This window comes from Diabrotica virgifera, chromosome 6, assembly GCF_917563875.1.
Source record: "Diabrotica virgifera virgifera chromosome 6, PGI_DIABVI_V3a".
Classification (NCBI taxonomy): Eukaryota; Metazoa; Arthropoda; class Insecta; order Coleoptera; family Chrysomelidae; genus Diabrotica; species Diabrotica virgifera.
The window spans coordinates 232,921,899-233,065,655 of record NC_065448.1 but is presented as its reverse complement, the minus strand read 5'-3'; the positions used below and the strand labels follow the sequence as shown (position 1 = coordinate 233,065,655).

Sequence of the window (143,757 nt, the reverse complement as noted above, 5' to 3'; positions counted from 1 at the left end):
TCAAACACATTGGATATCCATTATGGTGTCCCTCGGGGTAGTGTATTGGGTCCTCTACTTTTTATAGTATTTATTAATGATATAGCTTTGGTAACTAATTCACTGAGTAGATTTAACATCATCAGTTATGCGGATGATACCAACATTCTAGTCACAGCAACATCCGATCAAAATTTGCAAAATAAAACTTCACAGATACTATCCACCATCAACAGTTATTTCTTATCCAACAAACTAGTTTTGAATGAAGAGAAATCAAAGTATATGATTTTTACGTCAAATAATTCATTAAACCATCAAGCCACTATACAAGCAGCAATAGATAAAACATACTGCACCAAGTTGCTGGGGGTCCTGTTAGACAGTAATTGTAAATGGTCAAGCCACATTTCTAATTTGAAATCCAGATTAAGTGGCGCATGTTATGCATTGAGAATTCTTTCACGTCTCTTTAAATACGTCAATATTAAAAACAGTATACTTTGCCCATTTTTACTCAATAGCCAAATATGGCATTGAAGTCTGGGGTTGTACCTCTGAATTAGAGCAGATATATTTTCGTACTTCAGAAAAGAGCTATTAGGATAATGTATAAAATGAAATTTAGAGATTCTTGTAGGGGCACCTTTAGACAAAACAATATTCTTATAATTCCTGGTCTTTATGTATTTTCGTTTATAATGTATTTACATTGCAAAATTTATGAATTCAATAAATTTCAATTTAACCATGTTTATTCAACAAGATTCAGATCAGAGACAATCACTTTATGCTTCCAGAACATCATTATGTTTTGCTGGAAGGTAGCACACATTATGCAGCCATAAGTTTCTTTAACAAATTGCCAATAGATATACGAATGAATTTACATCAGCCAAACTTTCGGAGGTGTGTACATCAATACATTTGTGAGCAAGAGCCATATTCTAAAAAGAACTTTTAAGTATGTTTTATCGTATTTATTAATTTATATACTTTTAAGATGTATGTCTGTAACTTTGACTTATCTCATGCATGTACTTTGTATAATGTCGCATGTGATCAATAAATTTGACTTGACTTGACTTGAGGCCAAAAAAGGTTTTATTGTTTGTTGTTGAAAACAAAACGATAAGATATCAGTTAAAATAGGGTTGGAAGCTAACATGTTTAGATATATTCAATGTAATCAACTCCTTAAGGGCCTCTTTCACTCAGTTGTCAGGTTGTATTTTACGCCTGTAGGATACCAGATGTACTGGTTGATTTTTTATGTGATTCTTTCTGTGATATAGCTGTTTTTCTCTGGTTCTTCCTAATTCCATTTATGGAGTTTATTGGTATTTTTTCAAAAGCGTTGAAGTTTTATAAAATATTTAAAACTATGGACATTACAAACACTGAGTTTTACTAACACACTTTTTTAAAAAAATATTAGCCGGCAAATTTTTAATCATTTGAACAAACTTACTGTTTTTTTTTCACCCATTACATTAAACGTCGCACCCATCCAAACGATCCACTTCGCAGCGTAGTCGTCGCCGCTAGAAAATCGCCTGTTTCAGCCACTTTGTGCTTCCACAGAGTAGCGCTGCAGAGTGGCCCATCTGGTTTGGCCCTAAGGAAGACCTGGAAAAAGTCGGGATACCAAATTGGTTTCACCCCTATTCAGCGGTCCCCATAAGCGCGGTCCCCGATTGAGCGGTCTCAATACAGCGGTCCCCGTTTAAGCGGTACCGCGATTCAGCGGTGCCCGATTCAGGGGTCCCCATAAACGCGGTCCCCAATAGAGCGGTCTCAATAAGAAAATAATAATATGACAATGATAAGTAATTAGTTTTATTGTAGGATATTATTTTAACCTTTTCTTGTTTGAAAATATACAGGTAATTATCTAAGTATCTGGTATATACCCCAGTTAATAGGGAAAAAAATCCTCGATTTCACGTAAAAATGTTCTACAGTTCACAGTTCTACAATATTTTTGGCCCGGACTAATTTTTTTTAGGTTTTTTGGACCATTCTGGGCAAAAAAGGTCTGTTATAATTTTTCTCTAAAGTTGATCTTTTTCGAGTTATAAGCAAGTTAAAATTTGAAAAACGCGAAAATGGCCATTTTTAAGACTTAATAACTCGGTCAAAAATTATTATTTTGAAAGTCAGAAAGTGACTAAATCAAAGTTTAAAGTCGCCGTTACATGATCCTGAAGAAATCTGTGTCATTAATTTACTACTAAGCTGTTATTTTTAATTAATAACAATGAGTGGTTATATCGTATTGACGCTGCTGTAAATGTGAGTTCCATTGGACTGCTGGAATGGCTTCTCTCTCGCACTCAGCATTTACAGCCCCGCACACGTGCATGGCACGTATTATTATTACTTAAAAATAACAGCTTAGTAATAAAATAATGACAAAAATTTCTTCAGGATCTTGTAGGGGGCTTTAAACTTTAATTTAGTCATATATTGACTTTCATAATAATAGCTTTTAACCGAGTTATTAAGCCTTAAAAATCGCCATTTTTCGTTTTTTTCAATTTTAAATTGCTTATAAGTCGAAAACGATTAACTATAGAGAAAAATTATAAGAGACCTTTTTTGTCCAGAATGGTCCAAAAAATTAAAGAAAAAATTGTTCGGGCCAAAAATATTGATTCTTGCAATTTGATTAAAAAAAAATTGTTGAAAAAAAATTGGCCCACTTTTCACGTGGGCGCCTTCTTGAACCTTATTCTGGGATGTCTCACGATTGTGATTATGCAAAAAAATTTCATGGGAATATTTTTCCCTTCGAACCCGCCGTTTTCGCGTTGTCTACTACGATGTCAACAACCCCAAAAATCACACCTCAAAGTAAATAAACAAGGGGTTATTAGGTTAAATTTTCAGTCACAGCATGTAATTATTTTTTTGGAAACGGTTAACTTTAGAAAAAAATGTTATAGAACTTTTTTGTTCTAAATTGTGTATTATATCCATACCTTAAAGGAATGCACTATTTTCGGGGACACCCTGTATATTTAGAGTTATAATTATTTATTTATTAATTTAAGTTCATTTCTGTTGGATTGATTAACCCAAGCAGCGCCATCTGATATGTAGGCGTAAATAATTCCAAATGTAGAATTCTGTCACAAACTTCGGTTATCTTTCCAAACTAATCGATGATTTAGTTGCCGTAGATGGCGCACATGCGGTTTCATTCATAGTCCCAGTTCATTCATTATTTCGTCCCCGGCAAAGTCAGGGTTAACTTGTAGTAAAATCGAAAATTTGAATTTATCAGAAAGATCACAGAAACATTCGCCGTTCCTTTGCCAAACCAGTTGCTGATATGGTCAGAGTATTTTTTGGGGTTTTTAAGTTTGGGTAGCAGAGTATTTGGTCCTGCTGCCCACCTGTAAAACTCAGAAAAGTACCTGAGGTCATCGATACTATGTACTTCCGAAATAAACAATGAGTTGTCGGTACTGTTTTTCGGCAGGTAACGTAATTTTTTGCTAAATGAAAATTTTGTGTAAGTTGTTTGTTGTTGTTGTACGAATTATCGAATCAATACAGCTAAGATATATATAAATTTACGTGGGAGTTGAACAAGGGAAACTATTCTTTGTCTGCCAAATAAATTTCCAAGAAATACGTTTGTTTGAAAAATCAATATTTGCATCTTTGGGAAACATTTAAATAATGTTTGTTGACGTTGTTGGGAATATGTAACAGTTAAGCATTGGAAAAAAGAATGGAATTTGTTTTTGTTCTCTTGAGTGGTACACGTACATTTTGTGCTAATCAACACCAAGTTATAGTGAACCCAGATTAGGAAGACCAAATAATAAACTTGAAAAAAACGGGACATATCCAAATAGGGTTTGGGGACGATACTCTTCAGAGGCCTCCATCGAGATGTAATCATTCAAACATGCTCTTTTTAGCTAATTTGAGACATAAACATTTTTCAATTTACCTATTAATATGTAATTTAATTTAAAATGTGAGGCGTATAATAAATAAAAACATCGATTTTGCAGCTTAAAAAAGGGAACAATCCCATTTTTATGGGACGTTTGGTCACCCTAATTTAGTGTTGCCCGAAATCGGTCTTGGTCTTGCAGTCTTGGTCTTGTTCTTGCTTTTTCGCAAGACCAAGACCAAGACCGCCTAATTTTCGCAAGACCAAGACCAAGACTTAGCATGCAAGACTTAAGCAAGAACAAGACTAAGCCTGCGAGACTCTTGCGTCTTGCGGTTAGAACTGAAGGTCGTTTTAGGGAGTATATAGGAGAATACAATATTTTGCACATCTTTAACAGCAGACGATTTCTTTGCTCTGAACTTAATTGTCCAGGTTTTTGGTACGAGTGTACCAATTAAACTGTGTTTTTAAATACATATTTTCTTAACATTCTGTTTTTTAATTCATTCGTTTATGTTGGATAATAAAAAACTTAGGTACTTTTTTAACTAACCATGTTTTTCATCAATGCAGGGTGTTTTAAATAAGTATGGTAACCTTACAGGCTAACTCAGCACGAAAAATAATGACTGTTTGATTTTGATTTATAAACATAGGTATGCCCTATTTACATACATATAAACATAACATACACTTTGTACTTAATGAGTTTTTCCATGAACACAATTATTGGATATTGAAGTTAATGAATTTATCTCCATAAAGTATCATGACGTTGGGATTCAAAATGAAACAGGTAATGAATACAATGTTAATAAATAATTATTAAGTACATAAATAAGTTTATACAAAACAGTTGCCTCTATAGAAAATCACATGTGATAGAAACAGAAGTAATGTTACTGTTAAAATATCAACATCCATTTTATACATACAAAGGTACCTATACAAAATTTTGCTGACTTACAAACTACTAACGATCTATCAAAAATAACAGTATATTCTTTAAAAAATGAACAATAAGTTTCGTTGTTTGAAAATAAATGCCATTTTCGGCGACAGCCACAAAAGTCGCGTGCTTAACCATAAACTAGATAATGTTACCCATTATGTAAGCATAGGCTATCTGTTACAAAGAAATTTAAACCCATATTTTTTAATCAATCGCCGAACAGATAATGCACACGAATAATATACAGTTTCAACAATACAATATAACACACAAGTCGCCTGCTTGATCGCAAAATAGATTATGTAAAATATTTGCTACAAAGAAATAATATAAGCTCATTTCTTTAATCAATCGCCGAATAGATAATGAACACAAAAATAATAAACAGTTATGTTTAATAATGTATTGTTTGAAAGATCACTAAATAATATGTATTACCGATTCGGCACTCCAGATTGTAAGGAAAAATTCACTAAGGGCAATAATAAGTTTTAATGAGTTTTACCTTGAAACCGAAATTCACAATCATGCACAAATTATCTCAGCAATTAGAATAGAGCCCCAGTTGATTTCTTTAGAGCTGGACAGTACCGTATTGAGTTCAAATTGATGAAAATATCAAAATCTCAAAAAAGTGCACTTTGTGAGTTTCATCTCTAATAGGAGGGTATGTCCGCAAATGCTTCGTTTCCGAAATAGGGGTATTAAAATTTTTCTTACAAACTGAGGATTTATTTATTGCTCTAAAACCGGTTGAGATATGCAAATAAAATTTGGTGAGTTTTATGGGGTAGTTATTGCGCATTTTTCACATACAATTAAGAATTGAATATTCACCATTGGCATGCATACGTAACATGACTCGTTTGTTTAGAATTACCCCTTAAAGTTTGCCATACTTATTTAAAAACACCCTGTATTAATGAAAAACATGGCTAGTTGATAAAATACCTAACTTTTTTGTTATACAACATAAGCGAATGAATCAAAAACAGAATGTTAAGAAAATATTAGACTATAGTTGGGTTTTAATTTCAGTATTTTATATGCTAGAACAGCGATTCTCAATCTGTGGTACATGTACCACTGGTGGTACAGTTCATTACTTGCGGTGGTACACAAAACACAAAAAAAAATTAAAATAGTAGTAATAGTAGTAAGTCTTCATAATACACTCTAAAAATACAGGGTGTAACAAAAATACAGGTCATAAATTAAATCACATATTCTGGAACCAAAAATAGTTCGATTGAACCTTATTTACCCTAGTACAAATATGCACACAAAAAAGTTACAGCCCTTTGAAATTACAAAATAAAAATCGATTTTTTCCAATATATCGAAAACTATTTGAGTTTTCTTATTGAAAACGGACATGTGGCATTATTATGACAGCAAAATATTAAAAAAAATTCTGCACCTCATAAAAATTTTATGGGGGTTTTGTTCCTTTAAACCCCCCAAACTTTTGTGTACGTTCCAATTAAATTATCACTGTGGCACCATTAGTTAAACACAATGTTTTTAAAACTTTTTTGCCTCTTAGTAATTTTTCTAACTAGTTTTTATCGAAATATTTTGAATATTTGTCAAATCCACCACATATTTGTATACTGTTAAGTACGATTATAGAGACCCTATAATAATATGAAAATTTATTTATAAATTACAGATTTTATAAGTATATTTTGAACCATATTAAAAAAGAAGCCACATCTCGATAAAAGGTGCCTTATCGGAAAAATACTAAGAGGCAAAAAAGTTTTAAAGACACTGTTTTCAACTAATGGTACCGCAATAATAGTTTAATTGGAACATACTCAAACATTTGGGGGGTGTAAAGACACAAAATCTCCATAAAATTGTTATGTTAACATTTTAAAAAAGAAGCTGCATCTCGATTAAAACTGGTATATCTAAAAAATACTAAGAGGCAAAAAAGTTTCAAAAACATTGTGTTTAACTAACGGTACCACAATAATAATTTAATTGGAACGTACATAAAAGTTTGGGGGGGTTTAAGGGAACAAAATCCCCATAAAATTTTTATGGGGTGCACAAATTTCACTATAATTTCTTTTTCAGATGTTCCTGCCATAGTCATGCCACATGTCCATTTTCAGTAAAAATCTCCAATAGTTCGATATATCGGAAAAAATCGAGTTTCATTTTGTAACTTCAGAGGGCTGTAACTTTTTTTTGTGTGCATATTTTTACTAGGGTAAGTTAGGTTCAATCGAACTATTTTTGGTTCCAGAATATGTGATTTAATTTATGAGCTGTATTTTTGTTACAACCTGTATATGTGGTACCAAAAATAATAAAAAGAACTGTAGGTGGTACATGACTCAAAAAGTTTGAGAACCGCTGTGCTAGAATATTCCACAAAATGATGCGAACTTTGAGAAAAAACACAGTTTGATTGATATACCCGGTGTCCGGTATATAATGACACTTTACCTGTATAGCAACAATATTTTTCCAGCGATATTGTTAAAGAATACGGCTATATAGCCTTATATATAAGGCTAACAAGTGAGATATTGAAGAGTAAGTTTCAATTTGCTTGTGAAGCAGCTGACGTGCCATAAAATCTGAAACCCATACTGGTCTGTCCAACCCAACGTAGTGGATAAAAATTAGAACTGGCATTAACAACTGTGCAGATCTGTCACCGAATTGAATGCTTTTCAAATCACAGATAGTGAGTAGCAAATACACTAAAAAATGCATGTTTCTAATAAACTTTAGTTGGTTAGAATATGGGCACGGATCACTTACACCGTGAGTTCAAACCCCACCCGGTGTCAGATATTTATTAATTTGGTTGGTTTTTCCTATGGCTATGATATTCAATCTTAAAATGTACCTACTCTGTTACGTTGTTCTAAGATATGCAATATGCTAATGGGCAACTGCGAGACTTGCAAGACTCTTGCTGCAAGACCAAGACCAAGACCAAGACCGGGAGCGCAATACCAAGACCAAGACCAGGTGTACTGGCGCAAGACCAAGACCAATACTATCTAAGTCTCGTCTTGGTCTTGCATTTAGGCAACACTACCCTAATTATACAGTGAATAGTGACATATATCTGGGGCTCTTACAGCCTCTGCCGCAACCCACATTTCGATCTCCACCTTTTTTGGTCGGTCAATTCCTCCTCACTTATAGCTCTATCTCTTATTATTTCATTGATTCATTCTCTTCATTCTATTGATGGTCTTCGTCTCCGCTTCTTCTATTCCAAGGAATATAGTTTAAAGTTTGGTTTGGCCATCCCCTCGTCTTTCATTCTCATTACATGTCGGTACCATAAAATTTGTGTGAATTCTATTGTATCTACGGTATTGTAAACTATTCCTGTTTTCTTATGTCTTCATTTAGATATAATCAAGTCTGGATACCTGACGACACGCTCTTCTTAGCTAATTTATTTCTACTACTTCCAGTTTTTTCTTCTCTTTCATGGTCATTTGCCAACATTCACATCTGTAAGTTAAAATTGGTTCTATAACCGACTTGTAGATTGTCATTTTTGTTCGTAAACTAATTTTAGAAGACCAAAGTAATGCGTTTAGTGTTTTGATGTTCCTTCCTTCGCTATCACTTTACCTAGGTATTTAAATTATTCGCATTTTTTATATCTCGAATAGAAAGTTGTGGGTCTCTTTCTCCGTTCTTTATTCTAAGATATTCCGTTCTGCTAATGTTGATGGTGAGACCCCGATTTTCATATTCTTCGGTTAACTTTCGAATCATATATTCCATGTCGGTCTCATATTACTCAATTATCATTTGTTCCCACGTTCTATTCCCATCCCTGTGCATATTCTAATTCAGTTGTTTAATGATTTCTGAATATAGATTTTGAACGGAGTTGGAGAACATCTTTACCTCAAGCCTTTTGTGACAGGAGTGCGTCTGAAATTTTATTCTCCATTTTAACGGCACTTGTAAGCATTACGTACTTATGCCTGCCCTCATCAATGTTTCAATCTTTTTAAGGGTATTGTATCATGGGCCTTGTCTAATTCAGCGACCAGTATATTAGTAAATTTTTGGCTGTTCTTCTCTATAATTTGTTAAAAAACAAATATATCACAAATATATCATAAGATCAGCCAGCACCGAATCCACTCTGATCTTCCATTTCCGCATGTATTGACTTTCTATTCGTTTTTTTTATCAATCAACCGTACAACATCTAGTACATTCTTTCACGGTTTTTGCTGTAAATTTTAAAGAACCACTTGGATTGACATTAAATTTGGCATACGCATAGCTAACATGTCAAAGAATAAAAGTGATATGGTGCCGATGTGTGCTTTTGCCCTGGGGTGAGTTTCACCCCATCTCGGGGTGAAAAAATAAATCAACACTTTTCGAGTTATTTGCAAGTGAATATGTTCGTTTTTCAACAAAATAACCACGTTTTTAGACAGTTTTTCGCAAATAACTCAAAACATAAGCATTTTGTCGAAAAAACTATTTTTAGCAAAATTATAGCCTATAGAAAAGTGAAAAAAAAAACGGTGTATAAATTAGGTCTCTATACCTAATAAAAGCAGAGGTATACCTAATGAAATATAGGTTTATATTCGAAAAATTCCAAATAGAATAATTCAATGTGAAATATCCAAATAATGAAGCATTCTTGGGAAAAACACATTACAACTTTTTTAAGTGTAAAAAAGCTTTATTTCTGTTTTTATAAAAAAAATTTCTAGCATCAAATGTTGGCAAGTTACGCTCAAAATAAAGTTGGTCTCTTTTTTTTGGCAAAAAAAAAATCAGGAAGATCGCCCCCCAATTAGCAATAATGAAATTAATCGTTACCGCTTCACAAGTTACTTTACTTATGTTGTGTTTATATGATCTGTAAGTCTCATCGATTCAAAGTGCTTATTTTTGAAAAAAAATTTTTTTAAAGTAACATTTTTAAAAATTTTAATTTTGGAAAAAATGCTTTTTTTCAAAATATCTTAAAAATTGTTAGAGAAACCAAAAATCTTAAACAATAAAAAAAGTCGGCTTTACTTTTCTGAATATTTTATATTTTTTTGTTTTTCTGTAAGACAAAAATTTATTTAAGATTCGGTGTTTCTAAATTTGCTTACACTCGTGATAAGTGACTCGTTCAAGCCCTTTTAACTACAGCTCTTTCAAAAATAAGGACTTTGACGCGATGAAACTTACAGATCATATGATCAATACATACGCGAGTAAAAAACTTGTGAAGTGGTAACAATTAAGTTCATTTGAAATGCTAATTAGGGGGTGATTTTCCCAATTTCTTACCAAAAAAAGGGAGCAACTTTATTTTGAGCGTAACTTGTTTAGTTTTGATGCTAAAAAAGTTTTTTCAAAAACAGAAATAAGCATTTTTTTAACACTTTCAAAAAGTTAAAATGAGTTTTCCCCAAAAAAGTGCTTCGTTTTTTCGTTATGGCACGTTAAAATATTCGATTAGGAATTTGACGAATATGAACCTATTTTTCATTAGCTATAACTCTGCTTCTAGTAGGTATAGTGACCTAATATATACATCACGTTTTTCACTTTTTTACGTGCCATATTTTTGGTAAGAATTTTTTTTCGACCAATACTTACTTTTTGAGATATTTGCGAAAAACCGTCTGAAAACGTGGTTATTTTGTAGAAAAATTAACATATTCACTCGCAAATAACTCTAAAAGTATTAACTTGGTGAAGAAACTCTATAGAACAAAAGTTGCTTAGAACTAGTCATTTTATCCATTTCCGGACTTATTTCGAACATATATTTTTCACCCCCTTTTGGCGGTGAAAACTAGGTGAAACTCACCCATAGGGCAAAAGCACACATCGGCACAATATCACTTTTTTTCTTTGACTTGTTAGCTATGTGTATGGCAAATTTCATGTCAATCCAAGCGGTTCTTTAAAATTTGTAGGTTTTGCAATATTTTACCCTTAAAGAACGTACTACTTCCCAATGTTCTAATAACGCTTATACTTACGTGTACTGTATCACTGTTATTTTTACATTTCTTTTGTCTCCTGGTTTGTGGATTGTGCTTATACCCGTCAAGCTACTCTTTTCTGCATTATAGATCTCCACCAACGATTCTATTAGTATTGTCGGTTTGAGTTTTATTAATTTAATGAAGATGTTTCCAGGTCCAGTGAGAACTGTGGCTTTCACGGTTTTCATTTACTAAAAAACCTAAAAAACCTACCATTCACATTTTTTTACATTTGAGGTCCGTCTTATCTCGTCCACACTGATTGGTTGTAGGTACTTCGTTTTCGTCTATTTTATCTGTTCTGAAGTATCTGTAATTTATTTCGGAATGAGGACTGCTTCCGACAATAAGGATTTATAATATTCTTCCCACTCCCGAGCACCTGGTGCCCAAAGTTACTGCTAAGCCACTTGATCTGGAGGTTCCAGAGGCACCAAATTGATGCAAACAGATTACTTGGAGGTTTTTTAGTCGTTGAACACGAATACGCCATCAGAATGGACTCCCAGAGCACCTGGTGCCCAGTGTCACTGCTAAGGCACGTCATCTTCTGGAGTTTCGACGGTTTTCGGCATTAAATTGATGCAAATAGATTACTCGGGCAGTTTTTGGGGAATCTAAAAACGAATACGTCATCAGAACCGACACCCGGAGCACCTGGTGCCGAAGGTCATGTTATCTTCTGGAGTTTCGAGGAATTTCAGCACTAGATTGATGCAAACAGATTACACGAGGGGTTTTTAGGGTTACTGAACATGAATACGCTATCAGAACTGACCTTCGGAGCACCTGCTGCACACGGTCATTGCTAAGACACGTTATCTTCTGGAGTTTTGGGGTCGCTGAATACGAATTCACCATCAGTACCGACAACCGGACCACCTGCTGCCCAAGGTTACTGCTAAGGCATGTTATCTAGAGTTTAGAATGTTTTTGGGCACCAGGTGCACCGGAGTTCGGTTCTAATGGCGTATTCTTGTTCAGCGACCCCAAAAAACCCCTAGTAATGTGTTTGTATCAATTTAGTGCCGAAAACCCTCGAAACTTCAGACGCCGTGCCTTAGAAGTGAACCTTGGCACCAGGTGCACTGGTGGTCAGTTCTGATGGATGGCCTTTTCGTCTTTAGCGACCCAAAAACCCCTGAGTAACAAAATCTGGGGTAAAACTACGGTAAAACTATTCATATACTTTTTTGGGAATTTCTAAAATAAAAAGTACTATATAATACGTCCGCTATAACTTTTCCCATGCGTCACGATTCATTTTCAAACAAATTAAGTCAAAACATAAAGTGAAACGAACGTCGATGTGTATATTAGTATGGTATAGTTAGACCCAAACCCAGACATCCAAAGTGAAAGTTATCCTCCAACACCAAATTGTTCTATATGGTCCACATAATGTTCAGAAAAAAGTCATACCATTTTGAGCGTCGGGTTTGGGGGGGGGGGAGAGGGGGGAAAATCTGCAAATTCGTAGTTTTTTACGTTTTTCATCAATATTTCTAAAACTAAGCGGTTTAGCATGAACAACCCTCTACACAAAATTGTTCTACATTAAATTTGAAATAAAAAAGGCCCTATGCATAACCCTTCTAAAATGAACGGTTCCAAAGTTACGGAGGTAGTATAGTATAATTGGTCCAAAAAAAGGCCTAACCCAGACATCCAAAGTAAAAGTTTCCTTCAACACCAAATTGTTCTATATGGTCCACATATTGTTCAGTAAAAAGTTACACCATTTTGAGCGTCCGGTTTGGGGGGGAGATGGGGGAGTAGTCGGTAAATTAGTGGTTTTTTTAAGTTTTTCGTCAATATTTCTAAAACTATGCTTTAGCGTAAGGAATGTTCTATAGAAAAATATTCTACATAAAATTTAAAACAAAAAAGGTTCTATACATAATTGTTATAAAATCAACGGTTCCAGAGTTACGGAGGGTGAAAAGTGGAGGCTTTCGATAATTTTTATATTTACCGATTTCTCTCCCCTCTCCCCCCAAACCCGACGCTCAAAATGGTGTGACTTTTTTCTGAACATTATGTGAACCATATAGAACAATTTGGTGTTGGAGGATAACTTTCACTTTGGATGTCTGGATTTTTGGTATAGTTATATATCATAAATATTGCCCAAAAAATATAAAAAGTATCGAAAACTTCGACTTTTCACCCTCTGTAACACTGGAACCGTTGATTTTATAACAATTATGTATAGAACATATTTTGTTTTGAATTTCATGTAGATTATTTTTGTATATAATATTGTTTACGATAAAGCATAGTTTTAGAAATATTGACGAAAAACTTAAAAAAACTACTAATTTGCCGGCTTCTCTCCCATCTCCCTCCCAAACCGGACGCTCAAAATGGTGTAACTTTTTACTGAACAATATGTGGACCATATAGAACATTTTGGTGTTGGAGGAAACTTTTACTTTGGATGTTTTGGTTAGGCCTTTTTTGGACCAGTTATACTATACTACCTCCGTAACTTTGGAACCATTCATTTTGGAAAGATTATGCATAGGACCTTTTTTATTTCAAATTTAATGTAGAACAATTTTCTATAAAGGGTTGTTCATGCTAAACCGCATAGTTTTAGAAATATTGGCGAAAAACTTAAAAAAACTACGAATTTACCGATTTCTCCCCCCTCTCCCCCCCCCCCCCCCAAACCCGACGCTCAAAATGGTGTGACTCTTTTCTGGACATTGTGTGGACCATATAGAACAATTTGGTGTTGAAGAATAACTTTCACTTTGGATGTCTGGGTTATGCCATCTTTTGGATCAACTATACTATACTATATACATTTTGTATACTGTATACTACACTCTGGGCCAAAATTAACCGGCCACCTTAAAAATGGGTCTTTTTTGATGTCTCATATCTCCTAAACCTGTTGTCCGATTGAAGTGATTTTTTAAACATATTATAGCCTTACTCTTTGACAATATCGTTATAATAATATTGTTGCTAAGCAGGTAAATTTTCATTGTATATCGGGTGTACGAATCAAACTGTGTATTTTTCTTAAAGTTTGCATCTCACTGTGGAATATTTTAGCATTTGTAGAATACTGAAATTAAAACCTAACTATAGCCTCATGCTTTCTCAACATTTTGTTGTTTGATTGATTCGCTTATGTTAGATAATAAAAAAGTTAGGTGCTTTAACAACTAGACATGTTTTTTATCAATACAGGGTGTTTTTACAAATTTTTGGCAAAGTTTAAGGGGTAATTCTACATGAAAAAATAATGACAGTTTGCTTTATAAGCTTACGTCCGCAAACGCTTCGTTTCCGAGATAGGGGGTGTTGAAATTTTTCTGACAAACTGACGATTCATGTATTGCTTTAAAACCGGTTGAGATATGCAAATGCAATTTGGTGGGTTTTATGACGTAGTTATTGCATGTTTTTTGACATACAATTAAGAATTTAATATTCACCATTGGCGCGCATATGGGTAATATGAGCCATCATATTACCCGTATGCGCGCCAATGGTAAATATTAAATGCTTAATTGTATGCCAAAAAATGTGCAATAACTACGTATTAAAACCCACCAAATTTGATGTGCATGTCTCAACCGATTTTAAAGTAATAAATAAATCGTCAGTTTGTCAGAAAAATTTCAACACCCCCTATCTCGGAAACTAAGCATTTGCGGACGTAAGTTTATAAAGCAAACGGTCATTATTTTTTTATGCAGAATTGCCCCTTCACTTTGCCAAAAATTTTTAAAAACACCCTGTATTGAAAAAAAACATGTCTAGTAGTTAAAGCACCTAAGATTTTTATTATCCAACATAAGCGAATCAATTAAACAAAAAAATGTTGAGAAAGCATGAGGCTATAGTTGGGTTTTAATTTCAGTATTCTACAAATGCTAGAATATTCCACAGGGGGATGCAAACTTTAAGAAAAAACACAGTTTGATTCGTACACCAGGTATACAATGAAAATTTACCTGTTTAGCAACAATATTATTATAACGATATTGTCAAGGAATATGGCTATAACATATTAAAAAAATCACTTAAATCGGACAACAGGTTTAGGAGACATAAGATATCAAAAATTCCCCATTTTTAAGACGGCCGGTTAATTTTGGCCCAGAGTGTATATACTACACACATCAGCGTACGTTTCACTTTATGTTTTGACTTAATTTGTTTGAAAATGAATCGCGACGCATGGGAAAAGTTATAGCGGACGAGCAATACCAATTATTTTGAAAATTTGCATGAGCATTTACATTATTATCAAAATTATCACAAAAAACTATTGAAAATTAAACAATTTATGTGCCACCTGCTGGCACCGGAAAAAAACATAGCTCCACTGCTGCAGTGATTGGGACTAATAGAGATCCTGAAACATAAAATTTCAAAGTGATTATGGAAATATAAGTTATTTCCTATACCATCAACTAGGATTTTTAAAAAATATTAAAATTTGGAAAAATGACCAAATCTTGAAAGTGTTTTTAAAATTACCTAAAACATTCTCAATTTCAAAAAGCGCTAAATTGACATTTTTTATCCAATCAAAAAACCCCTAGTTGATGGTATAGAAAATAACTTATATTTCAATAATATCTTTCAAAATGTATATTTCATGATCTCTATTAGTCCCAATAACTATAACTGCAGCAGTTAAGCTATGATTTTTTTGCGGTGCCAGAAAATGGCGCATATACCGTTTAATTTTCAATATTTTTTATGAAAATTTCTTTGCATGTACTTCTTTTTATTGTAAAGGCTTATGCAAATTTTCAAAACAATTGATATGGTACTCTTTATTTTAGAAATTCCCAAAAAAGTATATGAATTTCGTACTTTTACACTAGCGTGGCCCCTTAATACACTTATTTTGACATTTTTATACACTTTTTGACGCATTCTAAGCACTTTAAAAAACAACTATGGATTTACAAACATTTTTCTATACTTAATTGTTTTTTTTTGCTGTCATCATCCTGAACAAAATGCAAAAAGTTGCAAGTTTCTAGCTGCTGTATTTAAAAATCGATTTATTTTGTGCCAAATGCCATGACCTATATTACATAGGTTTCGAAATAGTAAATTACAATCTGAAAGGAAGAAGAAGTGTAGAATGCCCCTTGAAAATAAAAAGCAATATTTGTTGCTTAAACCCTTGAGCGGAGAAAAAAATAAATAAGTTTTTCTTCGTGCGCTTCCTCGTCCGCGTAAAAAGCAGTTAATTTTATAATTAATACATTTTAAACATAAAAAATTTCCACGAAAATTTCTATAAATTTCAATTTATCATCTCAATATATCAAGTAATAGAGAACCCTTTCACTTTTTAAAAATAGTGTACAATTTATATGACTGATGTAATCAGTATCCAAAACATAATATAAACAATCATAAATATTCATTGTTTGTCACTTTCTTCTTATATAAAATATAAAATAAATCGTCTTTTGCTATATACTTTATTTCCAAATTAAAAATATACTAATAAAAAATATTCTAATTGATTGGCCACCTACAAGTTATTAAAATTTTGATTGTGCAGTGGTGACCTCTGGGATTTGGCCGCAATGTGGGTCAAGAATAGAAGTCAAATGTCTACTTAGGTGTCATCGATATATTTTTGATATATAGCTTTATTGGATTAAAGGTGAATCTGTTTGAATCTGATTTATTTGACTGTGCGAAAAAAATCTGACCAAGACATCTAATCCGTCAAGATATATTTACGTGAATAATTTCTTATTTTAAATTATAGAGCTCGTTCTCTTCAAAAAGGAAGACCAATTGGATCTATATTATTATTTATTTTGTTCAACAGCCCATGTAGTCTCTGGGCGTGAAATACACAATTACATTTTTTTACTATACATGCAATATACAATATTAATTTGTCTATTAAAAATACGTTATAATATATAAATATATACATATAAAACTCTCATTTTACAGTTCATGGCACATTCTGGTGTTACAATTTCTCTTGCGCTCTTCTTACCACTCCTCTCAATTATCTTCTACCCAATACCTTGTTTCTCCAGTTATCTATTTTTAATTCACGTAAATCTGCTTGGACGCTATCAAACCATCTTTTACGGGGTCTTCCTTTCCCTTTTCCCGACTGGTATCCTGTTCCATATCATTCTGGTCATTCTATGATTTTCCAATTTGGTTCCGTAGATACACAGCTCTTTCAACTCTTTATTTGTCCTTCTTCTCCATCCCATTTATGTATTTATGCCTCCGTAAATTGATCGGATAATTTTCCTCTCCCATCTTTCTAATGTTTCTTCATCTGCCTTTCTTGAAACGAATAATTCAGCTCCATATACAACCGTAGCTCTAATCACTGTCTTGTAAATTCTTTCTTTTGTTTTTCTTGAAACAAACTTAGACTTAATTAGGGATCTCAGCATTCCGTATTTCTGGTTGCCTTTTGTAATTCTGGATTCTATTTCTTTATCTTCATGTCAATTTCCTTTACTTTCACACTAAGGTAGGTAAACTCTTCCACTCTGTCTAAGCTGTATATGTAATCTTTCTCCCCTTGTATATTTATAAACTCTTCATTGTCTTTCTGTGTATCCCCCATTATCATGTATTTCGTTTTCTTTTCATTTATCTTTACGCCAAACCTATTTGCTTCTTCTTCTCTCTTTTTCACAATTCTTTTCAATCCTTTATTTGATTTTGCTAATATTGTTAGATCATCCGTAAAAGCAATACATTGATGTTCATTTTTAAATATGGTTTCTTCCATTTTTATGCTGCAATTCCTCATTATTACTTCAAGAACAAGACTGAACAACGTAGAGTTGACATCGGGTCACCTTGCCTGAGTCCTTGTTTGATTTCGAAGTCCACTGAGACGTCTTTCCACACTACTTCATTTTGTGTTTTTGCTAACGTCATTTTAATCAAGCTACTAATCAATTTTTTGGGAATTTTTAATTCTTTCAGGGCACGGTACATTTTTTTTTTCTATTTATACATTTCTTTCAATTTTGATTGTGCAGTGGTGACCTCTGGGATTTGGCCGCAATGTGGGTCAAGAATAGAAGTCAAATGTCTACTCAAGTGTCATCGATATATTTTTGATATACCTATCGCTTTATTGGATTAGAGGTGAATCTGTTTAAATCTGATTTATTTGACTGTGGTAAAGAAATCTGATAAGACATCAAATCCGTTAAGACATACGTGAAGAATTTCTTATATCTCTTATATCTCTTTTATGAATGCGTTTTTTTACTTACTCCGAGATAGATATGTAGATATCTAACAATAAAACACCAAAAAATTTGTTTCATTTTTGTTGATAAATATGTAGTTTATTGGTAATAATGAACTAAAATATAAACATAAATATAAATGAAGAAGTCAGTTGTCAAATATGCCTACACAAGAATAAAAATCCGCTAAACGCGGTAAAAATGAGTGCCGCACGTAGTATTGGCACAAAATTGTATTTTAATTTTGATAAAAAATAAAATTACAGTTTTTTTTAAGATTTTTCAATGATATTTGCTAAGTTTGAAGCAAAACGGGTCACAAAAGAGCCTCAAACTGCAAACTTTAAAGAGCCTCAAACTGCAAAAAGGTACTTTTTTTGTGGCGCATTTTGATTCAAATTTAATAAATATTGAAAAATCTTTCAAGACAAACTATAATTGTATTTTACATCAAAATGAAAATACATTTTAGCAGCACGTAATTCATATCAGCTCTTTTGTAGTTAGACCAGGGTGCATATGTAAAAATATTAGTACATTTGGATGTTTAGAGGTGACTCATATTTTTTTGCAGAAATTGCTTGAAAATAACTCATATAATAATATTTGAGTTATCCTCCCAATCAAAAAGGTCCGGAACATTGTTTAAATAATCAAAATGTCAAAAAATGAAGGAAAAATTCGATATTTTTCTTGGTTTTTTTTTGAAAATTTGAAACATAGTCACCCTTGTTGCAAAATAGCAATAATTTCGAAAAAAAAAACATAAAAAACAACTATTCGCATTTTACGTGTTCCAACCATTTATGCCACACTCAAGACCTTCATTTTTTACCCAGAAAAACGTTATGATATGATAAACCAATATTGTAAATTTCATTAAGATCGGTTTAACAGATTTTGCAAAATAAATTTTGCAATCCAGCTTTCGCAAAAAAAATTCATTTTTTCAAAATGTTGCAGCATAAAAAATAAAGCAGATATCAAATTGAATTTTTTAACTTATAAAAGAATACTGTACCTTTCATTTGCAATTTGCAAAATTAAAATCGGTTAACTACCACGGCGTCAGGAATTTTTTTAAAATAAACATTAATTATTGGTGCTACGCGCAGGACAGCGGATAGTTTGCTCTGATTAGGCATTCCAATGACCTTTGATAATGATTGATACATTTTAATTTTTATTACATTTCGATATAAATAAATAAATTTGTTTATTGCAAAATAAAAACACATACTCTATCCTTTGAAATAACACTTTTTTAGCAAAAATTTTCTTTGTTCATATATTTTAATTTAGAAAATAAAAGTGTATTATTTTTAAACATTTGCAATTATTGTTTAAACAATTTTTCACAACAATAATCAAATTAGTTTGATTTTTGTGGAATTAAAATATGAACATACAACAAAATATAGAGCAAGAAATTAATATATTAGATAAAGATTGGAAGAAATTTTGGTGGAAATCAACTTGTGTGAATCGAACACCGCTGTCTTGCGCGTAGCACCAAAAATTATTGTTTATTTAAAAAAAATCCTGACGCCGTGGTGGTTAACCGATTTTAATTTTGCAAATTGCAAATGAAAGGTACAGTATTCTTCTATACGCAAAAAAATTTCAACTTGCTATCTGCTTTATTTTAAGTCCTGAACCATTTTGGAAAAATGAATTTTTTTCTCCAGCTTTTCGAAAGTTGGATTGCAAAATTTATTTTGCAAAATCTATTAAACCGATCTTAACTAAAGTGACAGTATTATTTTATCATATCATCAAGTTTTTCTGGGTGAAATATGAAGGTCCCAAGTACAGCAGAAATGGTTGAAAAACGTAAAATGCTAATACTTGTTTTTTATGTTTTTTTGTTTCGCAATTATTGCTATTTTGCAACAAGAGTAAAGATTTTAAAATTTTTTAACCAATCTTATATTGTTGGAAATTTAATTACGCAACTTTTATTTTAGTGCAACTTTTCTCGGAAGTGAATACTTTTAAAGTTATAATAAAAAAACGAAGAAAAAAATCAAATTTTTCCTTCATTTTTTGATATTTTGATTATTTAAAAAATGTTCCGGATCCTTTTGAGTGGGAGGATAACTCAATTATAATTATATGGGTTAATTCCAAGCAATTTCTGCAAAAAAATTAGAGTCACCTCTCAACGTCCATCTCTAAACAGATCCGCCCTGGACTAAGTTGGAATATTGTGTGCGCTACTCATTTTTACCCTGTATAGGGTACATGAATAAAAAACCGCTAAACGCCGTAAAAATGAGTGGCGCATACAATATTCCAGCTACAAAAGATATGATATGAATATTACGTGGCGCGAAAATATATTTTTATTTTGATGCAAAACAAAATTCTAGTTGTATTTTAAAAGATTTTTTCATAATATTTGCCCAATTTCAAGTAAAACGCGCCACAAAAGAGTAACTTTGATACAGTTTGAATTTTGAAACTCTTTTGTGGCGCATTTACTTCAAATTTAGCAAATTATATGAAAAAAATCTTTTAAAATAAAACTAGAATTTTGTTTTGCATCAAAATGAAAATACATTTTCGCGCCACGTAATATTCATATCATATCTTTTGTAGCTGGAATATTGTATGCGCCACTCATTTTTACGGCGTTTAGCGGTTTTCTATTCTTGTATCAGGAGTTTTTCAAAGTTGTTTATAAATTAAATGTATAAAGTTGAATGCAATGTTTCTCGATTACACGTTAAGCTTTATAAATGGTCGCCTTTGTCGCATTATCTCCCAAATGATCTAGTGTCCATCGAGTATGTACACTAGATTTTTTTATATTAAAAATAGATTGAAAAAAATATTGGGATGGCCGGTAAATGAACTCGGATTGACCGTTGCCAGATCAAATTAGCGTCGTAACCACTACAACTACATAAACCATTTAGGGAATAATCATTAATTGGATTATACTTTTGTAGCTTAATAACTTCTAAACGGCTTAACCGATTTTGTTCACTAAACATGAGTTTGAAACGTATTGACAAGTAGTATCTTATGCATCTAAGGTCAAGTATGATAACTGAAGCTATACCCTATTCCACGAACATACGCCTGTTTTGGGTTACTTCGACAACGAATATTTTACTGTGTAATAAGAAGAACGAAAGTAAATTGCAAATTACATTGTTGTTTATTGGAATAATTATTAGCGCCATTTACTTTCGTACTTCTTATGTTGCACAGTAAAATATTCGTTGTCGAAGTAATCCAAAACAGGCGTATGTTCGTGGAATGGCCCATATTACAGGAATTATTGAGCTTGAAAAACCGTTTTTCCAACAAGAAATAGATTTGATGTTACTTATGAAGCCTATAACTTAAAAATTCTAATTTTCCCGGATATAAGGTGTACACCGTTAGATTTGTCTAGTCCTTCTACAAACGCTCAGTTATTGGCGTAATTCGTAGGTTGAAATTTTGAGTAATTGTCGAAAAACCAAAATTTTCAAAGTTTAGTTTTTCAGTTTTTCACAGCTTAGACACCATTTGAAAGCTTAACCCAACGCTATTGATTTGGTGTATTTACTGTTCTCCTATCTCTTATTCTTGAACCGAAGATATATACCGCCAAAAAATATGCCCTTTTGTACCTACCAAGTCCTATAGCTGGCTTATGGGTAGTCAAAACTCACAAACTACACCGGTTCTGAATCGGCCCTCACCCCCTTTTCAAACACAGAAAAAAAATTCAGATCAGTTTAACTTTTCCACACACTTACATACATACATATTTACAAACATTTTCTTTTTTTAAATAAAAATTGACTCATATTTCTGAGCTCGGTAACTTTTGAACGGTAATAACCGATTTTAAAAATTAGACATGCGTTGGAAAGGTAATGATCAGTACTAAAACTATTAGAAGCCGCAAAGGTCGGAGTTAAATTTTCGAAGTTTTTGGGAGTTTTGGGGACGAGAACGAAAAACAGACCCCTAAATAGGAAGGGCCGTAAAATACACACCCTTGGACCAAAATGGATGGTTGACATATGAATGGGTGAGTATTTTCCTGAACTTTAAGATGGGAGTTGGCTTAACTTTCAATTCAGTCAGATTTGGAAAATCGAAAATTTCGTGTATACAGAGAGGTCCTAAATTATGGAATAAATTCATAATCTCTAAAATGGACGACTATAGAGAAAAATCCTGAAACAGGTCGATTTTTGTTTTTAAATTGCAACTTTTTGGCATATATTTCATACTAGTGACGTCATCCATTTGAGCGTGATGACGTAATCGATGATTTTTTTAAATGGGAATAGGGGTCGTGTGGCACCTCATTTGAAAGGGCGTTCAGTTCTCTATTCAGTAATACAAACATTAATATCATTATTTATACAAGGTGACCAAAAAAATAATTTTTGAAATAAATTAATTGACGAAAAAAGAAGAATGTATGCAATTTATTTAACTCAAAATACATTCTATCGCTGTCAGAAAATAGAAAAAATGTTTATTTGGCAAATAAACCTTGCTTTTCGCTTAAATTAAATGTTCAAAACAGCCAAGTGGTAGGTGGGAGGCTGTTTGTGTTTTAATTTAAGCGAAAAGAAATGTTTATTTGTCAAATAAACATTTTTTTGTGTTTGCTGACAGCACTACAATGTATTTTGAGTTAAATAAATTGCATACATTCTTCTTTTTGCGTCAATTAATTTAATTCAAAAAATATTTTTTGGTCACCCTGTATAAATAATAATATTATTGTTTATATTATTGAATAGAGAATTGAAAACCCTTTCAAATGAGGTGCCACACAACCCCTATTCCCATTTAAAAAAATCATCGATTACGTCATCACGCTCAGATGGATGACATCACTAGTATGAAATATATGTCAAAAAGTTGTAATTTAAAAACAAAAATCGATCTGTTTCCGGATTTTTCTCTATAGTCGTCTATTTTAGAGAAAATGAATTTATTCCATAATTTAGGACCTCTCTGTATATAGTGTCGCGTGTAGGTGTGCGCCACTGGCGAGAACTGCCGTTCTCTGGTAATAGTTATGTTTCTCGATTACACGTTAAGCGTTATAAAGCGTTGCCTTTGTCGCATTATCGCCCAAATGGTCAAATAGTTACCTACGACACTAAACTTGCGACACATACCTATGCTAATCCCAGTAGTTCATTTAATCCCAGGGAGTGCTTCCTATTAGTAGCATTTAGCGCCGGACTCCACTTGCGATTTTCTAGTCGCGCGATTGTTTTGTCGCGAAGATTGAATACATTGTTTCAAATACAAGTCAATCCACGACTATTTAGTCGCAATAAATGGATTTACTTGTATTTGTGCTCAATCTTCGCATCAAAACAATCGCGCGACTACAAATCGCAAGTGGAGTCCGGCGCTTAACGTGTCTTGGTTTATTTATTTCTACTGCATGTTAATTGTAAATTTAGTAAATAGTCCAGGGCGCATCAGTTTTCAGATGGACGTTGAGAGGTGACTCAAATTTTTTTGCAGAAATTGCTTGAAAATAACTCAAATAATAATATTTGAATTATCCTCCCTCTCAAAAAGGTCCAGAACATTGTTTAAATAATCAAAATGTCAAAATATGAAGAAAAAATTCGATTTTTTCTAAATTCCAAAACTATTCATTTCTGAGAAAAGTTGTACTGACATAAAAGTTGTGTAATTAAATTTCCTACCATGCAAAATTGGTTAAAGATTTCAAAAATAGTTACACTTCTTACAAAATAGCAATAATTGCGAAAAAAAAACATACAAAAACAAGTATTCAAATTTTACGTTCTTCAACCATTTACACTACACTTAGGACCTTCATATTTTACACAGAAAAACTTAATGGTATAGTAAATCAACACTGTAAATTTCATTAAGATCGGTTTAATAGATTTTGCAAAATAAATTTTGCAATCCAGCATTCGCAAAAAAAAAATTCATTTTTTTAAAATGTTGCAGGACTGAAAATAAAGCGGATAGCAAGTTGAATTTTTTTTTTGCTTATAGAAGTGTACTGTGCCTTTCATTTTCAATTTGCAAAATTAAAATCGATTAATTACCACGGTGCCAGGAAATTTTTTAAATAAACATTAATTTTTGGTGCTACGCGCAGGACAGCGGTGTTCAATTCACACAAGTTGATTTCCACCAAAATTTCTTCCAATCTTTATCTAATATATTATTTTCTTACTCTATATTTTGTTGTATTTTAATATTTTAATTCCACAAAAAGCAAACTAATTTTATTATTGTTTATGAAATATTGTTTAAACAATTGCATTTGTTTAAAAATAATAAACTTTTATTCTCTAAGTTAAAATATATGAACAAAGAAAGTTTTTGCTAAAAAAGTGTTATTTGAAAAGATAGAGTATGTGTTTTTATTATGCAATAAACAAATTTATTTATTTATATCGAAATGTAATAAAAATTAAAATGTATCAATCATTATCAAAGGTCATTGGAATGCCCAATCAGAGCAAACTATCCGCTGTCCTGCGCGTGGCACCAATAATTAATGTTTATTTAAAAAAATTCCTGACGTCGTGTTTATGAATCGATTTTAATTTTGCAAATTGCAAATAAAAGTTACGTTACACTTCTATAGGTAAAAAAAAATTCAACTTGCTATCTCCTTTATTTTCAGTCCTGTAACATTTTGAAAAAATGAATTTTTTTGCGAAAGCTGGATTGCAAAATTTATTTTGTAAAATCTATGGAACTAATCTTAATGAAATTTACAGTATTGTTTTACTGTATCATAAAGTTTCTCTAGGTGGAATATGAAGGTCCTAAGTGTAGCATAAATGGTTGAAAAACGTAAAATGCGAATACTTGTTTTTGTATAGTTTTTTCGCAATTATTGCTATTTTGCAACAAGGGTGACTATTTTTTAAAATATTTACCCATTTCTATATTGTAGGAAATTTAATTATGCAACTTTTATGTTAGTACAACTTTTCTCGGAAATTAATACTTTTAAAGTTATAATCAAAAAACCAAGAAAAAAATCGAATTTTTCCTTAATTTTTTGACATTTTAATTATTTAAACAATGTTCCGGACCTTTTTGAGAGGGAGGATAACTCAAATAGTATTATTTGAGTTATTTTCAAGCAATTTTTGCAAAAAAATTTGAGTCACCTCTCAACGTCCAAATGTACCTACTAATATTTTTACAGATGCGGCCTGGTCTAAAAGTACCTTAACAAGAATCCATTTAATATCAGTACGATTGTGTATAATGTATTGCCGACCTATCAAAAGAATCTTAATTTTTTTAGTATTATATTATATTAATAAAAATAAACCAAAAATGTTGATATGTCACTTTTATATAAGTATTTGGAAATATTTCAGGTAGCAAAGATTTCTTTCAACTTATTTTTTCATATTATGTATCACCATAAAGTTTAAATTTACCGCAAATTAATAGCCGTCATCTGATCCCGCCCAATCAGATACAAGGACGATCGATAAAATTTTCGATTGGACGGTTTCAAAGCTGTCAAAACTGACAAAAAAGGTAACCGAAAATCGTCATTTTTATCAAAACCATTCTCGTTAGGGGTGTTTCTTTGTTCAACAGGTTTTATATTTTATTTCTATTCCTATATTGTCCACCACATTTAAACAAGGTAGGCAAAATATCTGACATTAATAATTACTATTTTTCGTATAGGATACAATTATTATTGCGTAGTTTTTTTATCATACATGGTGAACAAAATTCCGGTGTTTTTTGTGCCCTTTGAAAGTAGCCATTGAAAACGTGGGTTATCCTAATTAGTTTTTCGATATTGCAGGGAAAATGGCAGACGAAAACAGAATTAGATCTTTCAAGAACAAAGGCAAGGATACAGAGGTTAGTTTATAATTTTTTGTATTAAAGCTTTAGTTTTTAATGTATTGTTATCAATAATTATATTACCAATATATAAGAAGGGTGACAGTGATGGCCCATCCAATTATAGACCAATATCACTCCTTTCTATAATATCAGAAAACTGCTTCTCAGGAAATTGGAGAGATGTGTTTGGAGGTCCTAGCATTGCAATGATCTCCTGCTATCTCTCCAATAGAAAGCAGAGTGTGCAGGTGGTGGAACGAGATCGCCAGAGAGAGCTAAAATATCGGATTACCTCGAGGGTCAATATTGGGACCACTTTTATTTCTAATCTTTATTAATGATCTTCCACAAACAGACCTTACCAGCTCATTTACTCTTTCTGCTGATGACACTACCATTACCTGCAAAGATCATGATCGTAATGCAGTATTAGAGACATCAAAACGAGCACAAGATAATGCAAAACGATGGTTTGCAGCAAATATGTTGCTTTTAAACCCTTCAATAAAACCCAATCTTTGATTTTTTCAACAAGACGGCTTCCTTCTGGAGATGCAGACATACGAATAACATTTTTGGGGGTTTACTTGGATGCAGGACTGTGTTTAAAAGCTCATACAAGGTCCCTTGTTGCTAAGTTAGCATCTGGAACTTTTCTAATTAAAAGATTTTCTGGATGTGTATCTCAATTTATTTTGCAATATGCCTATTTTGCATTGTGTCATTCACAAGTCAGCTATGCAAGTTTCACATGGGGTCACAGTGCTGGAGCCAAAGATGACTTTCGCATTTAGAGAAGAGTAGTAAGGACAATTTATTGCTTGCCTGTCCTATCAGATAGACTGTCGGCTAGCATTTGTTGCACTGCACATACTAACTCTACCTTCGCTATTTATTCTAGCGAGTATTGTTCATGTAAAACAAAATATAGATCGTCATCAAAGACATGATGATGTACACCAATATGAAACCAGGAATAATCATGACTTAATGCTGCCCTACACCAGGCTCTAAAGAGCCGTAACAATTTTTATTTTTGTAAATTATAATTTTAATCTCCAGTAGTTGATAATCATATTTTTTTACTAATTAAAATAAAAAAGGTTATAGGAAAAAGGGTGTTTTGCTGAGAATGAAAAAAGAAAAAGAGCTGTTAATCAAAATAAAAACAGCCAAAATCGAATACCTCGGTCACATCATGAGGAACAGTGAGAGATATGGACTGCTGCAACTGGTCTTGCAGGGAAAAGTAGAGGGAAAGCGAGGACCAGGAAGGCGAAGGATTTCCTGGCTGAGAAATCTACGAACGTGGTTCAACACAACCACTACAAATCTTTTCAGAGCAGCAGTGTGCAAAGTGCAGATTGCCATGATGGTCGCCAACATCCGAAACGGATAGGCACTACAAGAAGAAGAAGAATAGGAAAAAGGACATCATTAAGTTTCAGGGTCCGAGAAGTTAGCCACATTAGATTTTCACAGAACGTTGAATTGAAGTTTGACGGTGTTGCCATGTGATTATAATGTATAATATGTTGCACGCTTCAAATATACAGAGAAAGCTGTGAAAACTACCTTTTTTACATTATTTTATGGATTTTGCTATTTTTTAATTTATGTAAAACACGAACAAATAAATATTTGTTGTATGTTTTGATATTAATTGCAGTTAATTATTAGAAATTTTTTTGTGGCAATTGCCCTGATAGATTACTGAATAGATTTGGCAATAGAATCAGAATGTTTAAATTTGCGTTTGCCAGATTGCACAGATGTTCCGCAGATATAAATTTTATGACTTTCTTTTTATTATTTTATTATTTATTATTATTTGGAATGAATGTACCTGAATACTGATATGCTGTTAGTTACTTAAAAGTGTTCAGTTCGTCAGTACGTTAGTTTTGTGTTTATTGTGTGTCTTTTTAAAATATTAAAATGCCTACAACTATTGTACCACGTGAAAGTTTTTCACTGTTTAACTTTATTATTTATACAAATCGTATTTTCATATAGATAATAATAAACTAAAAGTATATAGTAAAATCTTAAAGCAGCAGAATTTTACTTATTTTACACTTTTTAACTTTATTATTGATAAAATCTTGGTATTTCGACATAATTAGAGAAATTTAGAATTTTTTCTCGATATTTTATCTACATAGTTAATGTTTTCCATGTTAATAAATAAATTAATAAAAATATATCACATGCTCGTTTCCGATTTATTCTGAGAACGCATGGTAACACTGTCATGCCTTCATTTCCTTAGATCTCTAGCTAACTTCTCGTGACCCTACAATTTAATGATGCCTTCTTGCCAAGCAAAAGTATTCCTATAAGCGGGATATTCTAATAAACGATCATTAGTGGCTAGCAGAAACTTTTCGGTACCTCAAATTTCTATCCCTTAAAGTGGGATATTCTTTTAACAGATATTCTAATAAGCGGATTCGACTGTATTCTCCTTGCATATACCTAATGGCTATTACTTGATTACGCCATTCTTACATGCTTGTTGAATAATATAGGTACTATTACTCATATTTTGTGAACTAAAATTGTATACAGTAGACTCCCGTAAGTTCAGCCTCGGTTAGTTCGGTCTCCGCTTAGTCCGGCCAGCTCTCTGAGCATTAGTCACACACTTTGCACATCAAAAATCATTAGAAAAGAAAATTCAGAAAAAAATTACTGACTTTTTTTAAGTGTTTAAGAAACCAAATCACCAATGTGCAATATTTTTAAATTTTATTAGGCCTAGATTTCTGTAAGTATTGTTTTATAGTATTTTTGTAACGGTCTATCTTTTCATATACATATGTTAAATATATGTCATGGTATTCCTCTTTGTTGTCTTCTACTTAATGTACAAGTGTTTTGTTTTTGCTAGATCCATACAAACAATAAATGGGCATTTTTTAGATAAGCATCGGTTAGTTCGGCCACTTTTAAGTTTGGCCTAGGGTCCGGTCCTGAGGTGGCCGAACTTACGGGAGTCTACTGTACTATTGTTTGACATATGTAAGTACTCTATTGTATAATAACATTAATAAATGACTTGACTTGACTTGCATTAGGAAATGAGAAGAAGGCGTATAGGGCAAACTGTTGAACTCAGGAAAGCCAGGAAAGATGATCAACTGCTTAAGAGAAGGAATATATCCACCAGTGAAGAACCTACATCTCCACTCCAAGAGAACAATTCAGTGTCTTCCCCTACTATGTCTGCAGAAGAAATTATGTATGGTAAGTTACTAATAGTGATACTGATTGCAAGGGCGCCCCCAGGGAGGGGCCAGGTGGGGCCATCGCCCCCCTGAGAATTTGGAGAAAGCGTGTAAAAAATATTTAGCTCTCTCTTACTTTATATTATAAAATAAATTCCATATTAATCATAATCGCTCACGAGATATGCCAGTTTAAATGTATTTTTTCTCAATCCCTTATTCCTTCTGACTGAGACGCATATGTTTGGATGGAACCGCATCGTTTTCGGTGCGCATGCCGCATGCACTGATGATGTCCGGTCTAGGCTTATCCAGTTGAGAAATGAAATAGGTTGGCTGAACGGCCGATCTGATACGTCTAGTAGTACGGTAGTGCTCACAATTCATATACTGTTATTCATAGAACTTATATTAACGTGTTAAAAGTGTTTTTTGTGCAACGTGTAAGTATTATATAATATACTTTATTTCTCACTTGACCTTAAATAAAATAGGCTTATTTTTACGAGGTAGTTATCTATTGTGTGTAAAGGTAAAAAATACTTTTTTATGAATTAAAATAACATCATTTGCGTCTATGAAGTACAATTACAATATTTATTTCAAAAATTGTGCTTGAAGTAATAACATTTTTTATAAGTACCCTTCCTACTTTAAGAAAATAAGTTATTCCTGTATCGCAGTTGAGATATTCAACTGTGCAAGGTAGGTATTTTAATCTACAAATTTTAATTAACTTAGATGAATTTTTTACTTCTCTAAAAGGTTTTAAAAATATTTTTCAATGCAACTAAATTATCCATTTGGTCTTATTCTGTCCATTTATCGGCCTACTCCCCGGTTAAATGCGTTAATTTATTTGACACCTAACACTTAGCTGATTGAATGCATCAATTTAATTAGCCTACTGTATTTGTAGAAAAATGGACATAAGGAAGTTCTTTAACAAGCCAAACAAGCGGCTGACAATTGATGATGGATCTGACATACCGAACAGTACCGAAAACAGTAGTATAGTATGCAGTCAAAATGATTTAGCTATAGCAGGGCCATCTAGCTTGGAGTCAGCTGTATCCGCCTCTCAAAGAGAAACTAACGTTGTAACGGCCACCGCATCGGATAATTTTGCGATTGTTGAAGACAGTTTAAATTTGGATGTTGGGAACTACCTTGATACTAATAAAATTTGTAGCTTGAACGATCGCTTGAAATTTACTTTGTTAACAAACCCATGGAAGCCAGATAAATGTTACAATTTCAAGTATGATATTGACGATGGCAAACGACCATTTATCCATGAATGGTTAAATACGTACCCCTGGTTAGCTTATTCAAAAGAAGTTAAAGGTGGGCTATGCAAGTTGTGTGTACTGTTTAGGCCCCGCGTAACCCATGGTAGTTATCAAAGTGGCTTTATAAATCGCCCATTCACCAATTTCAGAAAGTTTCATGAAAATGCGAAATCGCATATGAACTCTGAATGGCACAGACAAGCATCTGAAAACTCAAGTAACTTTATATCTGTCATGAAAAATGAAAAGAAAAATGTTGAATGTCTTGCAAATTATGGTTTGGCCAAGCAAATTAAATCGAACAGAGCGAAACTAAAATCCATTGTTTCTTCAATTTTGTTTAGTGCACTACATGACTTACCATTAAGAGGTCATACCAATGAGGATGCTGTGTTCGATAACCTTTTACATTTTAGGAAAGAAGCTGGTGATTCTGTTTTAGAAGACCATCTGAAAAATGCGCCGAAAAATGCAATGTACATTTCCCATAGGACACAAAATGAGATTGATTTATGTGCAACGGTTTTAAGAGAAGAGTTAGTTACAAAAATCAATGATAATGAAATATTTTCCATTTTAGCAGACGAAACAATGGACATTACTGGTACAGAGCAACTCTCTCTGGGCGTGAGATATTTTGATAAAAGTGAAAATTGCATCAGAGAAGACTTCCTTGGTTTCACCCCATTAAAAAGTTTAGATGCTGAACATATAGCAAATGCTATTACTTTAACATTAACAAATTGGGGCTTGAACTTGGAAAATGCAGTTGGCCAAGGATATGATGGTTGTAGTACAATGGCTGGGGAAATAACTGGAGTACATAAAAGAATAACTGAGAAATACCCAAAAGCTCTATATTTTCATTGCGCCAGTCATCGGCTAAATTTAGTAGTCAATGATTTAAATGACATACCACAAATCAGGAATACAACTGGCACAGTTAAAGAAGTTATAACATTTTGGCAGAATGGCCAAAGAAGGGCAATAGTGGGAACTCTTCAAAAACTATGTGAAACCAGATGGACCGAAAAATATAAAGCAATTCGAAAGTTTAGTGAGCAGTTTGTTAGCATCGCTGAAGCACTTCAGACTCTATCGACTGAAGGTAACCGTGACACAAGGCAGAAAGCTTTCCAGCTTCATTGCGCAGTTACAAATACAGCATTTGTGATATGTCTACATGTGATTGCCAAATACTCTGCCAAGTTAGAAATCGTTACGCAAATGTTACAAGGTGTCAGTGTAGATATTTTGAAGATATCAAAACACATTCAGAAGGTTACTGAGCTATTCAGTTCAGACCGACAAAATGGAGAAAAAGAGTTTGATAACATTATGGCAAATGTTGAAACAACAGCAAACAAGCTTGGAATCGAGCTCACATGTCCTCGTGTTGCTGCGAGACAGGTTCACAGACCAAATCACTCTACTCAGACTATCAACGAATACTATAGAAAGTCCATTTTCTTGCCTTATTTGGATTCTTTGGTTCAATCGTTGAAAGATAGGTTTTCAGATAGAAACAAACCATCATTTGAAATTTTCAATCTGCACCCTAAAATCATGAAAGATCTTTCTAAGGAAGATTTTGAAAAGTCTATTAACAATATAAACAGCACGTATTGTGAATTGTTAGACAACTTTAAGGAGCAATCAATTCTGTGGTTCGACCTTTGGAAAAACACGGAGATAGATGCCAAAGCCTTGGAAAAACTGAACTTAATAGAGGTTCTTGAGCATGAGCATGCCTGCTTTTTGCCGTCAGTAGCAAAAGCCATCCAAATAGCTCTTTGTCTGCCACCAACAACTTGCACCATCGAGCGATCATTCAGGTAACTAACTATAATTTTATTACGTTATATTCTTATCCATGTGTTTCAGTTCTTCTAAAACTTACATTACAATATAACAACCTCGATACTTTTTTACAGCACTCTCAAACGTGTGAAGACCTGGATAAGGAATACGATGTCGAAAAATCATCTAAGTGGGCTATGCCTGTTATCTGTACACAGAAGAAAAATAAAAGAAAATAAAGAAAACTTCATGCAGAAAGTAATTGATTTATTTGCGATGGACACCAGAAGAATTCAATTATTATTTAAGTAACATTTTACTGACACCAACCGTGTTGCGTTTTAAACAGCAAAACAATTTTTCTTGTATTTTTTGTTTCAATACCCTTTGCCCCCCCTGAGGAAATATCCTGTGGGCGCCCTTGATTGATTGGTAGATTTATTGTGGAATTGATACAAAGCTGTTTTAATTCATTTGAAAAATGATATCAATCTCAAAATAATCCAGTATGTATTTTCAGTTTTATTTTTTGTTATTTATTCAATATTTTCTTGTTATCTTGTGTTTTTGTTTTGAATTCAATGAGATCATAGTAAAATTCCATCTTACTCATGATCTTTTGTAATAGGAACTCTATTTAAAGATAGCATTCCTCACAAGCAACCAAGACAAGCAATAGATAGGTGAGACAAGCACTAACTAAACTGTTGAATCTTAAAATGAGTATGTGACAGACAAACGACATATATGTGAAACATGCATCGATACTTCACTATCACTTTATCAGATTTAGAAAAAGGGTGTATAGTGGTTTTTAAACTACCGTTTAAATGTTTACTGGAATAACGCTCGGTTTCATAATCAGTTAAAGTGGACTTTAAATTTTAAGTTGGTACTTTATCAGATTTAGAAAAAGGGTGTATAGTGGTTTTTAAACTACTGTTTAAATGATTACTGGAATAACGCTCGGTTTCATAATCAGTTAAAGTGGACTTTAAATTTTAAGTTGGTACCTTTATCAATGCAATTCATATGGGCAAATGTCAATGTTAAAGTGAACTTTAGTTTTTTATTTGATTTTTTATTTATTAAATAGGCGGGATCACCAAATTACAGCATTATAATAACATTTATTTTTAATCTAATTTATCTTATATCTACACTTTAAAATACAATACTTAGAAATAATTCTAGAGTTTACTATAAATCATGGTTTTAAATTCATTTAAACTTAAATTAAAAGGATCTATATCACAGTGACTATTTAAAAACCTTAAGGCATTATCAAATGGATTATTGCAGGCATAATTGGTAGCATGAAAGTTTATATGAAAATGCTCAAAAGATCTTAGTCTATGATGTGGAATATTGAAGCTAATTTTACTTAAAAGTTCTGGAGATTGAATTAAATTATTTAATAATTTATAAATAAATATAGAATCAAACTGAATTCATCTGTTTTAAAGTGTTGTTAGATTTAATCTATCTAAAATTACTTTTTTTTGTCTATATTTGCAACTGGAATTCCCATTTTGTAACCACAATACCTAAGAAACTTATTCTGAACTTTCTCAATGGAATTGATATACTGGTCATACATAGGAAACCAGACTAGCGTGCCATATTCTAATTGAGAGCGTACAAGAGAACAATACACAACTTTCGTTACATCAATTGGGAACTCACTACAGCTTCTTAATGCCAATCCAAGAAGTTTAAGACCTTTCAATGTAATCTGTGAAATATGGTCATTGAAATTAATGCTTTCATTAAAAGTGATGCCCAGGTCTCTAACTTGATTTTTATATCTTTTAACATTATTCATAAGATAGTTTGAGTCATATTGTTTATTCCCCCTAAAAAACTGATATTATAGCATTTATCGATATTTAATGTAAGATTATTCTGTATACTCCAGTCCCATAACCTGTCAATATCCTTTTGCAATATATGTATGTCAGCTACTGATTTTATACATCTATATAACTTTAAGTCATCTTCAAAAAGTAAAACTGATGATTCAAGATTATCAGAAATATCATTTATAAAGGGATTAAATAGTAATGGTGAACAGTGGCCTCCTTGGGGGACACATGATAAAACCTCAAATAATTCAGATAGGAAATTAAATAGTTTCACCCTTTGTTTTCGATCCTTTAAAAAACATGATATCCATTCTATGGCCTCCTTAGTAAATCCTAAATTTAGGAGTTTTCCAAGCAAAATGTAGAAATTTACTCTGTCAAAGGTCTTGGAGAAGTCAGTGTAAACTGAGTCTACTTGTTCCTTCCTCTCCAATGCCTTCAACATATCCATTTCATACACTGCCAAGTTAGTAATATTGTATTTCCCAGCTGCAAATCCATGCTGAACTACAGATAATAATTCTTTACATTGTCAATATAGTTGATTGTATACTATTTTATCGAATAACTTTGGTATTGCTGATTGCTTAGAGATACTACGATAATTTTTTACATTATTTTTGTCACCAGCTTTAAAAATAGGTGATACATAGCTTTCTTTCCACCTAGCAGGGAAAGAACATGTGAGCAAAGATAAACTAAACAGTGGATACATATATTGGTTTGGATATTGTAAATGAACAATGTTTCAAGAAATAATTTGGAATGTTATCTGGTCCCATTGAAAAAGAGTTTCTGAGTTGACATATACCATCATAAATATCAGAGATTTTAATAGTATACAAAGAAATATCTGCACTTGAACATGAGTTCCCTTTGGACAATCGGCATGTGGATGAATCATATACACTAGCAAAATGTTCGGCAAACAAGTTAGCTATGTTTTGGGCATTATCTGCCATTTGGTTATCAAGGTGCATGTGATTTGGAACATTGTTTGATTTTTTTGTCATTAATATATCTCCAGAAATGTGCTGGATTATCTTTCAGGTTGTTACCAACAGTTTCCAATAGTCAATGTTCACTTTAAGTTGATTATGAAACCTTGCGTAAGAAAAAGAAGATGGCGATATATATATATCTCTATTACATGTTTAGAATAGAAATCAGAGGTGTATAAATTCAATATTTAACACATTCAAGTCTGCCACCACCTGTAAGGCGTTGACCCAATTTCCGTAAAAAGGCTGGGACCGCCCGAGAGGCGTTTGTGTATGTATCTGATACAATGGTCTAATAATTTGTGCTGCCATTAGATCTTTGTCTCTAATTAGGCCCCGAGTTAAATGTGTTAAACAAGCAATGAGGAGAGGTTTTATATTTTCCAGAACTGTAATATCTTTGTAGAATTCTACTTGATATCAAATAGTGGTGCGTTCTTAGCCACTAACTCTGTTAGCAATTCGTCTTCCTCACTAGTAAATTTTGCTAAGAAGAAACCATGTACAAATGAGTGCTAAAACAGAAATGTCACGCAGAGACCTACTTTACTACTGCTATTGAAAGAGATTGACAAGACACAAGTAAGTGACAGTTTGTTGTTTGTCGCCTGTCTGCCTCAGACTGTAGAATGACCTTGTTATAATTGCATTGAGAGCAGACATAGGGAGAACATAATGGGTCTCGCCTATTATGTTGTATGTCTAGGTCTCCCGTCTCACTATCAAGATCGCTTAGTGTGTTATGCTACCTTAACTTGGATTCAATGCAATATTGTAATTTCTTTTCATATAAATAATACAATTTTATTTATGTATTTAACATAAACTAATTTTTCAGGTATGATGAACTCAGATGAAGCTATTCAATATAGGGCTACATTGGCATGCAGAAAGATTTTGAGCAGAGAAAAAACACCACCAATTGATCACATGATCCGCCTAGGAGTAGTACCTAGATGTGTGGAATTTCTGACAAAAGCGCACAAGTAAGTAATATACATATTATATATTGGTTTGGGTTTAATTTACCTACTTCTTATCACATGTCTTCCATTCTTTCCGGTTTTGTTTATTTTTTTGCTACTTTATATTCTTTATTTAATTTTTATTAAATATTATGAATTTTTATTAAAAAAAAAAGATTGTTACAATTAATAAATAAACTTTGTCAATCGATGATTGTAAAAAAAATAATAAATAATAAAATTTCTTTATTCAGTTTTAAAAATATTATTTAAAAATACAGACAACATAGGATGAATCTTTGCACTGATCTACAGTAGCGTTTACTTTTTTCTCAGATAATGTTTAATGAGAGATTGAAAATCGTTTTTGTCCATATGTGTCATTTTTCCATTACATCAACTTGTGCAGCTGTCAAAAATAAATATATTAATGTTAGCATAGTACTAAAATTTGACTTGCATGCTTTGAAAAGGTTAGACTTTCAAGAACCAATGTTCATTGTGAGATCGCAGTGCCCTAATCAGCAAAGTAGGTTACTTATCAGATCATAAGACACATTTTTTGTTTTCATATAATAAATCTCCGAAATTCTAAAGAATCTTCATGAATATTTTTTAGTCCATCCCTACAATTTGAAGCTTGCTGGGCCCTAACCAACATAGCCTCTGGAACATCAGAACAGACCGCAGCTGTGGTTCAGGAAGGAGCCATTCCCCGTCTGCAAGGACTCTTGTCTTCCCCTCGAATAGACGTAGCAGAGCAAGCTGTTTGGGCACTTGGTAACATTGCAGGAGATGGTTCAGCAACCAGAGATATGGTTTTGTCCTGTAACGTCCTTAATGATCTTCTTGGCTTGATAAAACCTAGTACCTCTTTGTCATTATTGAGGAATACCGTGTGGACTATTTCTAACTTGTGCAGAAATAAGGTAAGTTTGTGTATTGATTTATTTCACAACGTAATGTAGGTAACCCATTATAGGCTGGTATCCTATTTTTAGATCACTAAAAATTAGATTTTTTTTTAACATTTGTTTAAAAGGGCCTAGCCGGGTAAGATGATGAAAAATGCCCCCAACTCCCCCAATTTTTAGCTCCCTAGGTGGTTACGTGACCCACCTAGAGCCTAATTAGGCTGTTTATGTTTTTATTTTTTATCTCAGCCGCATCGAGAGCTAGCGAAAACTTTAAATAAAAAAGTTGTAAGTTTCAAAAAGTTGTCTGAAAATTTTTTTTTATTATTTTTTGGCGAAAAATTTAAATTTTAGGACGATTTTAAAATTTTAAATAAATATAGAAAAAAACAACTAGACATTCGTTCTCACGAAAAAAAATTATAACGTGTATTTTTTCATGTTTCACCCTGAATTTTTTCAGATTTTTAAAATTGGTGAAACGTACTTTTAAAAATAAAAAACTCCATTTTTTTGCTTTTTTTTTCGTTTTTTGATACAATTTTACACAGGGTGTTTAAAAATGGTCACACAGTCACTAGCACAGGTAAAAAACTAAAAAATAATATTGGGGTTTGCTTAATAAAAAATTTTTGTAATGTCATCCATTTTCAAGATACAGGGCGTTGAAAAAAACAATATTTTACACATTTTTTACGATTTTGCCGAAACTACTGGCAACATTGTCATAAAATTTGGCAGGTTTTAGGAGATAGTTATTGTTCATTTTTTAACATACAATTAAGAATTTTATATTCATCATTGGCGCTCATACAGGTAATGGTCTGAATTTTTAAAGAAAAATTATGCCACTGACATATTTCAAATTAACAATCGTTTTTGAATTCCTCGTTCAATTTGTGACAAAAAATCTATCTTCCCATTTTTTCATACGAAGCGCCATTTTTATGCAAGAAATAAAATATTTTAATCCTTACAAAGTATTCGAATTTCTATGTAAGTTTCTATTGGGACCTTGCAAGTTCGGAAAAGCGACACCTGGTTTCTTTGCTCAGCAACTTTATTCGCACTTTTAATTGTATTGGCCAATTACGTTAGTCCTTGTTGCTGGATAATTGTCAAGGCCACAGCCCAAAAAAGTTATAAGAAAAAAACTAAGACTGAGGCTATGTTATTAAAAAGTAAACAATTGTATATAGTAAATAAAATTAATTATTAATGCAGTACTGCAAGCAAAATACAATTAATTAAATTTAATTTTATATAATATTTGCATATCATATCAATATTGCGGAGCAACATATAATTTTTCTTCTTCAATGACATTAGGTATGAAATATACGTCAATTTTACAATTCCAATTGACAATATGAATTATTTCAGAAAGTTTCAAGATTTCTCCGATATTTACGCACGATCGTTTCTGATATCCCCTCCAAGTACTTGCACACCGCCAATACATCTACATTATACTCATATGTACATGTACATCCATAGAAAAACTTAATTCCAAGACTTTGGAAGCAGTAAGCTATTTTATTGTTTGCATGAAAACGGCGCGTCATATGAAAAAAAGGGTGGAAAGATGTTTGTCCGAAATTGGACGAGGAATTCAAAAATTATTATTAATTTGAAATACGTCAGTGGCGTACTATCTTTTTTTTAAGTTTAGACCATTAGCCGTATGCGCGCCAATGATGAATATAAAATTCTTAATTGTACGTCAAAAAATGAACAATAACTACCTCTTAAAACCTGCCAAATTTTATTACAATGTTGCCAGTAGTTTCGGCAAAATCGTAAAATTTTGTCTTCTTTAACGACTTGTACCTTGAAAATGGATGACAGACATTACAAAAATTTTTTATTAGGCAAACCCCAATTATTTTTCATTTTTTTACCTATCCTAGTGACGGTGTAACCTTTTTTAAACACCCTGTATAAAATTGTATCAAAAAGCAAAAAATGCGGTTTTTTATTTTTAAAAGTATGTTTCACCAATTTTAAAAATCTGAAAACATTCAGGGTGAAACATTATGCAAAAATACACGTTATAAATTTTTTTTTCGTAAGAACCGATGTCTTTTTAAGTTTTTCGCTAGCTTTCGATGCAGCTGAGATAAAAAATAAAAACATAAAAAGCCTGCTCTAGGTGGGTCACGTGACCACCTAGGGGGCTAAAAATTTCAGAAAGTGTCTATATGTGCTAAAAACTGTGACCTATATGGAATTCGCATTGAGTTATGGCCATTTTTCATCATCTTACCCGGCTAGGCCATTTAAAGAAAATTTTTTCATATGTATTTTAGGCTATCTTAAAATATTTTAATTATAAAAATAATATTTTGTTAAGCCAGTATTGTGCTTGGGAAAAACCAATTTTGTATTCATATTTACTAAAACAGCATCAAACGAGTGAACTAATGAATTTTTTCTGTATTTTTTAGAATCCCTCTCCAGATTTTAACCTTCTTCGGCCAGCCCTTCCATTTATAGCACGTCTTTTGAATCACAGCGACCCAGAAGTTCAAGCAGATACCTGTTGGGCTCTAAGCTACCTAACAGATGGCCCAAATGAAAAGATCCAAGCTGTTCTAGACACTGGACTCATCGAGAGGTTGGTTCAGTTACTGTACAGTGAACACGGTACAGTCCTGACACCTGCCTTGAGAGCAGTAGGTAATATAGTGACAGGAAACGATCAGCAAACAGACTGTGTGATCAACGCTGGAGCCTTAAATGTATTGGCAGACCTTCTGCAACACAGCAAACTGAATATTGTCAAAGAAGCTGCTTGGACAGTGTCCAATATCACTGCAGGTAACAGTGAACAGATCCAGAAAGTTATCGATGCTGGTATACTCCCACCATTACTCCATGTCCTTCAAACTGGCGACTTTAAGAGTCAGAAAGAAGCTTCTTGGGCTGTGACCAATTTCACTAGTGGAGGTACAATCTCGCAACTTGCCAAATTAGTAGAGGCTGGTGCCTTGAAACCAATGTGTAACCTTATCAATTCCAAAGATCAGAAGACTGTCCTTGTTGTTTTAGATGGACTTAACAACATACTCAATGTAAGTTCTTGTTGATTCTATTTCTTTTAACATTTATTTCTTTTTTGATAGTTTTATAAAGATGAGCATCTACAACTGTTGGTGACAGAAGAGGTGATATGCCAATGGTGCGAAAACGCACCATTTTTTTGTAGATTTTTTTTGACAATTCGTTAATTTTTTTTAAATCTTTGTATTTTTTAAGCAACCAGAAGATATAAGTGTAACTAAATTTATTTGTGTTTAATTTCCATACTCATGTTTTCATCACAAAAATATTTTCTAAATGTCCGAAATTTTCAATCCTTCGACACAACTTTATTTTTACTGTAGTAATTTTACTGGCATAACACTTTTGTGGTCAAATAAATTAAAACATTATCTTTTTAACCTATTTGTACATCAATTGTTATAAAAATACAAAAAAAATTTTTCATCAAGTCATCAAATCTCGTGTTTGAAAATAATGGTTCGATAAAGTAAATGGGTTAAGGAGGAAAGGGTGAGAGAAGGGTTGATAGATGGGTGGAGGAGATAGTTCGAGGGGAGAATGCTGTGTTGGGAGGGGGAAGAGAGTGAATGAGGGGATAGAACACTGGTAGAAGCGGGCTATAGATAAAGAGGACAGAGAGGAGATACAGTTGAAATAATATTGCCTATTTTTGTTTATTTCTAGGCAGCTAATAAGATGGGTCAAGTGGAGAAAGTTGCTATTATGATTGAGGAATGTGGTGGCCTAGATGGAATTGAAGCCTTACAATCTCATGACAATGAAAAGATATATGAGAAAGCTCTTAGCATCATCGAGAACTACTTCTCAGAGGTAAGTACCTTATTCTTTACTTTATTTTCAGTATTGAACAATGTGAATGGAATGCTTTGTTTTTAAACCAGGAGGAGTAAACTAAAAAAACAGATTCACACTCAAGAAAGTCACTAGAAAAATCACCAAATACATCTTTTTTGGTTGATCATGTCGGCCTTTGACGATAACCCATAAATATTATACCAGGTGGTGAATCGTAAAACGGACCATATTAAACTCAATGTAAAATTCTAAACTGTTGAATTCCTGCTTCCCTAATTATTTTATATCAAAAGCCATGAGAGAATATTTGTAGAGAATTGAAATCTATATTAAACTCAAAGGTTAAAATTGTTCTACGATTTAAACGCATTCCAAAATTTTGAAAAATATAAGATACATTTGCCATAGTAGGTATATGTGTAGATATAGCAGACTACCCTGCTACACTCCCAAAGGCACGTGATATAAAACGGGAGACATTATATTAAGTATGTGCGTAAAAGTTAGGCCACACGTTACTATTTAACTGATAGTGCTCACACCATTGACTGAATAAAAAATCTTTATTATTCTTAATGATTTCTCCGCAACTAAGGGTATCTTTGTTTATTTGGGTTTATATGACTGCGGACACTAAATCCATTCGCCAATTTTACTATTTTTTATTTTATTAGTCATTTTTTCGTATCTTATCCTAAAACTAATACTAATATTAATCTCTAAGAAACAATTCTACTAATAAATAATTATTTTTGTATTTATTTTTTTTTTAATAATTTTTTATATTAATTTTTTTTTTCTAAATGATGTTCTCAGAGTTCCATATCAAAAACTGTAACATTCTTCTTTAGCCCTCTACTTAATTCGAAAGCTTTTTACTATGGACTGTCCAAGTTCGTCATTCATTTTTATTTACATATTTTTTTTATATTTTTTTTATTTTATATTTTTTTATATATTTTTGAAGTTATACTTCTTTACCGGCGATAGAGGGTGATTTGTTTATATGTTAAAACCTATCAGCCCGGCGCATGCGCATTATAACTTTGTTCTGATTGGATGTTCAAATGACATGTCAAAAATTATCCGATATGGCAGCTGTGGTTTGGAGGTAAAGGTAAAGGTAAACAAATGTATAATATATTAGTTTAATTGTTGTGAGGACAGAAACAAAAAAGTTTATAATATTGTAGTGACTTTTAAATAGTTTTTAAAAGCAACAGGTACGTAATAATTGTTAATGTATCATGGGTATAAACCTACCTATTTGATCTGCCAAAATACATAGTATGTAATACTTTTATTTATATAATTTGATTACCATCAAAATTTCTATCAATATTCACCTAATATATTGTTTTTTGACTCTATGTTTTGTTGTATTTTTTCAATTCTAAATCATTTCAATTCAAAATTAAAATAATTTGATCAATTTTCAAAATATCAAAATATCACAAGTTTAATCCGTTTAGTTAGTCGATCTTCGTAAATAATGACACATAGTGTCCGTGGCTAAGCGGAGAAGGCGAATGAATTCCAATACCAACCGCTCTTATCAGCGCTGGTTCGAGTCCCAATAGAAACTTTCTTTTTTGTTTTTTTAATACATTTTATGATTGTAAGTATATTTATTATGATTAATTATTTATATGGGAAATAAGCCACAATTAAAATGAAAAAAATAATTTTATTAACGTTTCGACGCCCAAATCGGGTGCCGTTGTCAAAATACAAAATATTACTAAATAAACAAAAATGTTGTTGCTAAGCAAAAAAATTCTTCTAATAATTTATTTAATCTGACTCATTTATATTGGCAATTTGGACATATATTATACATTTTAAAGTAGAAGACTTTAAAATGATATTGCCAATATTTATGAGTTGCGTTCCTGGGACGACTTACTGAAAGATAGTTCATTCGATTACATGAAATCAACCCCAACTCAAGAATATCCGTCACAAAAAAATTATAGCATATGATCTGTCTTTAAAAAGACAACCAAATGCAACGACAGTAAAATTCGCCCGTTAGAGACTTCATAGTAAATCATAAGGGAAAACCAGGAAAAAACCTTGTGATACTATCCCGACATCGTAAGTATTTGGTCTTACATTTAATTTACTCTCAAAAAATAATACCAAATTCTGACTTGTAACATGTTTACATTATAAATAATATTAATAATACTAGATATATAAGTAATACTAAAATATAAAATATGTACCAGCTCGATGTTATTGACTTACTAATCTTGGTATTTTCTTTCTGTTATTATATTATATATTTATTATATAATTGTATTTTCAGAAAATACGTATTTAGTTAAAATTTTTTTCGACAATTAATGTTCAGACATCATTTGTGGCTTGTGTAATGTGTTTGTGTGTGTTTTATTCTTTTATTATTTTAATTTTTGGCACTGTTCTAATAAAAATGTTTGAGAAGTAGTAAGTATAAATTAGTTTAATATTTAAACAAAATATAAATAAAAAGTATATTAATTTCGTTTAAATCATATAATAGAAGTATAACTTCTTACGTGCGTACAAAGTACACACACATTCTTTTTTTTTCTTTTTTTTTATTTTTTTATTTAAATTTTTTTCTTTTCTTTTTTCTTTATATATATAACAATTTACAAGAAATACTTCCTCTATATTTTACAATTATAATTTAAGTTTAATATCTAAAATATGTTTATACAATAGTCGGTATACCAACTCATTATTTTCTAATGTTAATAAATAATTTAAATTAATGGGATGGTGGACATCATTCAAAGAATACAGTGTATTTAAAAACATATTAACTTTATTAGAAATAAGAGAACAGGTCAAAATTTTGTGTTGTAGGTTACCAAACTGACCACAAATACATTGAGGGCTATCAGCTATATTAAGTTTAAATATATACAGAGTGGGCCAAATAAAAGGAGCCACCCCCTATATTTGGCAGTATTTATTAGATTTTAAGAAAATAAACAAACAGGTCAATTGTTGATCTAAGGGGGAAACATTTTTACGATACAAACATCTGTCATTTGTCAACTCCCTCCCTTCCACTTCCCCCACCCCTTATTTTTAAATAGGTAATAGGGGTCGTGCGCTAGCTTATTTGAAAGGTTAGTCAATTCTCTATTCAGTAATATCAACATCGACTTAAAAATGTATACAGGGTGTCCAAGAAAAATTATTTTGAATTAAATTAATTGACACAAAAAGAAGAATGTATGTAATTTATTTAACTCAAAACACATTCTACTGCTGACAGAAAACAGAAAAAAAAAGGTTTTTTGATAAATAGACACTGCTTTTTGCTTAATTTTAATGTTCAAGCTTCCACCCATCTGCCTCTTGGTAGGTTGAATATTGAATTTAAGCAACAGTGTTTATTTATCAAATAAACATTTTTTTCTGTTTTTTATCAGCAGTAGAATGTATTCTGAGTTAAATAAATTACATACATTCTTCTTTTTGTTTCAATTAATTTAATTTAAAATAATTTTTCTTGGACACCCTGTATAAATTTTTATGTCAATGTTGATATTACTGAATAGATAATTGAATAACCTTTCAAATGAGCTAGCACACGACCCCTATTCCCTATTTAAAAATAAGGGGTGGGGGAAGTGGAAGGGAGGGAGTTGACAAATGACAGATGTTTGTACCGTAAAAATGTGTCCCCCTTAGATCAAAAATTGACCTGTTTTTTTATTTTCTTAAAATCCAATAAATACTGCCAAATATCGGGGTGGCTCCTTTTATTTGGCCCACTCTGTATATATATGATGGTGTAAGACAGTGGTTAAATCTAATTCTGCATATGGTTCTTGTCCTTTGTCGACTCCATTTTATAAAACCAAGGTTTATCTGTTATATAGTTTCTGATTGATCTGTAGTGGTTTCCTGTATTTATGTTCTCATCAATATACCTTTCTTTCCATTCTTTCTTAAGCTCTTTGAATAAATTTGATTCAATATCTCTAGACGTACAAAGATAATGTGTTAATACTCCTTTTGTCGCCGCGTTTTTAGCCAATTCATCTACCATTTCATTTCCAGTTATTCCACAGTGGCTTTTAACCCATGCTAACTTAACAGACTTTCCTTGTTGCTGAAGTTCTTTAATTTTATTTATTATAAATAATTCAATGTAGTTCACTTTTGATTTAGGATTTATAGCACTAATTTTACTTAGAGAACTTTTACTGTCACTATAAATTATAAACTTTGAATGATTTATATGAGATAAATATTTTAGTGCTTCCATTATCGCTATTAATTCAGCTGTGTATATACTCATAATATAATTTAGTTTGAACATTTTACTAATTTTATTACTGCTATCCCAATAGGCACACCCCACACCTTCAATATTTTTTGATGCATCGACTTTGTTGTTTTTAAACAATAAATGATAAAATAAAAATATTGACAGTTCAAAAATGTGAAAATAATAGCTACATTGTGACACATTATTGTACTGTATGTGGCCTAATTTTGGGCTGAAAAACTCAAAAATGTATTACATTTTTACAAAATTTTGGAATACAGTAGAACCCCGCAAATCCGAACCCCGCAAATCCAAACTTTCGGCAAATCCGAACCAACGGAAAGTGAAAAAAAAATTTAAAAATTCAAAATAAAAATTTAAAAACATGTTTATTATGTGAGAAAATAATTACATAAGATGCTAGCTACAGTATTATACACTGGAACACTAATGGGTGAATAAAAGCGTCGAGTTAGACTAAACACAATAAAGGAATGTGCATAATACACATTTTCCATGATATACTAGGAACTAAAACATTGAAAAAGATAAGAAACATGAGAAACATAGTGTAATCAATATCCAGATTACAAATTAAATGAATCATTTACATGGCCGAATTCCCATGTTCCGTGACGAAACAAAACTACTGGCGTTAGCGATTTAATATTTCAGTGATCTAAATATTTTTCAGCTTTAGAATATTGGAGGCATAAACGTGCGGATAGAGTTTCATAAAGGGATCGGTGGCAGTCCAAATCTTTTAAAAATCATCTTCGTTAGCTTCTTAGGCTAACTTTCGGATAATCCGAACTTTTCGGAATCCGAACAGGCTGTCCCCCCAATTAGTTCAGATTTGCGGGGTTCTACTGTATGTTTAATTTGTAGAACAATTTTAACAGTTGTTTTTTCAATACAGATTTCAATCCTCTACAAATAGTTTCTTTCTTTTGATGTAAAATAATTAGGGAAGCAGGAATTCAACAGTTTAGAATTTTACATTGAGTTTCTTATGGCCCGTTTTCCAATTTACCACCCGGTATTATACTAATATGTCACTAAAGAGTTCTAAAAACAACTGATTTTGATTTATAGGCAGGCTAAAAATCTATATATTAAAGGAATAAGGCACGAAACAAAAAAGTCGCTGTTATAACTTAATTAACCTATGAAAAGTGTCAAAATTTCGTAACAGTGGAGTAAACTTACTTGAGGTTGGACCAGTTACAAACAGGCATTACAGTGAGGTAAATTTGAATTACTCCTGGTTTAAAAACAGAGCATAACGCAAACTGAATGAAAAAAATCATTAATAAACAAGGACCAATGTCTTTGGAGATCAATAATCTTATTTTACGTGTTTTAGGGCGGTACTGAAGATAATAATATGCCTGCCCCAGTTACGGCAGATGGCCAAATGCAGTTCTCTTCCCCCACACAAGTGCCTAATGGAGGATTCTCATTCTAAAACCAAATTTCATTAAGTATACAACGTTTTTTACTCCAGTTTATCCGATCTCGCCATTCCATAATATTAAGGATAGAAATAGAAAAAGATTGCTGATTAATTGTTAAATTAGAATGATTAGAATCGAGACCCGGAAGGAGAATGTAACAATGTCATCGGTAGCATTTTGTAAAGATGAAATACTCCATGATTTTATTTCTGTATCATAAATTTTGATTTTTTAAAATGTCTTCTTTCTGTAGCGTTGAAATAATCAGAAGGGCGAATAATTTATTTTTAATATTGGGTGGGATTGGGTGGATTGTATGTCATGTGCTGCTTGAACTACTGTTGTCGACAATAAAACATGACTTAAACCACTTTGGAGAACTTCAATATGTGTAGGACAGATTTGTCTTTAATACAAACAATTTTAGAACCATACAGACCATAATATATTATGTACTTCATATCTTGAACAACTTTGCATAGATATAATAGATTGTATTTATTTATTTATTTGTTTGTTTTATAACAGGAAACAACTTGGTAGTGATACAGAACAGATTTTTACATAGGAAATCTGTTGTCTGTAGTCTAGATTGACACTTTTTGTTAATTTTTTTACAACATAGATGTACAGTATGGTTTTTATTGGCTATATACCATGTGACATTTGAACTACTATCTGATAGTGGTCTGTAAACAGGTTAGAATGTGTCTTGAACACCTTTTGAACCTTATAACAGATATAGAACACAAATTTTATTTATGAACACATTTTCAGGATAATAAAAAGCAAGTATTGTATAGAAAATGTACCTGTACGTGAAGTGTCACCTATTCTGTCAGATTGTTGTACAATACTATTTTATTTGCTTGTGTCATGTGACATTTGAACTACTTTTTGGTAGTGACCTGAAAACACTTCTAACAACTTTACAACATGCCTTCAACAAGTTTTGAAAATTTGAATTTACTATTTTGAAAAAAAAAAAGATCATCAGAACAATAAAGAACATATTGGCGTTTTTTGGCCATTTTGTCAAACAGTAGTTAGACAGTGTTTTTTATTTGTTTCATATGTCATGTGGCATTTAAACTACTCCTCTAATAGTCTCCTTTAAACATTTCTAAAAGTGCCCGGTTTTTACATTGTGTCAAAACATAATAATTGTAAACATAATACTCTTTCTAAACGGTGCATATTGCATTCATATTTTTTCATTTATTCATAGTACCTACTGATCGTTCTTCTGATTATTTTAGTGTTGTATAAATTCAATGTTTACTATTTTTAGATCTGTTGAAATAAACTTGAAATGTATCATGTTATTTTGAGATATTATTTGTAAAATAGCTTATTGGCCTTTTAATTTGTAGTTTAATGTTTTGATACTTTTACATTAACAGTTTATATACAATAACAAGTTTCTCATTGTTTTATTTTTCCATCCTATGTTCCCCATCTTTCAGCATTTGTGAGATAAAAATGAGAGGAAAATATAGAAATTTTTTTCTTCTCATTTTATATAAGAGGAAAATATAAAAACAAGTATTATATGTGCGCATATGTACGTAATCTTATTATATTTGGAATATTGTAGCAAACAGTAATTTAGTATCTATCGTGGCTGAATGGATCAAGTAATCCAAAGCCAATAAGGAAAGAAAAAAAAATATAGAAAATTCCCATTTTTAATGGTGATACCTCAACAAATCATAAACACTGAAGAAAAGAATAGTATGATTCCAAATTATATCAAGAAAAAACAAAAATACAGTGATGAGCGCGCTAATAACTGACAAAATAACGCAAAAGATGGAAAACACCATTAAGTTGGGAGATAAAAAGAAATTAAACTAGTGGAGGTGGGAGATTTAGCGATAAAAACCTATACATTTACATTCTACTTATTGTTTCCCACCTTTAGACGTATCAGATGAGTTTGGCAACTGTGACAGCGACAGTTTTAGTTGACATACTCGTCTGATATGTCTAAAGGTGGGAAACAATAAATAGAATGTAAGTTTATAGGTTTTATCGCTAAATCTCCCATCTCCACTAGTTTCATTTCTTTTTATCTCACAACTTAATGTGTTTTCCATCTTTTGCGTTATTTTGCCTATTATTAGCATGCTCATCACTGTATAGAAATATAAAACATCCGAAACTCATCACACCTTTAATCTATATTAAAAGAAATTGTGGACCAAGAATTACAGTAGTAAGTTAATTCTGCAATAACACAACTAACGGATGGCAAAGCAGTAGACCCCGATAATATACAAGCAGAACTACTCCAACTAATGGACAAGGACAATGAATCAATAGCAGTAATCACAAAGAAACTCAACAATATAACAAGCAATTGGACTTTCGTAAGTCCTAGGTTTTCACCCAACATGACCGGAAGTAAAACTGAAATCGATTGTTGATCTCTTCTGGTAACTCTTTGTGTTGATTGATATATGATTTTATTTATTTTGAATTTTGATTAATTTCTAACAAACTTCCGGTAATAACTTTTTAACCGGAAATGGCATCAAAGCCGGAACTAAAAGCTTTTCAATACGCAATGATTGATTTATGACATACTATTTCTGCAACTATAATGTGGTACTTCCGATTACACCTTTTTAGCCGAAAATATATTCTCGTCTTACTAAGGTGCGTCGAGTAATATATCGCTGGTACTATTTCGGCGACTAAAAGAGTACTTCCAGTTGCAACTCTGCAACCGGAAGTTTGAGGTTAAATTTCTCACCTTTAATACCATCCCTGAGTTATAAGCTCTTACTCGACGCCTCATTTGTCATTCTATCAATTCTATTAACGTAGTTATATTCGTAGATAGACACAGGCCTGAAACGCGAATTTATATTTGTCCTTGTCTTGTTAAGGCGTGTCGAATAATATATCGCTTGTACTACAGTAATCCCTCTTCAACCGCGGGGGTTACGTTCCGAACGGAAAGGTGTGGTTGGTGAAACCGTGGTTGGCGAGGGATCCACGATCCAAAGAAAATATGATATGTAATCCCAATTTGGATACGTATATTAGTACATAGAGAGAAATGATTCTCCTGCAGCTAAACAGTCTAACAACTGAATTTTTTTATCTAAACTCATTACACATCTTTTCCTTTTAACAAAATCTTTACTAATCCTTTCAGAAGAAGACATTTTTTCAGTATCAAAACTATGTAATGTTCGACGTTAAAACGAGAACTGTAGAAGTACAGAATAGTAATTGCATATCTGTGAAATAGTATTATCATATCAATTAACAAAAATAAAGACGCTGAGATCAGCGTCTACATTCGCTGGTATTTTAAAACTTCCTAACTATAAACTAATTGCAGTAATATTACTACTTGTTACTACTAAGAGAAAGCGCCAGTGGCGTATCATGAGTAATTTAACGCGACTGGTCAAATTACAAAAAAAATATATAAAAATATTCTCATTAAAGATTCAAAGATATCACAACCGCGGTTGATGAGCCCGCGGATAACGAGGGATTACTGTATTTCCAAGTTCGAGTTTAAATTCCTCATCTTCAATTCCATCCTTGGGTTATAAGCTTTCATATGTCATTCTATCTAATCTAATGACGGAAGAGTTGTGTTTACAAAGTCTTTGGGACAGACAGACACGGATAATAAGGTTTTCAAATTTGGGGAAAACAAAACTGGAGAAATTCCAACAGAATGGCTGAAGTCTATTGCACTTCAAAAAAAACAGGAGGTTTTGCTTTCAGTATGACTTATTCCAGAAATGCAGAGATGTATAGGCATGTCTGGTTGATTATGAGAAAGCAGTTGATGATTGAGTACAGCAGGCAAAGATGATGCAAATACTAAAAGAAGCAAGAATTAACAACCAAGATCTGAAAATAATAATTGAAACTGGAATCAGACTGCAAATCTGAGTTAAAGGTCAACACACATCAAATATGTGAAAATCATGTGTAGAGTGAGGCAATGCTGTATTTTGTGTCCTCTAATTTTCAATGCCTACTTTGAAAAATATAAAACCAAAAAGACATTCTACTAAACGGGTAACAGGTATCAGTTAGACAACATCAGATATGCAGATGATACAGTATTTGCAGATAACCTAGTTAGAAGACCTATAAATCCTCGTGAAAAAAGCATGTATTACAGTCAACAACAGGGGCTCAATATAAAGACAAAGCTCATGATAATTAGCAAGAAAACAGGTCAATTCAACCCCAGTAGAAAGAGGCATGCACAACTACCTGGGAACCATAATTAATGAATAATGGACTACCCATGAGATAAGAGTGTGCATTGGAAAAGCTACATCTACCCTCAACCTTCTTCAAGAGCCACTACCTTTCTGTTGGTATCAAAATAACAAACAAGCCGATACCTATACATTCTCAGCCATCGTCCCGGCACAGGAGCGCGTGCGCGAAAACTATCTACTCGTATATTGTAATTTTAATAATTATTCTTGACAATACCTAATTATCAAATTTCAAATTATTGGTTAAAATAAGAAGTAATATTGTTTTTCTATTTTACTAGTCCATTATAATTAATGGGTTGCCAGAGTTGTAGCTAATATGATTCAGACTAGGTATTATTTACTTTTTTGACGATAAAATGAAAAATACAGTCTAATAATAATTATTCCTTGTAGTAGAGGATCCGATATAAGGTCGATTTAAGTAATTAGCATGTTAGCAATTACAAAAAACAAGGGTTGCCCTATCTAATCTTGTTCTTAACTATATAATTAATTAATAATTAAAAAATCACATTTTTTTATTAATTTAAAAAAAATTCGACCCGGGCAGATATTATTTAAGATTTTTTGGATCATTCTAAACAAAAAAGATCTTTTGTAATTTTTCTCTAAAGTTGATCGTTTTCGAGTTATAAACAATTTAAAACTGAAAAAAGAAGGAAAGATGACAATTTTCAAGGCTCAAAATCACAAGTAAAAAATATCATTTTTGTATTCATCAAGAAAGAACATAAATTCAAGTTCAAGCCTTATTATATTAGTTCTTGATAAGTCTTTTGGACCTTCATTCTGAAACATTGTTTTTTAGTTGTTAATGCCCGTCTCCCCATAAGAAACCTTCCTCATGAACAATTAAAAAAAATATGTTTTTAGGATAAAACATGGCTAAAATTCTTATCGAGACCTGATAGAAAAAGGTTTAAACATGAATTTAGGTACTCGATGATGATGATTACAAAAATGATACATATTTTTTATTTGTGTTTTTGAGCCTTGAAAATTGTCATCTTTCGTTCTTTTTCAGTTTTAAATTGTTTATAACTCGAAAACGATCAACTTTAGAGAAAAATTACAAAATACCTTTTTTGTTTAGAATGATCCAAAAAACCTAAAATAGTATCTGCCCGGGTCGATTTTTTTTTAATTCATAAAAAAGTCATTTTTTAATTATTAATTAATTATAGTTAGAACAAGATTAGATCGGGCAACTCTGCTTGTTTTTTGTAATTGTTAACATGCTACATTACATATTATTATCTGTTTTTATCCATTAAACAGATCGGTGCAAATCGACCTTATATCGGATCCTCTACTCTTCTGCAAGGTATACAATAATTATTAGAGGCGGTATTTTTAATTTTATCGTCAGAAAAGTAGGTAAATAATACCTAGTCTGAATCATATTGGCTACAACTTTGACAACCCATTAGACTAGTAAAATAGAAAAACAATATTATTTCTTATTGTAACCAATAATTTGAAATTTGATAATCATTGTCGAGAATTATTAAAATTACAAATATGACATAGTTTTCGCGCACGCGCTCCTGTGCCGGGACAATGGCCGAGAATGTATAGGTATCTGCTTGTAATAACAATGCTGTGATGCTGTTTCTCTGTAGGGATGCTCGATATACATCGATGTATCGAAAAACATCGATATTTACCATCGGTATTTTATTCGATGCATCGAATAAACTGGTCAAATTTAAGTCGTCTTTTCCATCCAATCCTCTCTTTGTTTCATTCTGTTTTAGCTCAAGTGCAGAGTTGTTTTAGTATTCTTTTTTTTTTCTCCTGCCTTATCCATTGCTGATAATGCCATTAACTCCGTCCTCTTCTCTCATTTTTCCAACTTTAAACCCGTTTTGGTTCAACATGGCGGCTGCGCATGCGCATGTCACATAATTGACACGCGCATTTGATGTTTATCGATGCATCGAAAACTTCGATGTATCGAAAAACATCGATGCAAGCTTTCCGATTGATCCATCGCAAAAAACATCGATGTATATTTGAAATGAACACCCCTATTTCTCTGTCCTTTTTTATGTTGAATCTCTCTCTTGTTGTTTCCTTATTACTGAGGATCGTGATTTTTTCCAATACATATTCCTAATAATTTTTTTATATTGGTCTCTATCTTCTGCTGCTCTAAGAGTTTTGGAGAATGAGGTTCCAGCAGAATTCTTAATTTGGTCGGACCATCTAGTTGTTGATCATCCTCTTGATTCTCCCAGGAAATTATGTTGAATGGTAGACCACTTGAATAAAAATAGGGAGCATTTAAGATTTGGCTATATCAGGGAATATTTTAAGATCCCATGGACTGACAATCACCAATCACAAATGAACCGTACAGGAATAAAAGGGGGTCATCGACATTTTGTTCGTTTTGAGTAAATCAATATTTAAGGGACAGCGTTCTTTCGCTGAACACACATAAACAGCCCCTTCTATCGATTTTTAGCCTGCATAATTTTATGATATATAAGCGGAATGAGCCCCGTTTATCAACTTTTAAAAGCACTGGATGATTTGCCATAAAATTTGAAACAACTTAGCATAATAAGGTGTAAAACTAAAAAAAGTCGATGAGACCCTTTTATTCCTGTACCCTTCAAATGAGGAGGTCCTCAGAACCCAAAAAGTACTGACCACCATTAAGTCTCAAAACTTTGGACACATAATGCAAAACGAATTGAGATATGCCTCTAAGGAAACATAGTTGGAAAGCTTGAAACCTGGACCTTGCAATTTGAAAATTTCAAAAGGTCCAGAACATCCTGGTTAAACACATCTGTGCAGCTTTTCTGCACCAACATCAAGAAGTGTGATTCTGACAAAATTTAAGAAGATTCTAAATTTGATGAAAATTCTAAAGATGACCTCGAAGATTCTTAGTATCTACTTTAAATACCGGAAATTTGATACAAAATAAAATGTCTATTTTTTAAATTGGTTTTATTAGAACTTTTTTACTTATAAAAACATATTTAAACCCTAAGCTACAGCAATTGGAACTGCTGGAGGAGCGTCAGGCTTTGATGCCTTAATTTCGCTGCTTGGGGATTGGGGAAGAGTTTCTTCTTTAGGCTCCACAACTGAGACATTGTCGGGCAGGGGCTTCTTGGGTCCAGTCTTGCCACTGGGATCCCATGGCAACATGATTTTAACCTTGATTCCCAATACTCCTTGTCTTAAGAGTACGTGACGGGTTGCTGTGTCAACGTAGTCATTGCATGGGTCTCCAGAGTGGATCATAAGACCATCTACGAACTTCATGGATTTGGCTCTTTGACCTCTCAATTTTCCTGATACTACTACTTCACATCCTAGAACAAAACAAAGATGTATATTAAAAACTTGGTAAAATATCTTAATGATTGAAATATATAGCAAACATTGAGAAACATTAAAATACTGAAAAACTGGAAATGACTATCTAACGAACTAATTCTTCAAAGGACTCTGCAGGAACCTTATGGGAAATGGCTCTCTGTCAAATGCTCTGAATCTTTTGGGTTCTGGTAGTCCTTTATGTGAAGAGTGTAGAACAAAAGACTCAATTGCTGTGGCTCCAAAATGATGGTTTTAAGATATAAGCCCGTGAAGTTATAGGTACAGTGAGGACGTTTGAGTTGGAATAAATTCACTTTCTCAAGAATGGGCGACTTTGGAGACAAATTACGAATCAGGTCAATTTTTATTTTTAAATTATAATTTTTTGTCATATTTATCAAACTAGTGATGTCATCCATCTGGGCATGATGACGGAATCAATGATTTTTTTAAATAAGAATAGGGGTCGTGTGATAGCTCATTTAAAAGGTTATACAATAATCTATTCACTAATTTAAACATTAACATAAATATTTATACAGAGTGCCCAATTTTTTTTAATTAAATTAATTGAGACAAAAAGAAGAATGTAATATAATTTATTTAATTCGAAATACATTTTACTGCTGTGAGAAAACAGAAAAAATGTTAATTTAAAAAATAAACATTGCTTTTCGTTTAAATTAAATGTTCAAACTGCTAAGAGGCAGGTGGGTGGCAGCTTTAATATTGAATTTAAACGAAAAACACTATTTATTTATAAAATAAACATTTTTTCCTGTTTTCGGACAACAGTAAAATGTATTTTGAATTAACACCTTGACGGACACCTAAGTTTTTCAAAAATGGTCAATTTGTACAGTGCCCTTTTTGTCGATATTATTATTCAAAAGGATGAAATATAACTAGGGCGACCTGAAATTTTACTCCAAGTATTAAAATTTTACAGAAAATATTGTTTAAGTTTTAACGCTTATCAGCGTTCTGCCACAATATAAGACTAGTATTAAGTCTATCTTGGCGGAACGCTGATATGCGTTCGACGTCATACAGCGTTGTGCCTATTGTCGTTTTCAACCTAATACATGCAGTGACTCGACGTCTATCAGCGAAATATTTTTCATTAAGAAAACGTATTTAAATAAAGCAATATTTATTTAAAGAAACCAAAAAGACATAATGATTCTTAAAACGTATTCAGAAGTCAAAAATATTAATTTATATCAACATAGTTTACGCATAAAGCTAACTTATACAAAGATATCTAAAAAATTATTCTTGATTTTTTGTTATTTCGTGCCACTCTTCAAAACAGTCTGGACATAACGGAGGCTTCTGGGGACATCCTTTACATCTATATCCTGATTCTTTCCGTTGACCTTTTTTGGCACACAGTCTACACTTCAAAAACACTTTTTTCTTATTCGATTTTGCACTTGGAATGCCTGGATTTCTTTCAGGCCAATGATTTGCTAAGTTTGTTTCATTTGTGAAACATTCAGGCTCGTAGTTTGAATTTTCCGGTAACCTGTTATCATGTTTTTCTCGACGAACTAAATTCTTTGCTTCTAAACCTGGTGGTAACTTCAAATAGGATTTAATGAGACTGTCACGGAACTCTAAATATCTGTACGTCTTGGAATTATTTTTACAATATTTTCGGTATAAGTAGAAAGAGTTCCATACAGTTACATCTAATAAATGGAAAATTACCTTCTTATACCAACGTATCGTTTTCCTTGGCGTTGAATAAGTTGAGGTCATCTGATCACACCTGTCGATGCCTGACATATGACGATTATAAACATCAACTTCTTCAGGTTTTATTTTCTCATGGCCATATCTGTTTTTCACTTGTATCAATCGTGGGTGATTTCTTGTGGTGATAACAAGAACATCGCGCTTATCACGCCATTTGGAAACGTAGACATTCTTTTTACGCATCCAGAAATGTTCACCCTTCTTGAGTTTTTTCTTTATAAGTTCCTTGGGGTTATTCCTGCGATTTGACCGGAGAGTTCCATTAGTATGAGTTTTTAAGCTTAATAACTTTTCAGATAATATAGAACTATTATAAAAGTTGTCCATAAACAGTTCGTGTCCTTTCATGAGGTAAGGCTTCATCAACCTCATAACTATAGCTTCTACTTTTGTAGTTCCCACATCGGAAGCGTTTTGAATATCCCCACTATACATTTCAGTATTTAAAAGATACCCATCGGAGGTTGTCAGTTCATAAAACTTAATGCCGTAACGTGCCTTTTTATTTTTGAGGTAAACTCTAAATCCAAGCCTGCCACGAAAATGTAAGAGGGATTCATCTAAAGACAACTCTTTAGACGGTCCATAAGCATTGTGGAATTTGGCTATAAGCATGTCTAAGAATGCTTGAATCTTTTCTTTATGTTTTGCGGTTCTCGAAGAGCAATTTAAAGTTCTCAATATTTTTTCAAACCTTCTTCCTGACATAATGTAACTAAAAATTGGATGAAAGTACAATACATCTCCATATGAAAACAACCTGCGCATGTTTGAAGTTGTAATTTGACCCTGCAATAAACACAGTGCCAAAAATTTCTTCATTTCGTCGATAGTCACAGGTCTAAAACTATTATCTCGAGCATTCCTTGTTTTGGGTCTATTAGATCTTGTTAAATCTTCTCCATAATTGTTGGTACATTCCACCAAATAGCTCATTATGTCATCGGTAAATAGGTATTCAAAAACATCTTTTGGACTATCTTCTGCATTTAAATTAATTTTCAGACGATTAGTGGATTCATCAAAGTTGAAATCTGGTATATCTGCAGTTGTAAACTCCCATTCTGTATCTATGTCATCTGAAGAATCAGAATTTTGATTCTGCAGTGCTTGTAGGGGTATACTGTCTTGAGATTTCTGAATAATTTTCTGGGAATCCTGGTCCAATGCGTCGGGCTCTTCTACTTCACTTTCCTCTGGCAGATTATATTGCTGGGGATTGTGAAGAGTATTATTAGACGTCTCTACATTGGAGAGCTCGGGGAGTTCGTTTAAATCAGAGTCTTCACTTTCATCTGACTGCGAGGCAGACGACTCACTGGGTACATAGTTTTCATCTGAGCTGAACTCTCCCTCATAAGCAGCATCTGAGTTCTCTTCATCCGACGTAATATCGTCATACAGCTGAATCAACCGCTGCTGTTCTCTCTTATACGGGTCACGGTCCGCCATCTGAAAGCAAAATAATATATTTTAAATTATACATCCTACTATAATAACATAAAATATTAGGCACAAAAATATCACACTAAATAAATTTATTTTTTACTTACATTTTTCGAGTAAAACTCGTATTCAACCTAACCTAACCACGTGTTTTACTATCTGCGGCACAGTACAACACACACCGCATACTTCAATATAACTGGCGACGCTGTACAGCTTCGCGTGTGACTTAGCCGGTTAGATACTTTAAATGGGTGGGGTGAAATAGAGAGGTGGAATTTACCAGACGGGTAACAGATTGGAAGGTATAGATAGGTATTCTATGACAGTGGCTTACGTGTTACCATGTATTTATATTATAATTATAACGCGGTACAGCGTTCTGCCACGATATTAGATTTTGTTAAGGACGCTTCACAGCGTTCTGCCACAACACAATTTTAAAAAAAGACGCTGCACAGCGTCTCTGTCCATCAAGGTGTTAAGTAAATTATTTACATTCTTCTTTTTGTCTCTAATTAAAAAAAAATTTTTTGGACACCCTGTATAAATAATTATGGTAATGTTTATATTAGTGAATAGAGAATTGAATAACCTTTCAAATGAGCTATCACATGACCCCTATTCTTATTTAAAAAAATTATCGATTGCTGCATCACGCCCAGATGGATGACATCCCTAGTATGATATATATGCCAAAAAATTATAATTTAACAATAAAAATCGACCTGATTCGTAATTTATCTAAAGTCACCCATTCTCGAGAAAATGAATTTATTCAACTCCAACTTCACAAGCTTATGGCAGCCAAAGTCCGAAAATTGAATTTTTAAGTTTTTTGGGTTATGATTGAAAATTATTCTCTGTATTAAATACAGAGAATAACATACATTGAATATTATAGTATAAAATATCCATGGTTACAAAATTATTTGTTTTCGGAACGTCTGCACTCAATTTACCATGTACCCGTAGCTTTATAGCCTATTACGAGTGTTTTATGTTTTTGCGATTTCCCGAATACTACGTTTTTAGCTTTTGATGTCAGATATCTCTGGTTCCTTAGATCAGTGGTTCCCAACCTTTTATGTCTGGCGACCCACCTTCTGATGTTTTTTCATATTTGCGACCCATCCCTCACCCATGATGATACGGTATTCTGTACTCTGTTCGCTAATCAGCTGCTGTAAGAGCCACGCCGCGACCCACCTGAAATCTGTCCGCGACCCACTAGTGGGTCGCGACCAACTGGTTGGGAAACGCTGCCTTAGATGATAGAAGGTCCAAATTTTTACAGTAATTGTAGATAGATAATATCTAGTCCCGCGTAAATCTTTATTGAAAAATGTACACAAACAAGTAAAATAAAAAATAAAATGTAAACTTTTTTGGGTTTTTTTGTAAGAGTATTTTAAAATAAATGTTTCTTTCGCTCTTTTACAAAAATCTACGCGGGACTAAACAATACATGTAGTTTCAACATAAAAGAAAAATTAGGTCTCTAAGTGCTTTGGTTACAGAGCTATATGACATAATGTTAACATTGTCGTTAAATGGGACTTCGGGTGCCCGTAAGACAATGATTTTTTGGAGCTACGTGCCCACTGAGTCTTTTGTTCTACACATCAAGGACTACCAGAACCCAAAGTTTCAGAACATTTGACAGAGAGCCATTTCCCATACGGTTTCTGCGGGGTCTATCTTAAAATTGACCCAGGATATATTTTGAATCTACCATATTCATCCTCTTCAATTTGTATGGAAAATGGGGTATTAACATCTTGGCTACATTTAGTGATATTTATAAACTGACATTGACTGTTACGAGGCAGAGATGTCACAAAGTGAACCTTTGCCACTGTGCGTTATGACAGTCAAAGCAGCCAACCGTTAGTGTAATATGAGGTCTATTTGTCTCATAACGCAGCCAAGGTGTTAAGATTATTGTACACGAACAAATACAAACAAATTAGTTTTTCATTTGTCATCATAACTAGTGTGACCAACTCCAATTCAGTCGAATCCAGGACAATGCTGAAAAAAAATACCTAAAATCCGGGACTTTTGAATGAAAATCGGGCCATTTGTTATTTTTTTAAATATAGGACTCTAATATCATCATTTTATTGGTTATTTAACATTTTTATGTTGACAATGATATTTTTGATGGTCTTAATCAAATGATACGCTCAAACACCTTCCCGAGCTGCTGTCTCTAAATCAATGCTCGATGAAGCTGTTGGCTTGAAAAATTGAGTCAATTTTTTGCTGCTGGACGCGGAGCAGATACCTCTTCGGTGTTTTTCACTTTTGATGTGATTTAGTATATCCGCTCTACCACTGTGGGGCGATCGAAAATTCTGATCCACAAGTATCACACTTCGTGTCACTGTTAGGGTTACTTTTTTTTTTCAAAAATAGAAATTCTTCTTCCAATATTTTTACTTTCGTATGTTGGTTCCATATTCATATTAACAATAATAATATATTGGAATGAAAAAGTCGGGTCAAAAACAATAATTCCGAGATGGTCACTAATCGATTTTCGGATTCAAACTGATTACTGTACTGACAATAAAATAAATGTTTATATAAAAAAATCATATTGCAACGCAGCAGATTTGAATTTGGCTCAAAGCATGCAACGGTTTGGAAATTAATCATATTTCGCGAACGAACTCAAGAGGTTTATCTACTTAAAGTAGTTGACAAAACCGAAAAAAAAGATGCATCAGCAATCATTACATTACATCGTTCGATGCGGCATGCGTGCCTAGGCATGATTCATTGTGAAATGAATTATTATTGTTTTTGAATGGTCTTTTCGGAAGACGATAATTAAAACACAAATAAAAAAAATTCCACAGTTTTCGTTTTCTTTCATAGAACTATTAAAATTTATACCACGATAAAAATTTTTTTTTCGTCTCAACAATTTAATTTGATGTAAATTCTTAGAATAAAAACGAAAATATAGATTTTTACCAAAAAGTTGAAAATTCGGATGGCCCGGAAGCCTTGTCCTGGATGCCGGGACACAACTTCGTAATTCGGGTCATGTCCCGGATTTTTCGGGCTAGTTGGTCACACTAATCATAACCCTGGAGATGGGTTTTTGCCTGTTTAGCTATGTCCTTCCAATCAGATCTTTCCTGTTCCCTTCTTCGCCATTGTCTTATATTCATAGTTTTTAGGTCATTTTCCATGTCATCAAACCATCTTGTTTTGGCCTTCTGTTTTTTGTCTTCCATTTGTATTTTCTTGTCTCTGTACATGTCCCAGCCATGGCAGTCTTTGACTTTTCACAAAACTTTAATAGTCCTTCATTCAATTCACTGGTCTCATTGATCCTCCTGATTCTCCATGTGCCATCTTCCTATTGCACCAGGCAGTATATTTTTCCAGGTATCTTTCTCTAGAATGTTAAACAATAATTATTGTCGTAAATAAATAAATAACCATACGAGAACTGCCATGTGATCCAGAACTTCTGTAATGTAATATCTCACCTTCGAAGGTGAAGTAAACAGTGCTTTTGCAATATTTGTATGTAACTGCAATGTTGTTACACCTAACCCAATCTCTGTTTCAAGAGTGACTTGTACATAAGAGCCTGTATTTTTATGTAAAACATTTAGAGTGTATATAAATGTGGCAGGACAAATTTTTCTTAAAAGCTTCCAGAATCTTAGGCTTCGCTTGTGCTGTATTTCTTTACCTTATGTACTTATTCTGTAAGAACAAGGTGGTTCATTTCAAGAAAAACATTTGTCATGAAAGATGTTTTCATGTCCTTGACTAAAAAAATAAATGTTAAACATACTGATTAGCTTACCTTTAGCTCCACATTCCATGATGTACCTCAAGACACCATAGCAAGCCCTACGGACGGCCAAACCACCAATCAATTTAAACCTAAGTGACTCAGCTTGGGCAATAGCACACAGACCTCTGTTGGCTACTTTTTCACCATACAAAACTACGGAATCTGGAGGGAAGCTAAACCTCTTCTGTACAACAGAAGTCAATTCTCTTATCCTCCTGTTCTTCTCACCTAACACCCTGTCGGTTCTGGTGGCCATAATAATAATTTCTGTACGTGTTGGGGTAACACGTACTTCCACACCGGAATAACCATCTTCGGAGAGTTCACGGGTTAAAAATTCATTTAATTCGGCTTTGAAGACACCATCTCCAACGAATTTACGCTTTTTTGAGATTGAAGTTGCCATTTTCGCTAAGGTCGCAGACAGAAAAGAAACTTCCACGAGGTAACCAAAATCTAGTGACTTTTGTTGGTAGCACTGATCTGTCATCAAAATTTCCGCCTAAGACAAGGCATATTTACAAGACGCGAAACACTTTATGACGTCATGCTGTAGTTTCTATAAAATATTATTTTTTACGCTGTGTCTAGGTACACGCTAACGTGTACGCAAATAAAAAAGTTAGGTACACGCGAAACGTCATCAAGTCAGTGACGTCACTATTTAGCGTGCACTGTTACTGGTTTTTTGCGTACACGCTAACTTGAGTGTCAGTCAGAGTGAGGTTCAATTTGTCTAATCGCGTTGTGTTTGTGTTTACATTTTAATATTGATTAGTAAAGAGATTTCTTATTTTAATTTGTTTGTTTTTTTTTATTTCTTATTTTAGTGTTTGTGTTTAAATTAATTATGGAGTGTGGCCATTATTTAGTTCTTTTAATGAGTTTAACAGTATTTTAAAACAGTATGAAAAAGATAAGAGACAAAAATTCGTGATTAAGGGTAGCGGAAGTATTAAGATAAAATATACACGGCGATTGATTAGTATGATAAAGCTAAGTAGATCCTCTATAGTTATAGATAGCAATAAAAGTTAGTAACAAAAATTGTAGCAAACTTTGAGCTTCATATTACAAAATTAATTAGAATGTTACAGGGCGTTTGATAACATAATGGCAGACCAAACTTATGTTTTTTTTAAATGGAACACCCTATATTTTATTTTATGTTCGAAATCTTCTTAATTTCCCCATCACGAAAATATAAAGGTTTATTATGTTATACAGGGTATTTACAAAGTTTTAACCAATTTTCTATGAAAATCGTAACAAGTTCAACTCCCTGTATAAATAGAAATAAACACAACAGCATTGGTTTATAAACTGTTATAATTAACTTACGTATAAAAATTATTTTAACAGTATTTTGTACATACATGCCATGTCAACTGAATATTTATTTTGATAACCTAAATATAAATATTAATATATAATATAGTACTTATATTATACTTTTATACAATATAGGTACACATTGATTTATTACAATTAAGTTTGAAATATCTGAATAGTTCTGCTTCCCTTCCCTTAATAACCAATATTTTTCTATCAGACAAACACTAAACTTATCAAAATAGCGTGTACCAAAGCACAGAATAAAGAACAAGCAGAAGGCCCACTCCAGGGTTACCATGTCTAGGGATTTTCCCCGAATCTAGGGATTTTTTGAAGCTTTTGGAGCGCTGGAGGGATTTTTTTTGAAATCTAGGGATTTATTAAACTGTGCTGGCGCCATTTTTTGTTGTTATTAAATATCTTTTTGTTCAAATATTATTATTATTATTGTCATTATTTATTGTTCCCTGACATAAATATTCCTAAGTAAACATTAAAACATTACCTAATCAATGATTAAAGTGGATTAAACATAGTGTTTAATAGGTTATAAATTAAATTGACAGCTGTCATCTGTCAATTTCTTCTTTTTTAGGTCAAATTAATACGATTTAGGGATTTCTAGGGGAAATTGAAGCTCCCGTCTAGGGATATTCTGAAATTTCATCTGGCAACCCTGGCCCACTCTCTTTGGCGGGAGAAGTACGCGCAACTCGTTTGCGTCTGAGGAATCGGCCATTTGTTGAGAGGAAGCAGTGCTGTTCAGTGGAATTTCACCTCGTGTGCATTAGAAAGTTCAGTGGTAGCGTGTATTGTGTATTCACTGTCATTAATTTGTGTTGTTATTGTGGAGTTGGAGTTATCGTGTGCTATACATAAATAAATATATTATATACATATATTATTAAGAATATAATATAATTATTATTAATAATATTTATATTTTTAATAATAATTATAAATTGTTTATCTAATTTTAGGCAAAATGGGCAAGTCACATTTAGTATGTGCAGCAATAAATTACGACAGCAAAGCATATAATTGCAATTTGTCTTTTTTCGGTTTTCCGAAAGACAAGGAATACTGAATATAATGCACATGGCAATTTAAGTTGAATTATCAAATAATTATTATTAGATTGAAGTTTACTGCTGTAATTCTTAAATTTGTTTTAAATATATATTTCAACTTCGAAGATCTGAATACATAAATACTATACTAAAATCACAATAAAGATCCACTAGAAATAAACCAACCAAAATACATTGAATGTTACAAGGAGCACTCCCAAAACATGATTTACAATGTACATACATTGTAAATCCCAAATAATGATTCGGGAGTGCTCCTCGTGTAACATTCAACGTGTCTTAGTTTGTTTATTTGTAGTTCATTTTTATTGTGATTTTATTATAATTGTTAATTTTCTCACCTTTCTGGATCCATAGGAAAAGTAAAAAACTTTCATTACATTTCAAACGGGTCTTTTTACAATTTTTAACAGCACATAATATGCGTCCACCCCTTTTTTCCACTTATATTCACTTTATTTCTAAAATAGTAAAAAACCTTGCAATAGGGCTTTTCAACGATTCTCATTTGTTTCGAGCTTCTGTCAAGTGTCGTATGCCCAATAAATGACCGTTTGGGAGTGCGATTTCCAGGGGCAACTCCGAATTGCATGAAAATTTGGATTTAGGTTCTACTTACCCTCCACTTCAAAGTTGAATTTGTACCGTTGGTTGCTTTTACTTAGGGGGTGACATTTACCCCTTCTCGGGGAGTGAAAAACGCGTGTTTAAAATAAGTCCGGAAATGGATAAATTGACTTATTTTAAGCACATTTTGTTCTATAAAGTTTTTTTACGTAAGTCAATACTTTTCGAATTATTCGTGATTTAAAATGTTGATTTTTCGACCAAAAAAACTACGTTTTCAAACCGTTTTTCCCAAATAACTCAAAAAGTAAATATTATATCGAAAAAAATATTTTTAGCAAAAGTGTAGCCTATAAAAAAAAACGAAAAAAAATGGTGTACCAGTAAAGTGTACAAATTGAGTAGAAGCAAAGTTATAGCTCATGAAAAATACGTTCTTATTCGTCTAATTCCAAATCGAATAATTCAACGCGAAATCACCGAAGAAAGAAGCGTCTTTCGGGAAAATCTTATTAACATTTTTTAAGTATCGAAAAAAAGCTTATTATTTGTTTTTTACAAAAGTTTACAGCATCAAAAATAAACGAGTTACACTGAAAAAAAAAGTTGGCCCCTTTTTTTTGTAAAACAATCGTGAAAACCTCCCTCTATTTAGCACCCTAAATGAAATTAATCGTTTGGCTTTACCATCTATTTTAACTGTGTGTGTATTGTTTATATGATCTGTAAGTTTAATTGGTTTGAAGTGCTTATTTTTGAAAACATTTGGTTTTATATTAAAAAAAAATTTCTAAAAATTTTTGAAAAATTTTATTTTTTCAAAATAACTTAAAAAGTATTAGTGATAAGAAAAATCTTAGAGAGTAAAAAAATTTAGGTTTTGCTATTATAAATATGATAGTTTCATTTTGTTTCTCCGTAAGAAAAAAATTGGTTAAGATATGGCTGTTCAAAATTTGCATACACTCGTGATTAGTGACCCATTCCAGCTTTCTCAATTATAACCCTTTCAAAAATAAACACTTTAAACCGGTGAGACTGACAGAGCATATAAAAAATAGATAGGTAAGTAAATTGTTTGTAAAGCGGTAGCGAATAATTTCATTTGGGGAGCTAAACACGGCGAGATTTTCATGATTTTTTACAAAAAAAAAGAGGACCAACTTTATTTTGAGCGTAACTCGCTTATTTGTAATGCTAAAACTTTTGTTAACAATTAAAACAAAGCTTTTTATAAACATTTTTAAACAAGTTTAAATGGGGTGTTCCCGAAAAGTGCTAAATTTTTTGGTGATTTCACCTAGAAATATTCGATTTGGAATTAGACGAATAAGAACGTACTTTTCATGGGTTACAACTTTGTTTTTATTTTATTGATAGACTTTACTGATAAACCATTTTTTGGGTTTTTTATAAGCTACACTTTTGCTAAGGATATTTTTTTTTGATAAAATATTTACTTTTTGAGTTATTTGCGAAAAACCGTCTGAAAAGGTAGATTTTTTTTGTCGAAAAATCAACATTTTCAATGGCAAATAACTCGAAAAGTATTTGACTTACGTAAAAAACTCTATAGAACAAAAGTTGCTTAAAATCAGTCAATGTATCCATTTCCTGTCTTGTCTTGAACATGTTTTTTTACCCCCTAGAAGGGGTGACTGTCACCCCCCAAGTTAAAGCAACCAACGGCACAATTTCAACTTTGAAGTGGAGAGAACCTAAATCCAAATTTTCATGCAATTCGGAGTTGCCCCTGAAAATTACACGGTATCGCCGAATTTCCCGTTCATTTAATGGGCTATTTGTATTTATTTATTACCTAATTATGTGAAAATTTAAAATTAAAATAAACAATTTATGATGTCATTTGTCATTTTTATTTATACTAATTTTCCACTCAATTAATAAATTCAATTATCAGTTGTTTATTAACGGGATAACAAAATGTTTTATTGTATTATTTATTATATTTTAATTCAGTACACAACCATAGACATAATAATATACAATATTTCATGTCCTACTTTTACTTGAAGAATACACATGAAATTATTTCAAATTTACTAAATTAAGGTCTGAATATTTAAATTACGGTTCTGTCGTAGCTTGTCACAAATTTCTCAATCCGAACCTGTGCTTTTCCTCAATACAAATGGCGGGCGCGTACTCGCAAACATCAAAGGCGGCATCCGAGAGTGGGCCTTCTGCTTGTTTTCTATTCTGTGACCAAAGTATACAGTCACTGCGCACGCTAAATAATGACGTCACTAGCTTGATGAAGTTTAATTCGCGTGTACCTAACTTTTTTATTTGCGTACACGTTAGCGTGTACCTAGACACAGCGTATTTTTTATAATAAATAAACTAAAAAGATGTTTTAATAAATTAGTAATTGCTAACTAAAATAATCCAAATAAAAACCTAACACGAATCAATGTCAATTTATTTGATATCATTTAATGTCAAAGTCCATGTTCATAAAAAGTATATTGTTTTATTGAGAGGAGTTCCTCAAAATAACGACATTAAATTGGGAGAGATTAAATATCCAGCACGCAACCGCACTGTTGCCAGATTTACATCTTTAGCGGGAAGTTTAAAATTTGACAGTTGTGTTTTCTCGAATCCGAATCTTAACCTTACTTTTACAGGTGATTATGTGTATGTAAATAAATTGAAACAAGTCTTGTTTGTATATACTGTTATTATTTAAAACTCTAAATAATTTATGTTAGTCTTTTAACAAAAATGAAGCTCAAAAAACTACACTTGTTTACAGTGCAAATGATTTTTTAATGGCAAGAGGGATTTAGGATTTCATTTGCAGGAAAAACATGGGCAACCTACCCAGTTGGTAAAATTGCAATTCAAAAACTCTTTAGGTAAGTATGGGTAACCTCCGCATTATTATTTATTTTTTAAGTATTAAGGTTGATATCAAAGGTAGTTTTATGTAGGTAGATACTAGATACAAGTAAGCTAAAAGTAGTATAACTTCCCATATAATCACCTGTTATGTTTTTGTAGATTTTACTGTCTGGATGGCACAGGAAGAGAAACAAAATAATGTTCTGTACTGCAGTCACAGGAGTACATAGTAGAGATATAATAAAAAAGCTGTTCAACATCACCGGACACCATTTAATTTTTAGAAAATGAAAAGTCTTCAGGTTGAATGCGATCTGTAGTATTGCTACATAATGAATGTGTTTAGATATGGTATTTTTTATTGAATAATCTATACAGGCCCAACTAAATGAATGTATACATATATTGCAGAAAGTGCATTTAATGGAGCAGCAAGTTTTTTTTGTGTTTCAATGAGGTATTCAGTTTTTTCTTTTAGTATATACACATTATCTTGTAAAATAGCAAGCTAATACAGTTCGATATCTAGACATTATAGAGCTTTCAACAGGTTTACCTTTTTTAAGCTTTATAATTCTTTCGACAGTTTTATTTCTTAAATAAACAATAACAACCGATGTTTCAATGGCCATATTATTGGTATTAATTCCATAACCCTTCCTATAACAATAGTCCCATTGTTGGAAGTTATTGCACTAGTTCTGCTGGAAATACTTACCAAAGTTGTATGTATCTGCATCATTCATCAGAAATTTCATTAAGATTTACTTGCCATGCCCTCTCTATGTACCAGGGACATAACAGTCTAGTAGGAACAGAAAACATTACGTTCAGGCATTGTAAAAAGTGTTATGTCTGACATGAAAATATTTGACTATATAATACCAGAACGCTCATGTATTTTTTCAAAAAAAGTGGGTAAATAAAAGTATCTTTTCTATTTGAACATAAGAAAACAATGGGAAATTCATACTGTCATAAGTTCAAAGTGATAGGAAATGAGCCCATGAGTTCCATAAATTGCGATTTACCAAACTTAATTAATATTTCCTTTTGCACAGCATTCATGGAAATACTTAAGACAAAAATCATTATTGTTAAATTCGGGATGATTATCAATTAGTATGCCCTGTTGGTTGTAAAATAATATTGGACATGACCCAGTCTGTAAGCATTCAATTACCCATAAATGAACACTGGTTGCGCCTACATCCATCTTTCAAATCAATGTCATAGGAGTGTTTAATGTTCGTGTTATCTTGTCTTGTAAGTAAATCAGCTCTCAATAATATTTAAAAAATGGACTAGTGGTAACATTTTTGTTTTAAATTATATTGTGTATATGCAAATATTTTACTTACATTTTTGAATATGCCCATAATGTGTTTTAAAATAATAAATGTTACTGCACAACAATCAGTTTGAATATTTTTAGATATGTACTAGTATTTGATTAGTACACGAAATGCAGCAGACATGTTCTCTCTTCTATCTTAAGAGCTGATTTAATCTCTACTTGTATCTGTAAAGTTTATCATTTTTCCCATAGCCAATTTTAACACTCCCGGTTCCTCAACGTCTATATCCAAACCTGTTACAATCACATTATCATATTTCTCTTCTCGTTCTCTAGGTAATCTAGTCTAGTAATTAATTCTCGAACTGTCTTGTTTGTATTAAATATCTTAATTATGTACTTATTTTATTTTTATAATGAAAATTAATAAATTAACCATATGCAGCACAGCAAACAAATGTTTTCGGAAATATATTTATAAGAATTTAATTGCCTCTTTTTTGTATAGGTATGACATATTAAGTAAAAACTACTACATTTATTAACATAATATTTATTATTATACATAAGTAAAAACTATTTTTATAGCTAGGAATTACTTTATTAAATGGTCTTAAACCTGTTCATAAATTTTGTTACTATATTTTTTAATTCCGATTATAACAATAATAACTTTTTAGTTTAGATTTAGGTCAAAGTGTGTAATGTCATGTTTTATGTATTTTTTAACCCTAACACATTTGTATGTAGCAAATCATATTTGTTATTCTTATCTTATTTTAATTATATTCATTTAAGTTTTGATTTAATGAAATAAACCTATCAGTCAAAAAACTGTTGTTTAGTTGTGTACACCCAAAAACTAGCTTGAGGTAATACAGACGTCAATTGAATATGACAAATCCACGTCATAAAGACGTCTTTCTATGGTCAAAATGTCAGCCTAAAGACGTCATTTATTATGTCTTATGTCACAAAATTACCACAATAAAACGTTAAATATAAAATTGCTCAATTTAATGTCATTCAAGTTCCATGTGATGTATAGGGTTTTTCATCAACAGTCATTTGTTTCGGCTTCTGTCAGATTTCATATAATCCGTGTATAATATTAATATACACAGATTATACGAAATGTGACAGAAGCCCGAAACAAGTACAATCGATGAAAAGCCCAATTGATGGCAAATTGGTTATTAAACCTGACATTTCGGTCATGTTTATGTCACCGATCAATTAAGACTAAAAAAACACCTCATTTAGATGTTACTCTGTTTGCTGGTCAGTTAGATGATTTGAAATACATGGATTACTGAATTTTAAAAAAGTTAAGAAAAGGTAAACTATGGAAGCACTGGGTAAAGAAGAAAGATGCATTAAATATAATAAAAAAAGACAACCTATGACAATAAAACATTAACATCAAAATTGTTAACCTTTATTCTGCTCATACTTAACATAATCTTCCTAGTTGAAGTCCACATACTGTGTATTAAAACTTAAAGCCACTTTGTGGGCGTTTTTGGCATATTTTAATAATTGTTTTTAATAGTAAAATGTATTAACAAAATAGATATAAAATTATTATTATTAACACATTCATGAACACGCTTCGCCTGTAGCCACGTCTTCTTATACTGCTACCTATATCTTCTTATTCTTACTTGCTTTGGCTTTCAATATAAACCACAATAATACCACCATTCATTTTTAAGTATATTATATATGTACCTATATTATGTAAGAAAATAGAATTTACCTAATAACTCACCTCGTCCCCAGGTAAAGTAAAGGTGCTACACCACTTAAATGTTTTTTCATTCTTATTTATTTTGTAACTTTAGCCAGAAGTTATATGATGGGAATTATTCAAACAATAAATATTAATACTATTAAAACTAATACCTATTAATATTCTAAATAATTATTTAATACTAAAATAAAGAAAAATGTCTATCTATACTACATTAATTGAGACAACATTTTCACTTTTCTTTTTGCAGGATCCTTGGGATTTTAAAGCTCTTCTCTATCTTGTTTTGTACAATAATTGTTTGAGAATGGCATACATACATAATAAGATGTTTCATGTTCTTGTACTCCTGTGACTGAATATTATTTTGTTTCTCTTTCTGTGACATCCACACAGTAAAATCTACAAAAACAGAACAGGTGATTACATGGGAAGTTATACCAGTCTATATTCATTGGTTATACTACTTATAGCTTACATTTATCTAGTATCTACCTACATAAAACTACCTTTGATATCAATATCAACCTTAATACCCAAAAAAATTAATAATAATGTGGAAGTTGTTCCATACCTACAAATTTTACCAACTGGGTAGGTTGCCCATGTTTTTCCTGCAAATTAAATCGTAAATCCCTATTATTGCCATTAATTTGCACTGTAAACAAGTATATCTCTTTTGAGTTTAATTCTTTTCATAAGACTAACATAACGAGTTTTAAATTATAACATAGCATATTTTAGTACATTACTTGGTTCAATTTATTTACATTGTACATTTTTTGTACATAATCAAATCACCTGTAAAGTAAGGTTAAGATTCGGAATCAAAAAAATACAACTGTCAAATTTTAAACCAACTGACATTAGATATTTTAAAATTCCCGCTAAAAGAAAAGAAGTAAATCTGGCAACAGTGCGGTTGCGTGCTGGATATTTAATCTCTCCCCATTAAATTGGTCTATTTAGTCGTAGGGCTTTCAGGCTTTCGTATAAAATGAATTTTTAGGAGGAAAAACGCAGCAGGAAAATGCTGATTAGTCAAATGAAAAAAGTAGAAGAGAGAATTTTAATAACTTGTCACCTTGTCCCTTGTCAGTGTCATGGGTGTCATGTCATATGCATCTGCTTGTCATATGTCACTATGATTTAAATTAAAAATATAAATAAACCTAAATAAAGATGGGTAAGTTCAAGTTCAACATTTTCTAAATGTATATCTAATAATTATTATTATAACATAATGATTTTAGATCAAGACATACCATCTCCAAAACGACCCAGTAAGAAAATAAAAAAGAAATCTAAACCCATAACTTTCGAAGAGGGCTCTTCTTCAAATGATCTAGTCATAGTAGACGAAATTGTTACTACTCCTCCTAAAGCAAAAACAATAACACCAGTTAAAAATGCGGTACCATCGACTTCCAGCTCGAGTAAAAGACGAAAAAAGAGAGATAGTGCTTCAAGTGATGAAGAACGATGGTTAACAGCCATAGAATCTGGCAAGTTAGAAGATGTAGATGATGAGCTGAAGAAAATCAAATCGAAAGATCCAGCGCTTATGACAGCGAGACAGAGAGCTATGTACGATAGAACTGGAGAGGGAACGTCTGTGGCCACCCCTACGTTAATGTCCCTGCCAACAGGATATAAGGTACATTTGTTTATCTTCCTATCTTATATTTCTTTCCCATGTATGCCTCTTATATTCCATGTTGCCATTTTTAAAATGGCCTTTATTATCTTCCTCTAGTTTTCTGAACTAAACTTACGTGCATAGAAATCGGCCCACTTAAAAATTTGGTAATTTTTGATGTCTCATATTTCTTAAACCTGTTGGCCGATTTAAGTGAGTTTTTGAACATGTTATAGCCTGATTCTTTAGCAATACCACCCTAATAAGATTGTTGCTAAACAGGTAAATTTTCATTGTATACTGGGTGTACCAATCAAACTGTGTTTGTTTCTCAAAGTTCGCATCACCCTGTGGAATATTCTAGCATTTATAAAATACTGAAATTAAAACCCAACTATCATCATCATCATCATTGGCTCGACAGCCCTTTCTGGGTCTTGGCCTGTTCCAGGATTCTTCTCCACTCTGATCTGTTTCGTGCTTTTTTTCTCCAGTTTTTTATTTTTAAGGTTTTTATATCATTTTCTATTTGTTCTAAATATCTCAGCTTCGGTCTTCCTCTTGTTCTTTTTCCTACTGGCATCTGTTTGAATATTTTGTTTGGTATTTCGCCCTCTTCCATTCTTTCTACATGTCCCATCCAACGCAGCCGTCCTATTTTAATGAATGTTATGATATCCGGATCCTGGTATATTTCGTATAGTTCAAAGTTGTACCTTCTTCGCCAAATTCCATTTTCTTTTGTGCCCTTATATATGTGTTGCAAGATTTTTCTTTCAAAGGTGGCTAGCAATGTTTCCTCTCTTTTAGTGAGTGTCCAGGTTTCTGAGCCGTATGTGAGTACTGGTCTTATTAAGGTTTTGTATATTTGGCATTTTGTTTTCCTTGCGAAGTTGTCTGATCTTAGTTGCCGAATTAAGCCATGGTAACTCTTATTGGCAATAAATATTCGCCTCTTCACTTCCTCTGCTACATTATTATCAGATGTGACTAGGGATCCCAAGTATGTAAAGTTTTTTACCCCCTCAATGTTGTATTCTCCTATTGTTATATTTTGTGGCTGCCTTATTTCTGTGTTTTTACTTACCTGCATATATTTTGTTTTGTTCTGGTTGATTTTAAGGCCACTATTTTGTGCAGCTCGTTCTATTTGATTGAATGCCTCTATCATTTCTCTTCTTGATCTTACGATTATGTCAACATCATCTGCAAATGCTAGTATTTGCATGCTTTTATTAATTATTGTTCCTAGAGTATTGACTGTTGTGTCCCTCATTATTTTCTCGAGTATGATGTTGAACAAGATGCATGATAAAGCGTCTCCCTGGCATAGTCCCTTTTTCACATCTATTGTTTCCATTAGTTCGTTTTGTATCCGGATTTTACTTTCTACTTTTAGAGAGTCTTTTATCAGTTCTATTAGTTGTGTTGGTATATTAAATTCTTTCATTGCTTTTATTAAGAATTCTTGGTTTATATTGTCATATGTGCTTTCGAAGTCTATGAAGAGATGATCTGTGTCGATGTTATGTTCACTTGTTTTTTCGAGGATCTGTCGCAGAACAAATATCTGGTCTATTGTTGACTTCTGTCTACAGAAGCCACTTTGGTACCTGCCAATTATTTTAAGAGCCTCGATAGCCTCAGGTTTTCTCAACATTCTGTTTTTTGATTCATTCGTTTATGTTGGATAATAAAAAAGTTAGATACTTTCATACCTAGACATGTTCTTCATCAATACACGGTGTTTTAAAATAAGTGCGACAAACTATAAGGAGTAATTCTGCATGAAAAAATCATGACAGTTGGCTTTATAAACGTATGTCTGAAAATATTTTGTTTCCGAGATATGGGATGTTGAATTGTTTCTTACAAACTGACGATTTATTTATTGCTTTAAAACCAGTTGAAATATGCAAATGAAATTTGGTAGGTTTAAAGAGATAATTATTGCGGATTTTTTGATATAAAATTAACAATTTTATATTCACCATTAGCATGCATATGGGTAATATGATCGGTCATATTCATATTACATGTATGCGCGCTAATGATGAATATTAAATTCTTAATTGTATGTCAAAGAATGTGCAATAACTACGTCTTAAAACCCACCACATTTCATTGGCATATCTCAACCGGTTTTAAAGCAATAAAATAAATCGTCAGTTTGTAAGAAAAAATTCAACATCCCGTATCTCGGAAACGAAACATTTGCGGACATACGTTTATAAAGCCAACTTTCATTAGTTTTTCATGCAAAATTATCCCTTAAAGTTTGTCATACTAATTTAGAAACACCGTGTATTGCTGAAGAACATGTCTAGTTGTTAAAGTATCTAACTTTTTTATTATCCAACATAAACGAATGAATCAAAAAACAGAATGTTAAGAAAACCTGAGGCTATAGTTGGGTTTTAATCTCAGTATTTTATAACTGCTAGAATATTCCACAGGGTGATGCGAACTTTTAGAAAAAAAACACAGTTTGATTGGTACACCCGGTATACAATGAAAATTTACCTGTTTAGCAACAATATTATTAAAGTGGTATTGTTAAATATCAGGTTGTAACATGTTCAAAAAATCAGTTAAATCGGCCAACAGGTTTAGGAAATATGAGACATCAAAAATTACCAAATTTTTAAGTGGGCCAATTTCTATGCACGTAAGTTTAGCTGGTATTGTATTGTTTGTAGCTTTTTCTATCACATTTTTCAATCTTACTTAATGTAATAATTTTGTTATAGGAAAAAGTAATGACAGCCGAAGCAATTCAAAAAGCAGCAATTAAATCCCAAAAACGAAAACAACTAGCAGACGAAAAGAGAGAAAAAGACAAGAAGAAAACCATGGAGAAACTACTTAAAAAACAAGACTCCAAAGCTATTAAACAAGCCAGACCTAGAGTGGTGAGAACCACGATTCCCTCAGTACTATATAAACAAACTTGTGATATAACAATCTTGGCATTTCCAGAGGGTTTTGATTTTCCGTTGAAAGTCCAACAAGCACCGAAGGTTCCTTCTCCTGTTTATTGCAGTATGGGGTGTGGGAACGTCAAGAAATATTCTTGTGCTCAGACTGGAGTTCCTTTGTGTAGTCTACGGTGTTATAAAAATAATATAGCAAGGTTTATTATTTAAACTAAAAAAAGTATTATGTTCTGAATTAATGTATTTAATTTATAAGTATGTATCATAATACACATAATTTATAGTTTTAATATATGGTTTTTAATTTAAAAGTCTTTTTTTTAAGTTTTACACTCTTGCAGACAAGATGAAAAGTCTTCAGAAAAGTCAAATGAAGTTGTAGGGACCTTGAAAAACATTTGTTTTTTATATAATAGATAGAAATATACTGTGAAGTATATTTTAACTCCTGGCAAGGAGTTATGTGCTGTCTTGAGCCCTACCATTCTCGAAGCGCTTGGAGCCCTTTTGAATAATCGAGGTGATGCTGCATAGTCTAATTTCTATGACCTACCATTGAGAGGAATAACTCAAGATATTTCTATAGGTTTAGGACTAGCTCCAAATAATATAAATAGAGTACGAATTAGATTTTAGTCTCAAAACTAAATAAAATAGGTATATAATTATTAATAAATTAGAACTTAAATCACTTTACAATATATCATAAAAAATACATATCATATGTCACATTTTTGTCAATTTTTTGTTTTCTTTATTTTGTTATTGGCCTTCAACCCCTTTGGGTATAATTTATATTTTGTTTTATTGATCATTTTGATTTTCTTCACATATTTCATCAGCTGAATATATATAGAGGCTCCCAAGATAATCTAGATTATTTTGGGAATGCTCTGTCTGACATATTTGAGAAAGCTCTGTAAGTCTTCTAGGTACATTGACATGATTTAAGGTGACTCTGGATGATTTCTAAGCAGTCTAGATTCTAGATTATTTCAAGAGTCTGGAAGATTTTAGACAAGCATGGGGTGTTTCGGCCCGTTTTCTAGATGAATGTTAATTTATATTCTTAAAGATATTAGAGTAATGTGGAATATTTTGGGATTGTCATGTAATATTAGGGGAAGCTTCGGATGATTTCAGAGGGATATGGAATTTTTCGGGGACTGTAAGGAATTTCAGGTTGCATGAAATGATTTTGGTGGTTCTGTTGTACTTTAGCATAACTTAAAGAGGTTTTGGAAGAATTTTTAGGAAATCGTAGTTATATGATTTCAGGATAGTGGAAATACTTGCAGAATATCTGGGAATTTTACAACCAGCATGGTTTAAGCTGGAAAGCTTTAAAGCAGTCTGGAATGTTTTGGGGCATGCTTGTAACTTTTCAGAAAACTGGAAGAGTTTGGAACAATTTGAAGTGTTTCAAGTGGGTTCTTGAGATATCCAGAATAAGATGGGATGATTTTGGTTAGTCTGTAGGCTTTGAGGTAAACTGACGCAGTTTAAGGAGGCTCTGATGTGTTTCGGAGAGGCAGAGAATTTTCAAGCAGCATATAATGATTTTGTAGTGCTTCAGTGTAAACTTACGTAACTTGAGGTGACTAGGCAGAATTTAAGAGCAGTTTGGAAAGTTTTAGCAGTGCCTGGCCGATTTTAGATAAGCATGGGGAGTCTTAAAGGCTTTAGGTCAGTGTACTATCTGACAAACGAGTCCTGGCGGCTGACCTTGCCCGAAAATACACAGCGATAAATGCACAATACAACAAGGTCACGCGCCACGTCTCGCTTTTTCGATAGTACTGTATTTTGTGCTATCCTGTAACCATTGATGAACCTCTGGAAGACTTTAGAGGAACCAAAAGAAACATCAGGTTGTTCCATAGACCTTCAAAGTAAACTTATTCATGATTGAAAGAGGTTCTAACGAATTTCTGAACAGTCTGGAGAACTTTGGGAGGTTCTAGAGAATTTCATTCCGTATAGAATTATTTTGGTGGCTTTGTAGTGCTTGGGGATAAACTGGCATAATTTAACAACATGATTCAGAAGTTTTCACAAGACCAGGTTCTTATGGACTTGGTCCGTATTTTGACTTTGAAAATAAAATGTTTATTATTATCTATTCTTAACAAAAAGGTCAGTCAGACTTAGATAACATTAACTTAGATTACTAATTAGATAGTTTAGATAAGATATATTATGTTTATGTATGTACTATTTACTTTGTTTCTAACCGCATGGTCTAATCCTAAAGCCAATAAAAAAAAGATAGGGGTGATACAATGGACCCGCCATAGGAGGTCTCAGAGTCTGAAGGGCTCACAAGTGGGCCCTTCCCCAATGTACCATCCATAGATTTCAGCTTAAAACTGGAAATAAAACAAGTATTTCATAAAAAAACATTTATTAAGATCACATAACATAAATAGAAGGTATACCCCATTCCACGAATATAAGATCCTCTTGGATTATCCTGACAACGAATATTTTACTGTGCAAAATATGAAGAACGAAAGTAAATTGCAAATTATATTGTTCTTTATTGTAGTAATTATTAGATCAAAATACTTTCGTACTTCTTATGTTGCACACTAAAATATTCGTTGTCGCGATAACCCAAAAGAGTCGTATATTTGTGGAATACGAATACACCATATACCTAGCTTATACAAAAGTAAATTAATATCTATATTTAGTCGAATAATCTTTGGGTGACACTACCAAACCCCTGCCTTTCCTAGCCCCCCTATACACTGTCTCCACTATATCTATCATCTCCTGTTTATCCTCAAGCGGCCAATTAATCTTATTATTGTTACCAGTTCCCAAATCTATCATAATGTGCTTGTTTCTAAAGAAGAACATCACTGTACATGGATCATACAATTCGTACATTTTATTAAAGTCCGGCACTTCTGTGATGTCTACCAAGTAAATCACTGCAAAGTTTTTCACTTTTTCTGCGATACTGTACAACACTTCATCCATTTTCATGCAAGAAGGGTCCCAATCGTGCCCGAATCTGATCACTACCACTCTGTCTTCCTCTGAGAGTATGGCTTGGTCCACTTGCCAGCCGTTGTGTAAATGAGCTAACATATACGACATCTTGAAGTGTTTTAATTACTTATCGTTAAATATATTCTATATTCTCAATGAATTTATTATTAAATCAATTAGAAATACAAATAGAAATCTACTGTTTATTTTTATATTATTATACTGTCAGTGTCAAGTGTCAATCTGACTGAAGGTCTGAAGCTGTCATAAAAATTCTGTTTTAGCAACGTTGCCAAGACAACTATTGGTATCTTAAAATTTATGGAAATCCTCGATTTTAAATCTTGTTATTTTCATGGGCTATCTCTTTAACAACTTTCACCTACCTATCATAAAGATCTAAACCTAAAATTTATAATTTAATTAAATTACTTAAACCATAGATGTAGTAGTAATAAGAAACAATACAAGAAAAATAGAATGAGATTGAATAACAATGGAAACGGCTAAAAGAGTAGTGAGAAGAGTGAAAGAAAAACATCAAAGAAAAGAGCTTTGGTTTGATGAAGAATGTAAACAAAACAAGTAATAGCCAAAAGAAATTAATAAACAGGTGCAGTAAATCCAAAGAAGCACACGGAATAAAGAAGAGGAGATGCGAAAACGACCTATGTAATATGGATTGAGGAAGATTTCAATCAGGGTGACACTATAGAGGAGAATATAAATTCCTGAAACAACTCAGGGGAGGGATATACACAACGCACTAATCTTTTTATAAATAGTTAAGCACAAAAAATTATTAGTGGCGACGAAGCAACAAAAGTAGGATATGGAAAACTACTTCGAGAGTCTGATAATAGACCAAGTACAAACAAACAGATCATGCGTGATTTTGAGATAACACGATCAGAATTAGAATAATGAATTAACATACCCACCCACAAGACACGAAATATTGGATGACATCAAAGCCTTTGAAGAATAATAAATCCCTAGGGATTGACAATCTACCCGCTACAATTCTCAAAATTGGAGGACACTCACTGATAGATAGGTTCCACAAACTAACAACAGATGTGTGGAACACAGAAGAAATTCCAGGAACTGAAAAAAAGCAATTATATGCCCAATCCACAAGAAGAGAGACAAATTTTAGTTACAAGATCTATAGAGGCATATTTATCCTTACCACAGTATAGGAGAATCAGTTGGCTCACTTCTCCAAAAATTTGTTCCATTTTTCCGAAGATGCGCGAACTTGTCCAAATTGGAACATAGAAAACAATGTATTTTTCTAGGAGTGAGCCTTCTGATTCTCCTATGCTGTGTCCTTACTCTGTGTGAGTTATAATAAGATGTTTACGTGGATCCTAAACCGGAATTGAGTTACCTACTTCACAGAACAAATCGTAGTAGAATATCAGGCCGGATTTAGGCTAGGATGGTTTACTATTGATATAAATAAATTAAAGTATTATTAATGAAATACATAAAACAAATTTAGCTAAACCATATTTTCGTATCCATTATCCATTTCCATAGCATTTGTCGTTATAGTTTTATTTAGTCCAGTTCGGAGGCATCTTGATGATTCTATAACAAAATGTTTTTTATGTGGTTGGGTTGTTTGCCCAACGCACAACCCTTCTCCTTTCTCATCCTGGACTTGGGACCAGGCAATGGCGGAGTTCAAATTTAGCTAAAGCTGGAAGCAAATTATCGAAAAAGGGACCGGATCAAGTTGTAAGCAGCTGTTTATGGATGTTTTTTAAAAATGTAAATCAAGATGGCATTCGAAAAATCGTATTATATTCCGACAATAATTGAGGAAGGTGTTTGAAAATGCACACATATGTGACTTTGGATCTATAAATAACACTGGTTCCTTAATTGCCATACTAGCATCAAAATGACAGCATCTACGATATATGTGATAGAAATTGCAAAAAACGTCAGTCTACTATTTTTTACTTCTGACCAGTAGATTAGTCGTTCAAAATGGAAAAAGTTGTATATGTTTCTTTTCATAAGCATTTTTCAGTGCGTCACAAATGATAGAAAAAAAGGTAAGTCCGTGATAATATACATTTTAGTGACATGACATTTTAGTTAAATCTGCATGACAGTTGTCACATTTTATTTGCAATTTGGCATAAAATCAAATCAATTGTGTTTATTGCATTTATAAAATGGTATTTTCTTTGATTTGTATAGTCTTATAAATTGAACAGATTATATTCGTAGATATATTATATAATTCGTATTTTTTTTATTATAGCGCCATTTATTGACAACTAGAATAAATGTCATAAATGTCACCGACGAAATGTAATCACCGACGCGTTTTTTCTGTCACATGCAATTTAATGCGTTAGAAAGAAATCGAAAAACTGTGACTCACTGAAAGATCCTCATGAGAAAAAGCATAATCATATCGACACCCCCATCGAACAAGGTTGTAACTCATTTTTAGCGATTTTACAGGAGAGGCAAAAAACGAAAATAAGAATTTTTAAAAATTTGTAGTAAAATGATTAGACCCTTTTACACTAACGTGATACGATATTTATAAACATAATAGGGGATTACTGTGAGATGTATGCTTTGTAATTTTATTAGCTATTGAGAATCTTCAGTTTGATTGAGATACAACCTTGAGATTAAACATTAGTATTCGTAGAAAAAGGTTGTAACTCGCCTAACAACCATTTTACACTCTCCGTGTTAATTATTTTTCCCGTTTAACTATTAAAAGGTTGTATGTTTTGAGTTATTTGGAATATAGCTAGGAGAAAATTAGTTTTTATGGTATATTTAAACAAAATATCAACTCACAGTTTACACAATTTTAATTGGAAATTATAAATTTTACAATAACAATAATATTCAACACAACTTCTATCAATATTAAAAAATCATGGTATAAAATATCTCAAATTTTTCTCACTTTTATTGCGTATCTGTAAATATTTAATTTTAAACCATTTTACTTTATTACTTTACTCTTTTACTATTAATATCTACTTCAAAATTAACATGTGTGCCCTTATATGGGTTAAAATTTAGAATTTGCTTCTGATTTATTTCATTTACGGATTTAGGCTTGCCTGATGTTTTGGCATATCGTATCATGGTTATCCATTGGTGTGGAGCATATACGACTCAATATTTTTTCTGTTTTTCTGTAAGGGCATGCATTGAATCACCCTCGTTTTGTGAATGTGCTGTTTCTAAAAATACATGTGTAATGTTAATATTAAACTTTTTCACTACATAGAAGTACGTAGCAAACACTATTCGATACTTATTTTTTCCACCGTATATACCAAAAAGGAAAAAAAACTCCGCAAATCCGTTTTTACTTTTATTTCGATAATTTGACTTATGAGATGCACCATATATGTTTGAATACGTTATAAATTAAACATACGTGCAACAAAGTTGTAACTCATTTAAAAATCTTGTTAATCATAAAGAAAGTAAATATTTTACATAGGGAGTATCCAGTGTTATTGGCTTCTTCAAGCTAAAATGGTGTAAAATGGCATACGTAACTTAAAATACAACTTATTATTAGCCAAACTATTGAGAATTAAACTATGTCGTTTATATTGACGTGTGCGCAATTTTTTGCTGAATTCGCCTTTGTTGAAATCTGAAAAAAGATGTAACTTGAGTTACAACCTTGTTCGATGGGGGTGTCGATATGTTGTATAATCTGTGTATAATATCAAATACTATTGACAGTCAATAGTATTTGATAATATCAATATACACGGATTATACAAAATATGACAGGAGCTCGAAACAAATGACTGTGAATGAAAGGCACCATGTGCAAAGATCCGATGGATCAACTGTATGCCACAATTTACGTTGGGAGGATTGACATGACAACACTGTAAATCGAAAATGTCACTGTCACTAATAAGACCACATGCACATGACATGAATTGTCAAATTTTGTAAACACAAGAATTAAGGACACGTAAATTTGTGCCTATTTCCAATCAATTATTTTCACATCGCATCAATAGTTTCATAGAAGATTCTAAAATGGCTGGGTGCTTGCCTTGTTTCATCATTCCACTACTTCTATTTATTTTTCACCGATTCATCCAACCAATACTACTAAAATTCTGGAACCCATGGGAGAAATCTTCCATCAAAAAGGACGGAGAAAAAGAAAATTGTACCTTTAGCTGCGAGTGTGCTTGGATGAAGAAAAAGCCAGTTGAAGATAAAGACAAAGAGGCAGTGACTACACCTGAAGATAAAATTAAAGCATCATAAACTGTGAATTTGAGTTTCTAGTGCTCATCCTAACCATTGACTATACTTGCAATTTCATTGTTTGTTTTAATGTATTTATGATAAGTAAGTAATTCTATGATGTGAGTATATCAACAATATTTGTATTCGTATCTGGTACAATTTATAAATGATATGACAATGTATCAGTTTTGGATTAATTCATTCATATTTAGCTATATACTTGCAGATGTATCAGTTATGGTACAAATGATATGTATCAGTCTTGGATTAATTCTTTCATATTTAGCTATTAACTTGCAGTATTTTAAAACGGAAAACACATCGTCGACCTAATCTGTAAACTGCGTAACTCTATTTATCCAAATTAGGAGGCACAAAAAAGTATCTCTCTAAATATGACTAATGCGAAAACTACGTATCTCCCAATTCAAAAGATTTGATGGTAAAACGGAATATTTTATAGATACACACATTGCTAAAATTTGTATATTGTTTAATAAGTATTTAATATTTCTTACCACCAACTTTTTCTTGAAAATATCACTTTCTGAACAGTGATATGTCAGTCATGTGGAATGACAAACTAGGGAGTTATATATTTTTCGTAATAAATTTGGCGGCAAGGGAGATACAATGTACACAAAGAGGTCGCTATTTACTCATCTGGTAAAAATATGCACCTGCATCCTTTTTTAAATGATAAGTAGTGAGTCAAACAGATGTCAGTAATAACTCATTTTCAGGAAATTATGGAGTTACGCAGTTTACAGATTAGGATTTACATGTCAAAAATCATTAGTCTACTAGACTCATAGATATAATACCTAGACTGCATGACAATCTTAAGCTGTTCACCTAGTGCAACTGAGAAAAACGTGGTAAGCAGGGTATGCATCTTTTTGTAATCAGCTGCAATGGGAAAGTCACCTGGTCCAAAAACCCCGTCGATTAGAGATACATACCCTACTTACAATATTTTTCTGTCACACTCGGAAAACAGTTTTACTCTAGGGCCAGATGAGCGACAATTACAGTGCTGCAAATGAAGCTCAAACAATGGGTCCCACTGTGAGTGTAGTCGATGGCCAAACTGAGCTGTAAATATCACTGCAGCAACATAGGGTGGGACCCATTTTTCGAGCTTCATTTACAGCGCTGTAATTGTCGTTCGTCTGGCTGTAGGCTTTAATTGTGCAATGCATAGTCTAGTTATTATAGGTGTATGGCTAGACTAAGATTCATCAAGACAAAACTTTTGGTTCTATTGATCTTTTAAATTTACCCCGTTCTGTTATATCTCTTTGTTTAGGCAGACTATTTATATAAATATAGTAGGTAATTAGTTTGTTTTAATGATCTATTACACTTTTTAAATAAAATATGACTGTTATAATAGTGTTTTTTAATTAGTGTTTAAAGGCAGGGATTCTTGTAATAAGCTGGATACACAAAACTGTTATGGGAATATCATAGGAATTAATCTTGTGTATAATTTGAATCAAAATCCAAATAGCCCAATTGCTGTGGTATTTACACAATCAGAATAGATCAGAGCCTGATGTACTCTATTAAGCCGCATCCACATTGACGATCGGCTCTGTGTATTGCCACTGTCAACCGACAAATCGAAAAAGCTTCACATGTCCACACCAGGTAGGCAGAATATTTGTCGAGAGCCAAAACGAAAATGTGTGACGAAGATAACGCCATTATTTGTTATTTGTGCCTCATTTGTTATTATCTCAACTAAAAAACGTAAATCATCGCATAAAAGAAGATTTTGGGATCGCCCAAGTCTTCAAAGTCGAAATCGGTATAGCGGTAGTAATCTGATAGAAGATTTGAAAAAGGATGATATTGATATATTGGACCTTGAATAAAGATGTAACGGTGGTTTCAGAATTTTTTTGCATTTTGTTTCGGTCTTTATATTTGCTCCTCATGGATTTGTTTTTAATTTGTACGCTTCAATAAATGCCATCACTTTTTCTTTTTCCCATTCCATTTTGCCGACAAGTACAAAACACGAGACTTTGGATGAGGGTGAGACTACGACGCGCGCACACTGAATTATTTTTACCAATGTCGAATGCTAGCTAGCATGTCCACACTTCGGATTCGACTCGACTACCCTTTGATTTTACCGACAGAGCATGGAAAACCAGTCGACAGGTCGAACAACATCTTTTGTCGATTGCTGCGTACACACTCAGTCGAGAGTGTCGATCGACGATGTTGACTCAATGAGGACTCGGCTTTAGCCTTACAAAATATGTTGAACTTTACTCACTAATTTGATGACATCAATCTACACTCTGGGGCAAAATTAACCGCTTAACCTAAAAATGGGTTATTTTTGATGTCTCGAATTTCCTAAACTTGTTGTCCAATTTAACTGATTTTTTTAAAATATATTATAGCCTTATTCTTTAACAATATCGCTGTAATAATATTGTTGCTAAACAGGTAAATTTCCATTGTATACCTGGTGTATGAATCAAACTGTTTTTTCTCAAAGTTCGCATCACCCTGTGGAATATTCTAGCATTTGTAAAATACTGAAATCAAATCTCAACTAGAGCTTGAGCTATGTTTTCTTAACATTCTGTTTTTTTATTCATTCCCTTATGTTGTACCATAAAAAAGTTAGGTATTTTAACAACTAGCCATGTTTTTCATCAATACTTTTTAAACAGTTTTAAACAAGTATGGCAAACTTTAAGAGGAAACAGTAGCGATCAACAGGTAGCGAAAACGCGTTCCAAAATTGCGGCTGTAATTTTCAACATTTTTTCGAGATATTTGGCACACGTATTCGTAATATAATAAAGAATGGCGGTATAGAGCTCAATTTGAAAAATATATTAATATGTGGAAATTACTCTGTAATTAAATACAATATTAAAAAAACGAGCCTGTACCGCCATTAAGAAGAACAAAAAAATACACTTTCTTCAAATAAACTTTTTTATCCGATGCTTAGATTTTGTGTCTTTTTGGAACTACTAATGAGATAAAAAAATTTTAGTAGTTCCAAAATGACACAAAATCTATTCATCGGATAAAAAAGTTTATTTGAAGAAAGTGTATTTTTTTGTTCTTTTTAATGGCGGTACAGGCTAGTTTTTAAATATTTTATTTAATTACAGAGTAATTCCACATATTAATATATTTTTCAAATTGGGCTCTGTACCGCCATTCTTTATTAAGTATATTACGAATACGTGTGCCAAATATCACGAAAAAATATTCAAAATTACAGCCGCAATCTTGGAACGAGTTTTTGCTACCTGTTGATCGCTACTGTTTCCTCTTAAGGGGTAATTCTGCATGAAAAAATATTGAGACTTTTTTTAAAAATGTATGTCCGCAAATGCTTCGTTTCTGAGATAGGGGTGTTGAAATTTTTGTTACAAACTGACGATTTATTTTTTGCTATTGATTGCGATATGCAGATGCAATTTGGTGGGTTTTAAAACGTAGTTATTGCACATTTTTTGGCATGCAACTAAAGGTTTGTTCCAACACAACAAAAAACCGTCATATAGCGATCATACTCCTTCACGCAGTAAACAAAATACCTAATACGTTCCATGGGTTATTTTGTGTACTTCGCAGGAGCGTGATCCTTACATGACAGTTTTTCGTTGTTTTGGAAAGGGTTATATTACGGGTAATACGACCTGATTACTCTGATAGCCTCATTTTTCTACAAATAAAATGATCATTAATACACATGAATAAAAAACACAAATATAAAATAAAATTTTATTCAAAATAAAACCAAAAAATAATAAAATCTGTGATACAGTCTGTTTCTACACATTCTCTGTGTGGTTTATTGGAATCAAATTATATTATTTTCTACTAACATTTTGCATCCATAATTCTTCATATTGTTTTGGACAGCTAATGAACAACAAATGGATTGAAGAACTTATCAGCCAAATAATGCTGTATTGGACACTACTTTCCAATGATTTGAAAATAGTTTTTTGACTGTTCTATTTTATCTAATATAATCAATTTAAACAAAGCTATGCAGACAAATTAATCCTTGAAGACAACTAATGAAAGGAAAGTGGGGTATTCAAGTCAAAGAATGCTGCAAAACATATTAAACAAAAATAAAACAACATTATAAGCGTTCAGCACTTAATAAAACTAAAAAACAAAACAAAAATATCATTCTTATGAAAATCACAATGACTTTAACTTTTCTAACCTAACTTAACCTATAATCTTTTTGAAATCTTCACAGCAAACACACACCCATTATTGCCACAGGCCTATATTGCAAATGGAGTCAATTCTGGAATATCTAAAAGCATACAATTAATTAGTTATAAAACTGCTCGCCTAAAGTCTGTCCCAATTGTTTTCTCTACCATAAAACTAAAGTGAATATATTTTAGTTTAGCGGGACCTGATTTGAATTGGACATTTTCCATAGGTGTCTTTTTGGCTGGAATCACTTCAAGATGTGTGTTCACATAGGTTTACACTTGTATTAACAAAAACGATATGCGCCAGTCGCAAATATTGTACATAATTTTTTTATTTATTAAAATCTGAAAAATGCTATCGAAAAATTTTGATTTATAGCCATTACAGCCCCAAAAACAGGTAAAAAACATATTCTTCGATTTAGTTTTTCCTCGTTATAACCAAATATGACTCGTTATAGAGGGTTACAGTTCAATAGGAATTTCATGGGACACCTAATGTACCTTGTTATCAGTGAAACCTCGTAATATCCGTGTTCGTCATAGAGAGAGTCCACTGTATAAAGAAAGGTTCAAGATTTCAAACTAAAGGTAACTGAATTATGAAAATTGGAATAATGGGGTTTTGAAAACTGATCTATTTAATGAAAATATTTTCATCTACTTGGTACTTCCGGTTATACCGGAAGTTGCTTATAACTTCGTTTTTTAAATGGGACACCCTGTATATTTTGACATTTTTGGATTCTCCTCGATTTCTTCTTTTTAAAAATATAATGTTTTGTAACATTATACAGGGTAGGTTAAAAGACAACGACGTTTTCTTATTAATTTCGTAGCAATATTCACACCCTGTAGGATTGTAGTAGTTTGACATAATAAACTCTATTTATTTTCAAATGATTTTCAGTATAGTCTACTATTGTTAGCAATTATTAGTATAGCTAAATTTTTAATTTTAGTATACAGGGTGGGTCTAAACTCGGAATGAGTATTTTCTGAGTTTTCTTACATGGAACACCCTATATTTTAGTATTGTACCCTATATTTCATGGTAATTTTTTATTTTTTAAGCATTCCCTATACCTAACTACTTTAATTTGTGCTTAATTGTTAATCGCACCAACAATCCTAACTTCGATGGTATTTTGACAGTTCAACCATTATTGGCAATTTTAAGTATCAGTCTAGATTAATATGTATTTATTTCCAAAAAATTATTTGTGATTGAATATTTTCACGGCCAACCTAATACAATTTCACATATTTTGTGTTGCAATTAATGTTTTGCTTGAATCACCAATAACTCACAAATTAAACCAGTTAGGTATAGGGAGTGCTTAAGTAATTAAAATGTACCATAAAACAACATTTCATTACAATACTAAAATACAGGGTGTTCCATTTAAGAAAACTCAGAAAATACTCATTCCGTGTTTCGACCAACCCTGTATACTAAAACGAAAAATTTAGCTATACTAATAATTGTTAACAATAGAAGACTATATTAAAAATCATTTGAACATAAATTGAGTTTATTATGTCAGACTAATACAAGCCTACAGGGTGTGAATGTTGCTACGAAATTAATAAGAAAACGTAATTATCTTTTCACCTACCCTGTATAATATTACAAAACCTTATATTTATAGAAAGAAGAAATCGAGGAGAATCCAAAAATGTAAAAATATACAGGATGTCCCATTAAAAAAAAAACGAAGTTACAATCAACTTCCGGTATAACCGGAAGGAGCAAAGAGACCAAAATATTTTCATTAAATAGTTCACACCTCAAAACCCCTGTATAACAATTTTCATGATTTTCTTACCTTTAGTTCTCGAGATATTTCTAATAGGCCCTTTATCTGCCTCACCCTGTATATCCTGAAATGATTCCAGCAAAAAATGAACTCCTGTGGAAAATGTCCATTATGGTCTGTTTTTTAACAGATGTCGTCTGGACTATTTGTGAAGTGATTTCCAATTTCCACTGGAAAAAAACTCTCTTTTGTGTTTGGAATCATATTTAGTGATGAACAGCTTTTAAATCATTATTCACGAATGATAACATCATTAAATTCACAATTATTGTCAGTTCAGTTATCCAAAAACTTATTAATGTAAGTATTATGATTAAGAAAATAATTGGGAGGGAGGGACTAGGGATAAAAATAGTTACCATCATCTTCAATGTCGAATTTATGCACTTCTGAAGTATGCTGTATCAGTGTAGAAAGTTTGGACGTCTCAAACGAACAATATTCACATTCCAAATTATTGCAACTTGTATGGCAGTCAGCCGCGTACTGGCATTTGGTCTCAAAATCACAGCCGTTACATTTGTAGGTGGTAACTGATTTGTCAGCATACATCTTTGTGGTGCTACATGAAAAATTTATATAATTATCATATTTTTCATAGAAAATCAAACACCGACCAGCATAACAAAGATAGTTCATAACCTAAATAACAACAACGTAACCAAAGTTAAAGCAGAAGACCAATTCACTGAAAATATTCCAACACCGGGAGGAATTAGACCAGGCGACAGTTTAAGCCCCTTCTTGTTTGACCTACATCATCATCAATCATCAATGGCGCTACAACTCTTCGTGAGTCTTTGCCGCGTTTACTATTGCCTTCCATGTTTGTCGGTCCTGTGCCACTAATTCCCATTGTCGCACTCCCATTTTCTCTAGATCTTCTTTGACTGTATCTTTCCACCTTTTTCTAGGCCGCCCTACAGACCTTCCATCTGGCCTTTCCCAGAACACATTGTTTATAAGGCGATTGTCGTTACTGCGTATCACATGCCCTGCCCATCGTCTATTAGCCTTTATATATCTGACTAGATTGTCCACAAGGTTCAGTGTGTGGACCTATTTTTTGGGACATAATGTTAGAAGAACTGCTGGAACGGTTAGCTGTAGATCCTGAAGTTCTAGGAAGCATAGCGTATGCGGATGATTTGCTGCTTATCATAGATGCTAATTCAAGAAGAGAACTAGAAATAAAATCAAATGGAGTACTTGAAAATATAAATGAATGGATGAAAACAGTTAAACTAACTATATCAGAAACAAAAACAACATATAGCCTTATAAAAGGAAGACTCGAAAGAAATCCAAGTATACAAATAAGGGGGAAAGCAATAAAAAGAACAAAAATAACTAGATATCTTGGTATCATAATCGATGAACCAAGACTCTTTACAAACCATATAAATAGCGTCTGTGAGAAGGCAGCGAAAGTCATGCATTGCATTGCAAGCCTAGCACAAAGGGAGTATAGAATTCCGTTCCAGCATATGCGCGTATACCTGAGTACGATACTTGCCTCAATTGTAGGGTACGGTGCAAGTGTATGGGCACACAGACTAACAAATAATACAAATATTGAAAAACTGAATAAAGCACAAATAGGTTTCCTTGTTAGAATTACAGGAGCCTTCAGTACTACAACAACATCAGATTTAACAGTCTTGACTGGTGTAATGCCCATGCACTTGGAAGCACAAAAAGGTGCATGTAGATATTGGCAAAGAAAAGAAAATTATGAAAAAATAATACAATTAATGGGAATAGAAATCAGAACAAAAAGAGAATTAGAAGAAATATTAAATAGAAAATGGCAAAACGAATGTGATAATTCCCCTAAAGCAAGACGTCTCTATAATTTTATTCCAAATTTAAATAATATACCAAATTATTTTAACCCAAAAAAAGGATTAATCCATTTTCTTACAGGGCACGGTCCGTACCCTACATACCTACATAGATTTAACTTAAAAGACAAACAAATACACAAGAACTACAAAGAATGAGAAGAGACCTTGTTGGCATAATTATAGAAAATATAATACAAAATGAAGAATTATTTAATACACTAAATAATTTAGCGGACATAATATCAAAGAAACAATTAGAATTATATAATATTAGACGAAGAAGAAATCAAGTAAATAATATCCAACCTCTATGAATTTGAATAAGAAATTATACAAAAAAAAAATTAAAATTACATATAAAAATATAAAATATAAAATAAAATATTGGAATAATTAAATAAATATTTATATAATAAAAAATTAAAAATTAATATCAAATATAAAATAAAATAAAATAAATCAAAAATCAAAAAATTATTAATCAAACAAAAAAAAAATTAAACTAAAAACCTGAAATTTTAAAACTCAATGGTCTGAGGCTCACCGAAATACCATTGAGAATATTATAAAGTCGATTAGACCTGCACTTAAAATTATTCGTGACTATTTTTAGATGAATAGTGCTGGTATTTCTCATCTGAGAATGTGAAATGGGAGCACTTTTATAAAAATTATATGTTAAAAAAAATAATAATTTATCTTTTGTTTATTAGTTTTTGTTTATTTGTTATTATTTGTTCATTAGAATTGTTTATTAGAATTGTTTACAATTGGTAGTTTTCGTAATTAGTAGTAGATTAGGGCTATTGTTAATTAGTCAAATAGAAAAAATTCTTAAAGTAATAATATTGTAATAAACTACTGTAATCCCATCAGGAAACGACCTGGATTAGTCACAAGAGGCCAGGTCATTTGTATAGTACTATAAATAAATAAATAAATAAATAAATAAATAAATAAATCTGACTAGATTTTCTTTTCCGAATAGAGACTCTAGCTCGTTATTGTATCTGCGCCTCCATTCGTTTGTAACGCTGTCTCTGCAAGGGCCATATATCATTCGAAGGATTTTACGTTCCCACACGTTTCGCTTCCATACGCGACTGCTGGTCGTATTATGGTCTTATATATCTGGATTTTTGCACCTCGTGAAAGAAGTTTTGACTTCATTAGATGTTTCATTGCAAAGAAAGATCTGTTTCCTGCCATTATTCGCGTTTCAACTTCTCGCTCTAATTTGTTGTCATTTGTGATTGTTGCCCCTAGATATTTAAATTCTTTAACCACTTCGAAGTTATGATCGTTTATAGTAATATTTTGCCTTACTCGCCGTCGTTATGGTTTTGAGACGACCATGTATTTTGTTTTATCTTAATTTATTTTTAGACCGATGTTTAATGCAGCTTCTTCAAAGCTCGAGAAAATATCCTTAATTTCTAACGTTGATTGTGCTACTGCGTCTACGTCATCGGCAAAGGCGAGTATGATTTTTGCTCCCCTAGCAGTTATGTCTGGTTTGAGTTTTGGATACATTTTTCGCATGACATATTATAAGGCCAGGTTAAACAACAATGGGGACAACGGATCTCCCTGTCTTAGTCCAGAATTTACGCAGAAAGCATTTGATATTTCCCCCCCCCTATTCTAACTTGTGAAAAGGAGTTACTTACACACATTTGTGTTACCGCAACTAGTTTCTTTGGTACGCCGAGCTCGATCATTGCCTTCCATAATGTTGCACGATTAATTGAATCATAAGCCTTTTTGAAGTCTATAAAGATTTGATGAACGTCCTGATTATATTCCCAATACTTCTCAAGCATTTGTCTTATTGTAAATATTTAATCAACAGTCGATCTGCCCGGCCTGAAACCACACTGGTAGTCACCAACTATTTCTTCGGCGTAAGGTACTAATCTTTTTAACCTACCCTTGTTTGACCTACTCATGGGCAAAATTATAAACAAAGTAACATCTCTTAATCTCGGATATAGAATGGGCAACACAAGAATTGGTATGATGTGTTACGCAGATGATGCAACAATTGAATCAGAATCGAATCAGAAGATGATATTCAGAGACAGCTCTTTCAGTTCTTTCAAACAAGCCGCCAACTAAATACAAACATTTCTACCAACAAAACTAAATGTATGACAATAGCAAAAGATCCGCTCAGATGTAAGTTAGTGGTTGAGAACAACCCCATAGAACAGTTGATGCAATTCAGATATCTGGGCATAGATATATCAAGCACTCACGATCCAGTAAAGGACCTGAGGAGTCAGATCAACAAAGCATCTGCATTGTCAGGATGTCTACGGGAGATAGTCTGGTCAAATCCGTATATGCGCACAGATAGTAAAATTAGAATCTACAAGACTTGTATACAACCGATCATGACATGTATACAATCATCATGACTTGTATAAAATCTTTCTCAATTACTAATATCTAAAGATATAAAAGTATATAAAACGCTGTATAAACATATTTGTAATATATAGGTTTAAAATTGTAAAATATATGTATATATTTGAACAAAAAACAAAAACAAAACAAAAAAAAAAAAATGGAATAAAAAAAAAGAAAGAAAAAAAAAGAATTATATCAATAGGTAGAAGTTATCCATCTGAAAGGTTGACTTGTGGATACTTTTGGCGCCAATTGATTAAAAATATACAGGGTGTCCAGAAACTCTACCGACAAACGAAGACGGGAGATTCCTCAGATAATTTTAAGACAATTTAACCCAATTCACCTTTGAAGATGGCATCATGTAATTAGTTTTTCTTAAATACCTCCAGAACGGTTCTATTTAGAAAAACGAAAATTGGTATACATATTTACTTTCCTGAAATGAATCGATTCCATCCATTGCGAATTTCTAGTACAGGTCATAGGCGTCCGTTTTGGGTAGGGCAACGGTTATTTTATCGCCTAACTTTTTTGTCTTTAATTTTTAAGCATTTTTGACTCTGAATTATTAAATTGTGAGTTATTCTAGTACTAAAAGGTACTCTTAGTTTAAGTCGATAGGATACACCGTTTTCTAGAAAAATCGATTTGAAAATTTTTCGTTCCTTGGATTTAAAAAAAAAAGATTAAAAAAAAACTATTTAGAAAGATGAAAACTGGTACATTTATTTATATTCCAGAGATTAATCGATTTCATTAGTGGCTAATTTCTAGTATCGGTCATAGGCGTCCGTTTTGGGTAGGTCAACAGTTATTTTATAGCATAACTTTATTGTCTTTAATTTTTAAGTATTTTTGACACTAGATTATTAAATTATGAGATATTCGAGTACTAAAAGTTACTCTTGCTTTAAGTTGGTAAAATACATCGTTTTTTTTTTATTTTTTTTAACTTTTTTTTTTAAATTCCCAAAACTAAAAACTTTCAAATCGATTTTTCTAGAAAACGGTGTATCCTACCGACTTAAAGTAAGACTACCTTTTAGTACTAGAATACCTCACAGTTTAATAATCCAGTATCAAAAATGCTTAAAACTTGAAGACAAAAAAGTTATGCGATAAAATAACCGTTGCCCTACCCAAAACGGACGCCTATGACCGGTACTAGAAATTCGCAATGGATGGAATCGATTCATTTCAGGAAAGTAAATACGTATACAAATTTTCGTTTTTCTAAATAAAAGCGTTCTGGAGGTATTTAAGGAAAACTAATTACATGGCGCCATATTTAAAGAACTCTAGCTCCCTTAGGAAGCATTTTCGGACTAGGTGAATTGGGTTAAATTGTCTTAAAATTATCTGAGGAATCTCCCGTCTTCGTTTGTCGGTAGAGTTTCTGGACACCCTGTATATATAAAAAAGAAAATATATACAGGGTGGTCCTTAAGTAATTGTACAAAAAGAAACAGTAGATTCTACACCCTAAAATATTACGATTTAACCCAACTTACTTTAATAAAATGTTGATATTAAGAAAGATACAGGGTGGTAAAATTAAACTTTTTTTTTATTTATTATTGAATATTTCTTGACAGGTATGAGATAACAACATGAAATTTGGTATGTGGGATTTTTTTGGGTCGAGAAAACTAAATTCCCTACCAAAAATTATGTATTGCTCAGAGAGCAATACGCCTTTGAGCACTCATTTATTACGTTCAATTTTTTTTATCCCTTACTCTGTATAATTTTGACATTAAAATTTGTATTCTTCTATTAGTTTTACTTAAAAAAGGTATACTTCTTTCATCTCCCTAAACTCAACCGTTTTCGTGATAAACGCATTTTAAATCTGCGATACACCATTATTTTTAGCATAATATCATTGTAGTTACACCCGAAAAATAACTTAAAACCATAAAATTATCCAAAAATGTATCGCAAATTTCTTCAAACGGAATTTGCGATGCAATGACATAAATTTGAGAACTGGCACAATTATTATCGTTTTAAGTTATTTTTCGGGTGTAACTACAATGATATAATGCTAAAAATGTTGAGTTTACAAACTACAAACGGTTGAGTTTAGGGAGATGAAAGAAGTATACCTTTTTTAAGTAAAACTAACAGGAGAATAAAAATTTTAATGTCAGAATTATACAGAGTGAGGGATAAAAAAAATTGAACGTAATAAATGAGTGCTGAAAGGCGTATGTGGCGCCCTCTGGGCAATACATAATTTTCGGTAGGGAATTTAGTTTTCTCGACCCAAAAAACTCCCACATACCAAATTTCATGTTGTTATCTCATACCTGTCACGAAATATTCAATAATAAATAAAAAAAAGTTTAACTTTACCACCCTGTATCTTTCTCAATATCAACATTTTATTAAAGTAAGTTGTATTAAATCGTAATATTTTAGAGTGTAGAATCTAGTGTTTCTTTTTGTACAATTACTTAAGGACCACCCTGTGTATAATACAAAAACCAAACACCTTTTGTTAACCAGACTAAAAAAAAAAATAAATGTAAAAGAAATTACAAAGTGCAGCAATTCATGAGCCCAAAATATAAAAATTGGTTAGGCGAATGGATCCAGTAATCCGCAGTCATTTTTTTCAACCACACACACACAACCGATCATGACATACGGCATAGAAGTGTGCGAAGACACCAACAAAACAAAACAGATGACACCAACAAAACAAAACAGATGCTAAGAGTTGCCGAAATGAAACCCCTAGAACAATAGTGGGGAAAACATGAAGAGACAGGGGGAGAAATACAAACATTAGAGAGCAATGCAAAATTCAAAATATTGTAACATGGGGAAGGCAGCGCAAGAGGATGTGGTAGGTACAACCATGTAAGACGAATAGATGAGAATATACTCCCAAAAATTGCCCAAGAAAACAACCCGCCCGGTTCAAGACCCACCTAAAAGTGGGAGGGATAGTTGGCAATCTACCTCCCAGAAAATTAACCAGAGGCAGCTTCAGAATTAAACAGATCGAAAGATCTCCAAGAAGTAAAAGAAGAAGATCATATATTTCGAAACAAAGAAGAGTTGACATACCCCAGACCAATATTTAGGGGTTCCACTTACCTTAAGAACTGTTTGTAATATTTCACAATGACACATTCAGAATCATCATCTTTCTCCTCCTCCTCCTCCTCCTCTTCTAGTTCTCTCGATACATTTATCCAAACATTACTACTATCACGTACATCCATTCTTTCTAAATCAGGTATAGGCAGTGACTCACTGTCTGAATCACTGTCAGATGGGGGACAGTCTGATAAAGGCTCTAGCTTAAACTCTGTTAGATGAACCTCTTCGTTGGATAAGGATTCCATCTTTAGTGATGGTATATCTGAAAATTGAACACAATTCATGAATTTTGCACATATCATAGACGAAATTCTAACACAGTTACAAAATACTACCATGAGCCAAATCATCTAAAAGCAAACACTATAATACAAAGTTATCGTTTTCATATTAAAAAAAAAAGAATGTGAGTGTACTTTGTACGCACGTAAGAAGTTATACTTCTATTATTATGATTTCAACGATATTAATATACTTTAAACAGTTTATGAATATTTTATTTAAAGATTAAACTAATTTTTATGTAATACTTTCCAAAAATTTTTATTAAAACAATACCAAACATTAAAAAAAAATTTGAAAACACCCGGATTCGAACCGGGGACCTCTGGATCTCCAGTCGAACGCTCTACCACTGAGCTATACTCCTTTTGTTTGTGCGGGTGCGGACTACAAGATTTCTCAGACATAGTGTCAAATAGACCAAGTGAAGTATAAAAATACTTTAAATATTAGGTATTTATTATCTTATTCCTGAGGTAGACAAATCTAAAGATACAAAAATTATAATAAATATATTTACTAAAAACACTAATATATTCTTTCCACACCTTTTTTGGACTAGCACATACATAACTTAAAAATTTAGCAACTAACGCCATACTGTGTGTGTGCGTATCGCGCCTAAAGAAGTATAACTTCAAAAACTGCTTCTTTATAATGACTTGAAAATACATTGTTCTATAACACTTGAAAAATTAATATTTTTACCTTCAGTAAATGATTCTTTATATTCAACAGCAGCTTTATTAATAGCGGGCACTAATAGAATATTTTGTAAAACAAAAGGTTTCTTGGGAGGTCTTGGAAGGATTTTTTTTCGCCTAGCTCTCTTGATTTCTCCAGTTTTTTGAAGAAGTCGGTTTATCCTTGCAATTATTGAACAAATTGTCAAAGGTTTATCAGGAAAGGATGCCAACCATTTCATTTGGATTTGAGGCCATATTCTAGAAGAAAGGAGAACAGTATTTTAGTTACTCTGTAAAAAAATCTCAAAAACATATATTTGGATCATTATCTCAGAAATGACATATTATACGCTCTACCGAAAAGATTGGTCATAAATTATGCCACATATTCTGGGGTCAAAAATAGGTTGATTAAATCTCACTTACCTATATATACAATAGTGCATACAAAAAAAAGTTACAGCCCTTTGAAGTTACAAAAGGAAGATTTATTTTTTTTCATACAGTATGTCCCTGTAAACTGTATCCATATGGAAAACTTTTTTATTATCAATTCTGCGAAAAGAAGTTATTGTTTATAAAAAGTTCTGCATGGTCCAAAACCCAAGATTCAACCATCATATATCAAATTTTATGAATGTTATACAAGGTATATCAAAAAGTTTGAATTTCACTCAAGAGTAAAGTAGCTTTATTTTTCACAATATTGAAAATTGCTATTATGAAAAGTTGTTTGGAATTAAAAACTATATTCTAATATGCAATTACATTCTTCTAATTGAAAAAATAACTAACATTTTCAGTTATTTCAATTCTGATCTCTTTTATTATTAATTTTACGAAAAAAAAGTGATTCTTAATAAAAAGTTCTGGATGGTCTAAAACCTAAAATACAACCATCTTATATGAAATTTTATCAATTTTATACTAGGTATGTCAAAAAAGATAAATTTAGATCAAAAGTAAAGTACCTTTATAGTTCAGAATATTTCAATTAGAAGGATGTAATTACATACTGAAACATAGTTTTATTTTAAATAACTTTCCATAATAACAATTTTCGATATTGTGAAAAATTAAAAGTATTTTACTCTTGAGCGAAATTCATATTTTTTGACATACCTCGTATAAAATTGATAAAATTTGACATAAGATGGCTGTATTTTAGGTCTTAGGTCTTAGACCATGCAGAACTTTTTATTAAGAATCACTTTTTTCGTAAAATTAATAACAAATGAGTTATCCGAATTAAAATACCTGAAAATAATGATAGGTATCCATAATTTTCCAAAAAAAAAAAAAAAATTAAATTAGAAAGATGTAATTGCATACCAGAATATAGTTTTTATTTCCAAACAACTTTTCATAATAGCAATTTTCGAGTGAAATTCAAAATTTTTGACATACCTCGTATAATATTAAAAAAATTTGATATTTGATAGTTAAATCTTAAGTTTTGGACCATGCAGAGCTTTTTATAAAGAATAATTTTTTTTCGTAAAATTAATAATAAAAAAGTTTTCCATATGGATACAACTTGCAGGGACATACTGTATATCGAAAACTCTTAGATTTTTTATTGAAAATGGATATGTGGAATTTTTATGGCAGCAACATCTTAAAAAAAATTAAAGTGAAATTTGTGCAGCCCATAAAAATTTTTGGGGGTTTTGTTCCCTTAAACCCCCCCAAACTTTTGTGTACGTTCCAATTCAATTATTATTGTGGCATCATTAGTTAAATACAATATTTTTAAAACTTTTTTGCCTCTTAGTACTTTTTTGATAAGCCAGTGTTTATAGAGATATTTTGAATATTTGTCGAATCCACCACATATTTGTAGGTATATGGTAAGTATGATTATAGACACCTGTTAATAATCTTAAAATTTATTTATAACTTACATTTTAGGTATATTTTGAAAAAGAAGCCACATCTCGATAAAAGGTGACATCAAAAAAAGACTAAGAGGCAAAAAAGTTTTATGAACACTGTGTTTAACTAATGGTACCACAATAATAGTTTAATTGGAACGTACACAAACATTTGGGGGGTTTAAAGGAACAAAACCCCCATAAAATTTTTATGTAAATATATTAAAAAAGAAGCCGCATCTCGATAAAAACTGGCTTATCGAAAAAATACTAAGAGGCAAAAAAGTTTTAAAAACGTTGTGTTTATATAAATAAATAAATAAATAAATAAACTAATGGTACCACAATAATGAATTAATTGGAAGGTACACAAAACTTTGGGGGGGTTTAAGGGAACAAAACCCCCATAAAATTTTATGGGGTGGACAAATTTTACTATAATTTTGTTTTAATATGTTCCTGCCATAAGAATAATACATGTCCATTTTCAATAAACATAAACAATCTCTAATAGTTTTCGATATCTTGAAAAAATCGATTAACATTTTGTAACTTCAAAGGGCTGTAACTTTTTTTATGAGCACATTTGTACTAAGGTAAGTAAGGTTCGATCGAACTATTTCTGACCCCAGAATGTGTGGTATAATTTATGATCCATCTTTTCGGGACATCCTGTATATCCACCTTGGTCTTATGGAGAAGAGTTAACACTTTCAATGCCGCCGACAAGGCTCCCGTGTTTACACTGTTATCTAGAGTTGCACAAGTTTGACTTGAATGTTTGAACTTGACTTGAGTTTGACTTAATTTCAAGTCAAACTCAAGTCAATCCTTCTGACAAATATTTCAAGTCAAGTCAAACTGGTCAATGGTACAGGTTTGAAAATTCAAACTGTTTGTCAAACTAGTTTGAAAGAGTTTGAAATAGTTATTTATGAAACAGTTCGTGAAATATGCTTTTTGCGAACGCACGTATTTTTAGAGCACGAGCGACAACGGAGCGAGTGCTATACATCGCGTAAGTTCGCAAAAAGTACTTCACGCACAGTTTCATACACTATTTTATCTACGATAAAAAAATAAAAAAAGCTGTAACTCTTCGTCACTGGAATTCATTTCTATTCTACAATTTTTAGAACTTTGACATTTAAAAATTCTAACTATGTACTTTCAAACCACAAAACTGTCAAAACTTTTGTTGTAATTCATTGCTCATATTGTCATCACCCTGACAACGCGAAAGTTAAGGATTGTCACCATGATAACGCGAAGGTTAAATCAGTGCGAAAAAGTAAATCCCATGTAAAATACATTGTTACTTCACTTCTTCTTCTTCTTTCTTCTTGACTGGCTTTACAACTCGGGGTATTCGGAGTCTTCGCCGCATCCACTATGGCTCTCCATCGTCTGCGATCTTGCGCTTCGATTTGCCATTGTTGTACCCCAATCCTAGATAGATCGGTTTCAACATCATCCTTCCATCTTTTTCTGGGACGGCCCACTGATCTTCTACCGCCTGGTCTCTCGAAGAACACTGTCTTTAGCACTCTGTCTTCCTCTGATCTTACTACATGACCTGCCCATCTTATCCGATTAGCTTTTATATGTCTGACGATGTTTTCTTTGTTACTTCACGCACACTTTAAATCCTTCACGCACTGCTATCTATATCTATAATGACAGTTTTCACAAACTAAAAACTTATACATAATATGACATAGAGTAGATAAAATAATCTATTTAGTAGATACACTTTTTTGTCGAGATAGACATGTTAGTTGCCAATTAAGATAAGAAAATTAATAATACAATGAGTGCCACATAAAAGTCAAAATTTTCAATGTGTTTTAATTTAAAAGTTTTAAATGTAGATATTTATTTTTTTCGAATCCTGAGAAAACTAATAAGTATTTTTGAAAAATTTAAACGCAGAATGAAATATTGCGTTATTACCTAGGGCCGAAAGTCTCTTAGAATAAATAAAAAGTTTTTTTTGAATGACATATTTGCAATTAATAATAACACTAAAGTTTCCTTTTTATGTTCACCCCTGTAGCTTATTAAAATAAACATCATAGAAGTTTTCAGGGATGTTCGTCCCTCAGAAATAATGAAATCTTTCATGCTGCCTTTAATTTTTTTTTAATTCTTATTTGTTTTCTCAGGATTTGAAAAAAATTAATACATTTAAAACACATTGAACATTTTGATAAGCGACATGTTACGCCTATGTCCTTAAAGGTTGCAATAAAATAAGACTATTGTTTGGTTTTTAAATGGACAGCTCAAAATAAAATGATTTGGAATTTTTATGACTTTCTTTTATTAAAAAAGGCATTTATTTATCTTAGGGCCAATTCGAAAAAACATGTGGTACAAAGCTGCTAGTTCACTCGAAAATATGTACCACAATACAAAAGATGTACCAACTGAGATTTTGTTTGGAGCTGATGTTGTAAGCAAATTGTATACACGGAGGAAATACTAGCTTACAGTGCGGTCTCGTAGCAAATTTACCATTTTAATTGGGAATAAATCACAATGTTAGTTGTTAGTTACAAATACAAATTAAATTTATTTGACGTTTCGACTTCTACTATTGAAATCGTTATGAAAATGTTCCGAAGTGGAAGTCGAAACATCAAATAAATTTAATGTATAACTAATATCGTGGCTTATTCCCAATTCAAATAGTAAATTTGCATAAGATGTCAAAAGAAAATAGTTTTAGATTAATAAGAAACTGGTCTTTATTTACAGAAAGGAAAATGATTGGTCCCAACAAAATGTAGATAATAAAGAATCGTGTATTTTAATAAGGGTAATTTTTGTGACAGTTTATTTTCTATTAAATATTTGAAAAACTAGGAATGTTTGCGTAGAGAAACTTGTAGACATCCCATACGTAATATACTGCTAGGCATAAGTTAGGGATATAGAAAATTTATGCTCATTTTCATAGTTGATTTTTTCGTGATTTGATTAACGGATCGCGCTATTTTTTTACTATTTTAGATATTTCTTCAGTATTAACACAGTTGTGCAAAGATTTACTTAAACTTCTTTTTTGTACTTATACCGGGTGGAGGAAAAGAAATGTTTTTCTTATGTTAAGTTTGAAACACCCTGTACGAAGATCATCATCATCATCATCATCATTTGGCTCTACAACTCTATGTGAGTCTTGGCCGCGTTTACTATTTCCCTCCATTGTTGTCGGTCTTGAGCAGCTATTTCCCATTGCTGTACTCCCATTTTGCGTAGATCGCTGGCTACTGCGTCCTTCCATCTCTTTCTTGGGCGACCAACTGACCTTTTTCCATCGGGCCTTTCCCAGAATGTGGCGTTTAGAAGTCTTTCGTCACTTGATTTTAGTACGTGACCCGCCCATCGTATTCTGTTTGATTTAATGTAGCGTACTATGTTTTCATCTCCGTATATTGTCTGGAGTTCATCATTGTGTCTTCTTCTCCATTCTCCTGTTGTCTCTTCTCTGCAAGGCCCATAGATAGTTCGCAGTATCTTTCTTTCAAGTACCAGTAATTTTGTTGTTTCCCGCTGATTCAGAGTCCAGGTTTCGCTTCCGTACGTTATTGTGGGACGAATTATTGTCTTATATACTCTTATTTTTGCTGGTCTTGAGAGTATTTTTGATTTAAGTAGGGTCCTTAACGAGTAATATGCCCTGTTTCCTGCAATAATCCTGGCTGCCACGTCCTTTTCATAGTTATTTTCAGATGTTATGATCGCTCCCAAGTACTTAAATTCTTTGACGACTTCAAAATTGTATTCATTAATTGTTACGTTTTGTCTAACCCTTGGTCTTGGGTTCTTCGTAACCACCATGTACTTGGTCTTGTCCTCGTTGACCTTAAGACCAACTTCCTTGGCTCCGTTCTCGAATAGGGTGAAAACTTCTTTTGCATCTCTGGTGGATTGTGCAATTGTGTCCACGTCATCCGCAAAGGCTAATAGTATTTTTGATCCTTGGGCGGCAAATCCGTTTGTCAGTTGTGGCTGAGCTTTCCTTACTGCATGTTCCAGTGCGAAGTTAAACAGCAGGGGGGCGAGAGGATCTCCTTGTCTAAGTCCTGTGTCAATGAGGAATTCCTCCGACGTGTTGCTGCCAACTCTGATTCGTGCGTGTACGAAGATCGAGGTACGATAACGAGTATTATAGTCTTATGTTTTGTGAACATTTTGTTTTTTTAATGTGCCTGATATCTTAGAAACAAAGAAAGTAGACGGTTTTGTAGTTTAACATGTGTTTTAACCGAAACAAAAGTTTGAGACACCCTTTAGGGAGGAAAAGGTAAAATGGTGGTTATGCATTGATACTATGTTGTAGTCGCATCTTTTGTGAACCATTTATTTTTTTAAGTTTCTCTGATATCTTTAATAACAAAGAAATTAGACGGTTTTAAATATGTGTTTTAACTGACGACTGCGATACGTGAGGAGGTCATGTCTTATCATACCATCAAGACGAAATATTTCCTATATATAGTGCGAAAGAAAAAGAGTGTTCAAAGAAAAAGAGTGTTCAAAGAAAAAGAATATGTGTAATGTACCTCTCGATATTTAAGGAGCCTCCGGATCGACACCGAATCCGTATTACTTTCAGTGAAATTCCACCCCAAAACATAGAGCCTCCATTAAAAAATCTCGTCTCTCTTATCTTGTGCTGTGCATACAGCTTACCTGATCGACAAATACCTCTTATAGGTGTCGATAAGAACTGTTTACGTTATGCGCCTTTCTGTTTTTAAAGTTTGGTTAACTGTTATGTTTTAGTGTTAATTTAGTTTTGTTTCAGTTAAAATACATGTTAAAGAGTAAACCACCTATTTTCTTTGTTATTTTCTTTATCTTTAGAAAGCTAAAGATATCAGGGAGATTCAAAAAACAAAATGTTCACAAAACATAAGACTACAATACGATTCCGATCTATACACAGATTTGTACCTCGTTCTCCCTACAGGGTGTTTCAAACTTAACATAAGAAAAACATTACTTTTCTTCCACCCGATATAAGTACAAAAAAGAAGTTTAATTAAATCTTTGCACAACTGTGTAAATACTAAAGAAATATCCAAGATAATAAAAAAAAATAGCGAAATTCGTTAATCCGTTCACCAAAAAATCAACTATGAAAATGAGCATACATTTTCTATATCCTTAACTTATGACTCTCAGTGTAGTGGAAATTTTTAATCCAACATCCAACATCAGCATTCACGATCCAACTTTCTTAGTAATACCACTAGTGGTACGACTAGTGGTATTACTAGTGGTACAACAACTAACCCAACCGTCCCATTCACGGTCTAATTTTAGATCCAACATCGAAAGTCGTACCACTAGATGTACTACAAATCAGAGCGTGAATGGCCCGCCTAGTATTGCTGTATATTCGTTGGTATTTCTTTAACACTAGAAAGTCTCACTTAGCATACCTACCTAGAAAGCCCGAAGGGATCATTTTGGCCCCACGTTCTTTAATCAATTAAAACTCAGTTTAAAGAAATTAAATCTGCTCTAGACGATAGAATCTGATTTTATTTTTTACTTTCATTGTTTAACACATTCGCTGCTTATCAAAATCATTCGGAGCACCATACAGTTTGCAGTTTTTGATATTTGCCACACATTGCCTTGTTACAGCCGTGACAATGATTGGAAGTATGATTTCCTTTACAAAATATTTTCAACTGATATTTTTTTTCGTTTTTGGATAGTAACAGTAATTAGTTGTTGGTAGACCTGGTGTTGCTAGGCGTAGTTCCAGATTTCGGGAGGCAAGGTATGGGGCCCATAATTCTTCACACAACCGAAGAATAAACTTACGAAGACTGAGTCTACTTCCAGTTATTTCTTTATAAATAATCCATGCATTTATTGCATCCAAGTCAAGAGTATTATACAACATGTACATAGATAGTCCATCGTCTTGAAGTTACTTTTGTAGTATAAAGACGCGTCATTTGGTCCTTTACACCAACAATTGTATCTTTGTGTTCACTTGTGTTTACCAACAATTTTATCTTTATTACGTAGATGATCAGTATCAATATAAGGGTAACCATTTACAATAAACATAGGTACATTAATATAATTTTACCTATCCGACAGGAATTTGAAAGTAAGGCTCATCGAATTTCCCAGAATACGATAATAACTTACACAGGGCCAATTTGGCCCCTTTAGACTTCTATGGTAGACTTGTTAGAAAAACCATTTAATAAATTTAGTAAACAATCATTTTTTGTGTTAAATAAGGCTTTGTATCAATATATTAAAAGTCATAAAATATGAAATTATTATTGCCTCAAATAAAAAAACTACAATAACTTCAAATCGCAACAGGGGCCACATTGGCCCCTCCGACTTTCTAGTGTTAAAATTCAAAACTAACCATAGGGTTATTAGACCTGGATCCCGCGTTCCAAAAAAAGTTTATTAATAGCAAGCTGAAAATTTGTTAATAGCTTAACGGTGTCTAGTCGGACAAACTTTAATGTACGGGAACACTGGAACAGGGGAAGCTTTAATTGTGGAACCAGTTTAAAAATTTGGAACGTCAGATTACGAAAACGTCCCATGTATTTTGTCGGTCAGAACATCCAATTGATTTGTTACTCTTTCATTAAAATCTCATGCAAAAATCAGACTGCTATTACTAACCAACATGATTCCTGTCATTTGACATGTTCTTCGTGTTCCACTCATTAAAATGCCCAGTTGGTGATAAACACCAGTCTGAGAGTTTAATGAAATTGTAACAAATTAATTGGAAGTTCTGTCCGACAAAATACATGGAACGTTTACGTAGATACGTAGTCTAACGTTCCAAATTTTTAACCTTTTCCACCATTAAAACTTCTTCTGTTCCAGTATTCCCATACATCAAAGTTTGTCTGACTAGACACCGTTAAGACAAAATACATGGAACGTTTACGTAGTCTGACGTTCAAAATGTTTAACCTTTTCCACAATTAAAACTTCTTCTGTTCCAGTGTTCCCATACATCAAAGTTTGTCTGACTAGACACCGTTAAGCTATTAACAAATTTTCAGCTTGCTATTAATCAACTTTTTTTTGGTACGCGGGATCCAGGTCTATATGGTTTTATATCTACAATTTAAATTTTTTTCGGATACAGGCTACAAATGTTGGGTTTAAATTTTTAAAAAATTAATGTATAAATATGCATTAAGCTTTCTGAATAATTATCCCAACTGGCGCGTTTATTGGGTTTTATTTGTCTGTCTGCGGTTTAAATATCGTATCAGCCAATACATTTACATGTTTATTGAAATTTGTCAAAAAATTTTTTTTGGACATTGTTGGGAAAGGGGGGTATTTCCCCTACCCTCCCCCCGTTGATCCGCCACTGAACAAATAAAGGCGTAGGCGGTCTCATTTAAAATTGAAAATAAACACGTTGCGTAATATTCAAACTTTTCAAACTGTTTGAAGATGTTTGAATTCAAGTCAAACCTAAAGATATCGAAATCAAGTCAAGTCAAACTTTTTTATACAAAAAGTTTGATTTTCAAGTCAAGTCAAGTTTGTTGAGTAAAATCAAACTAGTTTGACTTGATGCATCTCTACTGTTATCAATCATGTGCTACCGACACAGTTACTGTGTTTACATTTTAACAATTTTCCAATGACTGAGATGAGACTGACAACATGAGACAAACATCTGATATTGGCCCGGAGCTGAAAGTGTTAATAGAAAAGAAGAGCCTATAAGAACAAAGTGAAAATCAGAAGCATTGCTACAGTTTAGGCATCTATAGCCAATGCTCAATAATCGAGCAATGCACATGAAGAACAAGAGGCATCTAAAACACCAACTCAATTGACAATAATGTTTGCCTATAAAAAATAAAATAAAAAATTATACTCACGTCTTTCTGAGACTATTTTCTGTATTATTTACACCCTTGTAAGCTTCCAGTAAAAAGTTATCATCCTCTTCTGTAAAACAATGCCTACGTCTTTTTGAATTACCTCAAAAAAAGCAAAATGAATGAAAATTCTTCATCTATATTATTTTTTTTTTCTTTTAAAAATGTAATCCTTAAAAATACAACTTACTTTTGGGCATTATTTTGTTTTCACAAACTTTATCATTATTGCTACAGTCTTCTCGTTTATATTCCCTCTTCACATTGTTTCTTAAAGTATACCTGCTCACATCTAGACAATTTTCTAACAGTTCATCCTCTTTTTCAATAATCCTACTCAATTTTATCAGATCATCATCGAGATTTTGGGAAAAGTAATTGCACATTTCTGTAAAAATGTTTTCTGTTATGTCTTTCTTGGTGAGACAGAAAATTGTACGGTATGATGTAATTTTCTTGTCTATATCTAGACAGCTCTTTTTAAAGCTGTAGCATATCTGCAGGTTTTCCCAACATTCCCAACACATCACTGGATGTTCAGACAGTTCCAGATCCTAAAATAATAAAAAAATAATAATTTAAATGTCTTAAGACATACAGGGTGTCTCCCAGAGGCGTAGCTACCGCCGTATCAATTATACGGGCCCACAGCGCGGCATGTCGAAACAAAATTTCACTTACAAAAATTGAACAAAGTGTTCTACAATTATTTCACTATTAAAATGCTTTGAAACAGTGTATGTTGTTTGGATATCAACATTTTGGTGTAGCGGATTCTTTATCTACACCTATATAAATCGTATTTATCTATTATCTATTCTCTGCTCCATAAAAACAGAGCTTTTTTGTTTTCAAGCTACCTCTCATTGTCAATTTCGTTGGCTGTGTGTGAGTTATTGTATAATGTATAATGTATAATGCCAAATTGCAATTTTTGTAATCGCTTTATCTTTGAATATTTGAAACATTGTATTGTTTGTATTGTATTGTTTGGGTATATTTTCGTATAATCTGTTCTTTATCTATAATTGTATTTATGTACATCTACACTTCTCCAAGAAATTAACGCACCACCTTAAAAATTGGTCATTTCTAATGTCCCATATTGCCTAAACCTGTTTTCCGATTTAAATAATTTTTTAATATGTTATAGCCGTATTCTTGAACAATATCGTTGTAATATTGTTGCTAGATAGGTAAATTGTCATTGTGTACCGGCTATATACCAATCAAACTGTGATTTTTTCTCAAAGTTCGCGTCACCCTGTGGAATATTAATAGCATTATTTATAAAATACTGAAATTAAAGCCCAACTATAGCCTCATGTTTTCTTAACATTCTGTTTTTCAATTCATTCGCTTATGTTGGATACTACAGAAGTTGGACAATAAAGAAGTTAGGTATGTAATACTTTAACAACTAGCCTTATTTTTGATCAATACAGGGTGTTTTTAAATAAGTATTCTTCTTCTTCAAATGCAAATCCACTAATGGATGTTGGCGATCACATTTTCCATTAACTCTCTGTTTCTTGCAATGTGTATCAGTGATTGTATGTCGATAATCTCTGTCCATTGCCTTATGTTTCGGAGCCAGGACATTTTCTTGCGTCCTATTCCTCTCTTGCCTTCAATTTTACCCTGGATTATAAGTTGAAGGAACTGGTATTTTTCGTTTCGCATGATGTGACCCAAATACGCCGTTTTTCTTTTCTTGATGTTTTCGAAAAGCTGACGTTCTTGGTTGATTCTTTTAAGGACATCCACATTTGTGACTTTCGCCGTCCATGGTAACTTTAGGATACGGCGATAAAGTCACATTTCGAAGGCTTCTAATCTGTTTATATCCCTCGTTTTGAGTGTCCAGCCCTCTATGCCATATAGCAGCACCGACCAAACGTAGCATTTAGTAAACCTTAGTCTCAGTGTAAGGTCGAACTCTGAGCAGCTCAGTACCTTCCTGAATTTTACGAAAGCTTGTCGAGCTTGCTCAATGCGACATTTTACTTCCCTGTCCGATGCCCAGTCTTCAAAAAGCCACGTTCCTAGGTATTTGAATTTGCTCACTCTCTCAATGGACTTAGTATTCAGTGTTATGGTGGAGTTTTCAAATGCATCCAAGTTTCTGGAGATGATCATGAATTTGGTCTTTTTGGTATTAATCTCTAATCCCATTCGCTTACTGTATTCTCCGATTATAGTGACAAGTTATTGAAGATCTGCTATGTTGTCGCAAATTAAGACAGCATCATCAGCATATCGTATGTTGTTGACTAATACTCCATTCACTTTGATTCCCATCTCTGCATCTTCCAAAGACTCTTGAAATATGGCTTCCGAATAAATGTTAAATAAAAGAGGGGAAAGCACACATCCCTGCCGAACACCCCTTCTTATATGTATGGATTTGGATATAGAATTGTCTATTTTTAATTGTGCTGCCTGATACCAGTACAAGTTTTCAATGCATCTTATGTCTTTTTGGTCTATATCAATAAAATAAGTATGGCAAACTTTAAGAGTTAATTCTGCATAACAAAATAATGATAGTTTGCTTTATAAACGTATGTCCGTGATAGGGGGTGTTGATATTTATCTTACAAACTGACGATTTGTTTGTTGCTCTAAAACCGGTTGATATATGCAAATAAAATTTGGTGGGTTCTAACAGGTAGTTATTGTGCTTAACATACAATTAAGAATTTTATGTTCACCATTGGCGCACATAAGGGTCATATTACCCGTATGCGCGCCAATGGTGAATATTAAATTCCTAATTGTATATCAAAAATGAGCAATAACTACCTCTTAAAACTCACCAAATTTTACTTGCATATTTTAACCGGTTTTAGGGCAATAAATAAAGCGTCCGATTGTAAGAAAAATTTTAACACCCCCTATCTCGGAGACGAAGCATTTGCAGACATACGTTTATAAAGCAAACGCAAACTGTCATTATTTTTTCATTCAGAATTACCCCTTAAGCGGCCCTCAAATTGCGTTATTGTTCGACAGTTTTGTTCGATGAGCAAGTCTGTTCGAATCAAAATGACGCAAAATGGAAGTGTGTGGGTTGAAAACTGTCGTTCTGGCTCGCTTGCAAAAATGATGCAATAATCATTTTTGTTCGAACAGACTTGCTCGTTGAAGAAAAAAAGTTAACAAAACTGTCGAGCAAGAACGCAATTTATGGACCGCTTCGAGTTTGCTGTACTTATTTAAAAACACCCTGTATTGACGAAAAACAAGGCTAGTTGTTAAAGTACCTAACTTTTTTATTATCCAACATAAGAGTGAGTGAATCAAAAGCGAATGCATCAAAAAACAGAATGTTTGGTTTTAATTTCAGTACGTATTTTATAAATGCTAAAATATGCCACAGGGTAACGCGAACTCTGAGAAAAAAAATCACAGTTTGATTGGTACACCCAGTATACAATGACAATTTACATGTCTAGTAACAATATTATTACAGCGATATTGTTAAAGAATAAGGCTATAACTGTTATAGTATAACACATTAAAAAAATCACTTAAATCGAACAACAGGTTTAGGAAATTCGAGACATAAAAAATGACCCGTTCTTAAGGTGATACGTTAATTTCTTGGAGAAGTGTATTTACTTGCCGCTCACCGTTATACCATAAGAACAGAGCTTCTTTGTTTAAGCTCATTTTCAATGTCCATTCATCCTTGGATTGAAAAAACTGAATCTGTTTTTAAACAATGAGTCTCGATAATTCAAATCGATTTTTCTAGTTTGGTTTAGAGTTTATTAGGTTTATTATTATTTATATTTGGGTATTATACGCAGAACTTATTAGTTTCTACGGTTGTACTATGTAGTGTGCAACTTATTTAAATTTTGCAATATATCTTTTTGTTTTATTTCGTTATCTTTTATTTTGTACTAATATTGACGATTTATGTAATTTAAGTAAACTGTATTTGTGTTTGTTTTTTCTTCGACTTTTTGTAAGCTTTGTCCATAAAATTGTAAAATTTTCAGTGACAATAAAACATATTTTTATTCTATTCTATACAAGCCTTTTTGCTTCTTTTGTCGCGGGGGAAAAGGGCCCCGCGACAAACTTTGATATGGGGCGCCCGTGGGGCTAGCTACGCCACTGGTGTCTCCGAAAATAGTGCGTTCCTTAAAGGTATAGGTCAGAGCTTCCCAAACTGTGCGTCGCGACGCCCTGGGGCGTCGCGGGGTTGTCCCAGGGGCATCGCGTGTCAGCGCGGACTTTTAATACAGAAAATATATTTGTCTGGATAGTATGCAGGACTACAAGCTCTCATCAAAACCAAGGCTCCAAATATAAAATGGACACATTACGTCATTCATAGAGAGGCCTTAGCAGCAAAGAACATTACACCTGAATTAAGTGTTGTGATGGATAGTATTATTAAAGTGGTGAACTACATTAAAACATGACCCGTGAAATCAAGTCTTTTCCATAAACATTGTGAAGAAATGGGGGCCGAGCACACCTCTTTAATTTATTATTGCAACTCTCGTTGGCTGTCCAAAGGCAACGTACTCGCACGTGTATATGAATTAAAAAAAATGAAATTTTACATGTATCTATATGTCATACAGAATCCCATAATCATGCGCAAAACTTTCAGATGCGATATTAATTCAGAGTTTATAATAAAATTAGCCTATCCCTGTGACATATTTAACATAAGTATTTAGAGGGAAATAATACTCATCCTGCAATTGGCAGATAAAATTACTGGGTTTCAGAAGTTGCTCTTATGGAAGAGAAAATTAGAAGATCAAGAAATTGACTGTTTTCCTACTTTACAAGGTATTTTACAAGAAAAATCGATAGAAATCCTAGGTTCCTCTTTAAAAAATATGTTTACAGAACACATGTTATCATTGAACGAATACTGAGAAATGTTTTCCCTAAAATCTGGAGCAATATGACTGGGTCAGACAGAATCCCCCTCTACTCATTCACACCATCGTCACTTTCAACAGAGGAAGAAGAACAACCGACAGAACTGTCCTGTGATTTCAGCCTAAAGCTTCAACACCAGAAGGACCTGTTTGAATTTTGGAGCTCAGTTTCTCATAATTATCATCCCATCAGCACTGCTGCATTAAAGGTTTTATTACCATTTGCGACTTCGTACTTGTGCGAAACGGGCTTTTCTACAGTTGCAGTAATTAAAAACAAGTACAGGTCAAACATAAAGTTAGAAAAAGAAATTAGAGTGACAATTTCTAAATTGGAGCCCCGGTTTCATAAGCTATGCTCAAAAAAGCAAGCACATCCCTCACATTAACCAGCCAGTTACATAAATAAATATCCCGTTTTATTTTTGTGCCTATGTTTTGATTTCTTTCTTAATTTCTATAGAAATTATAATAGGCTAGTACTAAAATTGGTAAGTATTATTGAGAGGCGTCGCAAAAAATAGCAAAGTCCCAAGGGCGTCACAGTACGAATAAGTTTGGGAAGCCCTGGTATAGGTAGAAGGCACAATGTAGAGCAAAAAAGTCTTATACCATTTTTTTTTAAATTGATCCGTTTGACCAAAAAACGAAAATACATTTTGATATGCAAATTGAAGTCTGGCAACAACGCGCAACTCAAAAATCTAAAGATTAAAAAAGTAGGTTTGTGGGTCAGTTGCATCTGGTCAGCGGCGGCTCGTGGGTCAATCTTCAGGGGGGTCATTTTGGTTTGAAAACTTCAAACTGTTGATTTTTTAAAGTATTTAAAAGATCTTTTAGCATTTATATTTTAGATAAAAAATACAGACTTAGATAAAACTCAATACTATTTACCCTAGTTTTCCGAAAATTAAATTTGTCTTTTTTTAGAGTAAATCTTTTAAAAAATATAGGAAAAATGGTATGAACAGGTTATTGACTGATATATAGATAGGAATATTTATAGTATAATAAATTGTAAATTTATTAAAACGAAACTTACTTTAAATATTTTTATATTTTAAGTCAATTCTTCTATCCTTTAGTTCTGCAAAATAGTCTATGACCTTCTCATTGAAATTTGGAATGCTCTTGACAAGCGTTTTCTCGATGCTCAGCATAGACAAGGCACTAAGTCTAGGTTGTCCCATCGTATTACGCAGGAATGTTTTTACTCTTTTTAAAGTAGAAAAACATCTCTCACTTTCCACGGTTGTCATAGGGAGTGTGCACAAAATATTTAATAACTTCACTGCTTCAGAAAATGTTTCAGACAAATTCATGTTAATAAAAAGCTGAAGTATGGCTACTGCACCAGCACTATTGCGAAAATCCTCACGACAATATAAGACTTCAAGTTCCGATTTTAGTTTGGAAATATTCACTGTGGGATAATTAGCCGTCACCATTTTTAAAATATTTTGCGGAAAGTTGGTAGTGTATGCTTCAAATTTCTCTATGTAGAATAACTGTGAAATCATGAGATGATCATTGAAACTAAACCTGTGATTTATTTCAGATATAATAATATCACAAATTTCAAGTGCAGTTCGTCGCTTTGGATCCTCTGCAGTAGTTTTTCTTTTTTTTGCTGTTGATGTGCTTGGTACTTCTGATTCCAAAATAGTATTTCTAATTATTTGGATATTGTTGTTAAAAGACAGGATACAATTTTTGACAGATATAACATCAATGTCTCGCATTTGCAATTGTTTAAACAATATATCAACATGGGGCATTATTTTATGGAAAAAATTTAACCAAAATAAAAAATGCTCATCTTCCAAATGTCTTTTTAAACCAGTTGCTTGATTTATATTGTTACCATCTTGCTCCTCATCAATAATTTCCTCTAAGCAAGATTTTAAATCATCTTTATAAGTGTATACAATTTCAACACATTTTGTATTGAAAGCCCATCGAGTAGGCGCAGCTTTAGGTAGCCTTACTTTAACCACTCTATCCAGAACCATCGTACGTTTTGGAGATCGGCCGAAAAAGGACGAAAATCCGTGTAAATTTGCAAAAAATATTTTTATCGGTTTGTGTTGACTCGCCGCTTTTTGGAGGATAAGATTAAATTGATGGGCATAGCAGTGAATGAAGTGTGCATTTGGGTATATTTCTTTAATTTTTGTTTGTACTCCTCCCAGTTTACCGCTCATGACTGATGCACCATCGTAACTTTGGGCAATCAATTTTTCAGGTGCTTCATTAATTTTTAATAATTGAAGTTCTTCCAATATTACATTAGTTAAATGTTGTGCTGTAGTACCTAGGGGGTTAACAAATTTCCAAAATCTTTCATGTACAATACCAGTTAATACATATCGCAATATGATAATCATCTGCGTTTTATTGGAGCTGTCTGTGGTCTCATCTACTTGAATGGCCACAAAATTTGTCTGGCCAATCTCCTTCATGATATGAGTATGCACAATGGCTAACATTGATTCTAAAATATCGTTCTGAATTGTTTTCGATGTTCCTTTAAATACTGTACTTTTTTCAATGTGTTCTTTAAACATTAAATCCAGTTCAGAAACAAAATCGATAAGGCCCAGAAAAATTCCACGATTATTGGAGCTGTCACTTTCGTCATGACCGCGCAATGCAATTTCGAAAACTCCACAAAATTTTACACAGTCGATTAGTTTGTTTAAAATATACCTATTTTTAGATACCAATTCATTAAAGTCATGCACAGATTTACGATATACACTATCAAGTTGCTGTCTTATGTTAACACGTCCTAAACTTGCGTAACTCATTGATGAATTTATATGAGTAGTTGAAGAGGCATGTTTTGTAATTTTCACTTTTAAATGCTTAATGTCAGTTACTCCATTTTTCGCCCATACAGCGTCATTCGAAAACAGTAAACACGGATAGCAAAAAAATGCATTTCTCACACTGCAGCCACAAATCCAATCACACAAATTGTACATTGATTCTTTAAAATATCTTTGAATGTCCTTACCCCTATCCTTTGTTGTTTGTTTTAAATTCATGTTTGGTTTTGGTCGACCACTTTCTTTTTTCTCAAGCCGCCGTTCATAATTTAGTGTTCCAGCAGATTTTAAGGCAATTATTTCGTCAACAACACTCATCTTGTTTTTGTTACAATCACAAAAAAATCCAACAAAACAAAATAAATTACGCAAATACGCCGCGATCGATATAGACCTGCCGTGAAGTGCGGTCAGCAGACGGTAACTAACTAAACGTGAGGCCGTCGACTCTACTAGAGGTATACGACGGAAAGGTCACTCCCACTCTCGCCCACGAAATTGCTATCTGCCGTCTCTTTTCTATTTTACATGCATTTGTCCATAAGCCATAAGAACTGTATATAGACAATTTAAAATACGGCCCAGCCACGGGCTTGTGTATAGCGCGAGGCGCGACGTTATTATATCTATTATATTTGTTTTGCCAATGCAGACTGCTGAGAGAGAATTTTATATTTCAGAGTGAAGTTTTAGATAAAAGATATTTTTAATAAAATTGGTATTTTTATGAGATTATTTTAGGGGGGTCATTGACCAATTGACCCTAAGGAGGAGCCGCGCTTGCATCTGGTAGGTAAAATAATGTAAATATCAATCAAACCCATATCCATTATTTTGCAGGTAGTCAACAACTACGATGTCAACAACCCCAAAAATCACACCTCAAAGTAAATAAACAAGGGATTATTAGGTTAAATTTCCACAGTCACAGCAAGTTCTTCTAGGCTACGTTGCCATGTCATTCAAATTTATGAAAATAAAAATTCACTTATATGGAGAACAATGTAATTTTTTTCTTGGAAACGGTTAACTTTAGAAAAAATGTTATAGGACTTTTTTGAAAGACTGATAGGTTTTGTACACACTTGAAATGAATGAAAGAAGTATGTTAAAGTGTGTAAATGTATTTTAATTTCCTTAGCTAAGCGCTTTCGACATAAAAGTCATCTTCAGAGCTAATGCTACAATAAAAAGTTAAAACAATAAGTAAAAAGATGTTCTAAGTACAAAGTTTTTTAACTTACGTCAATATACAGGGTGTCCCGAAAAGAATGGTCATAAATTATACCACACATTCTCGGGTCAAAAATAGTTCGATTGAACCTAACTTACCTTAGTACAAATGTGCTCACAAAAAAAGTTACAGTCCTTTGAAGTTACAAAATGAAAATCGATTTTTTTCAATATATCGAAAACTATTAGAGATTTTTTATTGAAAATGGACATGTATAATTCTTATGTCAGGAACATCTTAAAACAAAATTATAGTGAAATTTGTCCACCCCATAAAAAATTTATGGGGATTTTGTTCCCTTAAACCCCCCCAAACTTTTGTGTACGTTCCAATTAATTCATTCAAGTAATCAACGGCCCCCCTTCCGACACACAAGAATCTCTCAAATGTTCCTGTTCATCTTCCGGCCACGTACTCTACCGAAAGCCCAAACGCAAAAAGATTCACGTACCGTCCGCTCTAATGCAAACATGCATTGACGAACTCCCGGTAGAGTACGAAAACATCCTTGAGGCTACCCCGTTAGCCTTCCGTACCCACCTCTAACATTTCCTCTTCCTTACCCCGAACAGGGAGAAGTTGGTTTTTTGCGGTTTCCCAACTTCATTGCACAATTATACCTGTTCGTCCCAAGAAAATAGCCGCAACTATTTTCTCCACTCGAACGCTCACTGTCCACGCTGCGCTCAAAGCCACCTCCTGACCGCCGACGAGGGACGCAGGTTCGCCTGTCGTTGTACAATGGTTTCTAGGGAGCTTGGTCGAAAGCAAAGCACGGACAGTACACGTAAATGTCTATGGAACCAACAACAATCCATCAAACTTTCTTCTCTGTTGACTTCTGGCCTTCTGGACAACACCGTCTGGCATAACCCAGGATCCAAGAACACCAGGACACGGCGCTTGCCCCGGTGTGGTTTTCGGACTGTTTGCTTTGCTGCCAACACAATACATTCACCTCAAACCCTGAAGAGGACAAAATCCTAAACGGGGAAGCACATTGAACGCATTTCTTCTAAACATTATCTAGACAAGCAAATCAAACAATGTGGCATGGCATTAATTCATTATTGTGGTACCATTAGTTAAACACAACGTTTTTAAAACTTTTTTGCCTCTTAGTATTTTTTCGATAAGCCAGTTTTTATTGAGATGCGGCTTCTTTTTCAATATATTTACGTAAAAATTTTATGGGGGTTTTGTTCCTTTAAACCCCCCTAATGTTTGTGTACGTTCCAATTAAACTATTATTGTGGTACCATTAGTTAAACACAGTGTTTTTAAAACTTTTGTCTCTTAGTCTTTTGTTCATAAGTCACCTTTTATCGAAATGTAGCTTCTTTTTCAAAATATACCTAAAAATGTAAATTATAAATAAATTTTCAGATTATTAACAGGTCTCTATAACCGTACTTAACCATATACAAATATGTGGTGGATTCGACAAATATTCAAAATATCTCGATAAACACTGGCTTATCGAAAAAGTACTAAGAGGCAAAAAAGTTTTAAAAATAATGTGTTTAACTAATAGTGCCACAATAATAATTTAATTGGAACGTACACAAAAGTTTGGGGGGGTTTAAGGGAACAAAACCCCCATAAAATTTGTATGGGGTGCACAAATTTTACTTAATTTTTTTTTTAAGATATTGCTGTCGTAAAAATGCCACATGTCAATTTTCAATTAAAAATCTCTGAGAGTTTTCGATATATGAAAAAAAATCGATTTTCATTTTGTAACTTCAAAGGGCTGTAACTTTTTTTGTGTGCACTATTGTATATAGGTAAGTGAGGTTCAATCAACCTATTTTTGACCCCAGAATCTGTGGTATAATTTATGACCAATCTTTTCGGGACACCCTGTATAAAAAGTACCGGCTACTTAGGATTGTATTTTCTTGCATCGCATTAAGAAATTTGTAATTCAGGTCCACCGTACAACTCCGGCTGATGAAAGCTAGTTTTAATTTTTAGTTTTTCTATGGTAAAACAATAAAAACAACCACTGGGACGATACATACATATAAATTTTTTTTTTTTTTCATGAAAAAATTTTTATATGTATGTATCGTCCCAGTGGTTGTTTTTATTGTTTTACCATAGAAAAACTAAAAATTAAAACTAGCTTTCATCAGCCGGAGTTGTACGGTGGACCTGAATTACAAATTTCTTAATGCGATGCAAGAAAATACAATCCTAAGTAGCCGGTACTTTTTATATATTGACGTAAGTTAAAAAACTTTGTACTTAGAACATCTTTTTACTTATTGTTTTAACTTTTTATTGTAGCATTAGCTCTGAAGATGACTTTTATGTCGAAAGCGCTTAGCTAAGGAAATTAAAATACATTTACACACTTTAACATACTTCTTTCACTTCTTTCATTTAGGACTTTTTTGTTCTAAATTGTGTATTATATCCACACCTTAAAGGAACGCACTATTTTCGGGAACACCCTGTATACCTGGGATTGCATCTGGATGAAACACTCATATGGAAAACTCACATTAAAACTAAACGGAAACAATTAGATCTTGAACTAAGAAATATGAACTAGTTAGGTCTACTTAAGGCCTACTTAACAAAAGGTCTCAGTTATCTCTTGAAAATAAACTGCTTCTGTACAAAGCTATACTAAGTAATACCACTTTGGGCATACGGAATCAAACTATGGGGCTGCAGTTAACCATCAAATTCGATCGTGTAAAGGCCAAAGGCCGTAACCATCAAAAATTAGAAATTGAGATTTTTGGTTTTTCTGAAAGACTGACCAGAAATACACCTCCCGGACAAAGGTCGTACCCCACCTATTACTATAAACCTATAGAATATCAGAATAATGTCATTATGTACATTTGGCGGTTTCACAATTTCATCCCAACATTTGGCGTAACTGTCACGGCATAACCCAGAACAGCTAATATCACGTACCGGATAATTGGCGTAAGCCTAACTTTTCCTTGGCATCACCTGATCAAAATTCTTCCACGGTTATAGCAAAAGCATCATTAGATCCGGAAAGTGAAGAAATAAGAATTTGTGTGAAAGGGCACAAGACAAGGCGATCAACCATTACTTCACCTTCACTGACACAGCTATACAACGAAGAATTAATATAGCGAAGAACGCTATAAATGACCAGGATAATAATAATAATATTTAAAATACGAAAATCTACAGAATTTAATTAAAAATAATGTTATTCCAAATCGGTACCAGAAAGAAGGCTTATATCAAAATGAGATCAGACACTTCGGAGCCAGATTAGTCTAGTAAAATAAAATTACACTACATGTAAATCAAAATGTAAATTCGTACAGGTTGAAACAAATTTTATATCAAAGTTTAGGTGGGTACAAAAGATATTTTCAAAAAAGTATCCAAATCATAAAAGGGGATCATTGTTTAAATAATTAAAAAGGGGTCATTTTTGCAAAAAATTACTTTTTTAACTGCTGAAGTCATTCAATTACCAATGAAGGTCTACAGAATTGTTTTCTGCAAAGTTGAAGGGTAAATATTTCACATAAGACTTACTAAATTAAATTTGACCCCCTATTTATTTAAATAATTATACATAAAACTTTAAAAACAAATTTGCAAAAAAATATTTTTAGCGTTTTAAATAAGCACTATAAAATATATTATTTTACTGGAAAAGTTGCGCTATGTTATCAGTATTAACCGAAAAAAAAATTGGTCCAAAAATATTTAATATTTTTTGAGATATTGAATTTGTTTATTAAATGTTACTCTATTTTCAATTGCAAAAACGCGGTTGTTGCCAAAGAAATATTCACCTGTATTAAATCTTATTATTTTTATTTTTATGTATATTTTCGACAAATGTATTGATACATTCAAATTTCAATTAAACTTCCCCCTAAAATGACATTTGAAAATTATTCAAATTTGTTTATAACTTGTTTTTTTAATAACGTCGCGGGGACTAAATATTTTGAAATGCCGTTTCCATAATTGGGTTCCTGGAAATTTTTCACTAATTAACAAATTTTTTTGTCTTTTTTTCCTCTTCATTTTTTTTTTCTTGAAGTTATACTACTACGGGCCCTTTTAGGGTTAAGTTTCATTAAGAATGTTGAATCTCAAGTTGTAGATTCTAGACCTAAAAATATTAAGATTGGTCTAAAATAACTTTAATAAAATGTGGCTACTTACTGAGTTACAGGGTGTTTTATTTAAAAATTTAAAAATTATTTTTACCAAGTACTTTCAAACTATTTGACGTATCCTTATCATACTTAGCAGAACGTGTGAGTACTCTACAGTCTACTAAATTGTGATAAATAAAAGTTTCAATCTACTACCAGAGGCGTATACGACAGGGGATAGTTAATAGTTAACCCTTCCCAAATTCTACGCCACTGAGGGAAATACTATTTTAGCGAAATTTTCTGATTCTCCAATACTTTTTGTGTAAATAATATACTCTTTACTGGTAACGATTAAGTCATTAGTTTTCGAGATATTGGACGTTTAAAATGAATCGACATAGTTATTTTGATTCATTAATAATTCATTCATTTTAAACTTCCAATATCTCGCACACTGATGACTTTATCGATACCAATAAAGTTATTTACATACAAAGTATTGGAGAATCGAAAAATTTCGCTAAAATAGTAATTCACTCAGTGGCGTAGAATTTGGGAAGGGTCAATCATTCACTATCCCCTGTCGTACGCCTCTGGCACTACCTAGAAACGATTATTAATCACAATTTAGTAGGGTGTATAATAGCCACACTTTCTGCCAAGTATAATAAGGATACGTCAAATAGTTTTAAAGTACTTGGTAACAATAATTTTTAAATTTTTAAATAAAACACCCTGTAACTCAGTAAGTAGCCACATTTTATTTAAGAGATTTTAGTTAAATCTTAATATTTTTAGGTCTAGAATCTACAACTCACAGATTAAATATTCTTAATGAAATTTAACCCTAAAAGGGCCCGTAGTAATATAACTCCAAGAAAAAAAAAGAAGAAGAAAAAACGACAAAAAATTTTGTTAATTAGTAAAAAATTCCCAGGAACCCAATTGTCGAAACGGTATTTCAAAATACTTAATCACCGCGACGTTATTAAAAAAACAAAATATACACAAATTTGAATAATTTTCAAATGCCATTTTAGGGGGGAGTTTCGTTGAAATTTGAATTTATAAATACATTTATCGAAATTATCGATAAAAATCAAAATAACGAGATCTTATTCAGGTGAATATTTCTTTGGTAACAACGGCGTTTTTGCAATTGAAAATATAGTAACATTTAATAAACAAATTCAATATCTCAAAAAATATTAAATATTTTTTGACCAATTTTTTTTTGCTTAATACTGGTAACATAGCACAACTTTTTCTGTAAAAAAAGATATTTTATAGTGTTTATTTAAAACGCTAAAAATAATTTTTTGCAAATGTGTTTTTATAGTTTTATATACAATTATTTAAATAAAGAGGGGGTCAATTTTAATTAAGTAAGTCTTATGTGAAAGATTTACCCTTCAACTTTACAGAAAATAATCCTATTGACTTTGATTAGTAATTGAATGACCTCAGCAGTTAAAAAAGTATTTTTTTTGCAAAAATGACCCCTTTTTAATTATTTAAACAATCATCCCCTTGTATGATTTGGATACTTTTTTGAAAATATCTTTTGTATACACCTAAACTTTGATATAAAATTTGTTTCAACCTGTACGAATTTACATTTTGACTTTTTTTTATTTTATTAGGCTAGATGAGCTTGCTGAAGATTATGAGGAAGACTAATGTTTGTATACAGAGTGGGCCAAAGAAAACACTCCACCACGATATTTGGCAGTATTTATTTGATTTTAAGGAAATTACGAAACAGGTCGATTTTTGATCTAAGGGGGACACATTTTTGTGGTACAAACATTTGTCATTTGTCAACCCCTCCCTTCCACTTCCCCCACTCCTTATTTTTAAATAGTGAATAGGGGTCGTGGGCTAGCTCATTTAAAAGGTTATTCAATTCTCTATTCAGTAATATGTATAAACATTCACATAATTATGTATATAGGGTGTCCAAGAAAATTTTTTTTAATGAAATTACTAGACACAAAAAGAAGAACGTATGTAATTTATTTAATTCAAAATACATTCTACTGCTGTCACAAAACAGAAAAAAATGTTTTTTGATAAATAAACAGTGCTTTTCGCTTAATTTCAATGTACAAGCTGCCAACCATCTGCCTCTTGGTAGGTTGAATATTGAATTTAAGTGAAAAACAATATTTATTTGTCAAATAAACATTTTTCTCTGTTTTCTGTCAGTAGTAGAATGTATTTTGAGTTAAATAAATTGCATACATTCTTCTTTTTGTGTCAATTTAATTCAAAATATTTTTTCTTTGACACCCTGTATAAATAATTATGTAAATGTTAATATTACTGAATAGAGAATTGAATAACCTTTCAAATGAGGTAGTACATGAACCCTATTCCCTATTTAAAAATAAGGGGTGGGGAAATGGAAGGGAGGGGGTTGACAAATGACAGATGTATGTACCGTAGAAATGTGCCCCCCTTAGATCAAAAATCGACCTATTTCTTCATTTCCTTAAAATCTAATAAATACTGCTAAATATCGAGGTGGACGGTTTTCTTGGTCCACTCTGTATATTGTTTAATATTTAATAATTAATTGGTTAATATTAATATGTGTAATATAGCATTATTTAGGATTACTATTATTTATTATTGTATACCTCTCAGATCATTTTACGCAACAAATATCACAATAATTAGTAATACCAACCAACATAAAGGGGATTCTGACATTTACAGCATAACCCTCATCAATAGTCGAACCAAAATATTTAACCAAGCCAGCCAAAAGGCGTAACCCAGAAAATATAATATAAAATTATTTTTTCTTGTATTTGTAAGTAATAATATAAATTTTTATGGTATTTATTTAATTCAGGAGATGAAGTGGTACATGTAGATAGTAAAAGAATATTGAAATTAGCTACATAGTATACGTAATTCAGTTTTTTAATCTCCTGTAAAATTCATAAATTGAGGGTTACGCCCTTTGGCCTTTACACCATCGAAATATGAAGATACTACAAACATTCCAATCCAAAAAACTATGTATGATAAGTAAAGCTCCATGGTATGTATCTAACCAGACACTTCACAATGATCTGGACATCCCACTAATCAAGGACATAATAAAGAATCATTCAATAAAATATAAAAATCACACCACTGACGAGAACAACGAATTGATAAATAATTTATACACCCAACCACTTGCTGAAAGAAGACTGAAGAGAGTAAGGCCAGAAGAGAGTAAGGCCACAATAATACCTACTTAGAGAACCATCACTGGACGGTACCTAACTCACCTTGATTTACTTTCAGACTATTTACTTATTACTTTGCATTTAGAGTAGATTGTAATCATGCAGTGTATCAATAAAAAAATATATACCTACCATTGATATCATGCATATCTGGCACATTTCGAGAATTAAATCATGGCGTAAAACATTAGATTCATTTTCATAAAGAAATATTTGAGGCATAAATATAATCTTCAAGCAGAGTCTACAAGCAGAACTCACTTTTCCTTGGCAGTTATTGTTTGTTTGTACCAACCTCGTTAAATCAATTTTATCTGCAGTTGCCTCTTTAGCTGCTTTGATCTTTTCGTTGGTATCATTTATTGTGCCCACAAACGCACTGAGGGTTTCAATGTTTGTAAAGCATATTTCGCATAATAGAAGGTCTAGATTTCTCACAATGGAATACTAAAATAATAAAATAACCTTGTTAATACTTTTGAAAGAAAGATATTAAGGAGGATATTGGGACCCATTTGCGACAATGGTATATGGAGAATAAGGTTCAACCACAAGCTATACCAATATTACAAAGAATCTTCTATAGCAGCAGTTCTCAACCTTTTTGAGTCATGTACCACCTACAGTCCCTTTTATTATTTTTGGTACCACCTATATTTTTAGATTGTATTATCAAGACCTACTAAGTACTACTATTTTAATTTTTTATTGTGTTTTGTGTACCACCTAAAATAATGATATGTACCACCAGTGGTAAGTACATGGTACCTACCACAGATTGAGAACCGCTGTTCTATAGCAAATTATGCAAAAATATAAAGATTGCGCTGGGCAGATCACCTCATAAGAATGGATAACGACAGAACACATAGTAGAACGCTTAGCGAAACTATGGTGGGACGTCAGCCAGTAGGAAGAACAAGGAATAGGTGGATAGACCAAGTGAGAACCGATGTTAAAGAGATATTGAGAGTGAATAACTGGAGGAGAGCACCCAGGGACAGAGATACTAGGAGGTGGATATTAGGGGAGGCCAGGTCCCAATTTGGGCTGTAGTGCCCATAGGAGAGAGAATACTAAAATAGAAATAAGACTAAAATGTTTAAGTTTGATAATATATACGTGCAAAATATCATTTTTCTTATTTTTTAAATATCTACATTAAGTGTGCAAAATCATCAGCAGAAAATAAAAATTTTCTAAACAAATTACAATTTTTTATTGAAAAAAAAAAAGATAAAATTATCTACCAATAAAAATAGGCATGTAAAAAAAGTTTTCGGAAAGAAGTGTTTAATGCTGCATCAAGATATCATTTTTTTTAATTTTTACTCTAATTATTGCAAGAGTCTTGTAAAATTATATAAAAAATATTACATAGTAAACTCAACTTTTCCCCATAAAATAATTTTCTGAGTATTACCATTTAAATTTTTTTTAAAGTACAATAAATAAATACAGAAAATTACGTTGGTTAGAACTTACCATGCCAGGTATATATTTTTTCAATAATTCTAAAACCTTTTGAGACATCATTTTCTCACCCTCTGTTTGTAAACATAACCTGCAGATTCCCATATTTATTAATTTTGAAGAGTTTCTGAATAAAAACTAGTTTTTTGTACTCTCAAAAATCACCCAATAATTTTTACATCAATTTCTCTTTTAAATTAGTTTGGATTGGATAAAGAACTAAACAATAGATTAAACATCATACAGAGATCAAAATCTCCATCTACTCTCAAGTTAATTATCTTCCATTTTCCATCCATTCAAAAAAAAAACCAAAAGATTTTCTGATTCAAAATTTTTCAGATAATTCTGCAGATTTCTTTTTCGTAGATCAACGCAAACGACATCACATTGGTACACTTTTTTGTAGATGGAAATAAAGACATGCAATAGTTAAATATTTCCATAGAAAGTTATTACTTATTATAAAATTCTAAATGTTTCTCACACTTTTTATCCAATTCACAAGTATGTATAAAATTAACATGATTATTTTTTAATTTTTGTCGCCAACCCTTCTCAAATCTCACAGATCGATTAGGATTACACAAAAAACTAAAGATGTCGCCATAATAGTATTTTCCATTTTCTTTTGTCTTGTTCTGTCTCCTTGTAAATAATAGCAAAACAGTTAATACATTAAAAAATATATATATAAAAGAGAAACAATAATTTTACCCTATGAAAGTTTAACTTAACTAATAATTATATCTAGAATATTTAATTCACAAATATATTTTTCTGAACTCAAATCTTCGAATATTGAGACAATTGACATTATCGCCATCTGTTACAATATTGATAAACTGTAAAGTTCATATGACTTCAATAGATGTCGCAGCAAGTTTGCCATTTTCCTAATATAATTTTTGAAAATATTGAATTGAATAATTAAAATAATTATTATTCATTGAATAGTATTGTTCAATTTTTTTTGGTATTTCGTTTTATTATCTAATAAAGGAATCTAAGATTCTTCGTTCTCAAATTTGATTTAACAGGTTTTATTAAACTCTTTGAGGATTGGCAAAATGTATAATAATTTTGAATATTTTATGAATGTGTAACTAAACTCTAGAAAATCTTTTTGGTCAATTTGTTGTGATATATAGATATAGCTAATCCTATATTATATCCGGTTTTGTTTGACGATAAAAATTTATTAAGTGAAAAATTCGCAAATTTATTGGCAAAGCGTTTAAGTACCTATAAAGCGGAAACGACTAATAAAACACAACCAACGTGCAGATAGAGCAAAAAAATCCGCAGTTCAATAGAGTTGCTAGTAGAGATGTTAACAGGCACAGAAGGAACAGTGACAGAAGGTATTGTTTTTTTTTTTCTAAAATAATAATGTGATTTGTTGCCTGATCTGAAACTAGAGTATAGAAGAAATGTTAAAACTTCGTGAAATGAAGAAGAAGAAGACTTTGAGTGATACAGAGAGCAACGGAAAGAGCACAGACTTCTATTAAACAACCTAGAGTCTAGGAGGTCTAACTACGATCTTATTAAGACATAATAAATGAAGCCGGTATAGGGCGCTATATGTATCGACGAAAAATATAATAATAAGTGGGCAAAAACACCATCCTGGAAGTGCAGTAGAAAGAACGAAATTACCACGGAATTTATGAGGAAGAGGACTTATGGATATATTTGAGCAATTAGTTAAACAGATTGCTAATTTAAGAACTTATTTTCAGATGCAGGCTGAGACGTCTACTCGACATCTCGCTATTTGCGCAGTAGATGACACAACACCGATCAAACTGAGGGAACCAGAAATGCGCATAAACCACAGTGGCGACGCGTGACTTTTTCTGAAGTGTTACCAAAACCAGATGCAAAAAATATTATTTAAAAAAATGAAGATATGGCTAAATGTATATATACACTCATCGTCACAAAATTCCGCCACCCAAAATTTTTGAGTAAGTTTAATATAGGTATATCTTTATTATTTGTACTTCGATTTTAATGATTCTTGCACGAGTTTGTAGGTACATGTATTGATGTCAATTGCTATTATTCCGGTAACAAAAATTTTTTGCTTAGATGACATTATACGGGGGTGAATGTAAGCGTTGTTTTTTCTCCTAACTTTAAAAAATTCTGTGGAAAAATTGGAGGGCTGATTTTGTTTCATACTCCTTTTGTACTATCCTCGAGGTATCACTAAGGTCTTGTTTTTTGAATTATCTGAATATCTCTTTTCTTGTAAGAGCTGTAAATAAAAACACTGCTTTGAAGGTTTATTTAATTAAAAATATCAAACGCACTAAAATTAACAAAACAAAACAAATTTAACAACATAACAAAACAATTCAATAGCGGTTATGTCCACCTCTTGCAGCAACGACTGCTCGCAATCTGTTTAGCATCTAATAAAGATATGTTTTCCTTGCCTGGGGAATAGCCCGATATTCCTCTACCAGGGCCATAACTGTACCAAATTTTCTGGAGGCCTAGGATGACGGCAAATAGCTTTTTGAAGTTATACTTTTTTAGGCGCGATTGAGATTGAGGGTGAATTTATATTGATCTGCGCGCATGCGCACACCGACAGTTTGGTATTAGTCTTTATACGGGCTCTGATTGGGTGTTGAAATGATCTGTCAATAATTGTTCAATATGGAGGTTATCGGTAAACAAAAATGTTGTATAATATATTAGTTTTTATTGTTGTGAGGACAGAAATAAAATCAAATTTATAATTATAGTGACTTTTTAAATAGTTTTGAAAAGCCACAGGTACGTAATTCTAAATGTTTCAGTTGTATTCCAATAAAAAATTATCTTCATACCTATTTGGAAAATGTAAAAAAAATGTACTTACCTAGTACTTACTATGCTATACCCCTAGTAGGCAATGCTTTAATTTACATAATCTGATTACGAACAAACTTTTTACAAATTTTCATCTAATGTATCGTTTTCTTACTCTATATATTGTTGTATTTTAATTCGACAAAAATCAAACTAATAAAAATTCATATAAACAAAATGTCAAAAAGTTCAATTTGTGTATATTCCCTCATGACGTATACGCGAAGGTGGTGCAGTTTGAAATCGCTTCGACTCTCGTACGGCGGGATACACGGGAAGTAGGTTCAAGCCCAATGCAAGTTCATTGGGCATTCATCATTTTTTTATTTTTTTTTATAGATTTTATGATTGTAAGTATATTATTATATAATTTTTTTCAGAAAATACGTATTTAATTAAAATTTTTGGCAACAATTATTGTTCAGAAATCATTTGTGGCATTTTTCAATGTGTTTGTGTGTGTTTTATTCTTTTATTTTTTTAATTTTTGGTATTGTTTTAATAAAAATTTTTGGAAAGTAGTAGAGAAACTGTTTAAATTATATTGATTTCGTTGAAATCATATAATAGAAGTATAACTTCTTACGTGCATACAAAGTACACACATTCTTTTTTTATTCATCCCATATATGCTCAATATGATTGAAATCTGGGATGCATGCGGGCCATTCTAATCTCATCAATCCAACCTCAATTGTATGAGTCAATCAGTGTTTTTATTTACAAAAAATGGTACAGCTCTTACAAGAAAAAAGATATTCGGATAATTCAAAAAACAAAATGTTGGTGATGCCTCCGGGAAAATATGACGGGACTATGAAATAAAATCAGCTATTCCATTTTTCCACAGAATTTTTTAAAATTAGGAGAAAATACAACGCTTCCTTTCACCCCTGTACAATGACATGCAAGCAAAATTTTTTGTTACCGGAATAATACCAAACAATATGAATACATGTACCTACAAACTGGTGTAAGAATCTTGAAAATCGGAGCATAAATAATAAAGTTATAAATTGTCAAACTTTATCAAAAATTTTGGGTGGCGGAATTTTGTGCCGGTGAGTGTAGCTTCAATAATATCATTTTGTATATCACTTGAAACTCTTGAAAAAACAGATGTTTCTAGATGTTGACAAAATTTTTGATCTTTTTTGGCAATTAATGTTAACAATTCCCTGTAATTGCCTGGATTGTCAGAGTCGTCGCACTTAAAATGACCACGAAACGCTAGTTCTTGTTTGGCCCAAAAACATACAGTATCTATTATAAGTGTGCTAAGGATATACCTACCTATTTTTTAACAAACTCATTATGTTTAGCAATATTTGCTTTAAAAGCTTGGTTAAGAGAACTTTTGATTTTTGTTTTGCCAAACTGAATCAAACTGGGTATACATCTTACATGTAGGTAACGGAGAAATTTCATGTGTCCTTTTTAAAAATCTAACACTATTTAAATCGTGAACCTGGTCCACCCATTTTTCTGTAGAAACCAGAAGACATGGCCAACAATACAGTATATTTTTCTTGCAACCATAATATAACCAAGAATTTTCACTGTACCGACTAAATTTAAAATATCGAACTACTTTTGTTGATTCCTTTTTTAAATTGTTTAAAATAGGTCTTTCATTTTTAATCTTATTTTTTTCTTCAAAATTATACAAGGAGAATTACTTTTCAAGTAGTAGATCGATTAAGAAGCGACACTCATCCATGGTTAACTGCACGCACACTTTTTATATGTACTGTCACCAATTTTAAATCTGGTAACAACGCTACTGATACACAGCGCGCTTATGCCGTCGCTTCTTCAAAATGTTCAGTCACTAGCCGGTCCCGAGCGCCAGCGTGGGTATATAACCATTGTTACCAGAAATGAGTCTGGTAACAGAGTATAATAAAGTGCAACTGAGTCACATAAACTCGCCAATATTTTCGTGTCTACGAGTAGTTGGCTATTTACTGAGTTAGGTACTATTACCACATAATATAATAATATATTTCTATTGGTAAAAATATTGGTAAATAGAATTATTCATCGTCATAAAATATTTATTTGCAAGATTTTTAATTGTTACCAATGGTAACAGTGGTTACATTGACGCTTCGCCAGTGATAAACCACCTTATAAAGGACGAAAAAATGTGCACCTGGATGGGTAAACCTATGCAAAGGCGACATCCCAATGAGTCCAGCCAAGACAATGGGTCTATTGAATTAAAAGAAGTATTTGCTTTTACTTCCTCGTATTTAAGTATTTACTTAATAGTAATTGAATAAAGCATTAAAGAAATGACTTTATTCAATTAGTATTAAGTAAATACTTAAATACAAGTATTTAAAGTATTTAAAGTAAAAGCAAATACTTCTTTTTATTCAATAGACCCTATGTCGACAATACAGCGTCGAACTATTGGTTGACATCAGGAAAGATGTTCCCTGAAATAGAAGTTTCATTACTAGCCATTCAGGATCAGATTATACTAACCAAAATTTACCTGAAATATAGATATTGCCAAATACCTTTAAGTCCAAAACGAAAATTGTCGATGGATGTTAGGTAGGTAAGTCCAAGAATCCATCCAACATCTTACAGGGGGCTGCCAGGCATTTGCTGCAACTGAAAACAAGGAGCAGCATGACTCAGTAGGAAAGTTCTGATAGCTTGATCAAGAGATAGCTATCAAGCTGGGAGTTCTGCAAATGGACCATCTCCCATATTATCAAAACGTCCCTGTGAGTATGCTTGAGAATAACAACTACAAGTTATACAGGGACTCCACTGTATTCACAGATCAAACGGTGGCACATAATAGACCAGATCTCGTACTATAGTTAATAAATTAACAAGACAAACAACACTCATCGATGTGGCGATACCTAACAATTATATCTACGTACAGTCGGAAAAATTAAAGAGTACCCATGAACGAACATATAAAACACGCTGTATTTTCCTGTCAACGTGTCACAAAGAAAATTGTCCAGTGCAAGTACATGTAACAATAATTATTACATGTACTTGCGCTGGCCAATTTTTTGTGTGACACGGTGACAGGAAAATACAGCGCGTTTTATATGTTCGTTCATGGGTATTCTTTCATTTTTCCTACTGTACTAAGTATAGATCGCCAAGTACAGAGATATGGAAATTCAAATACGAAGACGATGGACAATGCAAAGTACCCAGACAATACCGATTATGTCTACTACGAGAGTCATTTCGAAGAACCTCCTCGAAAACATACAAAAGCTCGGTCTAAATTAACTCCTTTATAAGACCATAAAGACAGTTGTACTTGTACTACTCGTGAGCGTCATAGTCCATTCTTTCACAGTTTTTGCTGTAGATTTTAACGAACCGCTTGGATTGACATGAAATTTGGCATACGCATAGCTAACATGTCCAAGAAAAAAAGTGATATGGTGCCGATGTGTGCTTTTGCCCTGGGGGTGACTTTCACCCCATCTCGGGAGTGAAAAAATATATGTCCAAGATAAGTCCCGAAATGGACAAACTGACTAATTTTAAGCAACTTTTGTTCTGTAAAGTTTTTTCACCCAATTTATACTTTTCGAGTTATTTGCAAGTGAATATGTTCATTTTTCAACAAAATAACCACGTTTTTAGACGGTTTTTCGCAAATAACTCAAAACGTAAGCATTTTGCTGAAAAAAATATTCTTAGTAAAACTATAGCCTATAAAATAGTGGAAAAAAAAACGGTGTATATATTAGGTCTCTATTCCTAGTAAAAGCAGAGTTATAGCTAATGAAAAATAGGTTCATATTCGAAAAATTCCAAAGAGATATAATTCAATGTGAAATATCCAAATATTGAAGCATTCTTGGGGAAAACACATTACAATTTTTTTAAAGTGTTTAAAAAAACTTTATTTCTGTTTTTATAAAAAACATTTCTAGCATCAAATGTAAGCAAGTTACGCTCAAAATAAAGTTGGTCCCTTTTGTTTTGGCAAAAAAATCAGGAAGATCACCCCCCAATTAGCAACTTAAATGAAATTAATCGTTACCGCTTCACAAGTTACTTTACTTATATTGTGTTTTGTTTTTATATTATCTGTAAGTTGCATCGAATGAAAGTGCTTATTTTTGAAAAAATTTGGTTTTAAAGAAAAATTTTTAAAAATTTCAGTTTTGAAAAAAATTGCTTTTTTTCAAAAGAACTTTATTTTGAGCTTAACTTGTTTACTTTTGATGCTAAAAATTTTTTTAAAAAAATAAAAATAAGCATTTTTTAAACACTTTAAAAAAGTTAAAAGGAGTTTTCCCCAAAAAGTGCTTCATTTTTTGGTTATGGCACGTTAAAATATTCGATTTGGAATTTGACGAAATGAAAATACTTTTCATTAGCTATAACTCTGCTTCTACTATGGTTTATTTTTTAACCAGGAGGAGTAAACTAAAAAGACATATTCACACCGAGGAAAGTCATTAGAAAAATAACCAAATACATCTTCTTTTTTGGTTGATCATGTCAGCCCTCAACGGTAATCCATAAATATTATATTATATTAATACGCCATTAAAGAGTTATAAAAATAACTGCTTTTTATATAAAGCAGACTAAAAATCTAAAAATTAAAGGAATAACACAGAAAACACAAAAAATCGCCGATATAACTTAATTAACCTATGAAATGTCAATCGTGTCAAAATGTGATAAATGTCATTAGTGTAAAATTTTTATATCAGTGGAGTAAACTTGCCTGCGGTTGGACCAATTACAAACAAGCATTACAGCGCGGTAAATTTAAATCACTCCTCTTGGTTTAAAAACAAACCATAGGTATAGTGACCTAATATATATGTTAGAGTTCAAGTTGATTATCCAGTTGGAGTTGACTCCAACTAGTTGGAGTCAACTCTAACGGCTGGTTTCAGTAAAAGTTGATTATAAATATAAAATGAAGATTTATATTCAACATTTACTAGTAAAAGTAGACTCCAACTAGGAAAAGTATACTCTTCCCAATGCCATTTAGTAAAAGTTGATTCTGATTTACACAAACAGCCGATTCTAGAAATTAAATGTTACTGAATATGTTGAAATTAGTCTAGGCTGTATCGTCGCCCCCGTTAGGTACATTACTCCGATTCGAATTTTTTGCACAAACTTACTCAAAAAGAGGTCCTTATAACAAATCTACTGGGTGCCAGGCAGTACCTTGATCGATAAATTGTTTAAACAATTTTTTTTAGACAAATTCACAAAAATAATTTTTTCACTTCGAACAATTTTTTTTACATCATTTGGGTTATTCTGAGCAAAAAAAGGTATTTTGTGATTTTTTTCTAAAATTGATTGTTGTCGAGTTATACGCGATTTAAAATTTGAAAAATGCGAAAATAGCCATTTTCAAGGCTTAATAACTCGGTTAAAATCCATTATTATGAAAGTCAGAAAGTGACCAAATCAAAGTTTATAGCCCCCTCTACAAGATCCAGCAGAAATTTTTGTCACTATTTTATTACTAAGCTTTATCTTTAATTATTAACAATGAGCGCTAAGTGTGTATTAGGCGGACGTCAATGGTGAGTGCTAAAGAGATGGTACCGCGTGACACCCAGTGTATTTGTTATAAGGATTGTTATACGGAGCAGATTTTTGTTTTTTTTTTAATTCAGTTAGTACTAAGGAATGTATTACCTCAATTTTAAATTAGAACTCACATTAAACTTTTTAATATCTGCATTTTTCATTATACCAATTAAAACTAAATATTAATCTCTTTGTTAAAAAATTTTTTCGGTTGACAGATGAAAAATTAACCTAACTGCCTTTGACATCTTGTCATTCATTTCTGGCACCAAACTGTCTAATCAGTTGGTTCGTAACCTCTCACCTGAACACAGGTACTTACCTTGTGCAATTTTCGAGCAAGGATGAAATACATTCACAGGTGATCTTTAAATCTTAAGACATCGACTTAATGTCGACCACTTTTGATTATAGAATGTAACAATAATGTATTTTTGAGGTTTTTATACCTATTGAAGTGGCTAGTTTCAATTACTTGTACACTGGACGTAAGTCACCACATTTTCTTAAAAAAAAATTAACTGTCAAAATTTCATCCTTTTGCTTTTTAATCTTAGTGGTTTACTTATTTCCAGGTTTACACTGATGATGGTCAGTTTGACCGAAAACGTTTTGTACTTCCACTCCTTCGTGGATAAATTTTAAGGATTTTTTAATAAATTCATATATGCCTACATACAACAGAAGTGTTTACTTCATTCCACGTTGTTATACGGATGTATTTCTTTGAGTAAGTTTGTGCAAAAAATCGAATCAGAATAATTTACCTAATGGGGGCGACGTTACAGACTATACTAATAAGTAGTTGAAACGGTCAAAACAAAGAAACGCACACTCATCAAAAATGCACTTGAGATTCTCGTATAATCAACATTTACTGAATCGATCCAGGAAGAGTCAACTCCAACTAGTAAAAGTTGATTTAAATTTTTAAAATCAACTTTTACTGCTCGTTTCAGTTGGAGTTGACTCCAACTAGTTGGAGTCAACTCTAATTGAGAATCAACTTGAACTGTAACATATACACCATGTTTTTCACTTTTTTACGTGTTATATTTTTGATAGGAATTTTTTTTCTGCCAAATACTTACTTTTTGAGTTTTTTGCGAAAAACCTTCTGAAAACGTGGCTATTTTGTAGAAAAATTAACATATTCACTCGTAAATAACTCGAAAAGTATTAACTTGGTAAAAAAACTTTATAGAACAAAAGTTGCTTGGAATTAGTCATTTTATTTATTTCCGGACTTATTTCGAATATATATTTTTCGCCCTCAAAAGGGGGTGAAACTCACCCCTAGGGTAAAAGCACACATCGGCACAATATCACTTTTTTTCTTTGACTTGTTAGCTATGCGTATGCCAAATTTCAGGTCAATTCAAGCGGTTCTTTAAAATTTAGAGGTTTTGCAATATTTTACCTTTAAAGAACGTACTACTATCAGATGTGTAAGAAAATTTTTGGGTGATACACCTGCATCCCAAGTCAAATAGGTCTCGATATCACGCAAATTACCACGGTCCCACCAGAGCTCAATCCTTTTGATACCGTAGGTATCTGGGATGAGTCAATTTTTCCCTTGCCTTAGAGGGAGTGTGAGCCGTATCGCTAATTCTGGAGGGGCATACTAAACGTCATAAGTATAATTATGCCTGAAGTAAACTAGCTCTTAAGTTAACGTCTAAAGGTGGGAAACTATCTTTAGTGGTAATCCAATATGATGTAAATTTTTAGGTTCCTTTGGACAATTTCCCACCTCCACTAGTTTCATCTCTTTTAATTTCACAACGTGTTGTTTTCCATCTTTTGCTTTATTGCTGGTTATTAGGGCACTCACCACTGTATAAAACAGTAATTAGACCCACAGTAATAAACACCTGCGAGGCATGGACATTAAATAAGAAGAAAGAGGATACTTTGGAAAGATGGGAAAGGAAAATATTGAAACGTGTATTCGGTGGATGGAAGACATAATAAGATGGGTGGGAGAGAAGAACCAACAACGAATTAATGGCTTTATACGAAGAACCTACCATCAACAGGTTTGTCAAGTCACACAGAATCAGATGATTGAGACATGTAGAAAGAATGGCAGTGAACGTAACCTAGTTATGACCAGACAACTAATCGGTTTACCTATAAATTTACATTGTATTGATAGATTTCCACCTTTAAAGCTATCGGATGAGTACGTCAACTAAAACTGTCACTGTTACAGTGGCAATTGCCAAACTCGCCCGATACGTCTAAAGATGGGAAACTATCAATATAATGTAAATTTATAGGTTTCTATCGCTAAATTTCCCACCTCTACTAGTTTCATCTCTTTTTGTTTCACAACGTACCTATTATGTTTTCCGTCTTCTACCTTATTTTGCCGGTTATTAGCACACTCATCACTGTTTACTTAAGTTTCAGTTTTGTTTAAAATAAATGTTGTAGAGTTTCAAGCAAATGTAAAGTGTAAAGCTTACACAGGGTAAATGCGAATATACAATTCCGTCTTCTACCAGATTTTCTAATTGTAATTAGTGAATATTATGATTATGTTTTATAAAAATGCTCTGGGTCTTAACGGCCTTTTGTGCGCGTATAAATAAAAATAATTTATATCCGTTCCTTTTCGGTATCGTGCCGTAACCTCTCCACCTCTACTACCAGTGCAACCCCCATAAGAATCTTTTTAACCCATTTATTTTAACAGAGTATAGATAAATTATATATCGAGATACTTTTGAAGTAATTCGTAAAAGCTCAGAGATACTTGTATTAAAAAATAGTCGTAAAGCTCGGATGTCATCAATTCGAGCTTTAGCAGACAGATTTTATGATCGGACCGGGCCTTTTTGATTGTGTTCCCATATGTCATAACTTTTATTTCAACTCCTTTATTTTTTACTTCGACCGATAAAAACGGGGTAGGTAGTTACGTTACTGGCTGCACAGTTCGTAAAATTTTATTTAGAAAGAGCTTTACGTAGTGCTTTTCTCATTTACATAGTACTCATATAAAATGGCTAATATCGGCCAAAAGATGCACTACACAGTAAAGGACATCGCACACATCTTAAGAAAAATTGTAATGTCACTCAAACGCAATAAAATTTACATGAATAGATTCTTCTCGAAATTACAATCATTTCATTTCATTGCGTCAACTTTAAATTTTGATTAATAATGGCGTAAATTGATATAAATAAATCTAAAATCAAATGAGTATGTACGTGAGTTAGAGAGAGAAAAGAGATTTTGTGAATCGACAGTTCTAAATATTTCTGCAGGTATTAAGGCAGAGTTTTACTCTTATCTTATAGATAATAACCCAGATAGCATGTAAACTGATAGCATGTGGCAAGTTTGATTCTTCTTTGATTTTAAATTGCTGCGTCAAATATGACGAGGCAAGTTTGTGTCAAGTTTACTGCAATATTGTTATGACAAAGATGATGATTCAAGTTTGTAGCAACTTTGCTGCAAGCTTACAGTTGCAAAGCCACGTCACGCGTGCCATCTATTTGGTTGACTTACACGTTACGGTCGGTTCAGTTTCGTTCGTTACCCTGACTGATGTCACGCCCACGAAAACGAAAGTTTTGCCACCGGAGGTAAATTTTCCTTTTTGCGAGAATTTTCAACATAAAAGGGAAAAAGTTAACTTATACCTAAGGGACTCTTTGCTCCAGTCCAAATTGTAAAATATTAAAAAAAATCAAAATATTTGAAAATAATTCAACATATTTTCACAGATTTTTAAATAGCAGCATGGGAGGGAATTTTATCATAAAAGTGGGAATTTTTAAGGTACGTTGAGGGAAAAAGCTTACTCGACAGCTGGCAACACGGGAAAAGTAACCTGCCAAGCGGTGATAATTTGTGGTTATGTCCTATCCTATGTTGATATTTTTCTTTGAGTTTTTTACAACATTTACCGTACAATTCTCCGAGACTATTAATTTAATTACTAAGCTGAAGCTTCCTTTCTTCAGGTTTTCATAGACCCACCTGCTTGCGGTGATTAGGTACAGATTGGTAAGTATTCTTTTTGCTTTGGTGAAATTGAGGTAAGTTTTTTTTATGTTTTTCGTAGCTTCTAGCTGTATTTAAATACATACTATCTAAAATAAATTATATTTATAATATATTATACAATATTGTGACATTATTTATAATAGACCGCTCACAACCTGGCCTATTTCTTTTCGAAGATTCTCGGCGTTACCAGAGAATACGATTCCTTTCCACAGCATTCGGAACGAGCGCTAACGAAGTATATAAGGATGGGAGATTCATTAGCAGGCCAGTCAGTTATCGGCGCGTAATAATTATTGTATTCGAATCGAGTTGTTCGCCGTGTATTTTGAAATGTATTAGTTATCGGAATTATTATGTTTTAGTTAGTAAAATCATAAATTTGAGTTTGTAAATAAATTAGATGTGTTAGTTTGAGTTATTTGCAACTATTTAAATAAATTAAATAAGTGATGTAAAATAAAATAATATAAAGTAAGTCTTCCTTTATTTAAATTAAACTTAGTGCCTAAAAACATAAATAATAAAATAGTAAAGCCAACCGCGTAAAGTCAGTTTTATAAAAATATTATATTATAGGTAGGTATATAGGTAAATAAGTTTTAGGTTTGTAAAATTGTTACTTTAACATCTTTTTATCTCTTTTAATAGCAAATATTAATTCGGTTCACACAGCAAGAGTTTATAACAATTTCTTTTATTTGTTTCAGAGCTGATAGATAAAACTGAGCATCGAAATCTGAATCTAGCGGGTTTAATATGTAAGTTCCAATAAACAATTTTAGACAATAGATTGTATTTTAGTTGAGTGATTACTGAATAAATAGTTATATAAAATGGTATTGTAATTTGAATTCACATTGTTTTATTCAAATTGTGGCTAGTATGCCAAAACAAACGTTAAGCAAGTTTGTATCAAGTTTGAAAAAACAAACTTCATGCAACAAAACAAAAACAAACCTTCAGCAAGTTTATTATATCAAGTTTGTATCAAGTTTGAAAAAACCAACTTCATGCAAGTTTGTCACACTGTAACTAGCAAGTTTGATTTAAACTTGCTGCAAGTTTGCAAAGTTGCCATGGCAAACCTGCAGCAAGCCTTCATGTTTGATGTATCAAACTTGTTGCAAGTTTGAAACAAGTTTATATTGCTATCTGGGAAAGTAGGTATAATTTGGTCAGTCGTTCCAAAGCAGAGTGCCGGCATAAAAATCTTTACATTGCCAAATAAATCAATAAATTCGAAGAAAAATTGCATGCGTTCTGTTTGAGCCTGTTTAGCGTTTAAGGGGAGATGTGATGATGTACTTGCGTCGGCAGTTTCCTGTAGTTTACAGACCGCGCATTTTCTTTAGCTTATTTTGTGCATTTGTACTCTACATACAGTTGACTTTATACAAGTAGTCAATGTGAAACTTCTTGAAAAATTGAAGTAAAAACTATGAAGCGTAAGAAACTCACAAATAAATAGAAAGTTCGTGCTTCAACGTTACTTGAGAAAGGGGACTCTGTAATTACCATAGCAGGTAATATTGGTGTTTCAAGAGATTCAATTTATCAATTGAAACGGTCGGATGCGTCGTAGCCTTCTGGGATTGTCCCGGAGAGAAAACCTGGTTCTGGAGCTCCTAAAAAACATCATCTAAGACTGACACCATCATCAGGCATATAGTAATGTTGAACCCTTCCACACCCAGGCAACCAAGTGACGTCAATAACGTCGAGAAAACGTCAGTTTTTGGTTAAATATATACACGTGTTTGAACATTACGTCGTATAAACGTCTTTTGTAGGTGATATCAAATACGTAAGATTAATGACGTTAAAATACGTTTAAAAATACGTTTTCATTTCAGACAGCCCAAGTCTGACGTCACAAAATGGGAGGAGCTTAAAGAGTTAATGCTTATAATGTTTAATGTTGTATATTGACATGACTCAAAACTTCATTTATTGTTTACGTGCTTTGTGTGGTAAAATAAGACTTTTGGTGTTTTGGTGTTTATTTTCTGTTAATGAACTAATTACTATGTGAAATGAATGTCGACTCGATTCAAGTTCTCTGTTTAACCCAGGTATGACAACATCAAAAGGCACCGATAGGAAAATATTCCAATTTGCGGTTCAGAGAACCTGTATGAATCGAGTATTTGTACTCTAATACAGAGTATGGCATTAGTAAAAATAGAAAATCTACGGTTTCGTTTTGATTTAAATTTGTCTCCTGTCATCCTCCGATAGTACTATTTCTAGGTCTACCCGTTGTCAAGGAGGCTCTGCAGAAGACAAATTTACACCAACACGTCCGTAGTTTCTCGGTATAAAATAAAACTATTTATACCGCAGTATGGTTAGAACGCCCTCTAACGGGGAATTAGTGAAATGAATGTCGACTCGATTCAAGTTCTCTGTTTAACCCAGGTATGACAATACCAAAAGGCACCGCTAGGAAAATATTCCAATTTGCGGTTCAGAGAACCTGTATGAATCGAGTCTTTGTACTCTAATACAGAGTATGGCATTAGTAAAAATAGAAAATCTACGGTTTCGTTTTGAATTAAATTTGCAGAGCCTGCTGCATTTCTCCAGAGTCTCCTTGACAACGGGTAGACCTAGAAATAGTACTATCGGGGATGGCAGGAGACAAATTTAAATCAAAACGAAACCGTAGATTTTCTATTTTTACTAATGCCATACTCTGTATTAGAGTACAAAGACTAGCTTCATAAAGGTTCTCTGAACCGCAAATTGGAATATTTCCCTAACGGTGCCTTTTGGTATTGTCATACCTGGTTTAAACAGAGAACTTGAATCGAGTCGACATTCATTTCAGTTATTCCCCGTTAGAGGGCGTTCTAACCATACTGCGGTATAAATAGTTTTATTTTATACCGAGAAACTACGGACGTGTTGGTGTAAATTTGTCTTCTACAGAGGCTCCTTGACAACGGGTAGACCTAGAAATAGTACTATCGGAGGATGACAGGAGACAAAAAATCAAAACGAAACCGTAGATTTTCTATTTTTACTAATTATTATATGTTGTCAGGGCCGGATTTAAGGGGGGGCAGGCTGGGCAGCTACCCGGGGCCCCCACATTTCGGGGGCCCCCACAAAGCCCCAAACATAAGAGGTTCATTTAAATAGATATTAACAGGAGATAAAGGAACTCGACAATGTATGCCAAGTATAAAATGAAGGAGCGTAGGAGTGATAATAAAATTCTTCATGGTTATGTTTTTCACCTTCCACCGGGTGAGTGTATCGCTTCGTTTGTAAATTGTTATCTAGTGTTCGTACACATTTTAGTCACAGAGGATTTTGTGATTGGAAACATGCAGATAGTAGACTTATGGATCACGAAATGTCTAAAGCACACGAAAGAATTGGGCGTATTGATACTGAAACAGCAAATAGGCCAAAGAAATAAAGAATTATTGGAAAATGGTAACTCAAAGACTAATTTTAGTGTTATAAAGTTTATTTGTGAACGAAATTTAAGCGAAAATGAGTTGTCGAGTTCATCACAAAATGAAAATTAATTGGGAATACTCTAGTTATTAGCTGAGTATGATCAATTTTTGAAGCACCATATTTTAAAAAAATATTCAAATCCTGGAAGCGGGCTGTCAACTATCTTTCATCAACCATATGTGAGGAAATTGTACATCCGATAGATCAAAACGTATTAAATGAAATATAAGCCAAGAACTTCAAATGTACCAATTGCTAAAAGAAAAGAATATGAATGATGCTCTTCCAAATGTTGAGGTGACACTTTGTTTATATTTAGTTCTGATGTGAACTAACTGCAGTGGTTAGAGATCATTAAGGGCCGGTTGTTCGAACGCTAATCAACATTGATCACTACCAAATACTTAATTACTGTCACAACTGTCAATGTCAACTTTGGTTGGGTTGCCGAAAACATAATTATTGATGACAATTTTGAAATTATTAAATCAAATATGTTAATAATTGTTATGTTAATTGACTAACTAATCTCATAATTATAATTAACTATGTTTTCAGCAACCCAACCAAAGTTGACATTGACAGTAATTAAATATTTGATAGTGATCAATGTTGATTAGCGTTCGAACAACCGGCCCTAAGTTAATTAAAAATCGACTTCGGTCTATGGTGCGCCACGAGTGTCTGAATCATCTCTCTACAATGAGCATTGGTCACGATGTCTTAATGCAACTAGATATGTCCCACATAAACAAGAAATTTTCAATTAAAATATCTCGAAAAATTCCCGGACTTTAACCATACATCTTACTATTATTTTGAATATATTACTGTAACAAGTTACAGCTCGTGTACTTTTTATAATTTAAAATTATATTTATAAAAGTAGATCAACATCTTTTTAATGGTAGGAGGTAGGGCCCCCGCACCAATTCTGCCCAGGGGCCTCCACTGCCTTAAATCCGGCCCTGTATGTTGTTCACGATTCTTTTTGATTTAATGGACAGCGTTACGTTAAATTAAGATATTATGCTGGATAATTTGTTAATAAATTATTTATTAGTTTATATGTTGTTTCAGTTTTGACACAGTAAGTATACCTATATAAAAAGTGAAAATTCTATAATGTTGCATTGAGGGTATTTGTAATTTTATTGTAATTCTATGCATTTTTTTTATAAATTCTTCCATTTGGTTTTACTTTTAGCCTATAAGCTAAATTTAAAACAGTTAAATGAAAAATTGCAATACCAACAATGCCCATACGAATAATTATTATTGTGTATTTTTAAAACCATAAAATGAAAAATAATATAAAAAAACGACATAAAAACTACGTTTTTGATATCACGTATCTAAAACGTGATAAAAATGACGTCAGTTATGGTGGGACATATTCACGTGACTCTCGACGTCGAGAAAACGTAATAAACTGACGTGGTTTGGTGATAATTATGACGTCTTTTCAACGTTTTGTAAACGTTATTTGGTTGCCTGGAAACTGCCATAGAAACGAAAACTAAATATCGTTATAAGGTATTAATTTGTAAAATTAAAATAATAATTATCCTAATTTATGCGTTTTATTCACTTTGTAAATATTTTTTTTGTCGGCAAAGTACATAGACAGTTGTAGCATAATTATTGAATTATCTCGTTTATTATTAGTTTTATAACAAATATATACCTATACAAAAATGAAGAGAATTAAATTCTGTACAATTTTGATGCCGTACATTTTTTTGATAAAATCAATATTTAAGGTAGTACGTATGCGGTAATGGCGCGAGCGTAAGACCGGATTGATTTTATAGCAATTGTTTTTGTTCAATATCTCCTAATGCAAGGTTAGGCCTGTTATTCGTCTAACCCGACTGGACTATAATAGTATTTATCTACGACTGATACATAATATATGTATTATACTTGTGGTGTTTGCAATATAATGCCATATAATAATCCCTTAGGGATTAATAATGCGGGATTAATAGCTATTAATCCCTCTGGCACAACAATCACAAAATTCACCACGGAAACAAAATAATCAACCTCAAAAAGTGTCACTGTCAAACGAATAGTATATTTGACATAAAAATTTACCATAAACAGTACGTTTTACAATATTGTGAAGAAATACATCGATCTCCGTCCGTCACATGTGAAAATAAATTCATTCTTTCTAAATTATCAAAAATCTAAATGTACAATACAACGTATAGGAAAGAACAAATTTGCAGATATTGGTAGGCAGATTGCCAAATATTTAAACTTGCCAAATCCTCAAAGTTATACCGGCCATTGTTATCGCAGATCATCTGCCACTCTGTATATTGATGGAGGAGGCGATTTAACTGGATTAAAGCGTCATGGGGGCTGGAAGTCAACACAGGTAGCTGAAGGATACATTGATCAGTCTATGAGAAACAAGGCAACTACAGCAGATACTATCGCTAAAGAGATAAACAGTAATGTACCATCTTCTTGTTCTACAGCAATCGAGATCCCAAATATTTGTATTAAAAACTCTACTAAAGTTAATGATGATTCTCAACCAATTCAGTTTATTAATTGTACTATTACTAATTTTAATGTTTTTAACAAATAAAGTTGTTCATTAAAAATCTTAAATTAATTAATTTGTCGTAGATAAAGTAGAGTATACTACTCGCAATAATGGCTCTCATTCCCTCGGAATGTTACTCCCTCGCCGCTAACGCGGCTCGGTTCGTAAATATTCCTCGGGAATAATAGCCATCATTATTGACTCGTGGTATAATCTACTATTATGAATGACAGTTCTATGGACTTCAAAAAGGTGATTTTCATAAACTTTAATTACAATTTTATTACTACAACTACAGCATTTCTAACTAATAGAATCCAATCTATCATTTTTTTATACCTGCATATTATTTACCTAATTTTTCAGTAAAGTTCTTCACTAAACATTCATCCTTATGAAAATCAGTTTGACTCTAATCCGTTTACCCTAATAAAACGATTCCGCTCTTCATCCAGTTACCCGGCAAACTCCAAAAGATAAACTAGCTGCGGCTAAGGATTTCTTAAAGAAATAGCTGCAGGTAAATGAAAAGAGTAGCAACAAAACTTTTTGATTTCCTTCATCTCAACTTTGACGAGAAATGAAGTGTTCTGCCATCCCGAAGTGATGATAGTAGACTCGGATGGTCGGTTGTTAGACAAAGATGGATACATTGATGTGGTTGTTGGGCGGCGTCGCCACATCTAGGAAAAAGTCTTAAAGTTGGAGAAAGTTTCTGTTGGTGAGATATTTATTTTAGTAGTGATTGTTTTGTAACGATACAAAAAACTTATACTTACGCTTACTTACACTTACTTGCGGGACAGGTCTTTACATCAAACTGAATGGGTTCACTTCTAATGAGTATTTTCCACTCTCAGGCATAGGCGCCCATACACACGGGCAGGGGGGGGGGGCGTGGCCCCCCCTAGCTTTTCGGGAGAAAAAAATTAAATTTATATTACATAAACGTATTTTTGTCAAAACATTATTGGATAATTTTGAGAGATAAATTGGAAACAACATATTTATTAATAAAAAAAATTCACATATTGGGTAGTTATTAATAGTTTAACAGAAAATCTTTGTGTCTGCGACAGTGGTCTGTATGGAATGTGCATAATACACATTTCCCACAATCACGGTATGCTACTAACGAAAACATTGACAGAGATTAGAGGCGTGGGAAACATATACACTGTAATCGACACCCAAAATTACAAATTAAATTAATCATTTATAAATACTGCAAAAAAACCATATCAGC

General features: G+C 32.5%; 6 protein-coding genes and 1 long non-coding RNA gene across 8 annotated transcripts; 3 read left to right on the top strand and 4 right to left on the bottom strand.

The window, feature by feature from the left end:
* The first annotated feature begins 25,595 nt into the window (after positions 1-25,595).
* On the top strand, positions 25,596-48,031 carry LOC114339442 (importin subunit alpha-1). Its single transcript, XM_050654721.1, has 8 exons — positions 25,596-25,735; positions 25,904-25,962; positions 29,028-29,196; positions 35,974-36,121; positions 36,720-37,029; positions 39,462-40,088; positions 40,744-40,890; positions 46,518-48,031. Exons 2-8 carry the CDS (start codon positions 25,909-25,911, stop codon positions 46,617-46,619), a joined length of 1,557 nt encoding a protein of 518 aa, XP_050510678.1. The 5' UTR covers positions 25,596-25,735; positions 25,904-25,908; the 3' UTR covers positions 46,620-48,031.
* Positions 29,227-33,364, top strand: LOC114339443 (52 kDa repressor of the inhibitor of the protein kinase-like). The gene is made up of 2 exons (XM_028290104.2): positions 29,227-32,304; positions 32,404-33,364. The coding sequence occupies exons 1-2, from the start codon at positions 30,101-30,103 to the stop codon at positions 32,579-32,581; spliced, it is 2,382 nt and encodes a 793-aa protein (XP_028145905.2). The 5' UTR covers positions 29,227-30,100; the 3' UTR covers positions 32,582-33,364.
* Positions 48,032-53,823: 5,792 nt separating the features above from the next.
* LOC114339445 (40S ribosomal protein S3-A) lies at positions 53,824-61,731 on the bottom strand. Its single transcript, XM_050654723.1, has 2 exons — positions 61,261-61,731; positions 53,824-54,211 (listed from the first exon to the last, which is right to left on the bottom strand). The coding sequence occupies exons 1-2, from the start codon at positions 61,655-61,657 to the stop codon at positions 53,880-53,882; spliced, it is 729 nt and encodes a 242-aa protein (XP_050510680.1). The 5' UTR covers positions 61,658-61,731; the 3' UTR covers positions 53,824-53,879.
* A 6,296-nt stretch (positions 61,732-68,027) lies between these two features.
* On the bottom strand, positions 68,028-71,033 carry LOC126887301 (uncharacterized). Its single transcript, XR_007699011.1, has 2 exons — positions 70,737-71,033; positions 68,028-70,564 (listed from the first exon to the last, which is right to left on the bottom strand). It is a non-coding gene; the product is annotated as an uncharacterized LOC126887301 (long non-coding RNA).
* A 146-nt stretch (positions 71,034-71,179) lies between these two features.
* LOC126887300 (INO80 complex subunit B) lies at positions 71,180-75,048 on the top strand. Its single transcript, XM_050654724.1, has 3 exons — positions 71,180-71,348; positions 71,416-71,819; positions 74,552-75,048. Exons 1-3 carry the CDS (start codon positions 71,345-71,347, stop codon positions 74,945-74,947), a joined length of 804 nt encoding a protein of 267 aa, XP_050510681.1. The 5' UTR covers positions 71,180-71,344; the 3' UTR covers positions 74,948-75,048.
* Positions 75,049-77,124: 2,076 nt separating this feature from the next.
* LOC114339446 (thioredoxin-like protein 4A) lies at positions 77,125-77,976 on the bottom strand. Its single transcript, XM_028290106.2, has one exon. It carries the CDS (start codon positions 77,843-77,845, stop codon positions 77,417-77,419), a length of 429 nt encoding a protein of 142 aa, XP_028145907.1. The 5' UTR covers positions 77,846-77,976; the 3' UTR covers positions 77,125-77,416.
* A 7,793-nt stretch (positions 77,977-85,769) lies between these two features.
* LOC114339447 (uncharacterized) lies at positions 85,770-124,568 on the bottom strand. Of its 2 annotated transcripts, XM_050654719.1 has the most exons (8): positions 124,022-124,564; positions 122,669-122,983; positions 106,386-106,749; positions 106,196-106,298; positions 96,428-96,663; positions 95,432-95,699; positions 88,421-88,623; positions 85,770-86,336 (listed from the first exon to the last, which is right to left on the bottom strand). In XM_050654719.1, the coding sequence occupies exons 1-8, from the start codon at positions 124,112-124,114 to the stop codon at positions 86,305-86,307; spliced, it is 1,614 nt and encodes a 537-aa protein (XP_050510676.1). In that variant the 5' UTR covers positions 124,115-124,564; the 3' UTR covers positions 85,770-86,304. The 2 variants fall into 2 exon arrangements, with proteins under 2 accessions (XP_050510676.1, XP_050510677.1); XM_050654720.1 differs by lacking the exon at positions 122,669-122,983 and having other exon boundaries at positions 124,022-124,568.
* Positions 124,569-143,757: the final 19,189 nt, after the last annotated feature.

What these genes read in the sequence shown, in the direction of transcription:
- LOC114339442 (XM_050654721.1), top strand. Translation starts at nt 25,909, where the DNA reads ATGGCAGACGAAAACAGAATTAGATCTTTCAAGAACAAAGGCAAGGAT. An exon ending in ACAAAGGCAAGGATACAGAG is followed by an intron (nt 25,963 to 29,027) that starts GTTAGTTTATAA and finishes GACTTGCATTAG; the next exon opens with GAAATGAGAAGAAGGCGTAT. An exon ending in TCGAGAACTACTTCTCAGAG is followed by an intron (nt 40,891 to 46,517) that starts GTAAGTACCTTA and finishes TACGTGTTTTAG; the next exon opens with GGCGGTACTGAAGATAATAA.
- LOC114339443 (XM_028290104.2), top strand. Translation starts at nt 30,101, where the DNA reads ATGGACATAAGGAAGTTCTTTAACAAGCCAAACAAGCGGCTGACAATT. An exon ending in ACCATCGAGCGATCATTCAG is followed by an intron (nt 32,305 to 32,403) that starts GTAACTAACTAT and finishes ACTTTTTTACAG; the next exon opens with CACTCTCAAACGTGTGAAGA.
- LOC114339445 (XM_050654723.1), bottom strand. Translation starts at nt 61,657, where the DNA reads ATGGCAACTTCAATCTCAAAAAAGCGTAAATTCGTTGGAGATGGTGTC. An exon ending in CATGGAATGTGGAGCTAAAG is followed by an intron (nt 54,212 to 61,260) that starts GTAAGCTAATCA and finishes GTTTTGTTCTAG; the next exon opens with GATGTGAAGTAGTAGTATCA.
- LOC126887300 (XM_050654724.1), top strand. An exon ending in CCCTGCCAACAGGATATAAG is followed by an intron (nt 71,820 to 74,551) that starts GTACATTTGTTT and finishes ATTTTGTTATAG; the next exon opens with GAAAAAGTAATGACAGCCGA.
- LOC114339446 (XM_028290106.2), bottom strand. Translation starts at nt 77,845, where the DNA reads ATGTCGTATATGTTAGCTCATTTACACAACGGCTGGCAAGTGGACCAA.
- LOC114339447 (XM_050654719.1), bottom strand. Translation starts at nt 124,114, where the DNA reads ATGGGAATCTGCAGGTTATGTTTACAAACAGAGGGTGAGAAAATGATG. An exon ending in TAAAGAATCATTTACTGAAG is followed by an intron (nt 95,700 to 96,427) that starts GTAAAAATATTA and finishes TTCAATTTTCAG; the next exon opens with ATATACCATCACTAAAGATG. An exon ending in ATTCGACATTGAAGATGATG is followed by an intron (nt 86,337 to 88,420) that starts GTAACTATTTTT and finishes GTATGCTTTTAG; the next exon opens with ATATTCCAGAATTGACTCCA.